This window comes from Mya arenaria, chromosome 9 (genome assembly GCF_026914265.1).
Source record: "Mya arenaria isolate MELC-2E11 chromosome 9, ASM2691426v1".
NCBI classification, from domain to species: Eukaryota; Metazoa; Mollusca; class Bivalvia; order Myida; family Myidae; genus Mya; species Mya arenaria.
In genome coordinates, this window is record NC_069130.1 from 40,979,271 (window position 1) to 41,087,271 (window position 108,001).

The 108,001-nt window shown below is 36.9% G+C and overlaps 5 protein-coding genes across 5 annotated transcripts; 2 read left to right on the forward strand and 3 right to left on the reverse strand.

Moving 5' to 3' along the window:
• Positions 1-1,319: 1,319 nt before the first annotated feature.
• LOC128246429 (E3 ubiquitin-protein ligase TRAIP-like) lies at positions 1,320-31,906 on the reverse strand. Its single transcript, XM_052964622.1, has 7 exons — positions 31,826-31,906; positions 30,338-30,444; positions 27,538-27,659; positions 21,107-21,191; positions 16,658-16,777; positions 13,029-13,164; positions 1,320-3,704 (listed from the first exon to the last, which is right to left on the reverse strand). The coding sequence occupies exons 2-7, from the start codon at positions 30,389-30,391 to the stop codon at positions 2,713-2,715; spliced, it is 1,509 nt and encodes a 502-aa protein (XP_052820582.1). The 5' UTR covers positions 30,392-30,444; positions 31,826-31,906; the 3' UTR covers positions 1,320-2,712.
• A 212-nt stretch (positions 31,907-32,118) lies between these two features.
• LOC128203528 (DNA-directed RNA polymerase, mitochondrial-like) lies at positions 32,119-76,123 on the forward strand. Its single transcript, XM_052904974.1, has 33 exons — positions 32,119-32,257; positions 34,714-34,851; positions 37,037-37,629; positions 38,932-39,174; positions 39,522-39,659; positions 40,473-40,580; positions 42,219-42,380; positions 43,721-43,789; positions 45,195-45,302; positions 46,615-46,758; positions 47,786-47,882; positions 49,669-49,745; positions 51,198-51,329; positions 51,775-51,891; positions 52,757-52,798; positions 53,297-53,373; positions 54,965-55,031; positions 55,471-55,600; positions 56,970-57,091; positions 57,948-58,081; positions 61,078-61,189; positions 61,670-61,754; positions 62,845-62,956; positions 63,208-63,286; positions 63,893-64,138; positions 65,297-65,383; positions 65,889-66,074; positions 66,670-66,827; positions 67,886-67,984; positions 69,070-69,142; positions 72,311-72,396; positions 73,618-73,682; positions 74,521-76,123. Exons 1-33 carry the CDS (start codon positions 32,164-32,166, stop codon positions 74,568-74,570), a joined length of 4,230 nt encoding a protein of 1,409 aa, XP_052760934.1. The 5' UTR covers positions 32,119-32,163; the 3' UTR covers positions 74,571-76,123.
• Positions 76,124-81,263: 5,140 nt separating this feature from the next.
• Positions 81,264-87,825, forward strand: LOC128203787 (protein-S-isoprenylcysteine O-methyltransferase-like). Its single transcript, XM_052905330.1, has 4 exons — positions 81,264-81,463; positions 82,652-82,910; positions 83,830-84,047; positions 85,741-87,825. Exons 1-4 carry the CDS (start codon positions 81,272-81,274, stop codon positions 85,921-85,923), a joined length of 852 nt encoding a protein of 283 aa, XP_052761290.1. The 5' UTR covers positions 81,264-81,271; the 3' UTR covers positions 85,924-87,825.
• Positions 87,826-88,415: 590 nt separating this feature from the next.
• On the reverse strand, positions 88,416-91,146 carry LOC128203786 (myogenesis-regulating glycosidase-like). Its single transcript, XM_052905329.1, has 2 exons — positions 91,046-91,146; positions 88,416-90,721 (listed from the first exon to the last, which is right to left on the reverse strand). The coding sequence occupies exons 1-2, from the start codon at positions 91,058-91,060 to the stop codon at positions 88,637-88,639; spliced, it is 2,100 nt and encodes a 699-aa protein (XP_052761289.1). The 5' UTR covers positions 91,061-91,146; the 3' UTR covers positions 88,416-88,636.
• An 8,856-nt stretch (positions 91,147-100,002) lies between these two features.
• Positions 100,003-106,188, reverse strand: LOC128246008 (myogenesis-regulating glycosidase-like). The gene is made up of 3 exons (XM_052964218.1): positions 106,009-106,188; positions 105,142-105,322; positions 100,003-102,036 (listed from the first exon to the last, which is right to left on the reverse strand). Exons 2-3 carry the CDS (start codon positions 105,313-105,315, stop codon positions 100,003-100,005), a joined length of 2,208 nt encoding a protein of 735 aa, XP_052820178.1. The 5' UTR covers positions 105,316-105,322; positions 106,009-106,188.
• Positions 106,189-108,001: the final 1,813 nt, after the last annotated feature.

A 108,001-nucleotide genomic window follows, 5' to 3' on the forward strand; every position in this document is an offset into this window, starting at 1 on the left:
TTAATATGAACGATAGCGTTGAGAATCGTCCGATTTTATGATCCCGCGGCGGAACTCTTATCTAATCAGATAAGCAAGAAATCATTCTTATTTAGAAGTTATTTATTTTTATGCTTATGCACATGTTAAGTGTAAAAGATTCTTACATGTACCAACTTTTAATTTGTATTTATGTCCGTAAACGCCAATTGAATATTGTCTTGAATTATAAACATTGAATCAATTAAGTATATCCACTTAGTTATTGCATCATAAAGCAGCCGACTATTTACACGATTCTGAACCATGACCTCCGACGTCAAGCGCGTGATCAATAGAATTTTCCGAAAATGTGTAACCTAGAATTTCTCGGACGAAATTTGTTTATCAGTCATTAGCAAAAACACGTTTATAAGATGCATGTGCAACTAGTGAAATACGACTGCATTCTTGTGGTAAGCTTAAACTTCATGCAAAACGGGCAGAGGAAAAAGAATAATAGCAATTTACTGGAGCCGTCGTAATCGGTTGAAAATTTTTCATAAAATAAATATAACTTTAGCGTAGATTCTTACCCTCCGAGGAACGCTGAGATCGTTATTCTTCGGTCGACTGATCACCCTCCGAGGGCCTTTTATTCAAACTCCGAGGAACGCGGAGTCGATAAAATCGTTGTGTTGGCCGCGATAGCAAAAATCCGTGGAGGGAAACGGAAAGTGGGTCTAATTCGTTGAGTGTACTGTATATTATAAGAAGCATTCCATAATGATAAGTCTGTAAATGTGACCTTGAACTTTGAGTTAGGGACTTGGGTTTTGTATGCCTCACATGATCTTTATGTACGGAACACATGTACAAAGTAATTTTAAAATCCATTTTAAGCCTGACAAAATAACAGCCTAGAAACAATAAACCAGATGGACGGACTAAGCGATTTTAATATACCCTAATTTCAGGGGCATCAAAAGTCTGTGTAAGACTAATAAATCCAAACAGGCCACTAAATCACTGCAAACAACTTTTTTTCCATTCATAAGGACAAAACAGAATAATGTGGTTCAGGTTACATGCTAACAAAAAAAGGGAAAGTTACCGGTAAGTCGAGAAAACATTTTGTTTCGTAAAATTATTTCATTATATTGATATTACAGGTTTTATTTGTACTTGTAAGCAACTTTCATTTGCAAAATTTGATTTTAACCTTTCCTAAAATTATGATTAGGACTAAAAATAGGGTAACTTCAACCACATATAGATTGTGTTATGCCTAAATGCCTTGTACATGATGAATTCTGTTAAAACATATAAAATACAACAAAGTTTAAGAAAATAATTTTTAATTTTTGCAAATACAAATATATTTTGACAGTTACTGTATATTACAAATATAACAAAAAACTTTCAGTAAAAGCTATAATATAAATTGGAATTTCACAGTACAAAAACATTTTTATTTCCAACTGAATGCCAACACAGGCTTGGAAGGAGGAAACTTAGTACGTAAATTTTAAATATGTGAAGTGACAGGTGTTTTTCTTCAGCTTAAAAAATTATCAAAATTCACCATTTTTGAAATGACATCTAATTCACAACTCTTTCTTCAACTCTTAACAAGTAGTATGGCTGTTTAAATGCAATCTTAGCCTCTAAAAAACCTTTTAACCAAAGAGGTTAAAGGGGGCTTTGCCCACTATGATCCTCACCAAGGTGCTGGGTAAATTTTCATTTTAAAGTGATATTTAAAACCAATGCATACACATGTATGACAACAATAAATTTTGAGTGATAAACTTTTTAACTACAAACTAAATAATGCATTTATGGAAAATATTAATTACTTATAATGAGATTGTAACCATGTTTTAAATAGCTGAAAACACACAAATTTTAATTGACTGGTGGGTCCTAAAAGATTTACAGTGATCATCTATTGTCTCATAAGATAAATATACCTTATTTTCTGCATATATATATTTCTTTCAAATTAAACACAGTATCCTTTATAAGAACCATTGTTTTCGATATTTGTTTATCCTTTTCAATAAATTAAAACAATTATATAAATTCTGGTACGTATTATTATGGAGTAAGAGTGCATCTTAAGACTTTTTCTCTATATTTTCATAATTCCAAGGAGTCTGGCCACTTTCGCAACAAGGTGCAAAAAACAAAACTGAGCGTGTTAAAAAGCCATTAAAACGAAGCAAACCAACTTCAATTTACATTTAGAATAGAACAACTTCTTTACCTGAAAATATCTCGAACAACGTTTCTTCGCTGCTTAAACCATGAAAATCAGAATTTTTTTCCTTGCTTCTTTGTGCTATAAAAATCGCCACTTACTTTTAAGTGCAAGTTTCTAGTCTGTGATTTAGTTTCACAACTACTTCAGCGTATCATATTTCTTATTATCACATATTTTTCTATCTTTTGCGTATTGGTATTATTTTGATGAAAAACTCTCCCTTTTGCCCTATCCGATATCACAAATGCAGAATTTATTGCGGGTTTACTGTCACATGGGTTACATGAAATACACCTGCGATGAAATGCGCTTAATCATGAAAATGCACCACAAAGGTGATATTATCAACCTTTATTATTACTTAGAAATATTCGTTGCAAAATGTCTACAGTCATGTTCAATGCATTTTTTGTTGCATTATTCCACAATGAAGTTTATCACAGCCTGACTTCATGAATATTAAATTCAGCAATAATCAGCACCAGGAATTAGTCTAACACTATATAACCATCTAACTTCGGTAAAGAAGGCGTTCCACGCAATTTCGACAACGACTTTTTGGATCCTGCAGATGGTTTCTTAAATGGATTTCCAATGGCATTAACGTGCGTTGTGTGACCACCAAGTCCATCAAAGCCTTTTTGAACAACACTACCTTTATTATGAGCTCTTGCTCCAAGTTCGTGCTTTTTGAAAATATTCAAACTTGCGTAATTCAAAATCTGATTATTATCCTTAATGGCAGAATCACTTTTAAAATGTTTCAATTTCTGAGACCTTTTCTCTGCAGCAGACGTGATTTTTATACACTTGGCACTGTTTTCAACGTCTTCATCATAATCGTCACTAAGCGGTCTTTTATTTCGTTGTGTATTCAGTCTGGGAGAGGTTTTATCACCAGTTTGGGTTCCAGACCCACTTGGCTCGATTTCCACCCTTTTTACCTGAGATTGAGTCAAGGGGGGTGATGTGAACAGATCTGGGGTTGTGTCTAAATCCACACCCTGAGGACTTGTAGGCTGCGTTAGTTTCGGAGTAGATGCAGCAAAAGCCTGATGAACACGAGAACTTTCGTTCAACAAGTCACGAAAACTCGAACTTGACGTATTTACCTCAGACGATTTTGTTTCACTTTTTTCACTTAACTTTGCAGAACTCTTCAAGGCTCTTAGCTTACTTAACAATTTACTATTCTTCGACTTCAAGAAATCCACCTCTTTTTCCGTAAGTTTCAAATCACCCTCCGACCGTTCCAACTGTCCTGTCAATATTTCACACTTTTTCGTCAAATCTTGCACTTTTTTACCTCCAGATCTATCCGACATTTGTAGCTTTTCACAGTGATCCTTAAGTTGCCGTTTTTCCAGTTTCAGTTTCTCGTACTCCCGTTTCAGAAATGCCACTTGACGGGATAAGGATTGCACAGCCCCTGAACTCTCGCCCGTACTTGCAATAATATCAGCTGCATCAGATTCTGCACCTGAAAAATAGAATTAACGTTCTATTGACCTGAATGGGCTTAAAAGCCCGTACTGAAAATATGTGGTTGAAAAAAGTTGGAACAACTGTGTGAAAGTATGGCCATATTAATAGTTTAAAGATGCACTCTCACTGTTTTAATATACCAAAAAGGATGAATAAATGTCGGTGTTTGTATTTGTATTTATGTTTGTGGTGTTTGTATTTATGTTTGTGGTGTTTGTATTCATGATTGTGGTGTTTGTATTTATGTATGTGGTGTTTGTATTTATGTATGTGGTGTTTGTATTTATGTATGTGGTGTTTGTATTTATGTTTGTGGTGTTTGTATTCATGATTGTGGTGTTTGTATTTATGTTTGTGGTGTTTGTATTTATGTTTGTGGTGTTTGTATTCATGTTTGTGGTGTTTGTATTTATGTTTGTGGTGTTTGTATTCATGTTTGTGGTGTTTGTATTCATGATTGTGGTGTTTGTATTTATGTATGTGGTGTTTGTATTCATGTTTGTGGTGTTTGTATTTATGTATGTGGTGTTTGTATTTATGTATGTGGTGTTAATATCTCTAGTTCATTGTTATTTGGTGCCCTGCCTTGTGCCCCTAAACAGCGTTTATTTTTGAATTTAGGACCACTGGGCATGTCCGTGTAGATTTCTTAGTTAGGGTGTATGTTCTCAATTAGTTAATTAATAGATAGTTAGTTTTATACAAACTTATTTCAGCTTACGATGATGTGAAGACAGCTATAGACTCATACAAATCATGTGACTCTTAGTCTGTTTTCAAAGCTGCACTCTCACAGATTTACCGTTTTTACAAAAATATTATTTTTTGTCTTTGAATGAGCAAAATTGTGCGTAAATATCTGCAAACCAGTGATAAAAGACTGCTGACAAAATATCAGATCGCAGATTTTCATATTTCCATTCGAAAGTTAATGTTTAATGGCTAAAAGCGTTACTAACTGTAAGAAAAATGCATAAAACATCAATTGTTGAACATAAATATTAGAGTTTTTGTCAGCAGTCTTATATGACTGGTTTACATGCATTTTCGCATAAATTGGCTTGTTACAAGCCAAAAAATAAAAAAGTTGCCAAACGTTGAATCTGTGAGAGTGCAGCTTTAACATAGAATTATGACGACAGCAATTTTAAGGCAGATACAAGTAATGCAACACTTGAGTCTTTTTTTAAGGGTAAGATCTAATGCCCTTGAGGCTGAAGTGTGGTTCGAATTATAAACCTTTTGAGTGGGAGGTGGACACCTATACTCAATTAATTTCTTTGCAGAAACAAAGGTGCATACCAATATAAGAACAAAACTGATACCATTTTTTGAAGAGGCCAATTTTTTATAGCATTGCTTTCTAAAATACATGTATCTGTTCATTTACTTTAAATAAAGTGTTTTTTACTGAAGAAACTTTTTCTTAAAAAGTACGCATTATTTTGCTAGAAACCAAACATTTTTTTTCTTAAACAGTACACATGAATATTAGGTAATTATTGTTTATTGTTTATTTTTTTTTAAAATACACCAACTCTTCCCTACAAAATTGGTTTGGGGGTATAATTTCTTGACCAAATAGAAACCTGGAATTTTATTATCATTTTTGGGGGAATGTATGTTTTTTATCATTGGGAATGGGGACGATATTTGACCCCTAACTGGTCAGAGAAAAGAAACCCTGTTTGGAAGCTTTAAATTCCTAGTAAATCTTTATTTGGACTCTAGTTGATCTGTAAAGATCTCTCATAAAAATATTTCAAAATTAAAGCAATAAAGTGCCGATCAAAACCAATAACTAACGAGTATTAAAATCACACTTGCAACAGACTATACTTAATGCATCATTTGGAATATTTACTGTGAATCATTGCTATTATGAATAGAGAAAGATGTGTTTAGTTATTAAAAAAGTCAACATTATTGCATTTTAAATATCGCTGAATGTCGCAAAATCACAAAGAGACGACATTAAAGCTCTTCATAGCTTAATTTACTCCGTCTAAGTCACATCATTTTCTTATTTTGTAAGGTCGACTTTTTTTAATATATGGCTTTCATTCAAACCTAATAACAATTGAACGTCAAAAAAGACAAGAATGCTGTAGAGGAATCGTCAACACTCGTTTGATGAACTTCAGTAAAAAGAGACATATTACAATTTAAAAGCCAGGGGCCATGATTACGAACAGTCTCAAGTCCAAGTCTAGACTGAGACTCAGAAAAGCATTTTTATAAAGTAACAAAAAACCACATTTATTCCATTTCTTTTACAAAAAAATATGTTAATACTAGTAAAACATTCAAATAGTAATATATTTCAGCAAATTTTATCATCAATGTTCTGAGAGAAGGAAAATTAGAATTAAACAAGAGATGTTTGTCAAACATTATGCCCCCAGAGCGCCATGTTGTCAGGATTATATGGACAATTGAATAAAATATGCATGGACCGAAATGACAGCTGATTTGTTGCCGTTAAGGCAGTTTTAAGATTATGACCATTAAAGTGTGAGGATAGAGTGTGTTATGACCATGACCTTTGACTCTATGAACTCAAAATCCAGAGTCATCAGCTGGTCACCAGAAACCTAAATGTCAAGTTCGAGGGCCATGGGTACAGGCATTGTCAAGTTATCACACAGACAAGTTTTTTTCGTTCAAGGTCACTGTGACCTTGACCTTTGACCCAATGACCCCTTAAATCATAAGGGGTCATCTACAAGTCAGATACAACTCCAAGTCAAGTTTGAAGGCCATGGGTTCAGGCATTGTTGAGTTATCACTCGGACAACCTTTTACCATTCAAGATCACTGTGACCTTGACCTTTGGCTCTATGAATCCTAAAATCAATAAGGGTGATCTACTGGTCAGGCTTAACATCCATGTCAAGTTTAATGATCATAGGGTCAGGCATTGTTGAGATATCAGTGGGAGAAGATTTGTTAACTTTTTGCGTTAAAGGTTACTGTGACATTGACCTTGGTCTGATGACCCCTTAAGTCGATAGGGGTCATCTACTGGGCAGGCCCAACCTTCATGTCAAGTTTGATGACCATAGATCCAGGAATTGTCAAGTTCGCTTTCAAGGTCACTGTGACCTTGACCTTTGACCCCTAAAATCAATAGGGGTCATCTACTGGTCAGGCCCAACCTTCATGTCAAGTTTGAGGGCCATGGGTGCAGGCATTGTTGAGTTATCACTCGGACAACCTTTTATCATTCAAGGTCACTGTGACCTTGACCTTTGGCCCAATGACCCCTAAAATCAATAGGGACCATCTTCTGGCCAGGCCCAACCTCCAAGTCAAGTTTAAGGGCCATGGGTGCAGGCATTGTCGAGTTATCACTCGGATAACCTTTTACCATTCAAGGTCACTGTGACCTTGACCTTTTGCCCAATGACCCCTAAAATCAATAGGGACCATCTTCTGGCCAGGCCCAACCTCCAAGTCAAGTTTGAGGGCCATGGGTGCAGGCATTGTCGAGTTATCACTCGGACAACCTTTTACCATTCCAGGTCACTGTGACTTTGACCTTTGGCCAGATGACCCCCAAAAACCATAGGGGTCATCTCCTGGTCAGGCCAATTCTCCAAGTCAAGTTTGAGGGCCATGGGTGCAGGCATTGTCGAGTTATCACTCGGACAACCTTTTACCATTCAAGGTGACTGTGACCTTGACCTTTGGCCAGATGACCCCCAAAAACAAAAGGGGTCATGTACTGGTCAGGCCCAATTCCAAGTCAAGTTTGAGGGCCATGGGTGCAGGCAATGTCAAGTTATCACACGGAAAACCTTTAACCATTCAAGGTGACTGTGACCTTGACCTTTGTCCTGATGACCCCCAAAAACAATAGGGGTCTTCTTCTGGTCAGGCCCAACCTCCAATTCAATTATGAGGGCCATTGTTGAGTTATCACTCGGACATCCTTTTACCATTCAAGGTCACTGTGAACTTGACCTTTGACCCGATGAGCCCCAAAAACATTAGGGGTCAGCTACTGGTCAGGCCCAACCTCCAAGTCAAGTTTGAGGGCCATGGGTGCAGGCATTGTCAAGTTATCTCTCGGACGACCTTTTTCCATTCAAGGTCACTGTGACCTTGACCTTTGGCCTGATGACCCCCCCAAACAATAGGGGTCATCTACTGGTCAGGCCCAACCTCCATGTCAAGTTTGAGGGCCATGGGTGCAGGCATTGTTGAGTTATCACTCGGACAAGCTTTAAAATTATTTTACCATTAAAGGTCACTGTGACCTTGACCTTTGACCCGATGACCCCCAAAATCAATAGGGGTCATCTACTGGCCAGGCCCAACCTTCATGTGAAGTTTGATGACCATACGTCCAGGAATTGTTGAGTTATCACTCGGACAAGCTTTGGTCTACCGACGGACCGACCGACCGACCGACATACAGACATGCCTGTGCAAAGCAATATACCCCTCTTCTTGAAGGGGGGCATAATAAAGATTTGCCTTAATGCGTCTTGAGTCTGAACTCAGACTTCACTTGAGACTGTTCGTAATCACTGCCCCTGGCCCCAATTTCTCGAAACTTCTGAAGCTTTTAAGGCTTAAGTAGCTTATTCTAATATATACTTAAATCAAATTTTTATAATCGAAAAATGGTTAATTGTGATATTCATAAGTTAATTCCTATCTTAAGTATAAATAATCTAAATGAAGTAAATATAACACAAATTATTGAAAAACAAAAAATGTGAGCTTAGCTTTATCTGTTAGCAAAATAGTGAGCTTAGCTTAATCCTATTATAAGGTACTTAATTAAGAAGTTTTGAGAATTTGGGGCCAAGCCCCTTGTTTCAATAAAGATTGTAAGGCTTATGATGGTAACTTTCAAGGTGTAACTCCATTTTTGGCGTAACTGCGTATCAATAAAAGTATTGTAACTATTTTTATTGTGTAGGATCTGCCCTTTACCATATGGGTGTACAGGCGCACTCTTAAGCTTAATGTAAGTTTTGCGTCTAAGATATCTTTTTGAATCAGGGCCCTGCTGAACATGTGTATATGGTCTCAAACAAGTGTACCAAGTTTCATTTGAAGTTCTTAAGCTAATACTAAGTTTGGAACGTTGATGATGCAAGGCTATGACAACTCCTTTTTGTCCTTAGAAAACAGACATGCCTAAAACACAACAGACGTCACTCAGTAGAACAAGAGAGTGGGTGCCTGTTTGATTTTCTCAGACCCGTATGTTTTTGGTGTGACCGTTAATAAAGCAATACAAAAAGTAGTCTCAGCTCTTTCTTCTCTTCTCCGAGGGAGTCTAAGACAAATCGATAGCAAAACTAAACAGCCTCAAGTCTGAATTTCAGACAGGCTTGTCTTCGAAAAATAATGGAAAGTATTGTTCTTTTCTCAATTTTATTTTATGTTAATCCTTATCATTTGAAATGATATTGGGTTTTTATCTTTACCTCAAGAAATTTTCATCTCGGGCCTTTTTTATTTGATTCTATGTTTTACGAACACCGCCGCTCAAAAAAACTCATTTTTGAAATAAAAATAAAATTGTGATTTCGTTTTTTTTTTATTTCCGCCGATGAAACTTTATCGCGGCAAATCATTAAAAGCAGACGGCATCGCAATAGTTGTAAAAATATTGGTGTAAACATCTCTGAAAAAGTTTAAGCCAATGAAAAACATCATCAGATTTGCAGGCTGGTGCTAAAAACCTGGTATCCGGTACCTGGTATCCGGTATCACTTTCTGATACCGAATTATGTTGATATCAGGGTTAATATCAAATGATAAATTCAAGTATCCACGGTCCATTATGAATTGCTTTTTGACAACCAATACATTCTTTAAATAACACAGTATCAACATAATCCGGTATCATAAACTGTGATAACGGCTTTTCTCGATATCGATACTTGGTACCGGGTTTTAGCTCACCCGGATAATCCTTTTCGGCAGGGTGACTTCCGGTTTATTTCCGGGTTATAACAGCAATAAATATGGACTAATTATCGTTCCAGGTTTGTTATTATTTATTTATTTTTATTAGATTTGTCATTTAAATGAGTTTATATTACATTATTGTGATATAATTTGAATGTCATGAGCTATAAATCGCTTGACTGTTTACCTGGACAGTTTAGTTCTGGTGGGTGGGGTAGATGGTTCAGAAAAGGCAGCGGTTACTATTCATATTGGAGTATTATTAACAACAAACAAGAGCTGTCACAGTATGTGACGAATGCCCCCGAATGTGACATTGACCTACGAACAAGGTCAGTACATGAAAAGTTGATCTTGCCTTTACGTGTCAAATACATATGGCAAGTTATTTTAAATTGCCTCTGAACATAAAAAAATACCACCCATACTTGACAACCTACACTGTTATGTCCTTATATTCAGAATTCCCTTGTATACACAAGAATAAACCTTAGTGTATCATTCACCTTAGAGGTAGGGACATGGGTCTTGCACACGACACGTCTTCGTATGTGGAACACATGTAGCAAGTGATTTTAAAATCTGTCCATACAAGGGAAAGTAACAGCCCAGACACGACAACCTATACTCTATGTCCTTATATGCAGCACTCCATTGTGAATAAACATTAAGTGTGACCTTGACCTTGGCGGTAGGGACACGGGTCTTGCACGCGACATGTCGTCTTGGTATGTGGAACACATGTGGCAAGTTATTTTAAAATCTGTCCATACAAGATAAAGTTACAGCCCGGACACGATAACCTATACTCTATGTCCTTATATGCAGCACTCCATTGTGAATAAACACTTAGTGTGACCTTCACCTTTGAGGTAGGGACATGGGTCTTGCACGCGACACGTCGTCTTGGTATGTGGTACACATGTGGCAAGTTATTTTAAAATCTGTCCATACAAGGGAAAGTTACAGCCCGGACACGACAACCTATACTCTATGTCCTTATATGCAGCACTCCATTGTGAATAAACACTAAGTGTGACCTTGACCTTTGAGGTATGGACACGAGTCTTGCACGCCACACGTCTTCTTGGTATGTGGAACACATGTGGCAAGTTATTTTAAAATCTGTCCATACAAGGGAAAGTTACAGAGCCGGACGGACGGACGGACTGATGGTGCGATTTTAATATGCCCACCTTCTGGGGCATAAAAATATCATCTATTCTAAAACCTTTGTTTTGAAAATTAACACCAATAATACATTAGGCTGTTTTACTATCTGACAGTGATAGTCCATAATGAGGAATCTGTATGTATATCACCAGGTACAGTATAGCTATGTAATAGTTTTATGAATGAACATGTATAAATCATCATCAATATAAATTATGATATTTATACTGCTCTGTGTGTTTTATTACTATGTTATAAAAAATTTACATAACTAAGTCTGAGAATAACTTATTTTTCTTTACAGATATGATTCAAATATGCTGATGTTATCTACTGAGACCATCACTTTCAATGAAGAACATCACTACAATCGGTTGGGCTGCTAGATTGGTAGCAACATGATGTAAGCTAGTGCCTGTTGAAACTCTATTGTTGGTTGGGCATCTATTGCTTACTGGACCGCTATATTGGATGGACCATATGTGTTGGTTGAACAACAGTTACTATAAATGGATGGACCAGATGTTGGTTGGACCACCAGTGTTGTTTGGACTGCTTGTTGGACAGAACTAGTATTATTTGAATCACTGTTGGATTGACAGCTTTTGTTTTTTCAGACAGCTATAATCAGTTGATTTACAAGTTCCTGGATCGCTAGTTCCTGACGGATAAATATTCCCTGTATAGAACGAAACAAAAAAGCTCCTTTGCTAACTGTAACAATGACATAGTTGGTGAATTGGTATCAGACAATTTGCAGCCAAGACAACACAGTGAAGTGATAGCCGGTTCCTTAAACTCTAAAATGGCAAATAAAGTTACCGAAAATAGTTGATTATTTTAATGTCACTTGTCTATTTTAACATGCATTTACAATGTATAAAGAGTGATTAATGAAAATATGAAGTGAACTTGTCAGATAAAGCAAAAACAAATGTGCACACACTTAGATATTGACTTGACATTAAAATAGAAAATCATAGAGAATACGTCATAGCTTTTGCTTTTCTGTGTGTTTTTTTCCCCCGACCAAAAAATAAAATTCCAGAAATGTAATTTTATTTTTATTTTTATTTCCTCCTCCTCCGACACTTCACAACTCTGGCCTTTCGTAAAACATATAATTAAAAAAAAGGCCTCAGTAGGGAATTCTGCCATTTTGTTTTCATTGGTTATAAACATAAAGGTTTTCAAAGGGAAGTAATCCATGACTTTGCATAGCCTACCAAAAATCAAAGTGTCAGACAATGACAAATGTCTGAGTTTGTTTTATTATATTCAGCATGACCAACATGAAACATCTTTGCATATATAAATGATATTTATGTCTCTTGTAATCAACTATCCTAACTTGGAATAAGAGCAGGCTTGTCTGCTTTTTCCTTAACCAACATAAAATATCTTGAAAGCAGAAAGTTCACTTATCAATTTTAGCAGGTGTTTTAGGACTAGCTAAACATGTGCTTATTTTTCAGAGTGAACATGTACACCAAGTTTCATATTATTTTATGTCATTATTAAGTGCATTATCATTGTGTGTTTTTTCTGACCAATTCAGCCAGCTTTCGAAATGGTCAAACAGACTTTTTCCCCTAAACATGGATATAAAAATCCCAATTTCTGTCAGTTCTTAAAAATGATTTCATCAAAAACTAACAGAAACATTTTTATATCATTTTTGTCTATATAAAGCAATCTTGTTGATTATCAGGCAATTTGAAATTTCCAAATGTTGTCAAAACAATTCATTTTTCTACATAACTTGAATTATATATGTATATCAAATAATGGATAAGAATTTGATAAAATGATAATAGTGGAACTGCTTGGTTTTGCAACTGGTAGGTGACTAAACAAAAAAAAATCTATTGGAGGTCAATCCATGTACATTGATGGGGAATATGAGGAATTTGAATAATAAGTATGAAAAAAGTTAAAATCTGCAAACTAAGAAATGAAACAGTTTCCTGCAACACATGTGATACCAAGAGGGCTCTCCACCAGTGGCAAAGATCTTGCCACATCGAATTAACATGATGCATGTTTTCTTGTAATGTCTTACTGCGTAGGATTGGGTACAGAACTTTCCAAAACGAACTGCTTTATCAACGCATCCCAATACTGTGACATTACAAGAACCTTTTTCTTTGAACAAACAGCTATTAAAGCTAAATATTGGCCCAGAAGTATTAATATTGATCCTAAAATATACCATTCATCAATGTATCTATGCTCTGCAGTGTAACAAGTTTCTGTTTTATACGCCGGCACTCCTGTTTTTCCTGGTCGAGCGTTTTCTGTTGTGACTCGTACAATTTCAGCATTTTAAGGTGGGAACTGCTAACACTCTGAAAAAGATTATATAAAAATCATTTCAACGAAGTAATAAAAACACTCATCTCAAAGCCACTCCTGAATCAATGTTTTGGTGCTCGCTCAGTTAAAAATATATTTCCATCTTACACTGTATCAAACAACTATTCTTTATATTTCTTGTTTTGATCATTAAAGTCAAATGAGTTACACATGATAATGCATTAAAATTAAAAGTTGTTTTTTTTTCATCAACCTTTATTGTGCCCCTTTAATGATATTACTCAGGAAATGACACCACACAGGAAATGACATCATAGTTTTTTCCCACAGAACTGTGTTTATATATCATTTGAATCATTTAAATATAGTAATGGAATAGATTTATGCTTGTTAGTATTATTAAATGCAGTGTTTCTGCCAGGCCTTTATAGCTTGTCCGGCCCAATGTGCATTCCACTGGCGAGATTAATTACCAACATACGTTAACTATGCCTACATGCTTTTAATTCCGCAGCGAAAAGCCTAACCAAAACAATCATCAATTTCGACAATACATGTCTTTGCTGTGATTGCAACTGTTGACTGATATCAGAAGGTCTGTTGAGAGTATAACAGTATTTGTATCAGCCAATCAGGATTGATGACAAGCAGAAGATTGACAGTGCTGTTTATCACTATACTTTATCGCAAGGGATAGGTGTGATAACACCTCTGTCATAATAAGGACTTTCAATCTTATAATCGCCTATGAATGCGAAGTCAGCACTTGCACAAAAAAGTCATATTTGCATTCACTTTTTATTTAGCCGACCCGCTTTAAAAATGAATAGCTTTTGCAGCCTGAAATACAACCACATTAAGTCACCTTACATAACCTATATTGTGCCCCTTTAACCTATACTGTGCCCCTTAAATCTAAATTGTGATCCTTTGACCTAAATGGTGCCCCTTTAACCTATATTGTGCCCCTTTAACCTATACTGTGCCCCTTTAACATATATTGTGCCCCTTTAACCTATACTGTGCCCCTTTAACCTATACTGTGCCCCTTTAACCCATATTGTGCCCCTTTAACCTACACTGTGCGCCTTTAACCTACATTGTGCCCCTTTAACCTATATTGTGCCCCTTTAACCTATAATGTGCCCCTTTAACCTTCACTGTGCCCCTTTAACCTATATTGTGCCCCTTTAACCTATACTGTGCCCCTTTAACCTAAACTGTGCACCTTTAACCTAAACTGTGCCCCTTTAATCTATAATGTGCCCCTTTAACCTACATTGTGCGCCTTTAACCTACATTGTGCGCCTTTAACCTACATTGTGCCCCTTTAACCTATATTGTGCCCCTTTAACCTATATTGTGCTCCTTTAACCTACATTGTGCCCCTTTAACCTACATTGTGCGCCTTTAACCTACATTGTGCCCCTTTAACCTACATTGTGCCCCTTTAACCTACATTGTGCCCCTTTAACCCATATTGTGCCCCTTTAATCTATAATGTGCCCCTTTAACCTATATTGTGCCCCTTTAATCAATATTGTGCACCTTTAATCTATACTGTGCACCTTTAACCTATATTGTGCCCCTTTAACCCATATTGTGCCCCTTTAATCTATAATGTGCCCCTTTAATCTTTAATGTGCCCCTTTAACCTATACTGTGCCCCTTTAACATATATTGTGCCCCCTTTAACCTATACTGTGCTCCTTTAACCTATACTGTGCACCTTTAACCTATACTGTACCCCTTTAATCTATAATGTGCCCCTTTAACCTATACTGTGCCCCTTTAACATATATTGTGCCCCCTTTAACCTATACTGTGCTCCTTTAACCTATACTGTGCACCTTTAACCTATACTGTGGCCCTTTAACATATATTGTGCCCCCTTTAACCTATACTGTGCTCCTTTAACCTTTACTGTGAACCTTTAACCTTTATTGTGCTCCTTTAATCTATACTGTGCCCCTTTAATCTATACTGTGCCCCTTTAACATATATTGTGCCCCCTTTAACCTATACTGTGCTCCTTTAACCTTTACTGTGCACCTTTAACCTATATTGTGCCCCTTTAACCTATACTGTGCCCCTTTTACATATATAGTGCCCCTTTAACCTATATTGTGCCCCTTTAACCCATATTGTGCCCCTTTAATCTATAATGTGCCCCTTTAATCTATAATGTGCCCCTTTAACATATATTGTGCCCCCTTTAACCTATACTGTGCTCCTTTAACCTATACTGTGCACCTTTAACCTATACTGTGGCCCTTTAACATATATTGTGCCCCCTTTAACCTATACTGTGCTCCTTTAACCTTTACTGTGAACCTTTAACCTTTATTGTGCTCCTTTAATCTATACTGTGCCCCTTTAATCTATACTGTGCCCCTTTAACATATATTGTGCCCCCTTTAACCTATACTGTGCTCCTTTAACCTTTACTGTGCACCTTTAACCTATATTGTGCTCCTTTAATCTAAACTGTGCCCCTTTTACATATATAGTGCCCCTTTAACCTATACTGTGCACCTTTAACCTATATTGTGCCCCTTTAACCCATATTGTGCCCCTTTAATCTATAATGTGCCCCTTTAATCTATAATGTGCCCCTTTAACCTATACTGTGCCCCTTTAACATATATTGTGCCCCCTTTAACCTATACTGTGCTCCTTTAACCTATACTGTGCACCTTTAACCTATACTGTGCCCCTTTAATCTATAATGTGCCCCTTTAACCTATACTGTGCCCCTTTAACATATATTGTGCCCCCTTTAACCTATACTGTGCTCCTTTAACCTATACTGTGCACCTTTAACCTATACTGTGCCCCTTTAATCTATAATGTGCCCCTTTAACCTATACTGTGCCCCTTTAACATATATTGTGCCCCCTTTAACCTATACTGTGCTCCTTTAACCTATACTGTGCACCTTTAACCTATACTGTGGCCCTTTAACATATATTGTGCCCCCTTTAACCTATACTGTGCTCCTTTAACCTTTACTGTGCACCTTTAACCTTTATTGTGCTCCTTTAATCTATACTGTGCCCCTTTAATCTATACTGTGCCCCTTTAACATATATTGTGCCCCCTTTAACCTATACTGTGCTCCTTTAACCTTTACTGTGCCCCTTTAACCTATACTGTGCCCCTTTAACCTATACTGTGCCCCTTTCAGCTATACTGTGCACCTTTAACCTATATTGTGCTCCTTTAACCTATACTGTGCCCCTTTAACCTATACTGTGCCCCTTTCAGCTATACTGTGGGCCTTTAACCTATATTGTGCCCCTTTAACCGATATTGTGCCCTATCAACCTATTCTGTGCCCCCTTACCCTATTCTGCGCCTCGTTACCCTATACTGTGCCCCTTTAACCTATATTGTGCCCCTTTAACCAATATTGTGCCCCTTTAACCTACTTAGCATGTCTTTAACCTATACTGTGCCCCTCTAGCCTATACTGTGCCCCTTTCAACAATTTTAAGTATCATAACTTGCAAATAATAATATAACCTGCTCTTGTTTGAGGTCCCGCTCAAAACGATCTCTCTGTTCTTCCAGACGACGTATTTTGTCGATCTGCGCCTCTTTATCACGTACTGCGTCATTTTTCAACTTCTCTGCTTTGCGTACCTGTGAAGAGCATAATTATTTTATTCACGCCAAAACCATGAGGACAAATAAAATCTCCCCAAACCTTTTTTGCAGACTTAGAGGCAGAAAAAAATCACCACCATATCAAACTGAATCAGCTGATTTTGGCATCAATGCTTTCAATACAGTCATATAAGATAACCGACTTCTCAACTGTTTGGAAAACTGCCGAAAAGCGCAATTTCCTTAAAGCGTTAGTAACCCTTTTAGCCATAAAACATCAATTTTCGAACGTAAATATATAATAGTGCTATCTGATCTTTTGTCAGCCGTCTTAGATCACTGGTTTCCAGACATTTACACCAAAATTGGTTCATTCCCAGAAAAATATATTAAAAAAGTTACGGTCAAACTGTGAACGTGCACCTCAAAAATAAAAAAAACTAATCATCAACCTATTTTTTTTATTTAGTTGAATATTTCTTTTTATTTAGTTGAATAATGATTCCATGATAGTATTTATAACAACTATAATTATAAGCCATTTGGAATTTGATACATTTATGACGCACTCAAAACATATCTTGCGCAACTTTGGAGATATCATCATGAAAATTTTCAGAATAACTTCCTAAAATATCATTTAATTGCCTCAAAAAAAAACAGCCGATATTTGTCAGACCGCAAAACAATGCCTGATGCAGCATATTTTTTATCATCGTTGAATTACTTTTATGTGGTGCCTTTTCACAGTTTTGGTGTTTATATAACTTTTGTTAGGTTTATTAACAGCAACTATAATTAAAAAACGTGTTTCCGTATACACAGATTTTACATAGAGAGTTGTGAATTTATTAATTTCTTATAATCAGCCTAATGGAAAAAGGAAAAAAAAATCTTAATGAAAGAAAAAACTTCAGTTGAAAAAGAGTATAGCTTATCATGTATTACCGGCAGAATAATTGGCCTTGCTTTATATTTGTGTAATGTCACTTGTAACAGGTGTAGCAAAAACATAATAAGACTCAAGGGTTGTTTTGTAATAAAAAACTGATGTCTTCCCCTCTGCACAATCATATCAATATGGTGAACATTTATGGCAAATGATTTCAAATCCTTCAAGAGGATCAAGATATATTGAGCAGACACAAAATGTAGTCATATGACCCTTGACCTCTTATGGCGACCTTGACCTGTACCTTGTACCATGATCTCTGAACATTGTCTCAATATGGTGAACTTCAGACATAAAATATAGTCACATTGTCATATAACCTTTGACCTCAAAGTTTGACCTTGAACAGAGCTGGTTGTAACATGGGCTCTGCACATTGTCTCCATACGGGGAACATGGGTTGTCAGTGATTTTTATTTAAATTTTCAAAACCACTTGTGGCTTTACAATTGGGAAAATAAGCGCGTTCATTCCCAAAATTGAGAAAATACAATGAACATTAAAATTAGGGATGGAAGCGAATATCCGAGTATCCGGATATCCGGATATCAGGTAAGTATTCGGATACCAAAATGGGTATTCGAATATTCGTTACGAATTAAAACTTCAATGAAATAGCTTAGCAGAGACATAGCAATTGTTATAAAACTTTTCAGATGAAATATTTCAGGTGATCAACAGTGTCTGTCGCGAAGCAGGTATGTGTCACAAATCGTCTGCTAATTGGGTGTTTGCAAAAGGCGTGATATTGTGTCCTTGTGCAGCACCCTGCTAAGTTCTATGACCTTGTTTACAATGACAAGTGTTGTTTTATAATCTCAGATGTGCTTAATAGACACTAATTGGCACTAGTTGATATTAAACGGATTGATCATTAATCCGTAGGAATTGATCGTCCAATCACAAGTTAAGGGTCGTGCAAAGCTATTAATGACCATTCGTATTTTTGATGAATATGCATGAAGAAATTATTGCTATCTAAACAATAAATACAAATTTGTTTATCTTTTCACTTTTCAATCGAATGTCCATCATTTTGCATCTTGTAATTGTGTTTTGAATTATTAATCGTTATTCCTGTATCTCGACTACGGAAATATGGCCTAAAAAAAAAAAAACATTTGGTTCAGGTTACCCGACCCTACCTACGGAATAGGCGCCGACCCTACCGTTTTTATAGTCAGTTTGAAAAAAAAATTGAAAAACTAAAAAAATAAAAAAAATAATAAATAATTTTTTCGTTTTTTTTTTAATTGCTTTTCAATATGTAGTTTAAACCTTTAACGCTTAATACAGAAGATAGCTTTAACACCATTCTCCAATGATGAAAATGATATTCTTATATAAAGCCTAATAAAAAAATAAAAAAAAAAGCCTACCTACCCTACCTATTTTTGAAATGGATGTAACCCTAACCAAACAATTTTTTTTTTAGGCCTATGCCTCCAACATTGACTTCGAGTGTTTGGAAGTATTTCACAAAATCCGAGGATGGTAAAAGTGTTGTCGTCTTTTTGTCTTCTTATCTTTTCCGCAATTATATCCTTCATTACAAAACACCGCAGAAATTGTAGGTATTGCATTAAATCAAACAATGTTATGAAATAAAATTACAATCGACTATCAAATAATCAAAGCGTCATTTAACAGGAAACCTGCTGATAAATAACAAACTCGAAAGCACGTGGCAGTAACCAAGCAACCACCTCGGCCGAAGTGACTATCAAATTCGCGAGGTGTTTATGTGGTATTCATCATGAGTTTTATGACGTAAACTGAGTTGTTTAGCTTTGATTATAACATTATAAATTATTAAGACTGAGAAAGAATAAATGAAAAAGTAAAATTGCCATATGACGAATTATAAATTAGGTGGACAATTATGTCAAATAACAGAAGGTGGGTGACATATGATAGGAAATTTACTTATTATGAAAACAATTTGATACAAGTATCCGGATAGTATTCGAATACTTGATACGAATATCCGGATACTGATTTCGTATCCGGTTTCCATCCCTAATTAAAATGGTCATTTAAAATAACCAGTAACAAAGACGCCTATTAAAACTGTTAAACTCTCTTTAAAGACAGTTACTATCATCAAAACATGTAAAACATGATTTTTGTGCCAAATGATCCATATTAAGCATTATCACTTTCTCACCAAACAAATTGCAATTTCAGCTTTCTGGTCTTGTGATACCAGTATGTTAATTAAATGCAAGATCTTAAAAACACAATAAACAAAGTTACACTGAAATCATACATAAGTAACAAAAAAACATTGTACTTTGAGCATAATACAATCTCTTAAATTGCAGTTACTATCATAAAAACATGAGCTACTCATCTTGTAAAATACAAATTCAATGAACATTAAAATCATACATAAGAAACAGAGAATAATACTGAAATGAATTGTAATTTGAACATTAAACATGCCGAAAAGTTGATGTCAAAACTTCGAAAATCGTAAACAAATTGATCAGTGTCATTAGACGAATAAACTGCGTCTTGGTGATGATGATCAGAAACGGTGTATTTCCCGGGCCCTATCCCGGATCAAACCGGTTCCTGCTATTGTTGCGCGTTCACATCGTGTTTAAAATGCATTGTTTTACAAAATAAAAACAAAAAGCACAATTCATATTTGTATTTTTTTTTCATTTCTGAGGGGAATTGATTACCTTTTTTGGAGAAAATATGACTATTTTTGGGGAAAATTGGACGATTTTCGGCAAGGGAAAACAGCCGTTATTCAGCGGTAAATTTAACGAAAAAAATTCACTGGTTGTAATTCCAAAAACCTTAAACACGTTTCAGAGATATGGAGCAGACACTAAATGCAGTCATATGATCATTGACCCTGACCTCGAACCCTGTGGGTTGTAACAGGCGCTCAGCACAACGCCTGAGTATGGTGAACAATTGTGGCAAGTTATTTAAGAATCCTTTAAGAAATATAGAGCTGTTATGGACAGACAACTCAAGCAAAATCAATATGTCTGCCCATTCATATCTTGGAACAGTTTTCATGTTATGACCTACAATAATGATTTTGTGCACAAATGATGACGATTTCGAGACAATGGCCATCACACAATGAACTTTTATCTTGAAAAATATATACCAATTTACAATGAATATTTGCATAAATAAACCTGAAACAAATCATTGTTTTTCTTGTACTGAAAATGAGGCTAAAATTCTGCCCGTTCAAAATCCCCAAAAGCATATTTAATTCGCAAAAATTGCTCAATTTAATTTAGCCTCAACCAGTACAGTATGTTTAAACGCAGTCTTATTCTCCTAAAAAAAATCAAAACCATGATCTAAACATTGCTTTGTTTGTCTTGCCCTATGGAAAAACACTGCAAAATTGAGGTAATTTTTAAATTTTTTGACTATACCTCAAGCCTAAGGTTATCAAGCTGGTTCTGTAAACGACTGTCGTCAACGTCATCCTCTCTCTCTTCAGGGGCATCAAAATACAACCTGTAATAGCAAAGTAAGGCTTAAATACACCAGACAATTCATCAAGCCTAAGATTATCAAGCTGGTTCTGTATACGAATGTCCTTTCTCTCTTCAGGGGCATCAAAATACAACCTGTAATAGCAAAGTAAGGCTTTAATACACCAGCCAATTCATCAAGCCTAAGATAATCAAACTGGTTCTTCATACAACTGTCCTTTCTCTCTTCAAGGGCATCAAAATACAACCTGTAATAGCAAAGTAAGGCTTTAATACACCAGCCAATTCATCAAGCCTAAGATAATCAAGCTGGTTCTTCATACAACTGTCCTTTCTCTCTTCAGGGGCATCAAAATACAACCTGTAATAGCAAAGTAAGGCTTAAATACACCAGACAATTCATCAAGCCTAAGATTATCAAACTGGTTATTCATACAACTGTCCTTTCTCTCTTCAGGGGCATCAAAATACAACCTGTAATAGCAAAGTAAGGCTTAAATACACCAGACAATTCATCAAGCCTAAGATAATCAAACTGGTTATTCATACAACTGTCCTTTCTCTCTTCAGGGGCATCAAAATACAACCTGTAATAGCAAAGTAAGGCTTAAATACACCAGCCAATTCGTCAAGCCTAAGATAATCAAACTGGTTATTCATACAACTGTCCTCTCTCTCTTCAGGGGCATCAAAATACAACCTGTAATAGCAAAGAAAGGCTTAAATACACCAGCCAATTCATCAAGCCTAAGATAATCAAACTGGTTATTCATACAACTGTCCTTTCTCTCTTCAGGGGCATCAAAATACAACCTGTAATAGCAAAGTAAGGCTTTAATACACCAGCCAATTCATCAAGCCTAAGATAATCAAACTGGTTATTCATACAACTGTCCTCTCTCTCTTCAAGGGCATCAAAATACAACCTGTAATAGCAAAGTAAGGCTTTAATACACCAGCCAATTCATCAAGCCTAAGATAATCAAACTGGTTATTCATACAACTGTCCTTTCTCTCTTCAGGGGCATCAAAATACAACCTGTAATAGCAAAGTAAGGCTTTAATACACCAGACAATTCATCAAGCCTAAGATAATCAAACTGGTTATTCATACAACTGTCCTCTCTCTCTTCAAGGGCATCAAAATACAACCTGTAATAGCAAAGTAAGGCTTTAATACACCAGACAATTCATCAAGCCTAAGATAATCAAACTGGTTATTCATACAACTGTCCTTTCTCTCTTCAGGGGCATCAAAATACAACCTGTAATAGCAAAGTAAGGCTTTAATACACCAGCCAATTCATCAAGCCTAAGATAATCAAACTGGTTATTCATACAACTGTCCTCTCTCTCTTCAAGGGCATCAAAATACAACCTGTAATAGCAAAGTAAGGCTTAAATACACCAGCCAATTCATCAAGCCTAAGATAATCAAACTGGTTATTCATACAACTGTCCTTTCTCTCTTCAGGGGCATCAAAATACAACCTGTAATAGCAAAGAAAGGCTTAAATACACCAGCCAATTCATCAAGCCTAAGATAATCAAACTGGTTATTCATACAACTGTCCTCTCTCTCTTCAAGGGCATCAAAATACAACCTGTAATAGCAAAGTAAGGCTTTAATACACCAGCCAATTCATCAAGCCTAAGATAATCAAACTGGTTATTCATACAACTGTCCTTTCTCTCTTCAGGGGCATCAAAATACAACCTGTAATAGCAAAGAAAGGCTTAAATACACCAGCCAATTCGTCAAGCCTAAGATAATCAAACTGGTTATTCATACAACTGTCCTCTCTCTCTTCAGGGGCATCAAAATACAACCTGTAATAGCAAAGTAAGGCTTAAATACACCAGCCAATTCATCAAGCCTAAGATTATCAAGCTGGTTCTGTATACGAATGTCCTTTCTCTCTTCAGGGGCATCAAAATACAACCTGTAATAGCAAAGTAAGGCTTTAATACACCAGACAATTCATCAAGCCTAAGATTATCAAGCTGGTTCTGTATACGAATGTCCCCTCTCTCTTAATTTAGGGTTTTTAATATACAACCTGTATGTACACAATTGTGTGTAGAAGGGAAAGCAGCTTAGGGCTTAAATCTTATGAACTTCCAATATTAATTTGAAACTGGAATTATGATCTTCCTTGCTATCAAAGTTTGCTCTGCAATGCGGAAGTTTTAAGTCTATCGAACACTAAAGGTTATTTTCCAAAGTTCTATTAAGCTAAATGAAATAATTTGCAATAATTACTTGCCAACTTCACAAATTAATATTCAAATAATTTGATTGACTTCAAGACTGATTCAAAATGTGGCCATAAAAGTAACATCGACATCAGGTTTGGATATTTTGATCTTTCAAGCCTTCACCTTTGGTAGTTTTTTTCAAAAATCATGGAAGTTTTTTTACTTCCAAGGACGCTGTTATGGAAGTTTTTGTACAGAAACAGTCACCACAATTGTACTGTCAACCTTGTGCCTTTTCTTTTATTACTTATTGCTTAAAGCTGAACCCTCACAGATGTACCATTTTTACAACTTTTTTATTTTTTGTCTAGTCCACACTAAATTAATATTTAGTTCCTCAGATTTTTGCCAAAAAAAAATAGAGCGAGTGAGCGAAAAAAAAAATAATTTTTTTTTGTCAGTTTTCATAAAAACCGGAGCGAGCGAAGAGCAAAAAATATATTTTTCTTTATATTCAATATAAATTAGAAAGATTGTTCAAATTAATTGCCCTTAAACACATTTTAATGCCATTTTGAACTGAATCTCTTATGGACATACCGGTAATATGGAAAATGTCGGAATACATACTATTTATTCATCCGTGTTTAGTACAAACATTATATGGATAACTAATTTCTTATATAATTAAAACGTACTTTAATATGACGATCATTCATAATAATAAATAACCCTGCTTTTAGTAAAAAGTTTGAAACGACTGACATAAATCTACCTGAATCATTTTAACATCATATGCAACTGTATTTAGACATACATGTAACTAAGGATTGACTTGGGAATTTTAAAAAAGATCACTTACATAGGCATCATCAAACATCAGACTCCATATAACATAGACTAAATTTTGTTTTTATTATCACAGGAAATGCAATGACATGTGCCTATTAAAACAAAACGAACAAGGGTATTTTTCAGAGTACTTTTTTTGGTTATTTAGATGTTTTTATGCACCAGCCAATTGTATATGCCCCCCCCCCAAGTCCGGAATAGCGGGGACTTTGACTTCCGGTCTCTCAAAACCCAGATAAAATACCCGACCTGCAGGGACACACTGCTGGTAAAATCCCTGCCAAATTACCCCGCAACCCCGTACCTATGTGAGACCCATTCCCGACTATTTTCAATATGAAGACAAACCCCATTTACTAGGCACTGAGGGGCCACCTGAAAGGTATAAAACCAGCCCATTGCCTCTGCTGTCCCCGGTATACCCCTAGAACAAGGGCGAGGGGTGGGCGGGGCAGTGGTTACAATTGACAAGTGCATTACAATCCCAGATTATGCTGCAAATAAAAACAAAATATAAGGTGATAAACTTAGGCTTACTTATGTTGAGGTATATCCAGACCAGTGTTTATTTCGTTTTTTTGGAAAAGATATTTGTTCAAAACTGTTGTTTTGTCAGAATTTGATCAAAAATGAGCTTGATACATCAATTTGGACCAAACAATGACTCATGTTCCAGTTAAGTTGACCTGTCTGATTTCCATTCAAAACGAGTCACTAATTACGCAATATAATCGCTACCAGTCTTAGATACACATGCTTTATTGCATAATGATTGCTTTTAATTATGATCCTTTAGTGCATGAGACGATCAACAATGACTTCAAGCATGCTCAAAGCATATTTATTGTCAAAAAAAGATTTAATTTCCAAACTTCGAGACACATTGTTTGTACCGGAAGCCGCCATTTTGATTGAATTTATTGAAACCCATGCTCAATATACAGTATAAAAACACTATGCATCGGTAACTTCCCTTTACAAAAACACGAAAACTAGCGTAGAAAAATTATACTTGATTATTCTTTAGCCTTTTAATAAATTATTACGTGAAAAAAATCTGCTTGGCGATCAAAATGGAGGTGCGGGCGCACAAAAAAATTAAAATATTTTTTTTACATTTTCAAAAAAATAGGAGCGGTAAATCGGAGGAACAAAATATCAATTTGGTGTGGCCTAAAGAGCAAATTTTTACGTAAATATCTGCAAACAAATATTATAAGATTACTGACAAAAAATCAGATCATAGATTTTCATATTTCTATTTGAAAATTAATGTTTTATGGCTTAAACCGTTACTAAAGGTTTAAGAAAAACACAAAACATCAATTTTTGAACTTAAATATGAAAATCTGCAATCTGATTTTTAGTCAGCAGTCTTATATAACAGGTTTCTATGGATTTTCGCAAAAATTGGCTCGTTCCAAGATTTTTTGTTAAAAAGTCATCAAAACGTTCCATCTGTGAGAGTGCAGCTTTAAAGATGCACTCTTACTCCCACATAAAATGTACCACAATTAATAAATTGTTTTAATTTACCGAAGAGGATAAATAAATATCACGAACATTGGTTCTTATGAAGAATACCATGTTAAATCTGAAAAAAGGTGCAGAAAATACTGTATTTCTATCTTATGAGACGATAGTTGATCACTGTAAATCTTTTAGCACTGACCAATCATTTAATATTTGTGCATGTTCAGCTATTAAATACCCTGTGACAATCTTGTTATCATTAATTGTTAGTTTCCATAAATGCATTATTTAGTTAAGTAGTTAATGGTTTAAGACTTAAAAATTATTTTTGTTATACATGTGTATGAATTGATTTTATATACGAGTGTCACTTTCAAGCAGAAGGGATACAGTTGGGTGCTTTATATTCAGCTTATAGGGACTGGCTTGTGTTTTGTAAAAATAAAGTGTGGTAAATCATTAGGAGTGTTAAAACTAAGATACTGACAGCTGGAATCCTTCAACAAATGTTATATGCTCAAATACTGTCTTTTATTAAAAAGGTTAATAGTTAAATAATCCCTCAGCTTATGTAAAAGTCCTTGCGGGCGAGCATTTTAATATCAGATTTCTTATTTTTTCTTGATTCTATCTGTAAAGGTTCGTTGCCTACTAAAACCAGTTTGTTTTTTTAATACTTTATTTGTATTTTTTTCTGAAAATGCAGTATCAAAGAATACAATATTTACAATATTAGTATTTTCTGATGCATTTACATAAAGAAAAAAAAATTGGTCCAAAAACATTGGTGAGCCCCTTTAAAATGCTCAGACAGGCGTAGCCATTTATCATAAATCCTGATTATTCTTGAGGCTTCTTTACATTTTGACATTCCTTGTTCCGGTGTTCCAAACAGCTGATAATTGTCAACCCTGAAAATAGCTAGGGGTTTGAGTATGACTTATGCCCAAAGCAGGGTAAAAGGGCTTAAATTCCTTTTGATGTTTTTTCGAAAGTCATTTATGTTCCATTTCAGGGTACCAACTGGTTTAGATGTAAATGTCCAAGCAAAGAGCAATCTTTATTATTACCCAATGCCATATATAAATGTAATTCACTATTTTCCACTGTTTTACCAATAGTAAACAACATTACAATGTTTTGAACTGTTGAAGGTAAACAGTATGAAATGTTACCCGCACATGAGGCTGTGTCATAGGTACGTGATGGGTTTTACCGAGATTCTAAAAATAAACTGCATATCGTTTATACTCAGGGCCTTTGAGCAATCTTGGAAAAGGACCACTACATGAGGCTACATACCAGATAAAAGGGTCTGCGACTTGCGGTTTCAGAGAAGACAAGTACTATATATGAGTATATAGAAAACCTGAGACCCTGTATGGGACCAGCTTTGACCCCAAAGTCATTATTTGGACAATTTTGGTGAAAAAAAAAACAACAATACATAAGGCTAAATATCAAAGGTCTGGGTCATGTGGCGTCAGATAAAAAAATATATCAAAATTTAACTATAATGGTGGGGCCAACTTTGACCCCCAGTACATTATTTGAAATATCTTGGTAAAAGGCCACTATATGAGACTACAAATCAAACATCAATGGTCAGGGATTTGTGGTTCCAACAGAGATTTCAAACAATATCAGACAAGAAGAAATTACTTTAAGTTTTAAAATGCTGAAGACCTACAACCGACACAGGATATAAGATGATCACAAAAGCTCAACATTTGTGATATCCATACAAAATTTATATTTTTAAGATCATTAAAGTTTCAATTAAAATCCTTAAATGAAATAATCCATGGATCTTTATATCTTGCTAAAATCTCTGGTAGTATTACCTCTGAATAATCTTTTTCCGGTCCACTTGGAGTCTGCAGCTGGGACATGTGCGTCCATTCTCGAGCCATTGGTTAAGACAGGCGCTGTGGAACGTATGGCCACACCACAGAGCTGACACCACCTGGACAGTGTAACAATAACAACATGGTTAAGTCAGGCCCTGTGGAACGTATGGCCACACCACAGAGCTGACACCACCTGGACAGTGTAACAATAACAACATGGTTGAGTCAGGCACTGTGGAACGTATGGCCACACCACAGAGCTCACACCACCTGGACAGTGTAACAATAACAACATGGTTGAGTCAGGCCCTGTGGAACGTATGGCCACACCACAGAGCTGACACCACCTGGACAGTATAACAATAACAACATGGTTAAGTCAGGCCATGTGGAACGTATGGCCACACCACAGAGCTGACACCACCTGGACAGTGTAACAATAACAACATGGTTAAGTCAGGCCCTGTGGAACGTATGGCCACACCACAGAGCTGACACCACCTGGACAGTGTAACAATAACAACATGGTTGAGTCAGGCACTGTGGAACGTATGGCCACACCACAGAGCTGACACCACCTGGACAGTGTAACAATAACAACATGGTTAAGTCAGGCCCTGTGGAACGTATGGCCACACCACAGAGCTGACACCACCTGGACAGTGTAACAATAACAACATGGTTAAGTCAGGCCCTGTGGAACGTATGGCCACACCACAGAGCTGACACCACCTGGACAGTGTAACAATAACAACATGGTTAAGTCAGGCCCTGTGGAACGTATGGCCACACCACAGAGCTGACACCACCTGGACAGTGTAACAATAACAACATGGTTAAGTCAGGCCCTGTGGAACGTATGGCCACACCACAGAGCTGACACCACCTGGACAGTGTAACAATAACAACATGGTTAAGTCAGGCACTGTGGAACGTATGGCCACACCACAGAGCTGACACCACCTGGACAGTATAACAATAACAACATGGTTAAGTCAGGCCCTGTGGAACGTATGGCCACACCACAGAGCTGACACCACCTGGACAGTGTAACAATAACAACATGGTTAAGTCAGGCACTGTGGAACGTATGGCCACACCACAGAGCTCACACCACCTGGACAGTATAACAATAACAACATGGTTGAGTCAGGCACTGTGGAACGTATGGCCACACCACAGAGCTCACACCACCTGGACAGTATAACAATAACAACATGGTTGAGTCAGGCCCTGTGGAATGTATGGCCACACCACAGAGCTGACACCACCTGGACAGTATAACAATAACAACATGGTTGAGTCAGGCCCTGTGGAACGTATGGCCACACCACAGAGCTGACACCACCTGGACAGTGTAACAATAACAACATGGTTGAGTCAGGCACTGTGGAACGTATGGCCACACCACAGAGCTGACACCACCTGGACAGTATAACAATAACAACATGGTTAAGTCAGGCACTGTGGAACGTATGGCCACACCACAGAGCTGACACCACCTGGACAGTGTAACAATAACAACATGGTTAAGTCAGGCACTGTGGAACGTATGGCCACACCACAGAGCTGACACCACCTGGACAGTGTAACAATAACAACATGGTTAAGTCAGGCACTGTGGAACGTATGGCCACACCACAGAGCTGACACCACCTGGACAGTATAACAATAACAACATGGTTGAGTCAGGCCCTGTGGAACGTATGGCCACACCACAGAGCTGACACCACCTGGACAGTGTAACAATAACAACATGGTTGAGTCAGGCACTGTGGAACGTATGGCCACACCACAGAGCTGACACCACCTGGACAGTGTAACAATAACAACATGGTTAAGACAGGCACTGTGCAACGTATGGCCACACCACAGAGCAGACACCACCTGGACAGTGTAACAATAACAACATGGTTAAGTCAGGCACTGTGGAACGTATGGCCACACCACAGAGCTGACACCACCTGGACAGTGTAACAATAACAACATGGTTAAGTCAGGCGCTGTGGAACGTATGGCCACACCACAGAGCTGACACCACCTGGACAGTGTAACAATAACAACATGGTTAAGTCAGGCGCTGTGGAACGTATGGCCACACCACAGAGCTCACACCACCTGGACAGTGTAACAATAACAACATGGTTAAGTCAGGCCCTGTGGAACGTATGGCCACACCACAGAGCTGACACCACCTGGACAGTGTAACAATAACAACATGGTTAAGTCAGGCCCTGTGGAACGTATGGCCACACCACAGAGCTGACACCACCTGGACAGTGTAACAATAACAACATGGTTAAGTCAGGCACTGTGAAACGTATGACCACACCACAGAGCTGACACCACCTGGACAGTGTAACAATAACAACATGGTTAAGTCAGGCACTGTGAAATATATGTTTTTTACACTTTTTAAATGTGCATTCTTTTATAGAATATATTGGTTAAAACTGTCCAGATTACAATGAAAAATATTCTACAGCCAAAAATGTATTTGAGAACATACATTGCTTTTTAACAATTACTGAAGAATAAGTTTTTCCCTAGAATTAATTTCGTTTTTAATATTGATAAAATCTTTTTTCTCAACACATTCTTAGAGAAAATATGTTTCAAAAAGAATAAAAACATGCAAAATCATACTATATATACTTTTATGTTGTAAAATAAGTTGAGATTAAAATGTGACTCGAGTGTTTTTGTGTATTGGGAGTCTGTACTCTGTATCTGAGAAACTGGCTTGTTTATAATCAACCCTATAGGAAGAATCCATAAAGAAAAGAGAATTAACCTGTGTATCGTCATTTTCAAAGAGTTCTTGGCAGATAATACACTGTGCCTTCATGCCCACCCTTTGTGTTCATCGGGCGACTGATTCCCTGCTTGTTTATCCCAGTTCTGAAGAAGAAACAAATTCATTTATTCGAGATATTCATAACCAAGGGAAAATTTTCACACATACAATAAATAACGTATTAGTCATTCCAACACCCTGGTTTCACTTAAAGGAAATCTGGTTAAAAAATATATTAAAGGAACTCGCTCATGCTTTATAAAGACAGCCATCAAAAAACATTCTTTGTATGAATTGTGAACAAATAACTAGTTACAGGGATAAATTAATCTTTGATAGTCTAAATAACAGCTCTATTGTTAACAAATATTTACTGTAAGTATGAGGCAGAAAATCACAAATTTGCAAGTATCCGCTAGGCGTTGATTGGTTATTGTTCAAATTGTAAATAAAACAAGAGGGCCAAGCTGCCCCTCTATTGCTCACCTGATTGGACTAAGGGATATAAAGATAGTGACCAGACAACATACTGGATGCCAAAGCCCAAACGCTCGCCCATATAAAAAGCACAGCGCTCTAACCAACTGAGCTATCGAGGAGGCTGGTTCTAACCCACACACACTACACTCCTCCCCCCATTAACCTTTTCAGGCAGACAGAGGCACTCCTGCTGTTTACTGCTGACACCAGTGTGGTAAACCTGGGAGGAAAAGGGTGCCCAGTGTGGGGTTCAAACCCACGACTGCCAGAACACTAGCACAGCACTCTAACCAAATGAACTACTAATGCACCAGTCAGTTGTTACCACCGTCCCCCCCAGGTCCGGGAGTAAACTGGGGATAGCCGGGAAATGGGCCATGTTTTTACCTATCAGATGACCCCGCAGTGCCGGGTGAATGCGTTGGTTTTGTATTCGCTTTAAATTTAGCGGGGAATGGGCCTTACCTTGGGTCCCTGGGGTGCGGAGGCATTTGGAGGGTATTTTACCATCTTTTCGTCACCGCAGAACGGGGATTTTAGATGGGGTTGGCTGGAGTGAAAGTCAAAGTCCCCGCTATTCCCCGGAAACTTTTATAACATTTGGATATTCATTTTGTTCCCTAGAGTCACCAAATCAAAAATCATCAAAGACTCTGAAGCGACTGTTTATATGGACTAGTTCTAACCCACACACATTAGTCCCTTTAAAAGGTTTTTTTAAGTCATGAAAATTGAACTCGCCATGTTTCTTTATAAGCAGAAATGTTGGGGTGGTGACAGATTTATTGAAGCCCAAGTCTTGACGCGACTGTAATTGTGTACCTTAGCACCAGTAAAATTATGTATCAATTTTATAAATTTATGGTTGAATGTAACCTCACTGTCCCAAATAAGATTTTAATATTTACATCAAAATGATATGTAATCTTTAAAGGCAAATGTAGACATGTTGCGAAACGATAGTTCAAGAATTGATTGTGAGTTATAATATTTTATGAAACAAACCGTTTGAATAACGTAGAATTTACGGGGAGTCTGGAAAAACTTCTTTTTGCGGGACTGTTCGAAGTGATTGACATTCCCGCGAGTGGGACGAAGTGTTACAGGCGAAAATATTTTAAAAATGTATAACATATATTTTTTATTTGAATGGCACATACTTAACTTGTGAATTCAGTGAACATTTTAAAATGAATTTTAAGAAATAGTGTACAACTTAATTCTTTGTGATTTATGATGCATTTAATATTAGAATTCTATTTGTCATTTTTCGTTTAAGAAATCCTTAAAACGTGATCACTAAGAAGGTCACAAAAAAGGCATGGTCAACTGTCTAAAATAAGATGTCACAGATTCTGCGTTTGTCATCCCATTTATTTAATGCATTATTGTTTGAAAATGTTTCAACTTGCCGATCCTGTATGCTGCTTCGATCAGGTATATTGTTTTCATTTATATGTTCGTAGTTTCCTTCCTATATCCGAAAAATAGTATCCGAATATGCTTCTTGTTAAGACATTACATGTGCAAAAAGTTATATGCATTCTGTTTTACTTTCACCAATTATGTTTTTTTAGCGTATTTGATAAGTTATAAGATTATTTAAAATACGGTGATGGTGGGTGGTTGTTGGTGGTTTGTTGTTGTTGTTGTTCGAATTATGGCGTCGTCGTCGCCTATGGACTCGATGTACTTTATAAAATATTTTTGCCGATATCATCTATGTGCCTTATTCTATGTACTTGTACTCTTGTTACTTTTTTGACCATTCGAATTTTGGAAAGTTTTGTGTTTTTTAAAAAGAAAAAAAAAGTGATTAAATGAAATAATTATAGCCTTTTTGTTTCCGACAGATATAAGCTTAATGAATCCATCAGTTCTTCTTTCGCACTTTTCATTATTTCTTCTATTTCACCCGCTAGTAAACCCAACGTAATTGCTGCATTGGGTATGCAATGTCTGTATAGTATTTGCAATGTTCTTTCTTCCAGTCCTCTTCTAGCTTCATCGTACTTTTTACAGTAGAATAAAAAGTGGTCTACGGTTTCAGGAACTTGGCAGAAACTGCAACAGTTGTCTGTTTGGTCTAGTGTCTGTTTTGACCAGTGATCTTTTAGCCTGGTGTGACCGCTAAGGAGTTGGTTGATTTGGCTGAAACTTTTTCTTTTCTTTTCACCAACGCAGTTTCTTACCCAGGGTGTGACAAAGATGTCATGTATGGCTGAAGACCTCTCAGAGTTACGGTATTGTGCTAACCATTTTTCATTGATGGCTTTTCTTTTCATCATTTGCATGACTTCACTGACATCTTTCTTTTCATCATTGAATTCTGCTTCATCAAATTCTGCTGCCTTCTTAGCCCCTTCTTTTGCCTGCTCGTCAGCCAGCTCATTTCCCTCTATGTTTTTATGGCCAGGTATCCAGTGCATGTGGATTGTATTATCATTGTCCTCTAAACTTGTTACAGATGTTTTTATGTTAAAAACGGTTTCAATTTTATTCTTGGGAATCTCTCTTGAAAATGCTGTTAATATTGCTCCCTGGCAGTCTGTGAATATTTGAATGTTATTGCTTTGTGGTGTTGTAGCTGTTAGGAAGTCCAGTGAAAGTTCTATACCTGCCATTTTGCCAAAAAAGTTATTACCATGTTTTGACACGCCCTTTTTCAACAAAACTGGATTTGTCTTGTAGCATTCAAGATAGATGGCAGCACCCGCCCCGGTAGGGCCTGGGTTACCCAGTGAAGAGCCGTCCGTAAACAACAGGATGTCTCCTCCAGATGTAGCATCAAGTGTGTGTGCTATGTTTGCTGTCTGGGTTTCTTTATCCATAGTGAATTGTTCGAAGTTAACCTTTTCGCGTGTCCTAGAAAGACCAATGTACTTGCAATGCAATGGTGATGGTGGTGGCATATCGAATTATGGCTTTGTTGTCGCCTATGATCTTGATGTGTTGTCGACTTCATTCGTCTTTATCGTCTCGGTGCTATAATTGTCCGTGTATTTAAACTCTGTTCACTTTTTGTAGAAAAATGGAAAGTTTCCAATAAGTTTAATTGTTGTTATTCTTATTTTGTTCTTGAAGGCCTTAATTACAGTGTTTGTATCGTGCAGGAAGTCACACAATGAAGTCACCATTTCTTGCTTGGCTCCAGTAGAAATGTCATGCACTTACCCTGCCAGTACTCCTTTTGTGACGACTGAGCACAAAACAACGTGCCTATGGAGAATTTCTTCCGTGTGCTGTTGTAGTTTGTTCTGGTGTCTGAGTACTTTGAGTAATGGAAAATGTATTGATCTGATCTTTCTGGTATTTTACATGTGTCACAGTCGTTGTCTGTATGTTCGGGAGTGACTTTGGCCCAGTGATCTTTGAGGCGTGTATGTCCGCTCAATAGCTGATTAACATTTTTCTGTTGTTATCCCCGACACAAACCATTTTCCCTGGTTCAACTGAAACATCATGTATGGCTACAAATTTTTCTTTGTGGTGGTATTGTCGCGGCGGTTTTTCCTCCCTTACTTTGCATTTCATCATTTGTCTCACTTTTCTTCCGTCAATTTTTTTTATCAAATTCCTGGACTAGCTTTGCAGGCTGTGGTTTAATAAAATGCTGAAGATTAAAGCATCTCATGCATGCAGTGGCTGTGCAGAAGACAGTGAAACAGAATTTAGGATGAAAAATTACATCATATAAATATTATATACACAATAGCCCAGTCAACCAAATAACCCAATGATGAAGAATGGCATGCCTTGATTTTGTTCAGTAGCCATTGACAATAAAAAAAAGGTAATCCAAAGTGTGAATATTCATCGAAAAGATGGTCATATTTTTTTTTTATTTTTTTTTTTTTTAACTTAATTTTAAAAATATATTCTATTTATTGCAGGTCAAATCAGAAATTCCAGTAATAGTAAAGCACTTGAAGAGCAGCCATATATATTTACACCTCGTGCCAAGAAAAGACATGAACAGAAGAGTTGCCCAGAGGACAGGATTAATACCTCACATTTCCAGCTATACAATAGTAAGTTTTTGTAAAACATTTTTTTGAAAAAAATCTGTAATGTCATGGTTTGGATGTCACAACTTTTTTGTCTTGTTTTTGGACTCTCACATATTTTTAAAAAAAAAATCTAATTGAAGTTGAGTTATATTGTTTGTTTATCAGAAAAGAAAGCAAAACCATTTCAGAAATTGAAGCCTTCAAAACATTACAGTTTTCAGTAGTGTTTTTTTTATGCCCCCAAAGGTGGGCATATTAAAATCGCACCGTCCGTCCGTCTGTGCGTCCTTCCGTCCGTCTGTGTGTCCGGCTCAATAACTCGTGTCCGGGCTGTAACTTTCCCTTGTATGGACAGATTTTAAAATAACATGCCACATGTGTTCGGCATACCAAGACGACATGTCGCGTGCAAGAACCGTGTCCCTACCTCCTAGGTCAAGGTCACACTTAGGTGTTTATTCACAATGGAATGCTGCATATAAGGACATAGAGTATAGGTTGCGTGTCCGGGCTGTAACTTTCCCTTGTATGGACAGAATTTAAAATAACTTGCCAATGTGTTCGGCATACCAAGACGACGTGTCCCGTGCAAGAACCGTGTCCCTACCTCTACGGTCAAGGTCACACTTAGGTGTTTATTCACAATGGAATGCTGCATATAAGGACATAGAGTATAGGTTGCGTGTCCGGTGGGTAACTTTCCCTTGTATGGACAGATTTTAAAATAACTTGCCACATGTGTTCGACATACCAAGACGATGTGTCGCATTCAAGACTCATGTCCCGACCTCTTAGGTCAAGGTCACACTTACGTGTTAATCACATTGGAATGCTGCATATAATGACACAGAGTATAGATTATCGCATCAGGGCTGTAACTTTCCCTTGTATGGACAGATTTTAAAATAACTTGCCACATGTGTTCGGCATACCAAGACAACGTGTCACGTGCAAGACCCGTGTCCCTATTTCTTAGGTCAAGGTCACACTTAGTGTTTATTCACAATGGATTGCTGCATATAAGGACATAGAGTATAGGTTGTCGTGTCTGGGCTGTAACTTTACCTTGTATAGACAGATAATAAAATAACTTGCCACATTTGTTTGACATACCAAGACGACGTGTCGGGTGCAAGACCCGTGTCCCTACCTCTTAGGTCAAGGTCACACTTAGTGTTTATTCACAATGGAATCCTGCATATAAGGACATAGAGTATAGGTTGTCGTGTCCGGGCTGTAACTTTCCCTTGTATGGACAGAATTTAAAATAACTTGCCACATGTGTTTGACATACCAAGACGATGTGTCGCGTGCAAGAACCGTGCCCTACCTCTAAGGTCAAGGTCACACTTAGGTGTTTATTCACAATGGAGTGCTGCATATAAGGATACAGAGTATTGGTTGTTATGTCCGGGCTGTAACTTTTTTTTCATGGACAGATTTTAAAAGAACTTGCCACATGTGTTTGACATACCAAGACAACGTGTCACGTGCAAGATCCATGTCCCTACCTCTAAGGTGAAAGATACACTTAGTGTTTATTCACATGGAATGCTGAATATAAGGACATAAGAATGTAGGTTGTCAAGTATGGGTGGTATTTTCTTATGTTCAGAGGCAATTTAAAATAACTCCCCATATGTATTTGTTTGATCTTTAACTTTTCATGTACTGACCTTGTTCATAGGTCAATGTCACATACGGGGCATTCGTCACATACTGTGACAGCTCTTGTTTGGTCATATTTTTAAATATTAATGAACATACGAAATCATAAGGGAACTTTTTACCAATTCATAAAATGATATCATTGTTATGGCAGTTTGTTCACATTATTATCACAAATAATGTCTGTATATTATATGATTGGTGAGTGCTAAAAGATTACTGTGATATACTATCGTCTCATGAGGTAGAAATAACGTTTTTTCTGCACCTTTCTTTTAAATTAAACTTGGTATCTATCCTTCATAAGAACCATTCTTTTTTACATTTACTCATTTTTTGGTATATATATTTAAACAATTGTAATAATTGTGGTAAATCTTAGTTGTGAGTAAGAGTCCATCTTTAAGATTCCAGCTGTCAGTATTATTAAGTTTTGACATTCGTAATGATTTTCCACACCTTATTTTGCCATAAAAATGTGTATTTACAAAAAATTAGAGTTACTATAATGAAAACACCTGCCTTTTGTTTTTCACAGCATTGACAGCCAGGGTTAATCAGTTATCCGATAAAGGACAAACTAGAAAAACAGAAACATTTAAAAGGAATAAGGATAAATCATCGATCGACTGTGATAAAATAAGCCATGAACAAAAGACTGAAAAAACACAACCAAGTCGGAACAAAAGTGATCACAGACTAAGTGATCACCGACAGAACAGCTGGAAAAGTTCTGAAACAAATAAAAGTAAATTTCAAGACAAGTTCAAGGGAGCAGTGTCAAAATCAACAGAACTATCGGCAGAAGCGTTGGAAAAACGACAAAAGAAAAGGCTAAAATACTTGGCGAAAAAGACCAAGCTAAAAAAAGCCTTAGATGAATATTATACAAGGAAAAGCCCAAACCATAAACAGAGAGACAATGATGAGACTGTCAAGTATTTAGGAGTGATCCATAAACAGGGGAAAGGTCTCTCTGAGCTGTTTCTGCCGAGTAAGAGGATTAATCGAGATGCGAAGCAAAGCTTTGCTTTTGATAGAACCAGTGCACAGACTGAAGGGGATATTCTGTTTGATTTTCTTTCTGGTAAATCTGGGATTGAGCCTGAAGAAACTGAAGCAGCTACTGAGGTAAATATTGTTAAGGTATTTATTACCGTAAATGTCTGTGTATAGGATACACCCATAGATAGGAAGCAGGCAAAAAATATATAGTATAAAATGTAATTTATTATCAAATTAATACAGTATTATTTTACATAAGTTCTAATGGTACAAAAAATAAATAAATTAATACCGGTATCACCAACGTTTTTTTAACTCATGGCATATCCCCATTTACCATTGCGAATATAACTAATTTGAGGCTATGTGAGTTACGTCCCATTGAAATTTAAGTAAACAGTTTCAATTCGGCCTGTAATTGACTTTAAAAAATATTGTCAGAAGTCTAATACCATGGATAAGAAGCTTTCATTTTTTCTTAGGAATTTTGTGGGGAAAAAGTGGGTTTTATACACAGAAATTTACAGTAAATTATTTTGCTTGATTTATTTTCCATGTAAATAAAATGTAGTTAAATGTTCTTCGGAAGAAATCTTTGGTTGAGTCAGAAGAAACTGAAGCAGACACTGAGGTTAAAGGCTCACATTTTTGAGTAGATGTTGAAGCCAAATTATTTTATTAATTTTAATGCATTATTGTGTATTAACTCATTTGACTTAAGGATAAAAAAAAAAGAATTTAAGTAGAGATAAAACTATCAGCTATAATTTTGAACTGTATTAGTTACTGTGAAATTTGTGGCCAGGTAGCTATTAATTAGAAATAAAACATTTATAAAGGCTAATATTTTTTATCTAATGAGTTAAACATGAGTTGTTTCTTGGTCCTCATCTGCTAGTAAACATTGCTGCAGAATTGGTGAAATACTTCCAGCTTGTAACGGTCCAATCAAATATTTTCCCCAATGGTTTGTTCTTTTAATGAATAGACAAAAAAATATGGCAATTAAAAAATGAGTCGTTTGCAAATAGATAGGGTTAGTCCAGTAACCGGAAACAAATCTTTTTTTTTAAAGCTGCAATCTCCGACACAGATTAACCTTTTTACAACATTTTTTGTCTTGGAAAGAGCAAATTCTTGCTTAAATATCTGCAAACCAATGAAAAAACGATTGCTACGAAAGTTAATGTTTTATGGCTTAAATAATGGTTTAAGAAAAGTGCATAAATAATTAATTTTTGAACTTAAATATAAAAATCTGCGATCCATTTTTTTCGAAGCAGCCTAATATCACTGGTTTCCATGGATTTTTGAAAAAATTGGCTCATTCCTAGACAAACAATAAAAAAGTTGTCGATACGTTCAATTTGTGAGAGTGCAGCTTTAAGGCCTTAATAACTTTTTGTTCATATTTATTTGATGCTTTAGGTTTCAAATGATTTGCTGCCTGACGAAGAATGGGAGGTATTGAAGCAGCTTCGCCATCACTACAAAAGTAGCTTGGGGAAACCGAAATGGTCCGAGGAAGAATGGTTGGATTATGAGCGGAAACTTGACGTATTCTATGAAGAAGAAACACCAGAACCCTACGGGGATTTGACTTCGATGGAAGGGCTCATCCTGCCAGTAGATTTGGAGATGAACTCGTTGGAGGGGGTTGTTACAAAGAAGGTATTTTTCATGTATTGTAAGCTTTTGTGTTTCTTTGTGATAGATATGTGTTTTTCTAGGACAAGGTACATGGATGCATCCCATTTATTGATATAGCCAGATTTTTAAAAAGGTCAGGGTGCTTCAGAAAAGGAACAGGCTGCTAAGGGTACTTCATAAAGGCAGCACTCAGCACCTTACCTCTGTAGCTAAATCCTTTACATTTAATAATATCTAAGCCATATTTAAACAAAAAATTCACTTAAATCAGGCGAAATTTGCAATGTTTTAACATGACTCCATTGCCAAATAATGGCTATATAAACAGCTGAAAAATCCTTGCTGATTTACAATTGAACTTTTTTAAGGCCAAGAAAAAGCGTGAGAAAACTAACCGCTTAAATAAGAAGACAGCGAACAGTTCAGCCATCTCACTCTCGGTACGAAGCGAGGTTAACAATGACAGTCTACTTGACTATGCAGATGCCTGCTCGTCGTGTGGTTTGGTATGTTGGATTTCGTTTTTACCGTAAAAAAAGATCCTACATTATTTTGTCAATATTTTAAAGAAAACTAATTCCAGACAGTGATTTATTTTGGAATTATTTTACCGCCTGCGCCTTGCAAATTGGGAAAAAAAAGACGACTTTGGGAAAAATACAAAATCAGGCCAAAACAGCTAATACTTTGGCAAATATGCATGTTTTTAACTTTTTTATGCATACTGTGAAGGAGTAAGTCTTGTCAAGATTTTGTTTATATTTCAAGAAAATCATTGCTTTTATTCATTAATGTAATCTGCAATTAACAATTTGGGAAAAATTTATAAAATTTTGGGAAAATGGACAGTTTTTCGTGAGGGGAAACAGCCATGAGAAGGCAGTAAATTGCACCAAAAAAAATCACTGCCAGTCAGAGCAAGAAATATACTTGGGAAATTGTTGATAAACAAGGAATTGTACTACTTTTTGGCTGTAGAAAAGTATTCCCTAAGTATTCCCTCAGAATCTTGATCAAAGGGGTAAATCAACATATTATATGATAGAATGCGCTTTTAAAATGTGTTACATATATGTTATTTTGAATTACTTTTGAAGCCATGTGGTGAAATAAGTTGGGAGTGAGATTAAGGTTTGACTTAAGTATTTGATATTGGGCCGAGTTCTGATTGAGAACTCTTGGTTTCTATTACAGACAATGTGAAATTTTCACTATCCTGGCAGATATTGCCACCTATGGTTTAACACAAAACGCCTTGAATGAATGACCTAAGCATATTGTTTTCATATTTTGTTGTAACACGTTACCCCATATTTCAGACAAGAACTGCTCTAGAGTTGACTGAATTACACAGAAGGACCGCTGAAGGCATCACAATTGAAGATGTGAGAATATACAACTGCTTGTTACGAGGACTTTTACATGAGGTCAGTGAAGTCGCTTTCTAACATGAGGTTAATACATTCACTTTCTGTAATAAAACTTGAAACAAATAGCATACCGTATTATATCATGCATAGGACGCACTTTTTTACCCCCAATTCTCGTCTTAAAAAGTGCCTGTGTCCTTTCTATGCTATTAGAATTGCATCTGTTTTTTCCAAGTCCATTTCGGGTCGAAAATATTGGGTCGAAAATATTGGACCGGGGAAGAACGCGGTAATAGTAAGTATCTGTACTGCGTCACCGAAGAGAACAACTGACATAGGTAAAATCACGCAAGTTAACACACGCAGAAATATATTGAATGTTTACTTTAAAATGATTTATTTCTCAATAAATTGAAAAAAAAATACGAGTGTTTACTTTTTTATAAAAGGGACGCTACTCACAAAAACTCGATGTGAGTCAGCATTTTAACTGGATTGAGTTATAACGGCAACGGAAAATCGGGAAAGGAGGTTTATATCAATTAATCGTTGTTCATGATTTTAATGTTTCGATATTATACAAAACATTTTGTTGCATGTTACTGTTTTAAAAAAATAATAAAGGAATGTGCATAACGCAAAGTAGCATAATTGTCAATATCAAATCTTTTCAAATGTGCGAAGGTGTGAAAAACACCCGCTGTCTGTCATTAGAAAAATGGTTGTTTGTTCGCACTTTACCTGACGTGCCTTCCGCTGGCAAGACTAATTACCGACACGCATTAATTATGCCTACATGCTTTAATCCGCGCAGCAACAAGCCTTATCAAAACAATCCTCAGTTTTGACAATACAGTTTTGTTGCGATTGCAACGGTTGACTGTCATTCAGAAGGCATGTCGGGACTATTGCAACGGTTGCAACGGTTGACTCTCAGTCGGGACTATTACGGCATTTGTACAAGTCTTATAATATGCGTGAATGTTCTCAAAATGTCAAGACATATATCTTTGTTATGTACGCTAAATTACCAAAATACGACGATAATTATCGAAATACACAAGACAGTTATCGAAATATGCCTAATATACAATTTTTTGTTTGTTTTTTACTTCAATATATGTTATAAATACTTTACCAACCTCAATTTTTCGGCTCCGATTTTAACATTTTTCCGCTGCGTCCTATCTTATATATTAAGGGGTTTTACCCGTTTTCTCAACTATTTTTTTGCCTGCGTCCTATCTATGCTAGCGTCCTATACATGATATAATACGGTAAATTTCCCCTACTAATTAGATGCCAAAACTTTAAACTAAAAAATAGCGACCAAAATATCTTTAATATAAACTTTATTGTCATTTTATTATTATTCAAATTTTATGATATTTGTAATAGCAAAATGCCAGCTTTATAACTTTTTCTTAACTTTTTTATTATTATGTATTAAATCACCCCTACTAATTGAACCAAAATATAGAGAAAAAAAATCTTACATTTATTGTCATTTTATTATTTTACAAATTTAATGATATTGTGAAAGCAAAATGCCAGCTTTATAACTTTTCCTTAACTAGTCTATTATTACATACTGTATAAGATCGCTGAACATGTTGAGATCAGTTTAAACAAATTAATATGCAGTTACTTTATCTGCTAGTATAAATGGATTCACACAACAACTACACATTTCAGGGTGCGAAATTTAGTGAGCTTCAGAGATTGTATGGCTTACTAAAGGAAGATGGGTTACAGCCAACTATGGAGACATACATGTTGTGTCTGGCTGGAATCAAAGATACATCGGAACACGGCATCCTAATGGCATCTTTTATCATCAAGAGCATGATCATGCAGGTTAGGCCTAAAAAAAATGCATTTGGCTCGGGTTCCACCCTACCTCAGAATAAGTGCCGACCCTACCGTATATATTGTCAGTTTGAAAACAAAATGAAAAAATTAACTTTTTTTTTATTGCTTTTCACTTTGTAGTTGAAAACTTAAATGCTTATATAGAAGATAACTTTTACACCATTATCCAAAAGAAAATATCTGTACCTATTTTTGAAAAGGATGTAATCCTAACCAAACAATTATTTTTTTTAGGCCTTAGTTGGCAGATTGTTTACAGTGTTGGAATTTTCTTACTTTCCACTTCGCAGCTTAACCTTCAGTTTGGGGTTGTCCATCCTTCATTCTGTCTGTCTGACCCTTTTTCTTTTGTCCAGAAACATTTCTTGGTAGTGATTGGTCAGATAATGTTCAAACTTTGTCAGATTGTTCCCCGAGATGAAATGTTGAGTGCTTGTAAAAGTGGGTCATATGGGGTCGAAAACTAGGCCACTAGCTCAAATCTTTGGATCACGCTAGAGACATTTTATTTGGTCCAATATTAATGAAACTTAATCAAAATGCTTTCCTTGATGAACTCTTAGATTATTCTTACGTATCACTTGCACTTTTTTTGCTGTCCAGACTCATACCTTTGAAATGAATGGTTCATTCAAATTTAGGGGAAACTTAAAAAAATGCCTCGCTATAAATGACATTTTTTCCCCAAAAAAAATCAAATTATCAGCAGCCGTGTTACTTGTTTTGATAGGATTACTTCACCAACTATTTATTTTCATTCCATGTACTTTGCCTAATCTGGCGTGTGATATCAACAAACGAATTTGCTTGTTTTATTTAAATATTAATGCCGATTTACAATTTTATGTTTATAGTTAATAATGTGGATATCCAAATAACTAGCAATCAAGACAAGTCGGTCTTCTTGTACTTCTGCTGTTTCCCTTTCATCATTGGGCCTTGACTGTTTAAACCTATTTATTTTTACAACGATTGCGAAACAAGCTATTGTAACTTACATTAATCACTCTTGTTGGCACGATGTTGAGTGTGTGGTCTTGTGTTGTGGGGGAAACCGGAGTACCCGGAGGAAACCCACTTGTCTGGCTTGGTGACCACAAACCAAACTCACATGCGCCCAGGCCAGGAATCGAACTCGGGTCGCCTTGGTAAGAAGCAAGTACACTAACCACTGCGCTAACGCGACAACTGAACTCTCAGATACAATCATGCCAACAAAAGGGATTAAAATTGCTATAACAAATATAATTTAGTAATCACTTGTTTCACAATCAGTGTAAAATAAATCAGTTTAAAATATTAGATTCTCTTTTTTCCACTATTAGGGTCTTGATGTCAAGGACATTTTCAACCAATGTGAGTTTGTTCAGAACGAAAGGCATGCAGTATACCAGGTAAGAACATTCTTGTTTTTCGAAGAAGAAAACTCGAGGTATTGTTATTGCTGTGGTGTTATTGTTGTTGTTAGCTCATGGTTGACCACAACAAATAAATCTTAGCAAGATATTTAAATCAATCATCGAAAACCTGTTGCAAGATATGATACTTCATTTACAGCATTTTTTATTTTTTTTAATGAAAATCGACTGACTGTTATTTTTTTTTAAATATAGAAATTAACCATGTTAATTGCAAAGCTGAATAATGGTATTTTTGAACAAATGAAAACAGGGTCTTTTTACGTCATTGGGTTTGCGCTGTTCTGCTCGACCTCCCTTGTTTTAAGATTTAACTACATCAAGCAAAAAAAACCTCGTACCTATATGAGATTTTGCAAATTAAGAGAAAAGATTCTTGCAAGCCTCTGTGAAACATTTAGATATAATTATAACCTCTATTAATTTTTTTTATGTACAGTGTCTGTGATTTAATGGCCCTCTTATGTATATACATGACATAGTCACCGACTGCTCACAATATTTATCCTAATAGACCAGTTATAAGACAGTGTGTAATTATAACAATGCTATATGATACCTTGTAGGCCGGTCACAATTATAACTATGTTATATAACAGCTAATAAGGCAGTAGCACTAGTGACGTGGGAAGTTTTGCCCTTTCTAATCACTATTCTTATGGAACCGACACAGCCTTTCTATACTTTGTACTTATATCGACCTATATTTTATATTGACCTACATTTTAAATGACTGTGATCCTATGGTGATAGAGAACATGTTAAAAGTCTTGGTCTGGATTTAAGACATGTATGTCAAAGACATGTTTTCTCAACATTTTGTTACCGGCATCCAATTCTGTATATCAGGGCCTGATGGTCTCACAAAATCTTAGATATAACTTATCATATATAATAAGGGATTTATTTTTTTGTAAATTTGAACCAAATTTCATGCAACTTAGCAGATATTGTTTGGTTAAATCCTTAATTGTGTCTATGTTTAAATTTATTTAGTGTTGTTTTTGCTTTCCGCCATATTGTTAACAATAACAACAGATCACTTCTGAATGTATGATTGAGTTTAGAGAAAATTGACGATGATGAACTGAACGCAAATAATGAGAGGAAAAGAAAAAAACATCGCACTGGTTAAATCGCTGATCGATTATGACCAAATATGATCGCTTGTTGCCAATCTCAGGCCACACCATTCAATTTTCAATTATAATCGATAATCGGAACATCAATCTATATACCAGGCTGTAAGGCTGAGACCGATCTGCTTCTGCTTCATGAAAAATATGAAGGCCCTCTGTTAAAGTTTGATGCTTGATAATAAAAAAAATAAATTCACCTCATCTTTTATATGTAATGCAATGTTACCTTTTTTGTACGACAGATGCTCAAAGCTGTGATGCCAGACTATGAGCCAAATCTCCCAACATTTCATGAGGAATATGAGGGCCCGTTGTTGGATGGTTTAAACACCTCGCTTTCTGCATCAGAGGTGAATGAATGTTCTTGTGTTCGTCACTTTTTTGTGTTTTATCTGTCATATACATGTGTGTTAGAAACTGTTCGTATTACAAGGTTATGTTGGGTGGTGCTACAGAGCAGTGGGTGAGAGTGGTCTAGTGGTATAGAGAGGTTTTGGGTTCGATCCCCATCAGGGGTACTTTCTCATGGCCTCTCAAAATGGACATCATTACTGGTTTCTACCCTGGAAACGGACTCTAGAGTGATTCTATAAGCTATAAGCTTTCGTCACAAACGAGCTAAAAGAAATAAGTATAAACTAAGCACAGAGCATATAATGTAGAGGCTCAAGTATAGTTGTTTTCAACCTGTTTGTATGATAATATTGCGAAAACAAACTGACCAATTTCGAATAATTTCGAATAACAATCATGTTGGCCTGAAGTTGAATAAACTGCTCAATTTCTAACTAATTTTTTGGGGGGATGGGGGGGGGGGGGTGAATAATAATATATAAAACAGTTTCAGCCAAAATGAGTCCATTGGTGGAAGGTTTTTTTTCTTACCAATTTGTTGCTGAAGATCGGCCCTATTTCCAATACCTGAACACCATTTTTCCACCCAGAATTATTATATTTTATTTCATCCAAAAATTTGACCCTCTAAGCATTTTTAGTATTGAAGGGTTTAATGTATTCTTAAAGAAACAAACTTTATCACATCCTTCTTTTATATTCTATTCATTTCTAGGCAAGTCAGAAATCTCAATTTTAGTCAAAATGATGCATTTTTCCCAAACTCAGGAAAAAATGTGATAAGAAATATAATCATGATATGCATCTAATTTTCAAGTTAATATGGGTTTTTTGCCAATAAGGTGTTTAAGCTGCACGCTCACAGATTGATCGTTTTGACAACTATTTATTTTTTGTCTTGGAATGAGCCATTTTTGGGGTAAACATCTGTTAACCAGTGCTATAAGACTGCTGTCAAAAGATCAAATCACAGTTTTTCATTTTTATGTTTGAATATTGATGTTTTATGGCATGTTTTTGGCAGTTTTTCAAAGAATTGTGAGTTATCTTATATGACTGAAATGAAGGCATCTTATGGGACTAAAATGAAGGCTTTTATACTAAAATCAGCTGATTCTGAGACAAAAACTAGAATAAAAGTCAAAACTGTCAAACTGTGAAATTACAGCTTTAAAATGAAAAATAACTTTTGTTTTTGCGAAGAATGGAACAGTGATGTTTTTTTTCCTCCTTAATTCAGAACAAAGATTGTTGTATTTAATGGAAATTTAATTTCCTAATGTCAACATTATCATTTGCTTATTACAGAAAGTGGACATTAATCCATTCGCTGGTGTTTTCACAAGTGATGAAGTTCGACAGAGAGCGGAGCGTCAGTTTAATATCGAATTGGATGGTAACATTAGCATGAAGTCAATTTTCAACACAAAGAAGAAAATGGACGTGTTTAGGGTTTGTATTTTACGGTTTTCTTTGTGTCACATGATTTTGTCCATGATCATTTTTTTTTTATTGAAAATGAGTCATTAACAAGTAGTGATATTCATCAGTCAATAATGCCAGTGTTGAACAAAATGGTGGATTTTGATACGTAGTTGGAAGGTTTAAAAACTTGCGTTAAAGTTTGCTTTAAATATTTAATGAAAAGAATCAATTCAGATACTAGTACCTCTTATTTGTTGCTAATGTGGCTGTGATAGATAGTGGGTCTTAAGTTCACGATTATTCCTGAAACCAGGACAAGGAAATCGAGCATATCTAGCCAACAGGTTTTGAATTTAAATGACTTTAGAATCAATTTCAAAAGTTGTCGAAGCTCCTTTTTCCTGATTTTGGCATGAATCCATGTTTCTCAAACAGAACCCTGATAATTTTTCAGGTTTGAAAATTATAAACTGTTAGAAACCCTGCCATTACTTGTTGCTAATGTAGCTGTGATAGACCAGACTCGTGTGATCTGTCATCAACTTGTCCTTTTTTCTTTTGAATGACATACCTCAATGTATTGGCGTCAAACTAACCTATCGTTTCGAATAGTTTTAGTTACGTTTGACATATAGTGACCAAACTTGGTAAATAGGAAAAGTTGATAGAGGCTTTTCATGGGATTGGGCCCCTAGGGTCAAGGTCAAGATCAAGGTTTCAAAAATAGAAAAACAATTGGGGCTTGTATTAAGCAGAACTAAATCAACTAATAATATCCTTGGTACCCATTTATACAGCAAGACCCATAACTCTAACTTAAATAGTTGTTGACTTAAGCCCCTTTTTCAACTAAACAACATCAACTGACGGTGGTGGGAGTTTGCTCTGCTTTAAATTGAGTATTTGTCTTCAATAAACCTGAATATCTTGTAGGAATCTGGGACAAGCAGAGCCTCATCATCCCAAAAACGCAGACAGGTGCATTTGGTTCCCACATATTTGTTACTTGTTATTATATATATATATTTTTTTAAACATCTTGACCATGTTTCAGGAAAACGAGATCAAGATCTTAGAGAAGCAGTGGCAGAGTAGTATACAGGAAATGTTTGTGAAGAAGAGGCAAGATCAAGTACAGCTGTTGGCTTCTAGTATGTATGATGGGCTGTTACAGTTTGCCCAATACACTGATATATTTTTTAAAGTATTACAGCCTGTGCCTTTAATTTGGGAAAAAATCAAGTGTGATAATTTCTGATAATGGGGAAATAAGCATGATAAGTTCCAAAATTGGGAAAATAAGCGCAATAAAGCCCAAAATAAGAACCTTACTTACTTTATGTTCTCGTTTTCTGAATGTATTGTGCCTTTCTCCTTGCACCTGTCACGTTTATCCCAGATGTGCAAGGATTATTAACCAGGTTTTCATATTGTGAAACCTTATAATAAAATGACTTTATAGTGTTTTTAAAGCGGTCGGGCGACATCATCTATAAAACTGAATAACTTAAGTTAGGGATGAATTATCTTGACCAAACTTAGTATATAGGAGACCTTTAATAAGATTGTGTTTTGGACCCCTAGGGTCAAGGTCACTGTTACTTAAAATAGAAAGATGGTTGAAACAGATGTACTTTCGTTAGGGTTGACATATAGGGACCAAACTTTATATGTAGGAAGAGTTCATGGAGATTGTGTTGGGTCACTCTAACTTTAAATAAAAACAGTTGATACTGATTAACTTAATTTACAGTTGATGAATTGTGACCAAACTTTGGTCATTTGGGGCCGCTAGGGCTAAGGTCACAAATACTGTTACTAAACATAGAAAAACCAGTTGAAACTATAATGCATCCAATAGGCGCAGACAGACCTTGATACAATCAAATACACAAACACTATAGAATCTTGGGTGGAGTGTATGTTTTATTTTGTTGTGTTTTTTATAGTTCGTTATTTTAGACGGCTATAGGCTGATATGTATCTGGCTTGGCTGTTTCTTGTTTAGAAATTAGCACAGGAGTCTTTCGGGGAGCCAAGAGAACATCATGGCCTCTCAAACAGGACACCAGTACTGGTTTCTACCCAGGAAACGGACTCGAGAGTGATTCTATTAGCTAAGCTTTCGTCACAATCAAGCTAAAATAAATTAGTATTTACTAAATGGTATATAGAGTGAGAGTGGTATAGGTGTCCTCTTACTCAAAAGGTTGATCCCAATGAGGAGTAGTTTCTCATTACCTCTTAAAAAGGACACAATTACTGGCATTCGGAACTCCTCAGCCATTTTCCATCGAAACAAACCTCGGATGTATGCCGGATACATCGGTGGAAGTAGTTCATAATTTTTTAATACTGTATTAATTAATTGTAGTTTTTTAACATGTATGTTGTATATCTAACTTTAACTGATTGCCAATGAATTGAATAATTGCATAAATAATGCGGTCTACTTGCAGCGTAGTTAAATTGTAAAGATTTCTGACATTGTAAACCATCCATATACATCTGATGTTGTTTTCGATGGAAAATTGCAGAGTTCCGAATGCATTACAGGGAAACAGATTCAAGCATAATTCTTACTAATTGCTTTTGGCACAATCAAGTTAAAAGAAGGTAGTATAATCAAACAGGCACATACAGTCAAAACTCCTTATGTCAAAGTCGTCGAGACCTACGGAAAAAATTGAGGTAACGAACATTTGACACATTCGAAATACAAAAAAATAGCAACAAACACCAAACCCCGATTCATGTTTGATTATTACATCTTTTACATACGAAGGAATAAATTTGGGACCGGGAGAAAAATTCGACACAACCGGAAAATCAAGATATCAGATTTAGACATAGCGAGTTTGGACTGGAGCTAGTCTTGACTTGATAACTGTTTTAACTTTTTATGACAATAGAATTTCAATATGTATTTTTTTTTAGAAAACGTGAAAACAGTGACTCTGCTTCCATTCCTGTGTGTTCTACCAACTGAAGACTACGTTAACATAATGGTCAAGGTGGGTTCTAACTTGTTTGTAGTCCAAGCCCGCAAGCCATAATTTAGCCCGTAAAGGCTTGAAAATATATATTAAGAAATCGTGAAAAACGGCCTTGCATAAATGGCTTATATCAATTAATCTCGAAAAAAATGACATGGCAAAATAAAACTGATCTACAATATATCCAGATTTTTATGCCCCCCTTCGAAGAAGAGGGGTATATTGCTTTGCACAGGCATGTCGGTCGGTCGGTCCGTCCGTCGGTAGACCAAAGCTTGTCCGAGTGATAACTCAACAATTCCTGGACGTATGGTCATCAAACTTCACATGAAGGTTGGGCCAGACCAGTAGATGACCCCTATTGATTTTGGGGGTCATCAGGTCAAAGGTCAAGGTCACAGTGACCTTTAATGGTAAAATAATTTTAAAGCTTGTCCGAGTGATAACTCAACAATGCCGTCACCCATGGCCCTCAAACTTGACTTGGAGATTGGGCCTGACCAGTACATGACCCCTATTGTTTTTTGGGGTCATCTGGCCAAAGGTCAATGTCACAGTCACCTTGAATGGTTAAGAGGTTTTCTGTGTGATAACTTGACAATGCCTGCACCCATGGCCCTCAAACTTGACTTGGAGATTGGACCTGACCCCTTATGTTTTGGGGGGGTCATCAGGCCAAAGATCAAGGTCACAGTGAACTTGAATGGTAAAAGGTTGTCCAAGTGATAACTTGACAATGCCTGCACCCATGGCCCTCAAACTTGACTTGGAGGTTGGGCCTGATCAGTAGATGACCCCTATTGTTTTGGGGGGTCATTGGACCAAAGGCCAAGGTCACATGTACCTTGAATGGTAAAAGGTTGTCCGAGTGATAACTCGACAATGCCTGCACCCATGGCCCTCAAACTTGACTTTGAGAATTGGCCTGACCAGGAGATAACCCCTATGGTTTTTGAACCCCTATGGTTTTTGGGGGTCATCTGGCCAAAGGTCAAGGTCACAGTGACCTGGAATGGTAAAAGGTTGTCAGAGAGATAACTCGACAATGCCTGCACCCATGTCCCTCAAACTTGACTTGGAGGTTGGGCCTGGCCAGAAGATGGTCCCTATTGATTTTAGGGGTCATTGGGCCAAAGGTCAAGGTCACAGTGACCTTGAATGATAAAAGGTTGTCTGAGTGATAACTTGACAATGCCTGCACCCATGGCCCTCAAACTTGACATTTAGGTTTCTGGTGACCAGCTGATGACTCTGGATTTTGAGTTCATAGAATCAAAGGTCATGGTCATAGCACACTCTATCCTTACACTTTAATGGTCATAATCTTAAAACTGCCTTAACGGCAACAAATCAGCTGTCATTTTGATCCATGCATATTTCATTCAATTGTCCATATAATCCTGACAACATGGCGCTCAGGGGGGGGGGGGGGGCATAATGTTTGACAAACATCTCTTGTTATTTCTTAAGGAAGCTTTACGCTGGACGGTAATGTCACAGGCGTTCAGTGCGACTTGTTCACGTATGGCGATTGCGCTGGGGCAACAGGTTGAACAGAGGTACAGAATACAGACTTTCCTGGATGCTGGCGTCTTTCCTAAGGTTGGTAGAGTTAACCTGTTCCTTTAACCCTTTACCTCATGTCAAACCAAGCCATATAAGGCCCTCCAGTGTATGGCTTATCAGTACATTGATTATCATTGCGTAAATCGATCGAGGAGCATTTTGGCACTATCATGTGGTAATGGATTAAGGAGCCATTTGGAGTAATTATGCAGAAATAGATAACAGCACATTATGGCGCAATTATGCAGTAAACATTTAAAAAGCTAAATAAAGTCAAGCTGAAGTATGTCTAAGATGTTGAAAAATGAATTGTTACAGCTGAAATTCATAACGTTTTTAAAAAAATCATAACCTTCCAACTTATGTGGTAAAAATCTATTTTCCTACTATTTTGAAAAAAGCTCAGATTTTTCCTTTAATGTCAAAAAAGCTCAGATTTTTTTTATACATTTTTTAAAAGATATTTATGTGTTTTTTTCAGCTATCGAAAGCTTACTGTGAATATGTAGAGCTTTACTGTGATCCTGACTCCGATCCTGGTAATCAGAGGCTTGAGTGGAGTAAAATCATGCATCGTCTCAGCGACGGCAACAGCATGGTAAGTACATGTATACAGCAGTCAAATGTATAAAACTAGGTATGTATAAAACTGGATATTTCTTTGGTTTGGTCAAAGTTAGCCAAGATGTTAATAATTGGTCAATATTTATCCAAGAATTACTGTTAACCAATCAAGTCCTTTAAATGTGCAAACCGAAAGATAACCTGTGGATAACTTTTATTTCTATTTGTACAGTGTTTTTTTTCGGCCATTTTTGGGCCTGAAATTCGGCCCTCTTTCCGCACTAAAAAAGAATATATTTTTCCCCTACCCTGGAGGGATATTGACTCACCTATTGTACACAACAATATAGGAAATATATCCTTAAAATACTGTACTATACAGTTACATTTCAAAGCATGATGGTAATATTGAAACACGGAAAACAGTTTATAGCATAAACATCTAACTAGCACATGTCATTCATATTATCAAGGCGATTTGAAAAATATTGCAAACCTTATTTGATAGCCAAGACAACAATTTCGTGTAAAGGCTGATTCCTTAAATCCTGAATTGGCATGGTCATTTCAATTTACCTGTATTATTATTTAAATAATTGAAATTGTTTGATATCATTTGTTTATTAGCCAGTTATTGTGAAATTACTGAGACTTAATAGAATCTGACGATATGCCTCTAACTGACATGTTGACACATGTGTAGTGTAATGCAAGATGTATAAACAAGATTAACAAACCTTTAAATATAACAACACAGTTGTAGGCAAAAGATTTATTATTTTATCGATTCATCCAAAAAACATTGAATATTCAATTACCGATTTTGACATTCCAATACCAAACCTTTAAATATATATATATATTTGATATGAATATTTGATATATCTTTTTTATTTCAGTGCCCTTCAAGACCAGAATGGAGCGAGGCCACCCTTAAAATGGTTAGAATAGTGCTTAATTCTCTACTTACAGGGGCATGATATAGGTTGACACAAAAAATATTTTTTTAATGCATTATTATGTTTGACTAAAATAAGATCACTATTGCTGTTAGTGGTGTCTTCCAAAAGCAGATATAAACAGGGTTTTTGAAATTCCAGAAATCTGGATTTAGAGACCCCAGGGGCACTTTTGAGATCGATGTTCATGCAGTGAATGCTATTAAGAATTTTGTCTCTGAAATGCCAATATATGTTGCTAGATGCATTTTGGAAGGAGATCTCTCAGTGCCAAAATGTTTTGATGAAATGCACTTTGGAAGGTCTCTGAAATGCCAATATGTGTTGCACTTAAGAAGGAGATCTCTGGAATGCCAATATGTGTTGCCAGTGACAAAAGACACTAGGAAGGGCTATAACTCTTGGTGTTTAGACCATTTTGGAAAAACAAAACCTCCAACACCAAAAGTGTTTACATGTATTTTCATATATTTTTTGCAGGTAGGGGTTGCTCTGTTTAACATAATTCTTGATGGCTGTCATATCAACACCAATCATTTCTCCAAGAACACACCTGCGTAAGTCCATCCATAGTTTGTATGTATAATACTGTTGTGCGGATTATGGACTAAAATCGAAATATCGACAACAATCGATATTGATTTTGTCGATCACTGTAAATAAATCCTGAAGAGATCGTTTTTTTTCATTTTGTCCTATTAATTTTCTATAATCAGATACTTGTAGCACTCTTTTTGGCTTAGAGTATTTTCATTAAAAAATCCGCTTAAAACAACACTAGACTGGTTTTTCTCCCAGGAAACAAATTTAAGTGAGATTTTCATATCATGTTTTAATTACTTTTTTACTCGTCCAACATATTTATGTTTAATTTAAGCATTTAAAGTGGGGTAACTTGGGAATCTCGCTGTGTAAAGTCACTGACAAACAAAACAATTCTTTAATTTGCGGTAAATAGAAGTACAAAATGTCAGTCAAAACCGGAAGAAAAAACGGCACAATACAAAAATGTGACCGAATTTTTTGACTCGTTTTATTTTGATTCATAGGATTAAAAAAAAAACATACTACAATGGATAAAATAATACCGTAAATGACTTGGTATAAGACGATAGGGGGTATTAGACTAAGACAAAAAAATCCGTGAAAAATCTGAGAAAAAAACGTTTAATCTATGTTTTGGGTTAAAGGACGCATAAAAAATATGTCAAAAACGTCTGTCAATTTCGGCCACCATGTTGTTGACAGTGACGAAAAATATTTTTTTCATGAAAATAGGAAAGGCACTTAAAAGAACTGATTGTGACCATTTGTTTCTGGATAGCACTGAAAGGTGCCTGTTATGAAAATATGTAAGATTTCTTTTTGACAGTATATCGTAAATGATAACCTGTCGAGAATGAAGTTAAGTTATGCATAAACCTTTTATTGTACGGGTTTGTTCTCAAAATGTCAACACCTACAGAAAAGAATAAAGTTCGCGTAAATGTGTGAAAAAAACAAGACCATTATGGCATCAATTTGTAGTATTGGTATGTTAAACAGAACAAAAGGCAATGCGAGTTTTTCACACCTTATCATACACCGCATACAACTGACAAAAAAAATTTGACAGTGCGAAACTTTGCTTTTTTTATGCATGTTTAATTATAGTTCAATTCAATTTATTATTCAAAATAATATTAAATAACTTTAATCGAAAAATATTTTTGTTTAAATTATTAACGTCTTACGATATACAGTATCCCGATCTTCAAATGCCGTTTTAACCCGTATATACTCGATCAATATGACGCGAGTAACATCCCTTTCTACATAAAACTAAACAAACTCTCGGCTTGAAATGGACCTCAGAAAAAAAGTTCAAAAAATTGTTACTGGGTATTATACGTAGGCATTTTTTTACATCAAATTCTGAGGGAAAAAAGTGTGTCTAATACCCAGTCATTTACGGTAGTCATGATAATTTTCGTACTATTGATCAGATAATTCTTCAAAATATATTAGTAATATATACTAACATTAAATATGCATTCGATCATCAAAAGAGTTTTATGGTATGATAAGGGTAATAACAATGTCAGTTATTTTGAATATTATTCATAAATAGATTTGTTTTACATCCTTTTTCTTTTTCTTTTTTTTCAGAAAATATGTGAAAGCCTTTCGTAAAATTCAACGAACAAGACAAGACCAGCTGAAGACTGAAGTGATGGTAAGTTGAGTAGAAATGAACTACTGCAAAATGTCGAGTATTCATTTTCTACACTTTCTATGCTGTAGGATTGTCTAAAACTATTTTAACTGCGAGAATTTGAACTTACGAATTACTTAAGAATTGTCCAAATCCATTTAAACTGCGAGAATTTAAACTTATGAATTATTTGAGAATGAGAATTGTCCCAAACTATTTAAACAGAGAGAATTTGAACTGAACAATTAAACTACGAAAAGTTGAGTGTGAATTTATAGTGTATAAATTGTCAAATGATTTGATCCTTGAAACTTTTTTTAATGAAATATTCACTCATTATCTTCTAAAAAATTGTCCCAAACTATTTGAACCTTAAAACACTGAGAATGAATTATTTTTGAAATTAAACGGTAAGACCACTTTTTTGCCTGTATAATATAAACAACTTTTAACCTGACAGGGCCACCCAGTGTTGTCGCGACTAATGAACGCAGAGTCAGACATCAGTCTGAAGCCCTGGGAGGTCCCCAGTCTGTGCCCTGTCGTGCCGTATACCAGTTCACATCAGGGCGGGAACTTCACAAGCTCATGTAAGTTGTTACATGTGAAAACGTGGGTAGTTGTTTAACCTGAAAGAGCCTTCTAGCGTTCGTACAAATAATAAATGCTGAGTCAGTTCTGAAAAAATCTTCTTTGAAATCGCTACATAGGCGCAGACCCTCAAGGTCATCATTTGATGCAACATAACAAATATCAAGGGTCATGTTTAAAACTTTCACTTCGGTGAGCGATTTAAGGCCATCGTGGCGCTCTTGTTTTAGCTGGAGAATATATGGCAACGTAGCTTTTAATTAAAAAACCCATTTTCAAAGCCTGATATTTTTATATGTACACAAATCATATGCTTTTTTTGTGATCATTAGAGACAAATGAGTTAAAGTGTGCATCTATCAAATGTAAACCTTTATTGTGCTCCTTTAACATTGGCCACAGCTGAAATATTGTTAAAGATGTTTGATGAAACTTGGTACTCATGCTGCCAAAGACAGTACATACAGCAAGGCCCTAACTCTGTTTTAATAATTGTAGAGTATTGCCAATTATTCAACAAAAGAACATCAGACAAGTGTTTGCTTCGCAGTGCTCTTGTAATGAGTGATTGTTCTGCGATGCTCATGTAATGAGTGTTTGCTCCGCGCTGCTCTTGTAACGAGTGTTTGCTCTGCGCAATGCTGTTGTAACGAGTGTTTGCTCCGCAATGCTGTTGTAACGAGTATTTGCTTTTTAGTGCTCTTGTAACGAGTGTTTGCTCCGCAATGCTCTTGTAAGGAGTGTTTGCTCCGCGCTGCTCTTGTAACGAGTGTTTGCTCCGCGCTGCTCTTGTAACGAGTGTTTGCTCTGCAATACTCTTGTAACGAGTGTTTGCTTTTTAGGGCTCTTGTAACGAGTGTTTGCTCCGCGCTGCTCTTGTAACGAGTGTTGGCTCCGTGCTGCTCTTGTAACGAGTGTTTGCTCCGCGCTGCTCTTGTAACGAGTGTTTGCTCCGTGCTGCTCTTGTAACGAGTGTCTGCTCCGTGCTGCTCTTGTAAGAAGTGTTTGCTCCGTGCTGCTCTTGTAATGAGTGTTTGCTCCGTGCTGCTCTTGTAAGAAGTGTTTGCTCCGCGCTGCTCTTGTAACGAGTGTTTGGTCCGTGCTGCTCTTGTAAGAAGTGTTTGCTCCGTGCTGCTGTTGTCACGAGTGTTTGCTCCGCGCTGCTCTTGTAATGAGTGTTTGCTCCGTGCTGCTCTTGTAACGAGTGTTTGCTCCACGCTGCTCTTGTAACGAGTGTTTGCTCCGCGCTGCTCTTGTAACGAGTGTTTGCTTCGTGCTGCTCTTGTAATGAGTGTTTGCTCCGTGCTGCTCTTGTAGGAAGTGTTTGCCCTGCCATGCTCTTGCATGAAGTGTTTTGTCTCGTTATAGTGCAGCTATGTACATGGGGTGATGAACAGAAGAAGAAATTTGAGGAGCAGCAACCAAAACCTGGGGCTTTCATAGATAATCTGAACATTCTCGGATCGACTCCATGGAAAATAAACAAACCAGTAAGTCTGCGTTATACCGTACTAAAATAGTCTGGAGTTAAGTGTTGGGAATCTGTTCTAGTTTGATTATAAATAATCGGTTTCATTCAAGTAAACGATTATCGATAGTACCGTCGTTTTGTGACAATACCTTAATTGTAGTTTGTAGTTTTACCATAATCCTTCACTATGCTTATGTTATGTGTATGTTTAACTCTATTTAGTGTTGATGTTGCATCTAATTGTTAAAGATGACAACTCTGACCAATTTTGAATGTTTAAATAACTCAAAGGAGAAAATTGGTGGAAATTAACTGAGTTTAAAAAACAAGACGATGAAAATGAAAAACAACTCTGCGTTTGAATCTTTTGTAAGAAAGTACAATCTATTGTTGTCGATTTCATGCCCAACCAGTCAAATTATTTATTATAATCGATCATCAAAACTTCACTACAGGATTTGTTGAAATTCTGCTGTGAAGTAAATACATATTTATAGATCTCTTCAATTTGACAAGACTATTGTTTAATTTCAGCTAAACTGAGGTCTTTTTTATCCCCAGCTGAACCGAAGGGGGTAGGGGGGAGTCCCTTATATTAAAATACCCAAATTACCAGACAACCTGCCTGTTCCGGTCAGATCAATCAAGGGCAATCTTTACAAGACTAAATTTTAATATCAACTAAACTGAGGTCTTTTTTATCCCCTGCTGAACCGTCAGTGTGTGTGTGGGGGGGGGGGGGGGGGGGGGGGGCATTGAGTCCCTGATATTAAAATACCCAGTTACCAGACGCCTGTTTCAGACAGATCAATCAAGAGCAATCATTACAAGACTAAATTTTAATATCAACTTAACTGAGACCATTTTCCTTCTAGATGTTGGAGGTTGTCATGAAGATATTTAAATCCGGGGGTGACCCTTCCATCGACATACCCCAACTACCTGACAATCTGCCTACCCCGGACAAACTGGACAAGAGCAAGCTTGAAGGGCAAGATGAGAAGACAATGTGAGTTTTTTGAGAACATGTTGAAATAAATTATGTAGGGTTATAAAAGATGTAAAAGATATGGTTATTCTTAGTTGCTGGAAATCTCGTTTTCGGCCTGACCGATGTGAGAACTATTTTTCTCAGGAAAATGTAGAACATCCAAACAAAGGTGCATTCGTTTTGCACTTGTGTTTGTTGATGAGAAATTGGAAATCTGCAAAAGCAAAAACAACACTTTGCATTTTCTAAAAATTGTATACCCCCCATAAACAGAGTGAGGGGGTATTTATATGTTACGTGGTCAAAGGCGACCTGATATGGGATGGATTGGGCAAAGGAAGCCATATATTGTTACTTGTGCCCTGTATGTCATATCAGGTCACTTAATAACCTGGTAACGTATATATCAAGTCGACTACCTGTTTACACGTGTAAACGTTAAATGTATTCATCGAAATCAGAAAATAGATGCCATTTTGGTACAATATAAAGATAAATGACCCAATATGGAAAAATATGCGGTCACCGCATGACCAGTCCTGGACCAACGGCGTTGCATCATTATGTTGGAGGCGTGATAGTATAAGTTACGGGACTAGTAGGTGACTCGATATGGGATATATGGGGCAAAGGTTACCATATGGCGTTGGAGCGAAGCTTGAACCCGAATATGGTTTCCTGTACCCCGTATATCCCATATCAGGTCATACTAACCTCTTAACGTATATATAACATGGACAACCTATTTAGATGTGTAAATGTTTCATTAATTCATCATGATATTGATCGGAATCGGAAAACAGAAGCCATTTTAGTACGATATAGATTTGGTAACCCAATATGGAAAAATATGGGGTCACTGGAAAAATATGGGGTCACAGTGTGACCAGTCCTAGACCCATACATGTAATAATGTCCCGGACGTCTGGGATTATCTTGGAAATCGTATATCTGTCAAGGAGTCACAGAGGATGAATGTTTGTTCTGGAAAGTCATAAAAAAAAAAAAAAATCAAAAAAAATCTCGGAATCGATTATCGTAATTTTACCAATGTAAGTCAGCTATTTTGCCTGTCCAGGACACTGGTCGTAAAACACAAGACATGTTGACACAAATCCGTTAATTGGTATGTGTGTCGTCGAGGTCATCGTCAATCACCCGATAATTGATCTATTGGCCTATTGTTGTGCTTAACGAGTCGGGGAGGGTTCTTGTATACAAATTCATTGTTTTCATATGGATTTGTTTGGTCTTATGAATGATAGCTTTTAATTGATGAATTGATATTTTTCACTTATTTTACCGACAAACGAGCATGAAGGTAAGTTCAAAGAAAGTGACAAATGAGTAAAAAAACAAAATTAAAACATGGAAAACATTCCATATTCCATTCAAATTTCAAAGTCGATACGTCGTTATTCTTTAAACAACTTAAAACATCTGGAAAATATTGTGTGTCATTAATTGCAAATGTTTTAAATGTGATGAAAAAATAAATATTTTGTAACGCATGTTCTCAAAAGCGTGGGAAAACAGGTGCCTGTATAGTTGTTTGTTTCCTGTTTTGATGAAACCGAAAGTAGACTGCAGAAGATATCTGGTGGTTTTAATTTTTCAAGAAAATGCAGAAGAAAAAAAACCCATGTCAAGTAAAAAATACGTCTTGGCAGTCAAAATAGGTACATTTTCCCGACGTTAAAAACGACTAAAATAGCCCAAGATATGCTCTAGAATGCACCACAGATGTTCCCCATTTAAAAAAAAATCAGGGGGGGGCATGCCCCCGGACCCCCCTAGTGTGCGTTGACATTACGATGAGTGTCCCGGAATCGACCCAAGAAATTATCACATGTATGCCTAGACCAATGGCATTGCGTCAACTATGTTGGAGGTGTGATATATGACAATAAATCATGAAGGAGTTGACAGATTAAAATAATTTTTTGTACAAATGTTAAACATTCTATAATATAGGTCAAGTTAAAATTTGACTTTGGTTACAATGTTTGATAGAGTTATTGCCTCCTTTTCAAAGAGTTTACCATTCCTTGGGCAGTGTTCACTTACATCTTCAGCCTGAGATCTACATATACATCTTCTTGATTGTAGAAGGATTACTTACTATATGTTTTTACCATCTTTGCTCCTAGGCCTAAAAAAAATACATTTAGTTCCAGTTACCCGACCCAACCTATGGAATAGGCGCCGACCCTGCTGTTTTTATAGTCAGTTTAAAAACAAAATTGAAAAACTTAAAAAAAGTGCTTTTCAATATGTAGTTTAAAACCTTGAATGATTTATACACTGAGAAGATAACTTTAACACCATTCTCCAATGATGAAAATAACATTCTTATATAAAGCCATATAAAAAAATATACAAAAAATAAAGGGCCTACCTTTTTAGGCCCTATAATAGCATATATCCTTATATACAACTAAATTATAATTTAGCTTTTCTGAGTCTAGAGTGTCAAAACTCTAGACTCGGGACGTAAGTGAAAACGGCCCAAGTGTTCAGACGTCATGTGGGGAGGTGTTATTTCATTTTGTAGATGATGGTTAAAGCTGCACTCTCACAGATTGAACGTTTTGACAACTTTTTTTTTTGTCTTGGAACGAGCCATTTTTTGTGAAATTGCCTGAAAACCAGTTATAAGACTGCTGACAAAATCGCAGATTTTTATGTTTCAGTTCAAAAATTGATGTTTAATGCTTTTTTCTTAATCAGTTAGTAACTATGCCATAAAACATTAATTTTCGAACGGAAATATGAAAATCTGCGATCTGATCTTTTGTCAGCAATCTTTTATCATTGGTTTGCTGATATTTACGCAAAAATTTGCTCTTTCCAAGACAAAAATAAAAAAAGTTGCAAAAACAGTATATCTGTGAGAGTGCAGCTTTAAGGATTAAATTATAAACTAAAATTTAAATTAAAGACAGTATAGGTTAGAATGAAGCTTAATTCAAAATATATTACAGTCACAAATATTTTTCCTATTCTGTTTTCAGTAAACGCATGAATTATGAGTACAATAAAGAAAAACAGATGTTTACGAAAGTTTACTCAGAAACCAACAGCCTTTGGTGGAGTTGTTTGTATAAGCTCTCTATAGCTAACAAGGTAAGTAAAAACAAACATTCACTGGTAAAGTTGTTTGTATTAGTTTGCAATAGCTAACAAAGTTAGTAAAATACAAACATTTTGTGGTTAAGTTGTTTGTATAAGCTCTCCCTAGCCAAAAAGCTTAGTAAAAAAAAAAACACAACATTTTCTGGCAAAGATAAAAAAGTACCCGTATGGGACTACTTTTTTTACACTACACTTGAAAGAGTTCCAACAGGAAAATACATTTTTACTATATTTTGTTTAAGAGGTGGGAGTAAAAGCATTAACCATGGTTGCTCATGTAATATATGTTCATTCCAACCCTGGCTCTTGGTGTTTTGTAGAAACTCAGTAAACCTTGTTTCCGCAAAAAAACCTACGCTCTGGTTGAGATGAACCTATCTAACACTCTTAGTTAGGGTGATACCTATAATCTTGCCCTATATATACATTAATTGTGAATGGAGAAACATGGTTCTCTCTTTCTTGTTTCAGTTTAAGGATGAAGTCATGTGGTTTCCGATGAAGGTTGACTTCCGAGGACGGGTGTACCCGTACCCGCCACACTTAAACCATCAGGGTAAACCATTGAAAAATTTCACTTTTTAAAATGTTTATAAATGGAGTTTTTTTCTTTTATACCAGTTTTCACTATCACGTTGTTTTTTGGCCTAAAGCCGAAAGCCTATATTTAGAAAACTTTCAATGTTGAATAAAAACAAAATATAATGTGTATATATTAACACGCCTATTGCGCTTCATTAGATGAGTGCATTTCCTTTCAATGGCATTCATAGTTCGACGCTTGTGGTAAAATGCATACATGCCATATCCCTCAGCGGGAGGAAAAATCTCCTGGAATTTCGGTCCCTCGCAGGAGATCCATATCTCCTGGATTTTTTTTTTTTTTTAATAGGTCAAGGTTGACAGTGGGAAGCAACCATAATATGAGTGTGAAATTCAATGTACACACAATTTTTCAGCTTTCTTGTTCCATCAAAGACAATGTTGACTTAGTCCAAAATTGTTGTTATTAGAGTGCCTTTCTGTATTTTGTCTTATATTTTAAATATAGATATTGTGCTTATTTTCACACCGCATAAAAATCCCCTGGTAAAATATCAAAATCCCTCGGAATTCAGACCAAAATCCGCTGGGAAGCCTCTCAGAAATACGGCATGTATTAAAATGTATGTGAGGTCTATTAAACAAATAACGTCATTGAAACTGCTCCCATGTTTTAAATTGGCAAATACCTGTAACATTACAAAAAAGGAGGCTTGTGGTATAATGTAATTGATGTTTATTAAACAACTGACGTCATTGAAACTCTTCCTGTTCAAACAGCCATATTTAAACAGCATTCATTTGTCTTAGAAACATTTGTTATAGGGTATGTATTGGATTACACCAGAGAAATTTGGCATAAAAGTGTGTAAATGTAAACGTTGATTATGTTAGAATTGTGGTTAATTTGTGTGTGAAAACATTTGGTCAATGCAAAGACTTTTGGGGAGTCTTTCGTTCTTCACTTAACATGCACTAAATGATTTCATTCATCCATGTACTAAAAAATCAATCTTTAAATATGTCAATAACTAATTTTTGGCAAATCATCAGCTTGGAGCCCAAAATGCTGTGATGTGACATGAAAAAATTTATATTTGAAGGTCAGGATTTTGTTCGATGCTTGCTGGTGTTCGCCAAAGGCAAGCCCCTTGGATCTTCTGGCCTTGACTGGCTTAAACTACACTTAATGAATCTCTCTGGGCTGCTCAAAAGGTTTGCAAATTTAAATATTAAAAAATATTTTTTTTAATTTTGATATAGCTTTGTTTTCATAAATTGTATTACGGTATGTAAAGAATTAATAAAGAAAAATCTACAAGGAATAGAGCTTGGACAGGTGCCTGTGGGAGGGATATGTTTTGGTACCTGGGAACAATATGAGTTCATTGTGCCCGACCAATATATTGGGAGAGTAATGTTTGCTATAGCTTAAAAAAGTTATTCATATATATATATTTCTGCAGAGCGTCATACAAGGAGAAGTTAGCGCATGTGGAGACACTGATGCCGGAAATTCTAGACTCTGCCCAGGATCCACTTGGGGTAAATATATCTTTGACGTTACCATGTAAAACCAGATTCTGTAAAGTGGTGTTCCAGTTGTGTTGTCATAAGTGTAGAACATATTGTTTTCAATGTCATTACTTAATTGTGTAGGAAGGAAGGCCCATCACATCTTTTATAATGCTTGTCAAGTTATTCCACTTAGCCAACAGTAAAAAAAAAAGAACAAAAAAAAATGTTGAACACCTTAGAAAACCTTTTGGAGCATTTTTCTATAGCAGTGTTCTCAATAAGAACCGGCTGCCGGTCAAAATGGAATGTTCAAGTAGAATAAGTAATAGCTGTTCGGTTACTATTTGAGACGGTTTGACCGAAACTTATTGAGAACCCTGGTCGTTAGTGACAATGCTGCCAAGTTCATCTCACGCTTACTGATTCAATAAGGTTCTAACCAAAATAGTATGTATGAGTTTATTTTGATTCTTTTAAGGGAAATGGCTGGTGGAAAACTTTAGACGACCCTTTCCAGTGTTTGTCTTCAGTAACGACGTTTGTCTTAGTAACGCCGCTTCCCAGTTCATCTCATACTTACTGATTTACTAATGTTTTAACCAAATATAGGAAAATTGTTTTGATCCATTTAAGGGAAATGGCTGGTGGAAAACTTTAGACGACCCTTTCCAGTGCTTGTCCACATGCATGGAGATTGCCAATGCTGTGAACAGTGGAGATCCCTCCCAGTTCATCTCCTACTTACCGATTCACCAGGATGGCTCGTGTAATGGCCTCCAGCACTATGCAGCTCTTGGAAGAGACAATGAAGGAGCAAGGTCCGTGAATCTTCACCCCCTGGAGCAACCGGCCGATGTGTACTCTGATATTGTACACTTGGTGAGTAGTTTCCCTTGTCTGGTAAGCACAGTGGTTAGCACACTCACTTCTCACCTAGGCGATCAGGGTTTAATTCTCAGCATGGGCGCATGTGTGAGTTGGTTTAAGCATCATGGAAACTTTGTCTTGTGGCAATATTTAAAATCGAAATAAATTATTTCTTGCTCCAAATGGCGCCCCCCCCCCCCAAAAAAAAAAGAAAAAGTTTTAACACTGCATTCAAGAAATAATGCTGCACTCTCCTCAGAGCCTCAGAGCTATTTAAAGAACAATTTGACTATCTATGTATATTGAATCACTTTGGGGATATTTATGACAACCACAAATTATCACATATCTAAACTTTGAAAAGATAAGCGATGTGATACATCAGTAAGTAAGATTCATTGCATTGTACAAAATGATGTCAAGCTTTTGACAATTACCTTTTTTCTTGCATTTGAATCATCTGGCCTCAATTTCTCGAAACTTCTTAAGCTTAACAGGCTTAAGTAGCTTACTGTATTTCCTCAACTATAAGATGGGGAAATAGGGTCCCGATTTTTAACCTCAAATTTTTATCCTTCAAATCATGGCCAATATATTTGAGTTTACTACAAATATGAATGAACCTTTGGCTGCATGAAAAAAATTGTTCTATTATTCTATTATTAACCTACTACCGCATTAGAGAGTTCACAGTTGACATTAAATTGGCGATTTTCTTCCAAGCAAATGAAGAGATTTAGTAGATAATTGACTGTTTAGCTTGAACATTACCACAGACTTGGAGAAATTCAAGTGCTGGATTTGTCTTAAAAATTTACCCCGTCTTATAACCGAGTCTAGACAAAAACACCAGATTTCAGGGGCAAAGTTAGGGGGTCATCTTATAAGCGTATAGCCTTATAGTCGAGGATATACGGTATTTGAATAAACCAAAATAATACTTAAATTGAATTTTTATAAATGGAAAATGGTTTATTGTGATAATCATAAAGATAATTTTTATCTTAAGAATATAAGTTCTTAAAGAACTAAATATAACACAAGTTATTGAAACACAATAATAGCTTAATCCTGTTATAATGTAATTAAGAAGTTTCAAGAAATCAGGCCCTTACACTTAATGTTTAGCTGTATATGAAATGTTCACATGTGACATGAACCTGTCCACAGGTTATGGAGGAGTTGGAATCGGACATGAACAGTGATTTACCAACAGCCAAACTTGCCGCCATGTGTCGCGACTACCTGGATAGAAAGGTGAGTTAATTGGTAACATATCATACGAAGCTCTGTTGGTGTTTAAAGGGACACTCTTATTCAAAACAATACATATATATGTATGTATGACAAAGATAAATTTTGAGTGATAAACCTCTAACTACTTCCTAAATATTGAATTTATGTGGCAATATTAAATTATTGGTGAGTGCTAAAAGATTTTATATTCTACTATCGTCTCCAAAGGTAGAAATAGCGTGTTTTCTGCACCTTTCTTTCAAATTAAACTCGGTATCCTTCATAAAAAAACATTGATTTTGACATTCATTCATCATTCATTAAAACTATTGTATGGATTGTGGTCAATCTTATTTTAGTTTGAGAAAGAAGTCAGTTGAAAAATGAAAACCATTTAAGCATTTAGTTTCTAAAAAGCTAGTTTAATTTCTCTGAGAAATTTTGATTGAAAATACAAACGTATGAAACATTTGTTGATAAGATCAACATATATAGTGTCCCTTTTAGCTTTATTTAACCTTTTCAGGTAATCAAACAGACGATTATGACGACAGTGTACGGTGTGACAACACACGGCGCATCCTTGCAGATCGCGCGTCAGCTTGGTTATAAGGAGTTCCCGGAAAAGGAGCTGAGAAACGCTGCCAGATACCTCATGAACAAGACTTTCCTTTGCTTGAAAAAACTATTCTTTTCCGCCAAAGATATTCAGGTATTTCTTACGTTAAGTCTTGATGTTGTTTTAAAGGAAAAAAAGGTTTATGGCTCTGACATCTGGTGGTTTGTGATGTCGGTTATTTTAGCTCACCTGAGCACCCCAGCATGAGCTATTGCGATAGGGTGACTGTTGGTCATTCTGTCTGTCGTCAACATTTTCCTACAAACAACTTCTCCTCCTTAACCACTTTCAACCAAACTGTGCAGGAATGTTCCTGTGGTGATCCTTTTTTTTCAGATTTTTTCAATAATAGTTGTTACATACAGAACTCTGGTTTCCATGGTAACCAAGAGAAAAAATATACTTTGAAAATCTTCTTCTCAGAAACTGCTTGTCTGATTTCAACATAATTTCACAGAAATTCTGTATGAAAATCTTTGAAAATCTTCTCTGGCTTGATTTTGAAATTAGTTCACTGAAGTGTTCCTTAGGTGACCCTCTATCAAATTCCTTCACCCCATATTGATTTGTAAAAACACTCCCACGGATTAACCCTTTTGACCAATAAGTCAGTGGAATGGGTTACTACCATTTACTTTCATACATGTATTTAGCAATAAAATACATCTTCATCTACCTCAATTTACAGAAATGGTTTGACCTGTGTTCCCTGACTATCTGCCGCAAGACCAATAAGCCGGTGGAATGGGTGACTCCCCTTTACTTCCCAGTTTTACAGTGTTACTACAAAACACAAAGGACGACAGTTAAGGGCAGAATGCTGGAGATTCGAGAATCACAATATCTGTAAGTTGAACCCTTACAACAATTATTGTAATTGTTTTTTTAAAGAATCTTTTCGATATGTTATAAATATATATTACCGGTAATATGACATTCGGCAGATTGTCCAGAACTTTTTTAAGTTAACAACGTGATTAACAAAATCGTTGTTAACTTTTAAGCGGAAAAATTAAATGATATGCTCATGGATTTAAATAGAACAAGTACACATATAGCTTTTACAATTGTCTCAAATATTTTTAGATAAACTTCATATCACAAGTATATCCATTAAACTTCCAGAGCAATACAGATTTGAAAGTTAACAACGATGATGTTAACAATATTGGTTTCAGCCCAATAACTTAGCTAGCATTAATTGATAGAAATGAAAGTTTGTTGTGTAGATAGCCTATGTGAAGAGCTAGCTTTGTAATGCTTTTGAGGGGCCGGGGTCAAGGTCACTGTTACTAAAAATAGAAAAATAGTTTCTGCCGAATAACTTTAGGAAGGATTTATGGACAGTAATGAAAGTTACTGTGTAGGTAGCTTATGCGAAGAGCTAGCTTGGGATTGCCTTTGAGGGGGGTAGGACCAAGGTCAAGGTCACTGTTACTTAAAGTAGAAAAATGTTTCTGCCCATTAACATTAGTAAGAATTGATGGAAAATGATAAAAGTTGATGTGTAGGTAGCATATGTCAAGAGCTAGTGTAGGATTGCTTATAAGAGAGGTGTGGGTCAAGGTCACCATTACTAAAAATGGAAAATGTTTTCAGCCCAACAACTTCAGATAAAATTGATGAAAACTAAACAAATAAGCCAAGTAGCTAAAGGAATGTTCAGTTACGTCTCTGTAAGATAAAAGTAAAGGTAAAGTCTGCTACTTTTACCTAACAAATACAAGAAATTAATTGGCTGATTGATTAATTTCTGATTGCCCATATTAAAAACCTGGTTTCGTCGCATTGTTGCCTTCTAGTTATTATTTTATTTTTTTAGGCTGAACCTTATATTAAAACACACACTTTTTGTTTTTCCCAAATGAATGTGTATTTTACAATGTTTTTTTTGCCAATTACAGAAAAGTGGATAGCCAGAGACAGAAGAACGGATTTGCCCCAAACTTCATCCATTCTTTGGACGCCACACATATGGCCTTGACTGCCCTGTACTGCCACAGGTAAAAATAGCCTAAGTGGAGTTTAAAGCAGGGAACTATGAAAGACCCATGTTGACATTTCAACTTCATGATTTGCCTCACTCTACAAATTTAATGATTTTACTATTTCACAAATCTTTGAATTTTCTTCATGATTTCATCTTCACAAATTCATGATTTTGTTACTTTTATGTTGCTTAAGGTGATTATATTAAAATCGCACCGTCCCTACGTCCTGCTTTATTTCTGCTTACCGTACTGTAATTTTCTCTTGTGCAGACAGACTTTTTAATAACTTGCCACATGTGTTCCACATATCAACATAATCTGTCACATGCTTGACCTGTGTGCCTATCTCTAAGGTCAATGTCATGCTTAGTGTTAGTCTACTATGTAATGGTGTATATATGGACATAGAGTCTAGGTGGTCTCATGTATGGACAGTTTTAAAATAACTTGCCACATGTGTTAAAACATATTAAGACGACATGTTGGGTGTTGACCTGTTTCACTACCTTTAAGTCCAAGGTCACACTTAGTGTTTGTTAACTATGGAATGCTACATATAAGGGTATAGAGTATAGGTGACTGCTTCCAGACTACATTATTTATAAAATAACTTGCAACATACTACCGACATATCAAAACAATGTGTCGCATGTAAGACATGTGTCCTTATCTCTAAGATCTGTCCGTTTTAGCGTTTGGCTCAATTCCTTATTTGATCCACACGTGTCATTGCTATTTTTTTTCCCTTTCTAAATGACCTTTGAATCACACTTGAGTCACTTACACTTACATATCTTGTTCTTCCATGACTCCATTAAAAAAAATTCACGATTTCCACCTCATAAATTCTTATATTCACTATTTATGCATTCACAGTTGAACATGATGATTTTCAAGAAAAACTATTGAAGCTAAAATGTTGTAATTGGTCTTTTATAGCAAACAGTTTTATTTTCTGGGATGTGGTGATTATTTATAACTTTTACTAAATAACTTATTTAAGTAAAAAATAAATAATACATATTTCTTTTTTAATATATTGAAATGCGGTATATGTACATGTATATTAAGATTTTAAAATTTCTATCTTGTTTCAGAAAGGGCATAACCTTCTCAGCCGTCCACGACTGTTTCTGGACACACGCCTCGTCTGTTGATGTCATGAATGTGGTATGGGCGAGATTATATACCGCTTAAGTTTGGATTACCAAAGTTCTTTCTGATCATTTTTAGCTTGTTTGATTTTCAGAGAAAAAGAAATTTGAGGTATTATCATGTACCTGGTATCGGCGTCATTGAGCCCTATTTTTAGCCTTGACCATGACTCAAAAAGCATTTTAGACATTCAAATGAAACTGATAATTCATATGAAACTAGTTAAAATATGCACATGCGTAGGAAGGCAAATTACTTGGGTGGTAATAATTGTGGAGTTATGCCCCTTGATTGTTAGAAATAATCATACAAAAAAACTTTTACTTGGCCATTTCTTGATAACTGTTCAAGATAATTGCATGAAACTTTGTACACATGTTCCTAGTGACAATATGCACATGTGCAGGAAGGCAAATAACTCTGGCCCTTGATTGTTGAAAAATTAATACAAAAACTTTAACTTGGCCTTTTCTCCTAGTGACGATATGCATAAGTGCTAAAAAGTTGATAACTCTAAGCCTTACTAAGTTACACACCTTGAAATTTGGAAAAAATTGTGCAAAACTAGGTACCCAATGTGTCAGGCACAGTCCACAGGTAACACTGTGTGGGTCAGGCACAGTCCACAGGTAACACTGTGTGGGTCAGGCACAGTCCACAGGTAACACTGTGGGTCAGGCACAGTCCACAGGTAACACTGTGTGGGTCAGGCACAGTCCACAGGTAACACTGTGTGGGTCAGGCACAGTCCACAGGTAACACTGTGTGGGTCAGGCACAGTCCACAGGTAACACTGTGGGTCAGGCACAGTCCACAGGTAACACTGTGTGGGTCAGGCACAGTCCACAGGTAACACTGTGTGGGTCAGGCACAGTCCACAGGTAACACTGTGTGGGTCAGGCACAGTCCACAGGTAACACTGTGGGTCAGGCACAGTCCACAGGTAACACTGTGTGGGTCAGGCACAGTCCACAGGTAACACTGTGTGGGTCAGGCACAGTCCACAGGTAACACTGTGTGGGTCAGGCACAGTCCACAGGTAACACTGTGTGGGTCAGGCACAGTCCACAGGTAACACTGTGGGTCAGGCACAGTCCACAGGTAACACTGTGTGGGTCAGGCACAGTCCACAGGTAACACTGTGTGGGTCAGGCACAGTCCACATGTAACACTGTGGGTCAGGCACAGTCCACAGGTAACACTGTGTGGGTCAGGCACAGTCCACAGGTAACACTGGGTGGGTCAGGCACAGTCCACAGGTAACACTGTGTGGGTCAGGCACAGTCCACAGGTAACACTGTGTGGGTCAGGCACAGTCCACAGGTAACACTGTGTGGGTCAGGCACAGTCCACAGGTAACACTGTGGGTCAGGCACAGTCCACAGGTAACACTGTGTGGGTCAGGCACAGTCCACAGGTAACACTGTGTGGGTCAGGCACAGTCCACAGGTAACACTGTGTGGGTCAGGCACAGTCCACAGGTAACACTGTGGGTCAGGCACAGTCCACAGGTAACACTGTGTGGGTCAGGCACAGTCCACAGGTAACACTGTGGGTCAGGCACAGTCCACAGGTAACACTGTGGGTCAGGCACAGTCCACAGGTAACACTGTGGGTCAGGCACAGTCCACAGGTAACACTGTGGGTCAGGCACAGTCCACAGGTAACACTGTGGGTCAGGCACAGTCCACAGGTAACACTGTGGGTCAGGCACAGTCCACAGGTAACACTGTGGGTCAGGCACAGTCCACAGGTAACACTGTGTGGGTCAGGCACAGTCCACAGGTAACACTGTGTGGGTCAGGCACAGTCCACAGGTAACACTGTGGGTCAGGCACAGTCCACAGGTAACACTGTGTGGGTCAGGCACAGTCCACAGGTAACACTGTGGGTCAGGCACAGTCCACAGGTAACACTGTGGGTCAGGCACAGTCCACAGGTAACACTGTGGGTCAGGCACAGTCCACAGGTAACACTGTGGGTCAGGCACAGTCCACAGGTAACACTGTGGGACAGGCGCAGACTGCTGGTATTCCCAGTTTGCAGTGTGTATATTAGCACGTGAAGGTCCCGTGAATAGTACAGATATATATACCGACGCTATTTTTACATTTACTGGGATTAACATGATAGACATACTTGGTAAATTTCTAATTGGAATATTATGCAAAAACTGCCAAAGATACATGTGTCATAAGCGATGTCATGCTTCAGTAATTTAGATTGAATGTGTTGAACACAACGATGTCAATTTCATTTGAATTTCTGACAATTTTCAGTTTTTCTTGAAATGGTATTATCCGCTGTCTAGGCCCTTTACAAATTGTTTATTGACAAAAAACAACAGTCTAGTGTTGGTGGTCACTCTGCACGCACTTGTTCAATTTTAGTTAACTAAGGCATATTTGAGCAAGATTTGGATAGTCATTGTAGTTATTTTGACAAAAGATATTGGTGGGTGCTGTTAGGAAATGCTTTTTATGCCCCCGAAGGTGGGCATATTAAAATCGCACCGTCCGTCCGTCCTTCTGTCCGTCCGTCCGTCCGTCCGTCCGTCCGGCTCTGTAACTTTCCCTTGTATGGACAGATTTTAAAATAACTTGCCACATGTGTTCACATACCAAGACGATGTGTCGCGTGCAAGACCCGTGTCCCTACCTCAAAGGTCAAGGTCACACTTAGTGTTTTTTCACAACGGAGTGCTGCATACAAGGACGTAGGGTATAGGTTGTCGTGTCCGGGCTGTAACTTTCTCTTGTATGGACAGATTTTAAAATAACTTGCTACATGTGTTCCACATACGAAGACGACGTGTCGTGTGCAAGACCCATGTCCCTACCTCTAAGGTGAAAGATACACTAAGTGTTTATTCACAAGGGAATTCTGAATATAAGGACATAACAGTGTAGGTTGTCAAGTATGGGTGGTATTTTTTTATGTTCAAAGGCAATTTAAAATAACTTGCCATATGTATTATACACGTAAAGGCAAGATCAACTTTTCATGTACTGACCTTGTTCGTAGGTCAATGTCACATTCGGGGGCATTTGTCACATACTGTGACAGCTCTTGTTTAAGTATGTTATGAGTTTCTTGCAAAATTTTATTAAAGAATGCTGAGGTAATCTCAATGACATATTATTTGTTCAATCCACCATTTTATTGAGTTTACATCATTTTCAGATAACAAGGGAGCAGTTTGTGGCTCTGCACAACCAACCCATCCTAGATAACCTTTCAAAGCACTTCCTGGATACATACATACACAAGTAAGTAAGCACTTCCTGGATACATACGTACACAAGTAAGTAAGCACTTCCTGGATACATACGTACACAAGTAAGTAAGCACTTTTTGGATACATACGTACACAAGTAAGTAAGCACTTTTTGGATACATACGTACACAAGTAAGTAAGCACTTCCTGGATACATACGTACACAAGTAAGTAAGCACTTCCTGGATACATACGTACACAAGTAAGTAAGCACTTCCTGGATACATACGTACACAAGTAAGTAAGCACTTCCTGGATACATACGTACACAAGTAAGTAAGCACTTTTTGGATACATACGTACACAAGTAAGTAAGCACTTCCTGGATACATACGTACACAAGTAAGTAAGCACTTTTTGGATACATACGTACACAAGTAAGTAAGCACTTCCTGGATACATACGTACACAAGTAAGTAAGCACTTTTTGGATACATACGTACACAAGTAAGTAAGCACTTCCTGGATACATACGTACACAAGTAAGTAAGCACTTCCTGGATACATACATAAACAAGTAAGCTTTCCACACTTTCGGACATTGGTTATTCAGGGCTACAGATAACTTTTTACTTAATGGTGCACAATATAGGTGGATGCCAAAATAATTATTTAATTTTAATGCATAATTATTTTAAACTCATTTGACATTAATGATCAAATCGCAAAAAAAGAGTATGATATAGGTACAGTTAAAAAATATTAGGGATATTTTGGCACTTTTTTATCTTGGAAATTTGTGGCCATTTTAAAAACAATAACATTTATTAATGGTTAATATAGTATTTAATCATGTGTTTTTAAGTCATTAAAACCAATTATGTATATAAACATACATATATTGTTTAACAAGCAAAATTTAGAAAATAATAATTGGCTGACATTTCAAAGATTGATTGAGACTTACAGTTGAACCGCGTTGGCTCGAACTCACAGGGACCAGCAAAAATACCTCGAGCATCAAAAAATACTAGCCAAGGAGAATGCTTACCTTGAATGTAAAGAAATGGGTCTTTTACATTCAGTTTGAGCCAACAAGGAGTTTGAGCCAAGCGAGTTTTGTGCCATCAGATTTGGCCTGTTTTTTCTCAAAATGTCATGTAGAATTATTGATGAATATGTCCTTATATGCAGCAGTCCATTTAGAGAATCCTTCGTCGTATAGTCTGTGAAACTGTGAAACTTATTCATTAAATTGTTCATTTCATTACAGTGGTGATCTCAGTGGCAAAGATAGGGAGATACTGGCAGCCATCTTGTCCAAGGTTCCCCATAGAGGTGTGGTACAACTTGTCGCTTTGCAGTGATTTTTTTTTTGGTGCAATTTACTGCCTTCTAAAGGCTGTTTTGTCTTGCGAAAAATTTCCATTTTTCCTAAAAAATATATTTTTTCCCCAATTTGATAAACACAGACTATGTTAATGAATAAAAAGCTATAATTTTCTTGAAAAATAAACAAAATCTTGACAAGACTTACTCTTTCACAGCATAATGCATACATAAAAAAGTGAAAACATGTATATTTGCCATTATATTAGCTATTTTGGCCTGATTTTTTATTTTTCCCAATCTGGACTTTTTTCCCAATTGGCAAGGCACAGGTCTTATATATATTTTCCAAAATAAATCACTGAACTTGTCACTTTGTGCTCATAAGCTTTCTTTGTTAATGTAGTTAATGTAGATTGGTTAAATTTTGTAAGGATAGATAAGGTCAGGAATTCAAATCCTAGCAAAATAAATATTAACTTTGTTTTTTAATGATTAAATAATGGTGTCACAAATTTTAAAGCTTGTGTATATTGCTCTGAATTGTAAAACAAGAAACTCGTTGAACAGAATCAAAACTGTCTATGGTATTTAAAGGAGAACGTTCTGTGTGCTTTTCGTAACCAAAAGAAGTTGACATTTTCATATTGATATTCTGTAGTTTACAATTTCCATAGAAATTGTGATCTTCTGTTTATCTTTGGTTATACTTGTAGCTCTTAGACCTGCTACCTCAAATTTCATGCAAAAAGTTCAATAAAAATTAAAGGACTCACAACTAGCTTTCTTCTAAAATTGTTAAAGCTCTAAACTCAAGCCTAAACTGTTTACCTTTTTGTCTCCACAGGAACCTTTGACCTCAACAATGTGATGCACTCCACCTACTTCTTCAGCTAGCATCTCTCTAAATAGGCTGAACTGTCTTAGCAAGCTGAACTGTCTAAGTAGGCTGAGCTGTATAAGCTGAGAGTGCAGTATTCACATGATGCTCCATCTGACCATCTGCATTGTCAACATAGTTTATTGTGTCTAAACATGCTGATAGCCTGCATCATCTGAACATGATGATTGCCTGCATTGCCTGAACATGATGATTGCCTGCATCATCTGAACATGGTGATTACCTGAACATGGTGATTGCCTGAACATGGTGGTTGCCTGAACATGTTGGATGCCTGAACATGGTGGTTGCCTGAACATGGTTGTTGCCTAAACATGGTGGTTCCCTGCATCATTCAAAAATTGGTGATTGCCTGAACATGGTGGTTGCCTGAATCATCCTAACATGATGATTGCCTGAACATGCTGGTTGCCTGAACATGTTGGTTCCCTGCATCATCCAAACATGGCGATTGCCTGAACATGGTGATTGCCTGAACATGGTGATTGCGTGAACATGGTGGATGCCTGAATTGTTCGAACATGGTGGTTGCCTAAATTATCTGAACATGGTTGCCTGAACATGTTGGATGCCTGAACATGTTGGTTGTCTGAATTGTCCGAGCATGGTGATTGCCTGCATTATCCAAACATGTTGATTTCCTGAACATGGTGATTGCCTGAATTGTCCCAACTTGGTGATTGCTGTCTGAACATGGTGACTGCTGTCTAAACATGGTGATTGCCTGAACATGATGGTTGCCTGCACCATCCTGCAACATGGTGATTGCCTGAACATGATGATTGCCTGCAACATGGTGATTGCCTAAATTGTCCCAACTTGGTGATTGCTGTCTTATCATGGTGATTGCCTGAACATGTTGGTTGCCTGCATCGTCCGAACATGGTGATTTCCTGAACATGGTGATTGCCTGAGTGTGATTTATTGTCTGAGCTGCTTCATCTGAACATAATGAAATATCAATATAGTGATCCATTATCAAAACATCTGAACTAACTGATTGTCCAACTGTATCATTTAAAAATGGTGTGATTTTTACACTTGAATATCGATTGAAATTCAAAGGTTTCGTCTGTACCTGATTATTTTCATCATAATACATTACCTAACATTATTATGCCGTCTACACATGTTGCTTAAGTTCAACAGCGTGCATCGTCTGAACATTGGTGTATCATCTAGACATGATGCTTTTGTTCAATAGTGTGCATTTTCTGAACATAGGTGTGCCATCTAGACATGATGCTTAAGTTCAACAGTGTGCATCGTCCGAACATTGGTATGCTGTCTAGACATGAAGCTGAAAGTCAACAGTGTGCATCGTCTGAACTTGCCGTAGGATCAAATTTTCATCATGTTTTAAACATGCATGATTTGATAAGGATCTTGTGCGTTTACTGTGTATGCATGCTGTCTAAATTATGATATTATTTGTACAAATATTTCAGCTCATAGTTTTGACAAATTGTGATGTTTGGAGGGCATGAATTAGATGATGATTAAAACTTTTCTGTGATTTATAGTTTTTTAATAAAAAGGTTGTACCATGTTTTGTTTTCTTTCTGTGATGTTTTTATCATTGCCAAAATGGTAAATTAAACCGGTAAACGCACCTTAAACACATGGGGACCAGGCCTACTTTCTCTTACGTATTGAGTCTGAGTTTATATACTGTAATAAGACTCAGACTTAATAAATGTAAACAATTATCATTGCCATAGTTGATTTTGACATAAACTAAGAAGATTATTGTTAAACATGGTATTTGCAACATACACAATCAGTTTAACCATCATTGCATTTTTAATTAAGTTTGTACAATATAATGGAGATATGCCGTTTTGAGCCGTGAGTCTCAAACTCGGTCTCAAGACATTAGTGAATATGGGCCCTGTTAAGGAGTAGGAGACATTTTTAAAAAGGTGCAGCGCTGTTGAAAAGCTCTCCTAGGAATGAAATAGCTACTTGGATTCTTGGTAAAAAAGATTCTCAAAATATCGCTTGCAGAACGTGTACCAGTATCTTATTTTTATTTTGCCAAAATACTTGCATAAACTTGACTGAGCAAAGCACAAAAACATATCATAATTATCTTTAAGAAAAATTTCTTTAAAAGGGTGCAATATAGGTTAGGGTGCACAATATAGGTGAAAGGAGCACAATACAGGTGAAAGGAGCACAATATAGGTGAAAGGAGCACAATATAGGTGAAAGGAATAATACAGGTGAAAGGAGCACAATATAGGTGAAAGGAGCACAATATAGGTGAAAGGACCACAATATAGGTGAAAGGAGCACAATATAGGTGAAAGGAGCACAATACAGGTGAAAGGACCACAATATAGGTGAAAGGAGCACAATATAGGTGAAAGGACCACAATATAGGTGAAAGGAGCACAATACAGGTGAAAGGACCACAATATAGGTGAAAGGAGCACAATATAGGTGAAAGGACAACAATATAGGTGAAAGGAGCACAATATAGGTGAAAGGAGCACAATATAGGTGAGAGGACAACAATATAGGTGAAAGGAGCACAATATAGGTGAAAGGAGCACAATATAGGTGAAAGGACCACAATATAGGTTAAACGGGCACAGTATAGGATAAAGGTGCACAATTATAGATTAAGAGGGCACAGTATTGTTAAAGGGGCACAATAAAGGTTAAAGGTGCACAATACAGATGAAAGGACCATGATATAGGTTAAACGGGCATAGTATAGGTTAAAGGTGCACAATTATAGGTAATAATAATAATAATAATAATAATAACTTTATTAAAAGAAGGTAACACATTAAGACATAGGCATCATATTATAAACAAACATAACACACGACTTATTTACAATGTGGCCTTCTGAAAGAACATACACACGCACACACACATAAATGCTTAGAATGAAAACGCAAGCATAAATTTATGTTATTTCAAAAGGGTACGTATTAAAATGTTATACGAAAACATAAAGAAACATGAATATAATACATTAATTATAAGATCAATGCCGAACAATACATCAATTTGTACCTAAAGGTTAACAAATCGTATCATTAAAATTTATTAACTGAGTAAGTAGGACAGTCACACATGTATTTAACACCTTAATCGAGATATATATAATGTAAAAACAATAGTCATGGAATTATGCGTACAATTCTTACAACGGTTTTTGCAATTGATGATGTAAAACGAACTTCTTGCAGCAGGCTTTAAATGTATTTTCCGTGTTCGATTTATGTATTCGTTCTGGTAAAGAGTTCCAAACTGTCCCGCTGTAGCATGCAAACGAGTGTTTCTTGTATTGAGTTTTATGTCGAATGTGGGCAATGTCTTGTCGCGTAGAAGATCGTAATCAATATCTTGTATTGTTTGATAACTTTATAATGTCTCTTATATAACTCGGTGTAAGATTGTTAATAGATTTATATACCATAACAGCCGTTTGATATTTGCAACGGTATTCAAATTGAAGCCATTCTAATTTTTTAAATAATTCATGCGATGGCGTTCTTATAGGCTTAAAGAGAATAATTTTAGCAGCTCTTTTTTGAAGCATGGTTATTCGTTTCGTATGCGTTTGCTTGCTTTTCCCCCAAACACTACAACAATAGTCAACATAGGAAGTATATACGATTTATAAAACAAATGTCTCATTTGATCCGTTAAAAAGTAATTAAGTCTTTTTAAAAGAACTATCTTTGCAGTTACTTTCTTGCAGACAAAGTCAACTTGCAGGTTCCATGACAATGATGAATCAATAACAATTCCAAGCAATTTCTTCAAAGTTACATTTTCAATAAGTACATTGTCTACGAATAATTTGAGTGCACATGCATTTCTTAACTTTGCATTTGAACCCAGCAACATGCAATTCGTTTTCAATGGATGTATTGCCATGTTGTTTATTTTGCACCACTCCGATATTATATCTAAATTTATTTGCAACGTACGTTCAATTTCCTGCGTATTTGAACTTTTTGCATATAGTGTAGTATCATCAGCATATAAGTCAATCAAGGAATTTTCTATTTCAAAGGTAATGTCATTAATATATATAAGAAAAAGAATAGGTCCAAGAATGGATCCTTGAGGAACTCCAGACCTTATACATCTTCGTGAAGATTGGAAACCCCCAAACTTTACAATTTGGTGTCTATCTTTCAAATACGAAGTTATCAGTTGAACGGTATTATCACTGAAATTGTATAATTTCAATTTATGTAAAAGTATTTGGTGATCTACTAGATCAAAAGCCTTTCGTAAATCAAGGAAGAGAGCACCTACATAGTTTCCATTGTCAATTCCATCAATCCAATCATCAATTATTCTTATCAACGCTGTGTGACAAGAATGATTTTCTCGAAACCCAGATTGAAATTCATGTATGATATTCGTATTTTTTAAAAATGTTTTGATTTGATCTGCCATGTGCCGTTCAAACACCTTTGACAGTGTTGGAAGGATAGAAATTGGTCTATAATTATTTGGATCATTGCGACCAGATGATTTATATATAGGCAAAACCTTAGCCTCTTTAAATGAGTCTGGGAATATTCCTAGCCGTATGCTATTATTTATAATGGACGTTAGTGGTATAACAATACAATCACCACATTGTTTTAGGATATTAGGCCCTATTCCATCTAATCCTGTAGCTTTCGCCGTATTAAGCTTATCAATATACATTTTTACCTCTAATGGGGTGATGTAAGATATATCAAAATACTGACCCTTTAGCAAACTATTTAATTTAGTACCAAGTTTTGAAAAATGTGTTTCATCGAACACTGATTTACTGATACAATCGGATATGTCAGTAAAATGCTTATTGAACACGTCTAATATTTGTGCATCGCCAACAACATTTATTCCGTTTGAATGAAGGTATTGTGGTAATATTATACTATTATTGTTTGTAAAGTAAAGAGGGCACAGTATGAGTCGAGGGGAATAATATAGGTTAAAGAAGCTCAATATAGGTAAAAGGGGCACATTTAAGGTTAAGAACCACAAGATAGGTTAAAGGTGCACATGATCGGTTAAAGAAGCATGAAATAGGTTAAAGGGGCACAATAAATATAAAAGGGGCACAGAATAGGTTAAAGGGGCATACTATATGTTAAAGGGGCACACTATTGGTTAAAGAAGCAATATAGGTTAAAGGGGCACAATATAGGGTAAAGGGGCACAATATAGGTCATAGGGGCACATAATAGGTTAAAAGGGTAAAGGGGCACAATAGATAAAAGGGGCACAATATAGGTTAAAGGTGCACAATAGAGGTTAAAGGGGCACAGTATAGGGTAAATGGGCATACTATAGGTACAAAGGCACAATTTATGTTAAAGGTAAACAATATAGGTGAAATTGGCACAATAAAGGTAAAATGCACGCAATAATAGGTTAAGAGGGCACAGTATGGGTAAGGGGGCATAATATAGGTGTTAGGTCCACACAATAGGTTAAAGTGGCACACAATAGGTTAAAGGTGCTCACTTTAGGTTAAAGGTGCACGATGTAGGTTAAAGGGGCACAGGTTAAAGGTGCACAAACTATGTTAAAGGGGCACAGTATAGATTAAAGGCGCACAATATAGGTTAAAGGGGCACCATATAGGTTAAAGGGGCACAATATAGGTTAAAGGGGCACAATATAGGTTAAAGGGGCACAATATAGGTTAAAGGCGCACAATTTAGGTTAAAGGGGCACCATATAGGTTAAAGGCGCATAATATAGGTATGAAGGGCACAATATGGGTTAAAGGACTGCATTATAGGTATGAGGGCACAATGTAGGTTAAAGGGGCACAATATAAGTTAAAGGGGCACAATATATGTTAAAGATGCACAATAAAAAATTAAGGCACACAAAATAGGATAAAGACACAATAATCAATATAGGTAAAAGATGCACAATATAGGTTAAAGCCACACAATATAGGATATATTGGTGCTAAATATTCAATAAAGGGGCAGAGTATAGTTTAAAATCTGAACAATAATCAATATAGGCTGATGCAGAATATTTTTGATAATGCATTACTATTATGTTTATCTTGTTTGGCTTTAATGATCAAATTTAAAAGAGCGCATGATTTGTATACAGATGAAAAATATTAAAGCAATGTTTGTTGCTTTTTATGTGGAAAAGTCATAGCCATTAACTTGGAGAATGCTTTGACCTAGTGCCATGAAACTTATGTGGTCAGATGCACCTGACAAGTAGATAGATTGTTTTTGGGGTCAGCAGGCTATAACACCTGAAGACAATCTAGCTCAGGTTTCCCACGAAGCAACACTCAGGGGGCATACATTTTTACAAACATCTATCATAATCAAGTATTTGAACTAATTTGATGATGATTTGAAAGAAGAAAAATTGTGGCGGTGGATATTTATTAGGAAATCCTTCACTATTTCGTAGTTCAAACTGCACTATTAAAAAAAGTTGAATTTCTGTGAACATGTACCAAATGCTCAAGTCCCGAGTACATATTAAATGATTAATAAGCTGATGAAAGCGTTGACGACGACGATAATGATGATGACGACGACGACGTGATGATGATAAAAAAATAACGGGTACAGATTATTTAATGTGGCGAAAGTTTTGAAATGATGACAACGATGGTGACATGATGCCCCATAACGATTTTTAATTATTTGATACAGTATAAAACAAAATGGCGCCGTCCATGGCGGAACCGGACAATATTAGTTTATTTACATTTTGTGCTAGTTCTACCTCTTTTCTAGCAGTTCTGATATGTCAGCTGCTACCTGAATTTAGCAATAGTTTATACTTAAGCTTCTTGGTGTTTCCAGTATGGTGTGGACTGTCATACGTCCTTGTCAAATATATCTTCCGTGACGACCCTAGTTACCAGGTAATTTAATAATATTTTCACTTTCATTCACTAAATTTGCTTGTGCTTTTTGTCACCTTCGACTTGTCGTTTAAGAGCAGTAGTGATCTCTGGTAAATGAAGTAGATAGCACTCTCTCTTTTCACTAATGTGTCCTGAGGACAATTCTCAGAGAGTGCATATGAGTTTGGTTCATGTCACATAGCTGGACAAGAAGGTTTTTTGGTGGGGCGGCAGATAGTCCAAATAATTGTCCGTTGACAGATTTTTTTTAGATTTTTGATGTAGCAAATCCTTCACGTACAAATTATTTAGTATCAAAAGTGGGTAGTTGTTCCGATCAGGATTCCGGGTTAAAACATATAGCGTCTATAAAATATCATAAATACAAGAAATATTACCAGATAATGTTATTTTATATTAGTTCCGTACACAAAAAATAAATATCCAACTTGTAATTATTAGTTTGACGGCTTTTCTTCATTAATGTTATTTTATATTAGTTCCGTACACAAAAATAAATATCCAGCTTATAATTATGAGTTTGACGGCTTTTCTTCATTTCATTCTGTCAAAACATAACGATATATACATGAAGGGCACCTGCAAGACTCTAGGGCACAGTTTTATATCGCTCGGAACATTTCGGCCATGGCCGAGTTGTTAAGACTGTATAACGAGGTCTATCTCGAAGCTTTGTCAGAGAAGGCCGAGTTATTACGATTGTATCGAGTTGTTCCCCTTCGTATAATTGTTGTCTGTGTCAGTCAACTTTCGTTTTATTGGCAAAATAACATTTCACTTACATGGTGAAATATGAATATAACTCCTTATGATCAATTTCAACCATAAAATACTACATTTAAAACAATTTCAATATTTTTAAAACATCCCCGTTTTTTGCACATTCCCGTTTAGACGTTAGGGATTGGAAGAATCCCGTATAACACGTCTATTATTTTAGATTAGGGCGGCAGAGAAACAAAATTCACAAGTTATTTATATGAATAAAACAAAAAAGAAGACGGCCTTGTATTTGATACTTGTGTGAAAAGCTAAGATAAATTCCTGAAAAAAACATAAGATTTATGGCTGAAATCTAATGTTATGTCTTTTCTTTAGAACTTCACATTTGATAAATCATTCGAAAACCTACTACGATTGTAAACAGAAAATTAATTAGTCATTCAAGCTCCTTTTTGATTTCAGAATGCCTTACGAGCCGGGTTTCTAGGCTGTGCCTTTAGCCTTGGATTGATAATAAGTTTTTTGATGCCGACAATCAGTCATTTTGGCTGGTATTTGACTGCGTTAAGCTTTTTCCACTGGTCAGAATACTACACGACAGCGGTGACAAATCCAAAGTCATTGAGTCTGGAATCCTACCTGTTAGATCATAGCAAAGAGTACAAGTTGGCAGCCATGGCCAGCTGGTTAGAGTTCAGTATTGAATGGCTGTTATTTCCAGGTAATTACAGCAATAGTTTGTAAATGAATGGTTTTAACGAATTGGTTTAGCCATACATGCCATAGCTCCCAGCAGGGGGAGGGGGAAATCCCCCTGAATTTTTATTCTTCCATCCGGTCTCCCGGTGGGGATTAAATTCCCCTTGAATTTAAAGTAAAATTTAAAAAAATTAAATCAGTTTTACAACAGGCAACAATGACAAAGTGAAACCACAGTCTGTAAAGTAAAACTGAATATAAACAAACAATACCACATGGAAGAAAATGACTTCATATATTACAATGGAAAGGAAACATGATTATCAAATTTTACCAGAAGTGATTAATTTATTTGTAATAATGATCTTAAGCAAACAAAACATGGGAAATGGAAAAAATAAACAATATTGATATTATTTATTCCATTTTTATATATAGCCTTTCTGAACAAATCCCGTAGAATTGTCTTCAGGAATATGGCATGTATGTTAAAGTGAGACTCAATACAAATCAATACATAAACATGTAAAACAAACATAAATTTTGAGTGATACACCCCCAACTACTTACTAAACAGTGCATTTATGGAAAATGTTAATTACTATTAACAATATTATAACTGTTAATTTAATAGCTGAAAACGCAAAAATATTAAATGATTGGTGAATGCTAAAAGATTTACTGCGATCTACTATGGTCTCATACGGTAGCAATACTGTGTTTTCGGCACATTTCTTTCAAATTAATCTCGGTATCCTTCATAAGAACCATTGTTTTTCGACATTGATTCATCTTTTTTGGTATATTAAAACAATTGTATTAAATGTGTTCAATTTTATTTGGGAGTAATAGTGCATCTTTAAGCATTGAATACACATAAATACAAAATTTAAACTGGATGGATATATATTCTCAATTGCAAACCATTTTACAAATGACAGGTCTCAAGCATCACAATTACATCAGCCGTGTGGGACTGTTCCTAGTCATCATAGGGGAGGTTGTCCGCAAACTCAGCATGATAACTGCATCCACCAACTTCAACCATTACGTCCAGTATCAGAAACAGAAGGATCATCAACTGGTCACTAGTGGCATTTACTCGCTGTGTAGACATCCATCCTATGTGGGCTGGTTCACTTGGAGTATTGGTACTCAGGTAAGAAAAGCAGGTAGAGGGTGGTAGAAATAATACAATGATCTTTTTTTTTTCAAATATGGATCCTTTATGACTCAGTCCAGTCAGGTCTGGAGTTGGATATACTAGATGTTAAAGGCACACACAAAAGGTTGATGCAAAAAAATGTTTTATTTTTATGCACTATCATCTTTAACTTAACTTATAAATTTGACTGTAATGATGAAAACAAAATCATATGATTAAAGTACAGATAAATGGCGTTTTTCAACTAATACCTATGTAGCCACATATTCTCAAATTTAAAAAGCTCCAAAACATTGCTAATATTTTTATCTGAACTTAAATCATATGCAATTTTTTATGATTAAAGTCAAATGAGTTACATGTGACTATGCATTATAATTTTTGAAAAAACACCTTTGTTGTGGTGATAAATGTGTGTCCATACTGACATTTATGGGAACTAACGGTAATGTCTAGGATGGGAAGTTTGTTCACCTTGTCAGAATGATTTGGGATGTTTTGTCCTCCTTGTCAAAATGATCTGGGATGTTTTGTCCACCTTGTCAAAATGAACTGGGCAAAATGAACTGGGATGTTTTGTCCACCTTGTCAAAATGAACTGGGCAAAATGAACTGGGATGTTTTGTCCACCTTGTCAGAATGAACTGGGATGTTTTGTCCACCTTGTCAAAATGAACTGGGATGTTTTGTCCACCTTGTCAAAATGATCTGGGATGTTTTGTCCACCTTGTCAAAATGAACTGGGATGTTTTGTCCATCTTGTCAAAATGAACTGGGATGTTTTGTCCACCTTGTCAGAATGAACTGGGATGTTTTGTCCACCTTGTCAAAATGAACTGGGATGTTTTGTCCACCTTGTCAAAATAAACTGGGATGTTTTGTCCACCTTGTCAAAATGAACTGGGATGTTTTGTCCACCTTGTCAAAATGAACTGGGATGTTTTGTCCACCTTGTCAAAATGAACTGGGATGTTTTGTCCACCTTGTCAAAATGAACTGGGATGTTTTGTCCACCTTGTCAAAATAAACTGGGATGTTTTGTCCACCTTGTCAAAATGAACTGGGATGTTTTGTCCACCTTGTCAAAATGAACTGGGATGTTTTGTCCACCTTGTCAAAATGAACTGGGATGTTTTGTCCACCTTGTCAAAATGAACTGGGATGTTTTGTCCACCTTGTCAAAATAAACTGGGATGTTTTGTCCACCTTGTCAAAATGAACTGGGATGTTTTGTCCACCTTGTCAGAATGAACTGGGATGTTTTGTCCACCTTGTCAAAATGATCTGGGATGTTTTGTCCACCTTGTCAGAATGATCTGGGATGTTTTGTCCATCTTGTCAAAATGATCTGGGATGTTTTGTCCACCTTGTCAAAATGAACTGGGGTGTTTTGCCCACCATGTCAAAATGATCTGAGATGTTTTGCCCACCATGTCAAAATGATCTGAGATGTTTTGTACGACTAGTCAAAAATTACATTGGAGGTTTTGTCCATTGGATGTTTGTCCAGCTCCTGGCATCAGGACCTTATAACAGGGGCGGGCCTTTGACTAGGCCTTTAAGACAAATAAAACAGTGAATGGTTGAGATTTGTTTTGGTAGTATATATTGGTTTTTGCACAACGATTGAATGAAAGAAACACAGAAATAACTGCATTTCATTAACATTGTTCTTTTTCTGTTTCAGATAATTTTATGCAACCCATTGTGCCTTGTGGGATATACAGCAGTTTCATGGAAATTTTTCAAGCAGCGCATATATGAAGAGGAAATATATCTTCTCAATTTCTTCGGGGAAGACTATGTTGAATACAAGAAGAAAGTCGGGACTGGATTGCCCTTTATTAAAGGATTTGATGGAACTTTCTAGTGAAACAGTTTCATCGGGGAAGATTATTTGGAATACATGAACGATATTATTGAGATTGGGATGCCTGGTATGAAAGGCTTTGATAGAACCTTCCAGTTAAACATTTTCTGAGATATAAACTTTAATAGCAAGCTGTGATCTATTATAGTTTGAAGGCAGTGAATATGCAATTAGATGATTTTTCATGGACTTCATCATTTTTTGGGTGAGATCAAATGAAAACTTTCGGACTTTATTAAAACTTTCTGAGACAAACTTCTGACATGTAATAATATGTTGATGTCTTTCAAAAACGCATGATCACAGAATTTCATATGTTTTTCATTTGTGTAAATTAACGAAACATGATCGAAAACAGAATTTTATTCCCTAAAAGTAAATTTGGTTAGCGTTTAGTTTAAGCTGCTGTATGATGTGATATGTGCATGTTTTGACGTGTATAAATGCTAGAAAATCGGTGTACATGTCCGATATCCATGTAGCACTTAATGTACCATATACATTGCACCGTATACATGTATCACTGTCACGTTTTATTTTGAGAGATTCTGCGTGTTATTTGAAATAGGTGTCATTGTCAAATTAAGGGGACTTTCACAGGGTTCATGTTGACTATGATTTTTCTATAAATTGCTCAGATTGAATTATGTTATTTTCTTTCTTAAAGTGACACTCTTATTCAAAATAGATACATACACATGTGTACCAAACATACATTTTGACTGATAAACCTTGCACTAGATACTAATAATTGCATTTATGGAAAATATTAACTACTGATAAGATTGTAACCATGTACTTGATAGCAGAAAGCGCAAAAATATTAAATGATTGGTGAATGCTAAAAGATTTACTGTGATTCACTACAGTTTCATAAGGTAGAAATACAATGTTTTATGCTCGTTTCATTCAAATTAAACTCGATATCCTTCATAAGAACCATTGTTTTCGACATTTATTCATCTTTTTGGGAATATTAAAACAATAGTATTAATTGTGTCTAATCTTATTTGGGAGTAAGAGTGCATCTTTAATGAAAGACCAGACAGTGAGTGGAAGATATGTATTTGATAAGAATATTGTAGATCCAAGTCTGAAAGACGATAGTTGTCAATAGCATTTCCACGAACATCTTTTTTATACTTTATAATACCATATTTTTGTAACCAAATAGAGAAAATTCTCTCACATAGATAAATAATTGTTAATAGTTTTAATTTGAGCTTATGGCGATGTTTTTTCATTGTGACAAGCAATTTGTTTACCTCTCACACAAAATGGGCCAACTGTTTAGAAATTTGCTAAAGTTAACACGTCGTTGCTATTTTTTAAAGGATAACTGTATGATGATGTGTTAACATATTTAATGTAAAAAAGTACAGCTGAAACATTTGTCAAATATTGTTAGAAATACAGCAGTTCAAAAGTGGATCCATTTCACTTCCAGAGCAGTAACAATCTAAACGTTAACAACGATATTGTTAACAACGTTGTTAACTTTATCAAAGACTATGTTCTAAACAATCTGCTCAGTAAGTGTTTTTTGGTGAACAAGTCTCTTTATTTGAAGTTTAATGTATAAGGAATGTTAAGTTGCCTGATATGGTATTTAGTATGAGACAAATATAATCATTTGTACGATTGTATTAATTACATGAACAAGTAGTGAAGTACATGTGCATGGTTATAATAAGTTTTGCGCTGGAAAATTGTTTTGTATAGATTTCATTGCCTTTGGATTTGCATGTAAATTCTTATGTACAAAGTATAATTATGCAAAGCTTTATATATGCACTGAAAGTTGCTTTCAGATCAGGGCTATTTGCTCATGAAGTTTAAAGAACTTTATGGGTCTTTTCCGAAATTGTAATAAGCTGTGAAATAAAACATGTAAATAAGTTAGTTATAAATTTAGTCCTTAATCCTGACCGTATGAATCAAGGCTGTGATAAGAAGGTAAAAAAGGAAATCTTCATTGGGCCTAAAAAAAACACTTGTGGCTCGGGATACCCCACTCTACTTACCTTTTTATAGTGTGTTTTAATATGTAGTTTTAAACAGTAATGCACCAGTCGATTGTAACCACGCCCCCCCCCCCCCCCAGGTCCGGGGAATAGCGGGGACTTTGACTTTCGGTCCAGCCAACCCCGGGTAAAATCTCCGTCCTGCGGGGACGAACTGATGGTCAAATCCCCGCCAAATGCCCCCGCACCCGAGGGAGCCGAAGTAAGGCCCATTCCCCGCTATATTTTGCGCGAAGACAAAACCACCGCATTCACCCGGTACTGTGGGGCCACCTGAAAGGTAAAAACACGGCCCATTTCCCCGGCTATCCCCGGTATACACCCGGACTTGGGGGGTGGGGGTGGGGTGGAGCGTGGTAATAATTGACTGGTGCATGAAAGCTTTATACTGACAATCTGCTTTAATACCATTCCCCATTAAAATACCCAACCTATCATTCGTATTTTTTGACCAGAAGTAATCCTAACCACACATAGTTTTTAGCCTATACTATGTTTCTATAAATAAAATGTTTACAAAGAGGAAAACTAAAACTTTTATAAACAGACGTGTTGAACAATTTAAACTGTACAGTGCACGAAATTTGAATTCTCTCATGAGAAAGTTTTCAGGCTTTCTAAGTTTCTTGTTGTAAATTACGAAATTTTTACATTCGGCTTCAATATCATGGATGTCCCTGGCTGAAATGTCAACTAATATTCATGAAATAAGCTAGTTCGTCAATGTCTACTTTGTAATCTTGCACCCACTTTGGACCAGAAATGACGTCACTTGTGTTACGCAATTCATTCTTCCAGTTACCACGTGGAAAATATATGTCACGTGACCTTGCTCCTTTCTCCATCACCGGGGCAACCAAAATTTCGTCTCCAACGAGAAACTCGTCTTCTATCGTCCACGTGACCTGATCATTCGGATCCATCCACCAAAGCGGCCGTATGATTGGTTCGCCAGTTCTCGTCGATTCTCGCGCAAATTTGATGAGAACAGACGAAAAGTTTTCCCGCATTTCTGTGAATGTTCGAGCTATGTCGACAATGGTATCGTTAAAATGCCAAGGCGTAATAGAATACTGCATTCCAGGTAAAAATACATTAAGCTGCAACCATCGAACATACAATTCTGGATCCGGTTGGCCGTTGTACGCGTTCCCACCAATCATATCCGGAAGTACAAATGGATACCCAAGAAGCCCGTACGTCAACACACAAGGAATAATGGACTTAAACGCATTGTCATGACCCCAGTTTGAACCCTTATCCATCATGCGTACAAAGATCGGGTATTTCTGTGTCTTGTACCCAACTCGAACCTCTTGGTGAAAAGTTGGGTCCGCCTCGGCTGCAAGTTGAACCCATTTCATCGGGTACGCCTCAGCGGGGTTCAACGTAACGTTAGCTTGGCTATAAATATGAGGAGCCCATGACGTCTCACCAGCGTCGAACTTAAAGGAACTAATGTTGTACGTCGCTTTCATGTAGTTTAATTTTAAAAGAAACCAGTCGACTGCGGACCGATTTGAAACGTCCAATATTCCCGCCAAAGGACCGTCCCACCACGGTGTAATCATGGGAGCGGGACTGTCTAATTGCCGTACCAACATGCGGTTCAATGCTGCCACTTGGAATGCCATAGAATCCGCGTTGAAAAACGGATGAACCCAAAGAGTTACCCTAAATCCTAGGTCATTTAAGTCCTTGATCATTTGCCGAGCATCTGGGAATTTTGCTGTATTGAAGTCCATATCACCGTATGCAGGCGTCCAATCATCGTCTATCTCAATCTGGGCATATGAGAAGTTGTTTGCAATGATATCGTTTGCGAATTCTAAGACAGTGGATTGATTTATGTCTTTCTTATACTGCGCCCATGTTGACCATATGGGCCGTTTGAAAAGCATTTCGTCTGGGGTCCCCGTCGGTTTATCGATAAAAAGTTCAGTCATCTTCAGATGGACGTCTTTCACGTTCGCCGCTTGGCATAGTTTGTATTTCAACACCGGAGGCACGTTTTTGACGTTAACGTACGGATACGTTTCGTATTTTGCCGTGAAACACATTTGACCTTGATCCGGATCATTTAAGCTAAAGTAGAGCGGAACGTCATGGTCAATTAGCATACCGACGCCTGCTGTTGAAAAGAAATAACGTTCGACTACGCCGCCAATTTCGCCAACGTAAGAATCATTGACCTGATAAGCCCTCAGCGAACGTGTGTTCTTTTGGAACGGCCAATATTGATGCTTGTCGGCGTACCCACCATACCACTGATCAACGCTGACGTTTACACAGTCCGTCAAAACTTGGTCCACGCAACGTAACGCTTCCCATGATATTTCGTAACAGTCTAGTGCGGATCCCAGACGCTGATCGATGTTGTGGCTGTTGTAAATGATACGCAATCGAGCTTCATTTTCCCATTCGAGACAAGCGTTGACGTCACTAGCAGACGAACTATTGCACCGACGAGGCACCGCAGAAAATCCACCTTTACCTAAGTCTATTAACAATTTGACGTCACTTCCGTTAACAATCTTCAACTCCAATTCACTAGATAACATGAGATTCCTTACACGAACCGGAAATGCCGACGTGTGCGGTGCGGCAGTCGGTTCTGGTCCTGGGCTGCCTCCACCGCCGGCTCCCACCCGCCATACGACGACGCCCACAACGCCGGCGAGGAGAATAAGGCAGCTCATTACAACCAGCAGAGATCGCGTCTGCTTGGAGCGGCCAGGGGCTGCGGTAACGGTTCGCGTTTCATACACCAAATTCTGAAAGGAGTTTGAATGTGTAAGAAGAAAACTTAAAACACCTTGTTATATAATACCTACAAACTGCAAGTTTTAACTTGCAAAAGAATCAGCAGTTATTTGCTTGTGGTATTTTGGTACGACATTTTACGTAACTGAATTTATCTGCTGACCATAAATATATCATTTCTAACGAGAGCAACTTAAACCCCGTGTGTTCTTTTGTGCATTACAATAACAAATTATAAGTAGTTATTAGTATTTAGAAAAAATGATTGCAAATTAACCTGGAAAAAGCAATCACCAAAAACAACAATAATAATAAGAAACGCAATATAAACATACTGTTTCCGAAGACATATCTCAAAACCCTTTAAAACGTTTTTCAATCTGTCATTTTCAGATCGTGACTAAATAGCTCGTTTATCTGCAAGATAACTAGGTAAATAAAGTAATACCAACAAATACGAATGCATAGTTATATACAAACGTACACACTAAAATTTATATCAGGTATTGGGGGTTATCGTAATGTTTGAAGTCTGATGTTATTTATTTCCAAAATAATCAGACTGTAGTTCGTTTATGGATTTTTTTATATATAAAACATACATGTATATGTTGTACAGGTAAGTGAGGAGTATGTGACCTTCCTATTGCTGACTCGTTAATACTGATAATAAGGTTCACAATATCATTATGCACTAGTCAGTTGTAACCACGCCCCTATCCCCCCCCCCAGGTCCGTGGTATACCGGGGTAAGCGGGGAAATGGGCCGTGTTTTAACCTTCCCGGTGGCTGCGCAATGGCGAGTGAATGCATGACTTTGTGCCGGGAATTATCCGTTCCTTAACGGGATTTGTCCGCGTTCTAGCCAAGCTTTTCACGGAGTTTAACGAGATCTCGCGAGCTATTTAAAAATTCCCCATCTTATTATTTGAAAAATAATCGGCTGTTTAAAAGGCCATATCATATGTTATCTTAAATAACCATCAATATGAAGTAAACACAAAACGTATGCTTTAAATATGTACATTATAATAGGCCTTACCGTGGTGCGGGGGCATCTAGCGGGGGTTATACCAGCAGCTTGTTCCCACAGGGCGGGGATTTTACCTGAGATTGGCTGGACCGAAAATCAAAGTCCCCGCTATTCTCCGCAGCAGGGGGGGGGGGGGGGCGTGGTTACAATTGACTGGTGCATTACATGTGTGTTTCACCTCACATCCCATTTCCATCTTTACCGCCCATGGGTCCCGTTTCCAGAGGCGGGTCCAAGAATTGACCTTTGAGGGTGTGTTACTCAGGAACGCAACCTTTTGACATGTGCCCGACCCTTTTTACTGGCATCTATTTTGTTTAAAATTTAGCAGGGGGAGGGGGGTATTTATAACAGTTCAAGTGTGAACTTGTGCATTTTGAGCTTATAGTATTACTCTTCTCCGATATTGACATGAAAACGATTTTTTATTTTTTTTATATGGGGGGGGGGGGGGGGCTAACAAAATCCAATCGATATATGATCTGCAATAGGGAAGCATCTGAAAACACTTCTTTTAGAACTTTTAGAATTATCTTTGATACTGAAACTGCAGAAAAAATACACTTAAAGTATGAAGACACATTCTGGTTTCAGTGGGCTGCGAACTCATGCCGGTACAGTTAAGGGCATTTGAAAACTGGCAACAAATCCACACGCACACAAGGACTCCTACACAAATAAAATAAAATATAACTTAACGTTAAAAGCTTTTATTACATTCATGGACCATAAAGACACTATTTGAGCATATATCAACATTTGCTGAAGGGTTCCAGCCGTCAGTATCTTAGTTTTCACTTCTTATGCTTGCCACACTTTTTATTTCGTCATACAAAAAAATGCAGTTTACAAAAGCAAGAGCGAGCCCCTTTAAAGGCCTAGTTTAAGCCTTCTATGAATGACCTCCCCCCACCCCCACCCCAAAAAAGCACACACAAAACGTGTATTTGTACACAACCTCTGTTAATTGATCTTAATCTCATTGCCTAGTTGTCTTATCAGATCTCCGATCTGAGTATCCTGCTGTGCAGTTTTGGAGGTTTTATTTTAGAAGTGGACCCTGAACCACTAAACGAATAAACAAGAAATTGGCCCCTTCTGTGACACTAGTGCAATTAGCAGGAGATGCACAGCAGGGGATTATCATGCCAAACATTCCTTAAACTAGGCCTTTAAACCTTCGACTTTTATTGGAACGGGGCTCTGGAGAAGCCAGGTTTGTCATCACTCTTTGCTTGGTGACGTTCCAAGTAGCGCCTTCTTGTAGCAACAGTTATAGTAGAGACGACGGCATATGGCCGATGGTCGTCCTCGAGCGATCGCAGTTTTACTGTATTTGGATTTTGAACAGCGTTCACGCATGAAGAGCGTCTGCGACAATGTACTTATTACGCCATCTATATCTATGTTTTGATTTGTTTTCAGCTGAGACTAAATTTCTGTAATTTAGTCTCAGGTTTGAGTATTGAATGAGCTATTCTTTCGAAATGTCACTATAGAACGTTTGGAAACAAAAAAAGAACATAAACACAATTAACAATGTCAGTTTAGTGATAGAGTAACTGCACTGTTGAAGATCTCTCACAGACAAGAAAACCGGCCCCCCTTTATAAACGGCCCCCTTCAATATATTGTCTCCTTCAACATCGACTGGTGAAACATTTGGGTATGAACTCATTACAATAAATAACCGTCAACTATATTCATTTTTCGGTACGCGATGTTCGATGTTTTAAGAAGTGTTCAGTACGCATATGGGCTGCTTGCAGTAGTCAGAACTAACGTTAACATAAACGGTTTTTTGGTACGCAGTCCTTAAATTGGACAATGTTTTTGGTACTCTAAGAGGGTGGTACGCAGTACGCAGAACTACGAAATGGGCAGTATTTTAGTACGCAAAGTTGTGGTACGCAGTACGCAGAACTACGAAATGGGCAGTATTTTAGTACGCAAAGTTGTGTTACGCAGTACGCAGAACTACGAAATGGGCAGTATTTTAGTACGCAAAGTTGTGGTACGCAGTACGCAGAACTACGAAATGGGCAGTATTTTAGTACGCAAAGTTGTGGTACGCAGTACGCAGAACTACGAAATGGACAGTATTTTAGTACGCAAAAATGTGGTACGCAGTACGCAGAACTACGAAATGGGCAGTATTTTAGTACGCAAAGTTGTGGTACGCAGTACGCAGAACTACGAAATGGGCAGTATTTTAGTACGCAAAGTTGTGGTACGCAGTACGCAGAACTACGAAGTGGGCAGTGTTTTGGTACGTAAGGGGGTGTTGTTATCATCATATGTTTAAGTATTTGGGAGATATATATATGATTAAGCAAAATACGATATTTTTTCTCAAGATTTATTCGAAAATATATTACAAAGAAGTGAATTGTCATCATCACTCGCATCCTCTATCTTAATGGTAGGCACGGGAATGAAGGGCAGGAAAACTCGAGGTGGTGGTTGGTGAACGGGTGGGAAGGTAAAGTAGAGTGGTGGAGGGGCTGAATGGACGGGCGGCGGGAAGGGGATTGGCAGCAGGGGGGCGGGGAAGATGACTGCGGGAGGCGTGTCTGGCTGTGCCGGCTTCCTGAAATTTCAATATGAACAATAAACTGTCTGAAAAGAATGACATTAAGAAAAGAGAACGCACATCTACACTTACATGCAAATGTGCATATTTTAGACTGAAACACGCCATTTTAGTATTAAAGCGGTATTCAAAAGGAACCTAATGAGTTTTTTGTGATGGTACGCATTACACAGATACTAAAAATATTGGCAGTGTGCGTAACGCAGACTCTTAAGATTTAAAAACTATCCGCTACGCATCGTTTGGGTAAAAAAAATAGTCTTGAGTAATCGGTACGCTGTTGGACGGAAGGGTACATCCGCATGTATAGGAAAGATAAAGGACGATAACAGCTATAGATTTGTTGATAATAATTTCTTAAAACAAACTCACGATGATCGTGTTCGAAATGGATATTATCATTTTCAAAGTCCATTTCAGACGAACCCCGTTGGCTCGAACTCCCAGGAACAGGGGAAAAAATCTCCAGCCTCATTTTTTTCGAGCCAAGCGGGAATGCTTACATTCAGTATAAAGAAATTTGTCCTTTACATACAGTTCGAGCCAAAGAGGAATTCGAGCAAAGCGAGTTCGAGCCAACGGGGTTTGGCTGTATTTAAATTACCTGTTTGGAATATCTCGTTCTCTTTGAAGTTCGGCGATGATGCTTGCTTTCAGCTTTTCTGTCCTGCTCCAAAAATCGTCAATATCTGCAAGGCGCCTTTTTGTCGGAACCTTTAAATGTATAAATGAGTTTTGAAGCTTGATAGTTTTAAATTAATTTAATTTATAACGAAAGTGAAACAAGCTATCATATCATTATATAAACCACTCTTGTTGGCACGATGTTACACGATAGTGTGGTTTTATGCCTTTGTGGAAGCTGAGAACCCGGCACTCGGAACTGCTCGGCCATTTTCAATCGAAAACAACCTCGGGTGTATGCCAATACATCAGAAGTATTTTTTTTCATAAATAGTCCCAATCAATGGCAGTGTTTTGATATCTGAGATTTCTGATATTGTAAACCGTCCAAATAGATCCGAGGTTGTTGAAATGGATGGAAAATGACCCTGGTCGTCCGACTGAAGAACACGGAGGAAACCTACTTGTCCAGCTTGGTAAACACCAAAACAAACTCTCATGAGACAAGGGCTGGTTTCGAACCCAAGACGCCTTGCTAAATAGCGAGAGTGAGGTTTCACCCACCTCAGATAAGTAGATCCAATAATTTAACCATGCTAGATAGGTTCATTCCGACCCGAGCGTAGGGTGTTTTGCAGAAACGAGGTTTACCGAGTTTCCGCAAAACACCCTGCGCGAGGGTCGGGATGAACCTATCTTACACGAGCGGCTATGGTGGATGTTTTTTCTCCCACCTCAGTTAAACAAAATTAAGTAAAAATGTATTTTTTGCAGGAACTCTTTTGTGCTTAGTGAAAATAATTACATATGGATATGCGATGGCACGTGGATGTCATGGATATTCGCGCAGTGATTCAGAATTTGTTAATAGTCAAATCGGTCTTTTTATATAGTTCTAAAGAAAATGAAGCATTATTTCTTGAATGGTGCGTGAAAACTGTTTTATGGTGACATTTGAAGCGAGAAATAATTAATAAGCGTTCTAAATTATACCATAAGACAAGATTTCCTTGACGCTACAGTATTCAACAAGGGGGTAATTACAATGTGGTAACCATTAAAAAGGAGTTCCATACGGGCATTTTATCTTCGCCCGTGGGTAAGATAAGAATATATTACACTTTTGGCCATGGAAGATACTTATATTCTTCTGTGCCGACCGGATAACTTAATTCAAATATCAAATGAAACGACCTGAAAATATTCGCTTTTTATTTCTTGATATAGACATTATTCATATAAAAGTCTGAATGAAAAAGGTGTATTTCAAATGGTTTGTCTGAATGCATTTTACATACCCAGTAAAGGGGCTCTTTCCCATACTTCGAAGCGCTGAGATTAGTCCCGAATGCTGAAAAAACAAATACAAATGACCTTTTAAATGAGAAAAAAGGATCTTAGTGGATTGCTGCCTTCTTATCGCCCAAAGAAGTGTTAGTTACTAAATATATTAATATGGTGGTGCACTGAAAAAAACCTATCACATTAAAAAAGAAGAATACTTTTGTACACTTCCACAGAGCGGTTTTCTCGACTTATATCTACTTATATTATATATAGAGCGGTCTTCTCGACTTATATCTACTTATATTATATATAGAGAGCGGTCTTCTCGACTTATATCTACTTATATTATAAATATAGAGCGGTCTTCTCGATTTATATCTACTTATATTATATATATAGAGCGGTCTTCTTGACTTATATCTACTTATATTATATAGAGAGCGGTCTTCTCGACTTATATCTACTTATATTATATATAGAGAGCGGTCTTCTCGACTTATATCTACTTATATTATATATAGATAGCGGTCTTCTCGACTTATATCTACTTATATTATATAGAGAGCGGTCTTCTCGACTTATATCTACTTATATTATATATAGATAGCGGTCTTCTCGACTTATATCTACTTATATTATATAGAGAGCGGTCTTCTCGACTTATATCTACTTATATTATATATAGATAGCGGTCTTCTCGACTTATATCTACTTATATTATATAGAGAGAGCGGTCTTCTCGACTTATATCTACTTTTATTATATCCTGGAGTATGATAATAGTTTGTCATGGTACCAGATTCTATGTATGACGAAACCTTTTTGTTATACTACTATAAAACATGAATATCATTATTATGCAGGCATCTACAATATATATATAAATTTCTATTATCAAACATACGAATAGTATAGTGAAAAAAACGTGATTATTAATATATATTTATAATAAAACAGGTAGTTACTGGATAGATTCAGTGTGTCAACGGCAACATAACCTAGTTGTTATTCAAGCGTTCCATAGAAATGGTATGATTCCCCATTATCAATCTATCTTAGTCGTACTGTAGTGCACACACTGACCGGGTGCGTTGTTATGCCACAACCCTATGACCACGCCCCTTCCAAAAAAACAATAAATAAAAATAAATACATATTCCAAGACGTATGTGATGGGGAAACTGTAAATAGTAATAACTAACAATAATTATTTTTATACTATTATTCTATAACCTACAAAGATTATATGATAATATAACTCATTTTTAATACGCCTTGGAATTTTTATTTATTTTTTCTGTATTATTTAATTTTATTTATTTTCATTTTTTTTTTTTGGGGGGGAGTAGGGAGTGAAGGGGCGTGGTCATAGGTGTGTTGAATATCAATACACCCTGCTCCTGTGGTAGTTCATACATATGGATGTAATATTTAATGTTTAATAACATAAACCAACACTTACATGGACGTGGCGGCTTGGTATGGAATGCAGTACGTTTGTATCCTTCTTTGAGAGAATACGTCTGTCTTTTAAAGACATATTTCTTTATTTTATCAACAATATCCATTCTTGCGTGTGTCGTTAAGCTAGATTAGCTTTGATTTAACAACGTTGTTATGTGACGTCATAAACGTCACGTCATGTGAATAGGAGAACGTCAACAAAGGGAGGTAATTGTGATTCGATATTGGAATCAATGTAGACAAGTTTATTGATTCCAATTTAATAGCAGCCAGGCGCGTAGCTGCCTATACGCGAGTACAAGGCTGAATCAACATGATTCTGACAATAATAATAATAATAATAATAATAATAATAATAATAATAATAGCCAAAGTTGCAGTATGCGTACTTGACTCCATTATCCTAATAATGTCCATTTTCCAGTATTAAATAAGGCACCTCAGAATGCCCCCTAGCACAATTATGAATCCACATGAAATGAGGGCTAGATACGTCACTTGAAGCGTCACAGGTTTATTACAAGATTAGACTGAACGACTTCACGTAATGTTATATACCCTATTACATGTACAAGTTGTAATATACAACTTATCAAAGTAATTCCGAAGAATGAATTTGCATATATTTTGGATCATTCAGAACGAGGCGGCCATTTTGCACCGAAAACAACATCGGATATACGGGTTATGCACCAGTCAATTGTAACCACGGCCCCTCCCCCCCCCCAGTCAATTGTTGTAACCACGGCCCCTTCCCCCCTTTTCAGGTGGCCCGACAGTGCCGGGTAAATGCGGTGGTTTTGTCTTCGCTTTAAATATAGTGCGGAATGGGCCTAACCTAGGGCTCCTGGGGTGCGGGGGCATTTGGCGGGGATTTAACCATCAGTTCGTCTTCGCAGGGCAGGGTTTTTAGCCGGGGTTGGCTGGACCGAAAGTCAACGTCCCCACTATTCCCCGGATCTGGGGGGGGGGGGGGGCGTGGTTACAATTGACTAGTGCATTACAATGACAGAAATCTTTACATTTAACTACACTGCAAGTAAATTGCGTAGTAATTTCAATTGAGCATTTCAATCTTAATTATGCAATAAAACACTTCACTGACATTGAATTTAAACATAGATATACAAAACACTTTAAAACACTACAATAAACAAATAAATAAATACTGTTATTATTTTTTTACGAACTACTTCTTCTGATGTACCGGCATACACCCGAGGTTGTTTTCGTTGCCGAGGAGTTCCAAATGAGTTTAGATCACCCTCAGGACCCCGGCGTTATCATTTCACATATGATATGAATACGCTGGGGTGCCGAAGATGAGATTTGATATACTAGCTGGTTCACCAATCCTATTTCACATGTAGCGACCCATTTCGGATCATAAGATAATAAATGTTCATCATGTCTAAAAACTATTCTTCTCATTGATATTGTTAATAATAACCTTGGTCGTTTATGGAGAGTAACATTTCGTATACATAATTAAACTAAAAACAATGCATCCAACATGTCTCAATACTATATGTCTATATGGTATTAATACAAATATCTATGTTTTCATTACACAATGTCTAGTGGGCTATTGTATAATTTGTGATCGATAATACTTTAATGTTTATATATATATATATGTATGTAACGCCGAAACGATAAATATATACAAGTTTTCAAAAACATAATGCACCAGTCAATTGTTACCACGACCCCCCCCCCCCCCCGGGGGGGGGGGTATACCGGGGATAGCCGGTGAAATGGGCCGTGTTTTTACCTTCCAGGTGGCCCCGCAGAGCCGGGTGTATGCGAAGGTTTTGTCTTCCCGCCAAATTTAGGGGGGAATGGGCCTAACCTGGATGCCCTTTGGTGCGGGGGCATTTGGCGGGGGTTTCACGAGCTCTTTGCCCGAGCTTGGCTTGACAGAGAGTCAAAGTCCCCGCTACTCCCCGGACCTCGGGCGCCGTGGTTACAATTGACTGGTGCATAACTTGTATGTGTGATTCTCTTTATATAATATTGCACATAAATATAACAACTCGTGTGAATTTGTACAAATAAAGGTCAATGCAAACAACATTTATGGGCAAAGATTGGCGTATTTCATACACGGCTACATATACATGGCAACACGTATATGTGCGTTTGACTCTGGTCAAGAATATCACAACGTTTGCGATAATGTTATCATCTAAATACTATATCACCATAATTTGACAAGTTAATTTAGCACTAATAAATGTGACGGTAGTGTCACGCATTTACGTCATTTCCGGGGGAAATGAATCCGTATGTTAGAATAAAGTAGCATTGGTCGTTGAATTATGAATCGTTTTTCGGAAATACGCAAGTTGGTCAATTTCCACGATGTAATTGTACCAAACTGAAGGTCCAGTATAGATAGTTCCATTCCCAGTGCCAACTTCCGTCCACTCCCCACTGGGAAAGAAAATATCCCTTTTCCGGGCACCTTGGGTCATTATGGGAGCAACAAGCCATTTGTCGCCGACCAAAAACTCGTCTTCACAGGTCAAGGCCGTTTCGTTATCTGGGTCAATCCACCAAAGAGGTCGAATTATGGGTGCACCGGTTTGAACCGATTCTTCGGCGAACGCTATGATGTCGTCTGCAACTTCAGAGTGGAGTTCTATGAATCTCCTGACAATATCAACCACGCTGTGTCCTTCGTATGTATCGTTTTGCAAATCCCACGGTCCAATTGACATCTGAACAACGGGTAGAAAAGTATTCAACTGAGTCCATCGAATAAAGAGTTCCGTATCGGGAAAAGACCCTTCGTATGCATTCCCGCCAACCATGTCCGCCATTACATACGGGTAACCGAGAATTCCAATCGTCAGAGCGCTTGGAATAATAGACTGGAAAGCGTTTTTGTGACTCCAGTTTGATCTTTTGTCTATTTGCCGGAAGAAAATAGGATACTGCTGTGACCGGTACCCACTGCGTACCTCTTGACGGTTTTGATGGTCAGATTGCGCCGCCATTTTGACGTACAATCCAGGATATATATCACAGGGATTATTTGTTAAATTGTAAGCGCTGTACAAATGCGGAGCGAAGGATAACGACCCAGCATCGAATTTGAAGGAATCAACTTTGTAATGTCCCTTCAAATATTCCATTTTATCGAGATACCACTTTGTTGCATTTGTGTTCGTGACGTCAAGTATGCCAGAATCGTTTCCGTTCCACCATGACGTCACTTCCGGGAAGTCTGAATCAAATCGCCTCAAAAGGTAATGTTTTTGTTCTGCTTCTTTGTAAGATTCACCTCTTGGATCAAAGAAAGGATGAACCCAGACGGAAACGTTGAATTCGATATCGTGAATCTTTTGTATCATATCACTAGCATTGTGAAATTTTGTATCGAAGTCGTAATCGCCGTAAAATGGCGTCCATACATCATCAATTTCAACTTGAGAGCAAGTAAAATTGTGTTCCTTTATAGCGTGTGCGTAACTTAGGACATTTGATTGGTTGACACCATAGTGGTATTGGGCCCATGTTGACCATATAGGGTACTTGATCACCGACTGGTTTGGTATGCCAGTTGGCTTTGGGATGAACATGTTCGACATTCCTACATGCGTGTCTTTGACATTTTCCCCACTGCACACCGTGTATTTTAGCCTTGGGAATATATTGTCCTCATTGAAGTATGGATATGGTTCATACTTTGCCGAGAAACACATCAAACCATTTTGGGGCGAGTTCAGGCTAAAATATAATGGGACGTCATTATCTACGTACACGCCAACCCCTTTTGAGGAGACAAAATATCGCTCCAGAATGTTACCAATGACGCCAGGATGAAATGGGTCGTTCCCTGTATAGGATGTTTCTTTCATAGAGTTCTTCTCAAATGGCCAATGCTGATCATGGTCTTCATATCCGCCGTACCAATGGGCACCACTTGTGTTGAAACAGTCGGTTAATACTTGACCGACGCATTTCAGAGCCGTCCACTCGACGTCATAACAGGAGAGCGGTGCATTTTGTTCGTTAGTGATGTCATTCTTCCGGGATACTTTCAATCGACGATCATCGGCCCATTCCAGACAGATTACAGCAATGGTAGAAGAACAATTAGTTGGAGATAGCAACGGTGTGCTTTTATTAGCGTTCTTGTGGGACCATTGACCTTTGTCTGCAATGTTAAAACTAACGCCAGAGCCCCAAGTGACTGAAAGGTTCCCTAGGTTGGCGGTTTTCGAAGACGTAGGCTTTGACGTCGGGTTTGACGTCATATTAGTAGTTGATGGCGTCACAGTGGTTCCCCCTCCTCCGCCGCCACCTTTTCCATTGCCCTGAGATAAGCATTACATTTGTGTTAGTTTTTAAAACACAGTTTGTTGTCCATGTTACACAAACAGCCCAATTTGTAATGGAACTAGCACACGTTTAAAAGGACCAGGCATCGAACAATATAATTGTGGAATATACAGTCGAAACTCGCTATGTCGAATTCTGTTGTTCCGGTTATGTTGAACTATTTTCGAATAATTCGACATGTTTCGTTTTTCTGATGTATCGAATTCTCGTTATATCTAAGTTCTTCCCGATGTCCCAACGACTTCGACACAGCGAGTTTTGACCGTAATAGCTCTAATGTAAATTTTGTTTAAAAATGTGACAAGAAATGGTGCGTTTTGCTGGAAAAAAAAAGCTTCAGTCACGCTTTTGAAAATAACTTGATTTATATATTATATTTTTTTTTTTATATATTTTCAAATGAATATCTGCCAGTTGCTGTTTGGTCTTTATTCATATGAGTAAGTTAAAGTGGCACTCTTATTCAAAATCAATACATACACATATATAACGAACATAAATTTTAAGTGATACACCTTTAACTACTTACTAAAAAATAATTTATGGAAAATATTATTTACAGATAACAGGATTTTAACCGTGTTTTGATAGCTGAAAACGCAAAATATATTAAATGATTGGTGAATGCTAAAGTATTATCTGTTATTACTATCGTCTCATAAGGTAGAACTACCGCATTTTCATTCAGATTAAACCCAGTCTCATTCATAAGAACCATTGTTTTCGACAATTAATCATCCTTTCTTGTATATCAAAACAATTGTATAGATTGTGGTAAATCTTATTTGGGAGTAAGAGCACATCTTTAAAGCTACACTCTCACAGATTGAACGTTTTGACAACTTTTTTAATTTTTTGTCTTGGAACGAGTCAATTTTTGCAAAAATCCATGGAAACGATTTAAATAAGACTGCTATCAAAAATTAGATCGCAGAATTTTATATTTCAGTTCAAAAATTGATGTTTTATGCAATTTTCCTAAACCGTATGTAACGGTTCAGGCCATAAAACGTTAATTTTCGAACGGAAATATGAAAACCTACGATCTGATTTTTGTCAGCAATCTTATATTATTGGTTTGCAGATATTTACGTAAAAATTTGCTCTTTCCAAGACAAAAAATAAAAAAAAGATGTAAAAATGGTATATCTGTGAGAGTGCAGCTTTAAGTAACTCAATTTCAAACAGAGTTGAAAGAAATGGTTGCCAACGTGAATTCTTTGAACAAGTCCCTTTATGAAAAGCCTTGTATGAGAATTCTGTGATCTACTGTGATATTCTTCATCGTATTATGAAGAGCACGAGATGATGGAACCCCGTTGGCTCGAAGTCGCTTGGCTCGAATTTCTCGTTGGCTCGAACTGGATGTAGAGGACCGATTTCTTTATAATATTGAAGGTAAACATCCCTCTTGGCTCGATTTTTTCGAGGCTCGATGTATTTTCGCAGGTCCCTGGGAGTTCGAGCCATCGGGGTTCGACTGTATAAATGTACAAGTGTCTTATGAAAGTCCCACATAATATTAAGAACTGGCTCCAATATCACGATACTACTAAAGTCAAATCTCAGTCCCAGACTCAATTCGTTGTACCACATAAAAGCATACGAGTATGATTCAAAATCTTGCGTGTTTTTATGTCTTTATAGATTCACACACATCATAAAGAACATGTTGTTTCCTTGTCCGGTTAGCGCAGTGGTTAGTCACTCGCTTCTCACATAGGCGACCTTGGTTCGAATCCCGGCCTGGGCGCATGTGAGTTCGCTATGTAGTGACCAAGCCTTACAAGTGGGATTCCCCCAGGATACTCCAATTACACTACCATATTATCGTTTAACATCGTGCCAAAGAGAGTAATTAATATAATGTTGTTTCACAATCGTTATAAAATATATATGTTAACTTATAAGCCCTCTACTGGCTGCATTATGGCTTGACCCCGTCAATCCCAAAGTTTGACTTAAACAATATTTTGAAGCCGAATGCGGAATTTTACCCCCAACGAGTTGATACGATATTCTCCAAAGGAGAATATTGTACCCAAAACACCGCGAGACCCACGATGAATGGCATCTACATCGGTCCTGGTGGTAGTCAATCGGAACTCCTCGGCTAGTATCAAGATATCTCGAAGCTTGCCGGAGATGGCCGAGTTGTTACGATTGGGTGGTAGTGTGTAAGCTTATACATACTCGGACAAGAACTATTCGGCGAGTGCTCCTATAAGATTGTTAGTCATATGAGTTTCTTGGAACATAGTCCACACACAGAATGTTAACCTGGTTAGAGCTACCATTGTTCTTTAAAGCTGCACTCTCAAAGATTTACAGTTTTGACAACTTTATTTTTTGTCTTAGAATGAGCCAATTTTTGCGTAAATAGCTGCAAACCAATGATATATGACTGCTGACAAAAGATCAGATCACAGGTTTTCATATTTCCGTTCGAACATTAATGTTTTATGGCTCAAAGAATTAGTAACGGTTTAAGAAAAATGCATAACAAATCAATTTTTGAACTTTAATATGAAATCTGCGATCTGATTTTTTGTCAGCAGTCTTATACCACTAGTTTCCGTGCATTTTCGCATCAATTACCTCGTTCCAAGACAAAAAAGTTGTCGAAACGTTATATTTGTGAGAGTTCAGCTTTAACATGCACCAGTGACACTTTCAGTGAATATAACTGTCACACGGGACCCCCATTTAACGACCAGAGACATGAAAGTATTATGCAGATCCCAACAGCTGCCCCTGGTTTACTTTATATAGTAGGGTTATATAATCCTAGTGGATTTTTAACTTTTATAATATGTTGAAATATTGTCGATAAATCATGATGAATAGTTGTATCATGTTCCAAGACGTGTTAAGCAAGCCATATAAAGTTGAAGTCTTTTTTCGGGGTCAATATTGATTTTTTTTTCTCAGCTGAGGCCACATTCAACTGTTTAAAGTACACCAGGGGCAGCTGTTGGGAGCTGCATCACACTTTCAAGTCTCTGTGATTAAACGTCCCTCCCGGAAGACGAATAGAGTGGTCCTGACAAAGAACACGTCCATGTTATATGCGCACAAACCTTGACCGCGACTCCAATAATAAGACCCAGAATGATGACGCCGGCCACACCAAGAGCGGCGTAGAACCGGAACTTGAGTCGGCGGACGTCTTTCGCATGCACGACCGGGGACTCGTGCTCATCATGCAGCGACACTTCTGTCAAATCGTAGGAGGAACTCCCAGTCTTGATCATATTTCCGCTTTACAGAAAAAAAAACATAATTGTAGCATAGATATGTTTTGTTTGAATTTTGTCTTAAAATTTCTCTTTGCTCTCCTTGCTTTGCCGATATATACCATTATATTAATAGTCAAACCCCGTTGGCTCGAAATCCCAGGGACCGGCGGAAATAAATCGAGCCTCGAAAAATTCGAGCCGAGTGGGAATTATTTTCTTCTGTAAAAAAGAAATCGCTAGTTTACATCAAGGTCGAGCCATCGAGGTATTCGAGCTAAGCGAGCTCGAGCCAACGGGGTTAGACTGTAATAACATGATTATCCATATTTAGTTCTTTTATCAGTGAAAATATTTAACACGAATGAAATGATTAAAAGTAAGTTTATTCAAAGGGGCACATTATAGTCTACGCTTGGTAGATATCATCTTTTTTATTTTAATGCATTATAATGTTTAATTCCTTTGACTTTAATAATCAAAACTAAAACAAATCTTAATTGAGTATAGTTAAAAAATATTAGCCTTTGTAATTATGTTGTTTTTTCCTCCAATTAATGGCTACGTGGCCACAAAGTCACCAGTTAAAAAGCGCCAAAATATAGCTAAAATGTTTTAAATTTGTTTAACATCTACCAAGTGTTACCTATATAATACCCCTTTAAGAGTAAACTGAAGGTTTAATTCGGGTAAAACAATTCATTAACTTACCCTTATAATCCTCATAAGATGGTATAGGCATAAATATAAGCTTTATCAGTAAAATTCTCCCTAAGTACAAACGACTTCCTTTATTGTATATGTGTTTATCGCAAATTTTAAATATTAAGAATGATATAAGTATGACTTCGTCTACAAAATTTGTATTCAAATGTATTAGTAGTAAAATTTAAACATATTAACAGATGCTCCTAATCATCTTCCTTAGATGCAGGTTACAAACGTTATCAGATTAATGGTGATATCAATTTTCAACATGAATATGCAAGTCTCAGTTTGCTGGTAATCTTTAGTACAATTGTTCAAACTTTGGAACCTTGGAAACTTTATTAAAAAAATCAAAACCCTGTATGCAATACAGGATAGATAAACAGATAAAATAAACATCAACTGAACAATGGAGAACGGCTTACTTAAATTTAATCTTCAATGATGTTGTACGGAGCTCGTAAGGCGAACGTTACACCCTGCGGGCCCCGTGCGGACATCGTAAGTCCCCTGGCCAGTGTGCGTAGTATCGTCGGGACTGTGCAACTCCTCTGCAATAGTTCTGCGGGCACCGGCTAGCTGTTACGACCCTCTCAGTGTTCCAAATCTGCACGGACATCTTGCGATTCCCATACTGGTGCCCTTGTGAGCTGCTCCTGACTTTTCTACGACGCCCCCCCCCCCCCCCCCGCCCATAATACGTGTTACAATGCAATTTAAATATTACAAAAAACAGATATGTAACTAAATAAGAGTTGTGTCTCTTGGTCAACAAAGTAGAGTATTATCGATAGCTAACATGAGTTTTATGAAGATAAAGAGCAGCGGATTTAATATTATAGAAATGAACCATGGCACTATATTCAAGATACCAAGAAAATAATGTTCGCGGATGTCATTAAATCTTGAACCCTTATGGTTTAAACGGCTTGTTGCAGACGACATAATAGCATTCGCCGAAGAATCTGATCAAACCGGTGCACCCATTATTCGACCTCTTTGGTGGATTGACCCAGATAACGAAACGGCCTTGACCTGTGAAGACGAGTTTTTGGTCGGCGACAAATGGCTTGTTGCTCCCATAATGACCCAAGGTGCCCGGAAAAGGGATATTTTCTTTTCCAGTGGGGAATTGATTAAAGTTGGCGCTGGGAATGGAACGATCTATAATGGACCTTCAGTTTGGTACAATTATACCATGGAAATTGACCATGATATTCATCTTTGATAATAAGTATGTCTTTGTCCAATAACCAATTAATACAAAAGTGATTACTCGGGACCTCGGCTGAACATTTTCACTCAGCCCAGACCGCTCTTTGAGTAAAAAAAATCCGTACCATGCTCGCAAGCGTCAAGATGTCCGTTCGGTCGAGTTTGCATTTTTTTAAATGAAAAACCTGCTCGAATGGAGCTCGTAGCGTGTATGTGACCAGGGTTTGAGTTAATGAAAAGATCTCGCATGCGCGTTTGCTATATATATAAAGGAATTTTAGAGGCATTTCCCGCTGACCACTAAGAAATTTAGCAATTATTGTCGGTCTTTTAAACGATAAGTCGGCGCCAGGCATGAAAATGACTTAATGTTGAATAGGGTTGTTATTTCGGGCTGGGTCTGTCTGTGGCCATCCATGCTTCAGAACATTTCGGCTGTAAATACTTTCAAAGAAGGAAGTAAAATTACGCCTTTACAATATGGCCATTCATCCGCACCACGATTATTTCTTACGTTGCCCCTCTGCATTACGCCTTTACAATATGGCCATTCATCCGTGTCAGAGCTTATTCCTTGCGTTGTCCCTCTGCATTACGCCTTTACAATATGGCCATTCATCCGTGTCAGAGCTTATAAATACGCTGTCTCTCCGCATTACTCCATTACAATATGGCCATTCATCCGTGTCAGAGCTTATTCCTTGCGCTGCCCCTCCGCATTACGCCTTTACAATATGGCCATTCATCCGTGTCAGAGCTTATTAATACGCTGTCTCTCCGC

Bases quoted from the DNA above. Each gene is read 5' to 3' on its own strand.
- LOC128246008 (XM_052964218.1), bottom strand. From the start codon at position 105,315: ATGATCAAGACTGGGAGTTCCTCCTACGATTTGACAGAAGTGTCGCTG. The intron at 102,037-105,141 runs GTTTGTGCGCAT...TGCTTATCTCAG, and splicing joins TTATTGGAGTCGCGGTCAAG to GGCAATGGAAAAGGTGGCGG.
- LOC128246429 (XM_052964622.1), bottom strand. From the start codon at position 30,391: ATGAAGGCACAGTGTATTATCTGCCAAGAACTCTTTGAAAATGACGAT. The intron at 21,192-27,537 runs GTAATACTACCA...TTGCTATTACAG, and splicing joins CGGAAAAAGATTATTCAGAG to GTTGTATTTTGATGCCCCTG. The intron at 13,165-16,657 runs GTTATATTATTA...AATCTTTTTCAG, and splicing joins GGGACCTCAAACAAGAGCAG to AGTGTTAGCAGTTCCCACCT.
- LOC128203528 (XM_052904974.1), top strand. From the start codon at position 32,164: ATGTCACAGATTCTGCGTTTGTCATCCCATTTATTTAATGCATTATTG. The intron at 51,892-52,756 runs GTAAGTACATGT...TTTTTATTTCAG, and splicing joins TCAGCGACGGCAACAGCATG to TGCCCTTCAAGACCAGAATG. The intron at 66,828-67,885 runs GTAAGTTGAACC...TGCCAATTACAG, and splicing joins ATTCGAGAATCACAATATCT to AAAAGTGGATAGCCAGAGAC.
- LOC128203787 (XM_052905330.1), top strand. From the start codon at position 81,272: ATGGCGGAACCGGACAATATTAGTTTATTTACATTTTGTGCTAGTTCT. The intron at 82,911-83,829 runs GTAATTACAGCA...TACAAATGACAG, and splicing joins TGAATGGCTGTTATTTCCAG to GTCTCAAGCATCACAATTAC. The intron at 84,048-85,740 runs GTAAGAAAAGCA...TTTCTGTTTCAG, and splicing joins CTTGGAGTATTGGTACTCAG to ATAATTTTATGCAACCCATT.